The following is a 135055-nucleotide window of genomic DNA, read 5'->3' on the forward strand; positions in this document are numbered from 1 at the left end:
ATACCATGGTGAGAGAGTTAATATACCAGAGGGAGGGGCTTCGACAGGAGAGTTAATGTACAGGAGGGAGGGGCTTGTTTGAGTCTGTGCATTACTTTGCTAATTTGGTTCTTTTTCCATTGTTAATGAATTTGGTGGTGATAAAAATGATTAATGTTCATGTTTTATTTTGGAAACCTTATGTCAACGTCAAACACTCCCAGGGGCAGGTACAGCACGGGTTAGATACCGAGTAAAGCTCCCTCTACACTGTCCCATCAAACACTCCCAGGGCAGGTACATCACAGCATAGGTACACTGTTCCAGAAATGCATCTCAGCCCCCAACCTCAGAAGAATGTCCCCCACTGCTCAAGTGAAGTATTTAGCTATCCTCTTATCTCTTCAAGTTCAATCACCAGTTTAGAGGCAATTTGGATGGAAACAGGGGCAATTTTCTGCTGTGGACTAACACCGACCAAGAGGCAAGTGGAGAGTGGAGCAGGCTCACCACAGAGGCCCCACATCAGCATCAACGAGAAGAGCCCTCCATCCCGTCAGTCTGAACTCTACGGGAATTCAGCTTCCCGGATGTAATCCACTGATTGTAAAAGTCCAGAGTCTTCGGGAACACCATTTGGAGCTTCCGGGAGTCCACATTGCAATCCCCCTCTGTTTTGTTTTCCAAACCGCACTCTGATAAATTTCGCATTGTTTCCCCCAAAAAAATACTAATTTCAATCCCACAACAATTTAAAACATTTCAAGCCCCTGTAAACTGTGGTTTGGAATTGGTTTCTGACTGTTGGCATCCCCGTGTGAGTAAATCTGACTCCAGAGGCATCGACCGTTACCCACAAAATCACCAAAACACTCCCAGATCTGAGCTGGCTCTTTTAAAAGCAGTGTTGTATTTTTCAAATATTACTAGATGATCAGCCCTGACCTTGTTCATGGCGAGTCACAGGATAGGCTGCTTCATAACAAATGGAGGTGTTACCAAGAAAGTGTGACAGGAAGTAGGTGTGACAGTTACAGGAAGTGTGACAGGGAAAGCATTACAGGAAGTAGATGTGACCGTTACAGGAAGTGTGACAGTGAAAGTGTTACGGGAAGTAGGTGTGACAGTCACAGGGAGTGTTACAGTAAGTAGGTGTGAGACTTACAGGAAGTGTGTGCTATGCACAATATTTTTAAAATATATAATATAGATAGAGAAACTCAAATAAAATGGCCACGGTCCATAGTGAAAAGCAGCAACAATGGTAAAAGAAAAAGCAAAAAAGACAAGAGGTGGTAATCAGGTATTAACAACTTGCATTTATACAGAATCTTTAACATGGTAAAACATCCCAAGGCGCTTCACGGGAGCGTAATCAGACAAAAACTGACACCGAGCCACATAAGGAGATATTAGGATGGGTGACAGGTAGGTTTTAAGGAGCATTTTAAAGGAGGAGAGGTGAGAGGTTTAGGGAGGTATCAGTAAATAGATGACACCAAACTTGGGTTTGAAGAGTTGTAGATTGTAAGAAGGAAAAACTGTGGGAGGTGAAGAGACTCACAGTTATAAGTTGGGGAAGAATGAGTTCGAGGAGGGGGCGGAGGGGGAGGTGAGCGTCTCGGGTTAAACACAGTAAGGATGTTGATGGAGGAAGAACATGTAGGATGCAGGAACGGAGGATGGCTGGTTTATTTTGAGCGGTTTAATTATATACAGTTTCCAAACAGAGAATCAGCAGCTAAAACACTCGAGGGAAACAGAGTTACCTACGAAACCGCCATCCACTTTGTGATTTTCCCCAGTGTGCTCGTCATGTTCCCACACTTTTGGCAGTTAGTTACAATGATATAACTGCTGGCATCGGAGGAGGAAATGCAGGACACTGAGCTGCTGTGCTGAACTGTGTATCACCTGCACCCTGTGCTAGTAAAGAGACCAGTGCTGGGAATCAAGTAGAAACAGAAGGCACTGCAAATACATAGCAGATCCACCAGCATCGGAGAGAAAAAAAAGGCAACTTAACGATTCACATGGAGACCCTTCTACAAAACTCCTATCATGGGGAAGGGTCCCTTTATAGGGATGACCAAAGCAAAAAGGGGAGGGGAAACTACAAGGCAAAAGGCAAGAGCTGTAATAGCTCAGAGCGTGCCGCAAACAAGAGCTGTAATAGCTCAGAGCGTGCCGCAAACAAGAGCTGTAATAGCTCAGAGCGTGCCGCAAACAAGAGCTGTAATAGCTCAGAGCGTGCCGCAAACCAGAGCTGTAATAGCTCAGAGCGTGCCGCAAACCAGAGCTGTAATAGCTCAGAGCGTGCCGCAAACCAGAGCTGTAATAGCTCAGAGCGTGCCGCAAACCAGAGCTGTAATAGCTCAGAGCGTGCCGCAAACCAGAGCTGTAATAGCTCAGAGCGTGCCGCAAACCAGAGTGGAAAGTGATAACATTCTAGTGGACGGGACAAGAGGGATGAGACAATCACAAGGAGAATCACAGAATTTCCCCAAAGCTCGGATGCCCTCTGCTGCCCGTATGATGAAGCAGCTCAGAGAACGGAATGGGAATTCTGAAGGGCAAAAGCTTTGCGGAATCTAAATTCACCTGCCGCTCTCGTACCTCTGGAATTAAAGGTGCGACTGCAGACAGCAGCTAATGTGAAGTTAAATAATCAAGTCTCTGCAACCTCCTCAAATGATTTAACCCAAATATTTACTATTTCTCTCCCGTAGGAGCAGCTCACATCCTGCATGTCGTATTTGGAAGGAGTAAGTTTTAAAGAGTGAGGCTCCTGAATCCAGTCAGGAATTTGCACACTGGTTCGTGGTGTGTGACTGCCCCCTAGTGTGTGATGGGACTTGCTGCTTCAGATCGCTCTGATCTCAAACAGGTGCGCTTTTAGAATCAATGGTGCAGGGCCTTGACTCTGCGGTAGGGTGATAGTGAATTGGCATTTACTTCAGTGGAAAATAAAAATGAGGAAGGGATGTAAACAGGCTGCCGACTCGCTATCCCCTGTTTTACACTAATCGCACAAAGTTAAAATTGACCCCAGACTCTTCCAGCACAAGAGGCCGCCATTCGGCCCATCATGTCTGTCCTGGCTTTTTGAAAGAGCTATCCAATTAGTCTCGCTCTTTCCCTGTGGCCGTGCACATCTTTCCTTTTCAAGAATATATCCAATTCCCTTTTGAGTGCTGCTATTTTCTAACAGACCACAGGCTGGTGGAGTAGCAAAAGGCAACTCTTTGAGCTATGTAAGGAGGTGGCAGCACATGGGAGGCAGAGCTAGGATTCCACTGACCCCGCACCCACAAGTCGGCTCTGACTCTGCATCAGATTCAGCTTCAAGGCTGGCGATGCTCCCCACATCCCCCCCACCCCCCACCACCTTCCTAGGAGAGAAAGAACTTGCATTTCTATAGCAACTGTCACAACCTCAGGACGTCCCAAAACGCTTTACAGCCAATGAAGTACTTTTGAAGTGTAGTCCCTGTTGTAATGTAGGAAACGCAACAGCCAATTTGCGCACAGCAAGATCCCACAGTGATCAGATAACCTGTTTTAGTGATGTTGGTTGAGGGATAAATGTTGGCCAGGGCACCGGGGAGAACTCCCCTGCTCCTCTTCAAATAGTGCCATGGAATCCTTTACTTCGACTGAGAGGGCAGACGGATCATCAGCTTAACTTCTCATCAGAATGTCAGCACCTGACAGTGCAGCACTCCCTCAGTACTGACCCTCTGACAGTGCAGCACTCCCTCAGTACTGACCCTCTGACAGTGCAGCACTCCCTCAGTACTGATACTCTGACAGTGCAGCACTCCCTCAGTACTGCACTGGAGTGTCAGCCTGGACTCTGTGCTCAAGTCTTTGGAGTGGGGAGAGAACCTCTGCCTCAGTTGTACCTTTTGGTGAATTACTAAACTCATGGTGCAAGAGGTCATTGTCAAAAACCTAGAGAGCAGGTACAGCACGGGTTAGATACAGAGTAAAGCTCCCTCTACACTGTCTCATCAAACTCTCCCAGGGCAGGTACAGCACGGGTTAGATACAGAGTAAAGCTCCCTCTACACTGTCTCATCAAACACTCCCAGGGCAGGTACAGCACGGGTTAGATACAGAGTAAAGCTCCCTCTACACTGTCTCATCAAACACTCCCAGGGCAGGTACAGCACGGGTTAGATACAGAGTAAAGCTCCCTCTACACTGTCCCATCAAACACTCCCAGGGCAGGTACAGCACGGGTTAGATACAGAGTAAAGCTCCCTCTACACTATATTCAATAGTTTGGCTTAAACACAGCGTCCTGCATCTCTGATATTTTTCCATTTCCCCCACCAGCCATTTCTCTGAGGGTGCTAATTGGTGCTGAGTTAGAGGCAGTTTTGAGAATTGGAACTGAGCAGAAATGACTTCAAACTTACTGCAGGGTTTACTTTTAGTACCAGCAGAGAGACAATCGGTCTGAGCTGCATTCAAACACCAGAAAAATGCATTTTAAAAATAAAACAAAAAATTTTAAATCGGACCCAGTATTTATTTGTTGTTACATAATATACAATACTCACTGCAAAACTATCTTGTTAAAAAAGCAATCTACATGGAGTAAAATACATCTGTTCACAAACACTGCAAAGTATTGTGTACAGTTCTATTCACAGAATCATAGAAAATTTATGGCACAGAAGGAGGCCATTCGGCCCATCATGTCCGCACCGGCCGAAAATGAGCCACCCAGCCTATTGTACAGACCAGTCACATTTGAAACAGTGGGTTTGGTGCTGATTTAATGGAGGGAGTGTGGGAGGGAAGGGAGGTGCGGGGGGAGGGGGCGAGAATTTGTCCCCTCTAAGCGCACTGTAAATGCTAAATCAGTGCAGCCAAGACAGACTCTCAAGACTTTACTATTTAGCAGATATTCCAACATAATTAGTAAATTTTCTCAATTATAGATGGAGGTAGATCTGCAGATCTTGACTTTTGTGATTAGTGTAAAACGGGTGATCGCGAGTCGGCAGCCCATTTACATCTCTCCCCATTTTTATTTCCATTGAAGTCAGTTCCACAGGCACTGGCCCCCCACGGGGGTACAGTTCCACAGGCACTGGCCCCCCACGGGGGTACAGTTCCACAGGCACTGGCCCCCCACGGGGGTACAGTTCCACAGGCACTGGCCCCCCACGGGGGTACAGTTCCACAGGCACTGGCCCCCCACGGGGGTACAGTTCCACAGGCACTGGCCCCCCACGGGGGTACAGTTCCACAGGCACTGGCCCCCCACGGGGGTACAGTTCCACAGGCACTGGCCCCCCACGGGGGTACAGTTCCACAGGCACTGGCCCCCCACGGGGGTACAGTTCCACAGGCACTGGCCCCCCACGGGGGTACAGTTCCACAGGCACTGGCCCCCTTCCAGTACCTCACCCAAATGGGCATTCTTCATCTGAGTGTCGATAGTGAGCATCAGATTATTCTGTCATGGGGGGCCTCACAGCCAAGTCACAAGGATCACTGGAGAAGTCGGGTTTTTAACCCCGGGCATTCATCGTTCAGCTTCAAACCCTCAATAATTCGACCCTAGTAGGACTCAAACACTCAACCTTTGAATGCCTTGATGAATCGGCCAATGCCCTAACCCAGGGGCCAACTGTAGCACCCAGAGCACTGCCTCACCTGATACAGTCCCCACCGCCTATAGCGGGCGTGCTGGAATGACCATGATCTGCCCGCTATACACGATGCCCAGTATAACGGCCATCCTTTGCTAAACCAAGTTGCCCTCACTGCGGGTACAGTATTTATCTCATCCAACCGTCCAGGAGAATCTCTGAACGTGGCGCCTTCTTGAAAAGTGTTTCCAAGGAGTCGCACTGTAAACAGTGAGCTGAGGGAGTCTGGAGCTCCGGCTCCAGGCAAACCGAGCAGGTCATTGACAAGTCAAAAAAAAAATCCCTTCGAGGGAGAGAGAGAGAAAACCAGCTGGCTCCCAGCAATCTCCCAGCCACAGGAAGCTGCAACGCTGACAATCATTGGCTTACTTTCCAATAAAACACTGGCCTCCAGCTGCTTCTGCCTGAAATAAAGGAAGCATTAAAGACGCTACAACCAGCAACTTGGATTCTGACATTAATACAAATAGCTAATGGTTTGCGCTTTTTGGACGATATAAGTGACTGCCTGTTATAAACAGGCCATTTTAAGCGATAGGGGCTGTATCAGCAACTCAGCACAGATCAGCAGTCGAACCTGCGACATTTTGGTCTGTGTGTCAGTCCCACGCCCTGCGGAGCTGAACTGTGGCACGTTTTGAGGTGTATCGAATGGAGGGATATCATTGTTCAGACACATTCACGGGATTTCGACTTTGCCATCACTGCACAGATATCAAAAAGGTGCTGCCCAAAAAAAAAAAGCTCGATTTGCTATAGTGCAAAACATAGGCAGCCAGCGGGAAACACACCAGTACAACATTACTGTGGAAATCATCAGGACTGATTACAAACAAGCATCACACCACACAGCTGCTAATGTATGCAGGAGATTACATAGAATCATTGCTCATTGCAGGCCTGTCAACGACCATTATAAGCACAGCCACTGTTTAACCCTGGTAGCAGATCGATCTGGAAGCTGTGCGAAGCAGATTGATTTTACCCGAGGTTCTGTTGCACAACGAAAATCCATCTCCTGTATAATCAGGTATGACAGACACTTCTGGGAGACGAAAGGAAGGAGGGAAAAGTGCGGAGGGTGTAATGGGACCCAGTCGACATCCACCACCTGCAATAAAGGCTCTCCCCGTTCAGTACTCTACCCCGTACCGGTCAAAGTTGCGGAGAATGACGCTGAGCTGCAGGTGGACTTTCCCCATGGCCACAGTGTGGAGCCGGTAGCGATCCGCCCCGGTGTAAATCAGGTCGCTGTGTTTAAGCTGGGGTCCCCCGCCAACAAACATCTGGGAAAACTGCTCCTGCCACGTGCCCAGGGGCCGCCAGGTGACGCAGGTCATCTCGTGAGTGCCCGGGCTGCTGGGGATGTGGCAGAAGCCGTAGCCGTACAGCTCGTTCCTGGCGAAGGAGTCCTGGTGCCAGACCTGCAGGTAAAGTTTTGGCCAACCTAGGGGAGAGGTTAGAGATAAACCAGTTTAGTTTGCTGCTCGAAGGCAAGATTGTTTCGTTGCTGTGCGACTTCCCCTTCTCCTCCTGAAGATGCCGCCTGTTGCCAAGATACAATTTCACAGGCACGGGGCACCTTCCTCTACCCATTCTGAATACGAGTGCGTCAGCAAGCTATTCAACCATGAGGGGGAGCATCGCGGGCAAATCATGATCCTGTCCTCCCCTAACATCCACACACCTGGTAATTTTCAGCACATTTTCTAAACCACGGCACTAAGGCTAATTACAGCAGGTCCCGCCAACAACCGGCCACCTCAATGCAGAATGGGATCGGAACTTGGGCCTTCCGGGCCCAGAACAGACAAAGGCCCGAACTTCAAAGCTCGAGACTCAGTAAAAAGCCTCCCTTGTTTATAAAAATTATTTTTCTCTTTTTGCCTTTTCCGTGCTGTCGGAATTCTAAACAAAGAGCGGCAACAAACTGCAAACTTTCTCTCAGGCAATTCTGAACAAAGTACAAGAGCCAAAGTACATTAATCTTCGTTCAATTATATAATGTAACAAGTTTAAAAGAGCATGCGTTCTTTTCCTGTGCTAGCAATACTAAACAAACAAGGGGGAAAAATAAAACCAATAAATCTTGAAGCAGCCTGTTGAAATCATTGCTGCTTTGTAACTTATAAATTGAGAATTAGTTTAATCACTCGTTGATTTGATACAAAACGGACCCATTTCTCAATGCAGTAATTGTGGCTCGATTTGCCTTTTTACGTTGAGTGCTTTGGATCAGACTTCACATGCACACACGCATGTAATTTAACCATCTCTTAAGCCACTGTACTTGCAGATTTCATACACAAGCCCTGCATCCTCACTCTGTCCACAGCCCAGCTTTGAGTTGGCTGCAGGAAGATATTACTGAACAGTGTCAGCCGTGCCTCCGAGGGTGGCACTCTCGCCTCCCAGTCAGAAGGTTGTGGGTTTCAAGTCCCACTCCAGAGACTTGAGCACATAGTCTGGGCTGCAATAATCTAGAATATATGTGGAACAGACTATGGACACAGAAGAAGAAACCTTAATAGGTTTCAAGAAGGAACTGGTCAACAAATGGGACTCAGGGTTAGTAGAAATGTAACAAGGGAATACCGGATAAAGACGGCAGATTTCATTCCCAAAACGACATCAGTGAACCAGTTGGGTTTATGACAATCGATACCTTCATGGTCACTTTTACTGCTACCAGCTATTTCCATCACATGTGCAGTCATTAGAATTCTCCTGACTTTACAAAAAGCAGACTGAAATACTTGGTATCTTTGATAAATTACAGTAACAATTTGAAGGGGCCTAACTCTAGAGAGAACTTATACCAACAGCAAGATAAAGCGTGCAGCTTAATAAAACTCTCCGAGTACGCTGTAGTTACCTTGGAGACCTTTGGTTGCATAGTGTACATCAATAGGATGTGACCAGTAGGTCATGTCCTTGATTACTGGGTTGTCCACTTGCGTTTGCCCCTCCTTTAAGCCGGAGAGCAGCTTCCAAGCACACCCTGCAGACACGGGACAGGGAGATTATAAATACAGTGCACAGCTGTTATAAAAAACAATTAAGCTTAGGAATTTCTAGACAAAAAAAAAGCAAGGTCCATCTAGTTCACCTTCTACATAGGAACAGGAGTAGGCCATTCAGCCCCTCGTGCCTGCTCCGCCATTTGATAAGATCGTGGCTGATCTGTGATCTAACTCCATATACCTGCCTTTGGCCCATATCCCTAAATACCTTTAGTTGCCAAAAAGCTATCTATCTCAGATTTAAATGTAGCAATTGAGCGAGTATCAATTGCCGTTTGCGGAAGAGAGTTTCAAACTTCTACAACCCTTTGTGTGTAGAAATGTTTTCTAATCTCGCTCCTGAAAGGTCTGGCTCTAGACTGTGCCTCCTACCCCTAAAATCCCCAACCAGCGGAAATAGTTTCTCTCTATCCACCCTATCCGTTCCCCTTAATATCTTATAAACTTCGATCAGATCACCCCTTAACCTTCTAAACTCCAGAGAATACAACCCCAATTTGTGTAATCTCTCCTCGTAACTTAACCCTTGAAGTCCGGGTATCATTCTAGTAAACCTACGCTGCACTCCCTCCAAGGCCAATATGTCCTTCCGAAGGTGCGGTGCCCAGAACTGCTCACAGTACTCCAGGTGCAGTCTAATCAGGGTTTTGTACAGCTGCAGCATAACTTCTGCCCCCTTGTACTCCAGTCCTCTAGATATAAAGGCTAGCATTCCATTAGCCTTATTGATTATTTTCTGCACCTGTTCATGACACTTCAATGATCTATGTACCTGAACCCCTAAGTCCCTTTGGACATCCACTGTTTTTAACTTTTTACCATTTAGAAAGTACCCTGTTATATCCTTTTTTGGTCCAAAGTGGATGACCTCACATTTGTCTACATTGAATTCCATTTGCCACAGTTTTGCCCATTCACCTAATCTATCAATATCCCTTTGTAATTTTGTGTTTTCATCTACACTGCTTACAATGCCACCAATCTTTGTGTCATCGGCAAACTTAGATATGAGACTTTCTATGCCTTCATCTAAGTCGTTAATAAATATTGTGAATAATTGAGGCCCCAAGACAGATCCCTGCGGGACTCCACTAGTCACATCCTGCCAATGTGAGTACCTACCCATTATCCCTACTCTCTGTCGCCTTTCGCTCAGCCAACTTCCTAACCAAGTCCGTACTTTTCCCTTGATGCCATGGGCTTCTATCTTAGCTAACAGTCTCTTATGTGGGACCTTATCAAATGCCCTCTTGGTAGTCACGTGATATAATGATAATGGAGTTGTTGACTAATCCTAGCAATCAATCTCTATCAATTAGTCTATAACAGACCCAGACATGAGGTGAGGAAAACCCCCAGTGGTGGAGAGCTTTGGGAACCATAGGTCCAAAGTCACCTGCTCCTCCCCGAGCCTGTTACACTCACCACATATCGTGACTCAAATTAATCATATACTGGATCCCAAAATGATATTTTCTGAAACAAAAATCAATCTAATTTGTATGAATCAATACTAACTGCTTCCACCATCTTCCTGGGGAGCCCTTTCCATAGATTTACCACTTGTTCACTGAAATATTGAGCATTGAAAGTGAGGATCCCACACTAGGTGCAAGGCTGTGGGGAAGAAATAACCTACATTTATATTAACCTACATTTATGTCTGAGAAACATCCCAAAGCACTTTGCATACAAAGAATTACTTTCAAATACAGCCACTGCTGTGTAGGCAAACATGGCAGTCATTTTACACACAGCAAGATCCCACAGACAACAAATGGATGAATGACCAGTTCATTTTTTTTTGGTTTTTTTGGTTGAGGGGGGATGCTGGCCAGGAGGAAAGTTAAACAAATGTGGTACAACATAAAAAAATCAAAATAGAAAATACACACCAGCTCCATCGGCATCTAAAGGGAAAAGGCTGGTGAGTACAATCACAGAAGTGTCCAAACATTTTGGATTTGTGGCAATCGAATTTCTGATTGAGTGACTCTATATTTCTGCCATTGTACGTGTTTATTTTGCAGATCTGTGGACACGCAAATTAAATCAGTGTTTGGCCTCCGACCTTCCACCCTCCACAAATTGAGCTCATCCAAAACTCTGCTGCCCGTATCCTAACTCACCCAAGTCCCGTTCACCCTTCACCCCAGTATTCGCTGACCTATATTGGCTCCCGGTCCAGGAATGCCTCGCTTTTAAAATTCTCGTCCTTGTTTTCAAATCCCTCTATGGCCTCTCCCCTCCCTATCTCTGTAATTTCCTCCAGCCCTACTACTCTCAGATCTCTGCGCTCCTCCATTTCTTGCGCATCCCTGATTTTAAAAATCGCTCCACCATTGACGGCACGGCCTTCGGCTGCCTAGGCCATAAGCTCAGGAGTTCCCTCCCTAAACCTCTATCTCTCTCTCCTCCTTTAAGACACTCCTTAAAACCTACCTCTTCCTGTCCTAATATCTCCTGATGTGGCTCGGTGTCAAATTTTGTTTGATAATCGCTCCTATGAAGCATCTTGGGACGTTTTACTACGTTAAAGGCACTAAATAAATGCAAGTTGTTGTTGTTTCTTTGCATTGTTCTACCTCGGCTGAGAGGACAGCAGGATATAATCCAGTGAGTGCCTACCTGTTACAAATCAATGCAAACTAAACAGAAACGGTGTTAAACATTGGATTGAAAGGTGCATTCCTGCACAAAAAGGACCTGCCCCATCAGTGTGAACAGTGCATCATTAAACTTCTGACAGTCTCAAATAAGATTAACTAACATTTTTATCCCTCTGGTTAATAATGTTAAAATTAGGGCAGTTTTATATCTTGGGGCCTCACTTCTTAAAATATATATTGTAAGAGCACAATAGGTATTATGGTATGTATAGGAACAAACCAAATGCAACAGCCCAACTCCCAAAGAAATATATGCATCACTAAATCGCTCTCTTGTAGCATTGCACATGGGCAATCAAAAGTAAACTCAGTCTCCAGGTGAAGTGGGGTTAGACAACATGGGGTAATTAGACCAGGGCACCCAGGCACCATTCACTTCTCATTAAACTTAGAATATTCTGTCCTTATTTTAATTTGCTATAATTTATAGTTAAATAGCAAAACTTAAGGCAATTTGGGAAGGATTGGTTTGAGTATGCGCACATTTTCTGCAGTACAGGCTTGAGGAGCAGGGAGACAAATCAGAGACATTATAAACCACCACTGGTGAGGGTTTAATTATAGCGTGACAAGTTTAATTATAGGCAGTTTCCTTCATAAATGTGGATATTGGAATTTATAATGAAATGGGCGGAATAAAAGGGTCAGCCTTGGATCTGTGGGTAGCACTCTTGCCTCTTAAGTCAGAAGGTTGTGGGTTCAAGCCCCACTCCAGGCTAACACTCCCAGTGCAGCACTGAGGGAGTGCTGCACTGTCGGAGGTGCCGTCTTTCAGATGAGACCCCGTCTGCCCTCTCAGGTGGGTGCAAAAGATCGCATGGCACTATTCGAATAAGAGCAGGGGAGTTCTCCCTGGTGTCCTGGCCAATTTTTTCCCTCAACCATCACTAAAATAGATTGTCCTGTCATTATCTCATTGCTTTTTGTGGGACTTTGCTGTGTGCAAATTGGCTGCCGAGTTTCTTACATCACAACCATGACTACACTTCAAAACATACTTCCATTGGCTGTAAAGTGCTTTGGGATGTCCTGAGGCTGTGAAAGGCACTATATAAATGCAAGTCTTTCATTTCTTCATTAAAGTATGACAAAAAGGGGACATCTGGAAGTAAGGTTTTACAGACACGAAATGCACTCAGATCAAAGATTTTCAGTATCGTATTTTCATCAAATCCTGCTTGTTGAAAGCTAAACTGGGGCTACAGCAGAAGTGCAGCAAATCTCCCCCTCCCCCACATCCACAAGTGAAAGCCTCACCTGTCTGCAGTCCCCATTTACAGAACAGACTGTGTTGTGGGAAGCCGCTCGCTCCAACAATCTGCCCGATGATGTGCACCTCAGCCATCCTCCTGCGGAGTAGTGAAATTGGTCTATTAGCAGAGCTCACCCTCAGTCAGGCGCAACAACATGCAGAGCGATCACACACCCCGGCATCCAGCAAAAAATGTTAATGCCGTTCTGCTGGCAAAACAACCTGTAACAGATTTCACGTAAAGCACCCAAACAAACCAGCAAAAACACATATAAACAGACAAAAGTCGCAATACCACATTTGTGTACCATCCACGGGATGCACTGCAGCAACTCGCCAAGGCTTCTTCGACAGCACCTCCCAAACCCCCGACCTCTACCACCTAGAAGGGCAGCAGGCACATGGGAACAACACCACCTGCACGTTCCCCTCCAAGTCACACACCATCCCAACTTGGGAATATATCGGCCGTTCCTTCATCGTCGCTGGGTCAAAATCCTGGAACTCCCTTCCTAACAGCACTGTGGGAGAACCTTCACCACACGGACTGCAGCGGTTCAAGGCGGCGGCTCACCACCACCTTCTCAAGGGCAATTAGGGATGGGCAATAAATGCCGGCCTCGCCAGCGACGCCCACATCCCGTGAACGAATAAAAAAAAATTTGCACCGATCCGAACTTTAAAGATAGTATTGGGGAGCTGGATCAAAAAGCCAGAACACTTCCCTTTCATCTCTACCCCAAGGATTCCGGGGCAGCCAGGCTGCGGAAAACTCATCGCTCTCCACCAGCTGCAACGATCCTGCGTAAAACCGCTTCAACTCGCTCCCGAATGGGTGCAACGCCACCGCAAACCGGCCGGTGCTTCAGCACAAAAATCAGTCGAGAGGGAGCTTTACTCTGTATCTAACCCGTACTGTACCTGCCCTGGGAGTGATTGATGGGAGTGATTGATGGGACAGTGTAGAGGGAGCTTTACTCTGTATCTAACCCGTGCTGTACCTGCCCTGGGAGTGATTGATGGGAGTGATTGATGGGACAGTGTAGAGGGAGCTTTACTCTGTATCTAACCCGTGCTGTACCTGCCCTGGGAGTGATTGATGGGACAGTGTAGAGGGAGCTTTACTCTGTATCTAACCCGTGCTGTACCTGCCCTGGGAGTGATTGATGGGACAGTGTAGAGGGAGCTTTACTCTGTATCTAACCCCAGTTCCCATCACTATTTTAGCAGAACAATGTCCTCCCTGGAAGCAGACCCGAAAAGGGCCGCCCTGTAACCGTGAGCCCGGGGTCCAGCGCCCCTGGGGGAGACCCGCTGCTCCACCCTGACCGACAGGCCAACCGAGCAATCAGGGCCCGCGCCCGGAATACCGCCTGCTCGGTCCGGCCGGCCGGCCCGCCCGCCTCAATCTCACCCGCACCGGCCGGGCCTGGCGCCGCTCCACCGCCTCCCGACCCGCCGCTCCTTCTCCGCCCGGCCGCCGACCGATTACCCGGGCGACCCAGTAACGCGCTCACTCATTGGCTGGGAGCGCTGCGGCCTTCTGCCAATAGGAAGCAGGCAGCGGGAGAGGGCGTGGTCAGCAGGGTCAGAGGGTCAGAGACACTCTAATAAACCCCGGGTGTTGATTGATTCAAGTCTCCCCCCTCTCCCTTTACCCACCCCCCTCCCCATCTCCCCCCTCTCCCTTTACCCACCCCCTCCCCATCTCCCCCCTCTCCCTTTACCCACCCCCCTCCCCATCTCCCCCCTCTCCCTTTACCCACCCCCCTCCCCCTCTCCCTTTACCCAGCCCCCTCCCCATCTCCCCCCTCTCTCTTTACCCACCCCCTCCCCATCTCCCCCTCTCCCTTTACCCACCCCCTCCCCATCTCCCCCTCTCCCTTTACCCACCCCCTCCCCATCTCCCCCCTCTCCCTTTACCCACCCCCTCCCCATCTCCCCCCTCACCCACCCCCCTCCCCTCCCCCTCTCCCTTTACCCACCCCCCTCCCCATCTCCCCCCTCTCCCTTTACCCACCCCCTCCCCATCTCCCCCCTCTCCCTTTACCCACCCCCCTCCCCATCTCCCCCCTCTCCCTTTACCCACCCCCCTCCCCCTCTCCCTTTACCCAGCCCCCTCCCCATCTCCCCCCTCTCTCTTTACCCACCCCCTCCCCATCTCCCCCTCTCCCTTTACCCACCCCCTCCCCATCTCCCCCTCTCCCTTTACCCACCCCCTCCCCATCTCCCCCCTCTCCCTTTACCCACCCCCTCCCCATCTCACCCTCTCCCTTTACCCACCCCCCTCCCCCTCTCCCTTTACCCAGCCCCCTCCCCATCTCCCCCCTCTCTCTTTACCCACCCCACTCCTCATCTCCCCCCTCTCCCTTTACCCACCCCCCTCTCCCTTTACCCTCCCCCACTCCCTTTACCCACCCCCCTCCCCATCTCCCCCTCTCCCTTTACCCACCCCCTCCCCATCTCTCCATCTCCCCCTCCCCCACTCCCTTTACCCCCCATATCTCCATCTCCCCCTCCCCCATCACACCCACTCCCTTTACCCACCCGCCTCCCCATCTCTCCATCTCCCCCTCCCTCACATCCCTTTACCTGCCTCCCTCCCCATCTCCCCCACTCCCTTTACTCACCCCCCTCCCCATCTCCCCCACTCCCTTTACCCACCCCCCTCCCCATCTCCCCCACTCCCTTTACCCACCCCCCTCCCCATCTCCCCCACTCCCTTTACCCACCCCCCTCCCCATCTCCCTTTACCCACCCCCCTCCCCATCTCCCCCACTCCCTTTACCCACCCACCTCCCCATCTCCCCCATTACCTTTACCTGTCTCCCTCCCCATCTCCCTTCCGCCATTTCCCCTCCCCTCCCCTCCCCTCCCCTCCCCTCCCTCTGCCCCTCCCCATCTCACCCTCTGGCTGATCCAGAGACAATTATGGGATATTTTTATGCTTTTTCAGTCTCTAATAAGTAGTTCTGCGGTTGCAGTGGAACATAGGAACAGGAGGAGGCCATTCAGCCCTTCAAGCCTGATCTGCGATTCAATGAGATCATGGCTGATCTGGAACCTAACTCCATCCACCCGCCTCGGCTCCATATCCCTTAACACCCTTGGATAGTACAAATCTATCAGTCTCAGATTTAAAATTATTAATTGATCTGGCATCAACTGCTTTTTGTAAGAGTTCCACATTTCTACCACCCTTTGCGTGAAGAAGTTTTTCCTAACATCTCTCCTGAATGGCCTGGCTCTGATTTTAAGGTTATGTCCCCTTGTCCTACACTCATAGAAACTTAGAAAATAGGAGAAAGAGTAGGCCATTCAGCCCTTCGGGCCTGCTCCGCCATTCAAAATGATCATGGCTGATTGTCTAACTCAGTACCCTGTTCCCGCTTTTTCCCCATATCCCTTTAGCATTAAGAAATATATCTATCTCCTTCTTGAGTACATCTAATGACTTGGCCTCCACTGCCTTCTGTGGTAGAGAATTCCATAGGTTCACCACCCTCTGAGTGAAGAAATTTCTCCTCATCTTGGTTCTAAATGGCGTACCCCGTATCCTGAGACTGTGACCCCTGGTTCTGGACTCCCCAGCCATCGGGAACATCCTCCCTGCATCTAGTCTGTCTAGTCCTGTCTGCTCCCAACATTCAATTAGATCACAGCTGATCTGACTCTGAACTCCATCTACCCGCCTTGGTTCTGTAACCCTTAATACCTTTGCCTAACAAAAATCTATCAATCTAAGTTTTGAAATTTTCAATTGACTCCCAGACTCAACAGCTTTTTGGGGGAGAGAGTTCCAGATTTCCACTACCCTTTGTGTGAAGAAGTGCTTTCTCACATCACCCCTGAACGGCCTAGGTCTAATTTAAGGTTTTGCCCCCTTGTTCTGGACTCCCTCCACCAGAGAAAATAGTTTCTCCCTATCTACCCAATCAAATCCTTTAATCATCTTAAACACCTCAATTAGATCACCCCCTTAATCTTCTATACTCAGCAAGATCCCACAAACTACATTGAAATAAATGACCAGATAATTTGTTTTTAGTGATGTTGGTTGAGGGATAATATTGGCCAGGACACCGGGGAGAACTCCCCTGCTCTTTTTTAAATCATGATTTTATTATCGATGTCAACAATGCACTCCAGTCCCCGCGGCACCCACTGGTCGCAGAAAGCCTCAAGTGTACTAGCAACTCCCCTGGTCTTCTTCAAAATAGCGCCATGGGATCTTTGTACGTACCTGAGAGAGCAGACGGGCCTCGGTTTAACATCTCATCTGGGAGACGGCACCTCTGACAGTTCAGCACCCCCTCAGTACTGCCAGCCTGGATTATATACTCAACCCTCTGGCGTGGGACCTGAACCCACAACTTTCTGACTCAGAACTGAGAGTACTACCCACTGAGCCAAGCCTAACACCGATGAGTCTAACGCTTAACCGGCCCCGTCTGCCCTCTCAAGTGGATGAGCAAAGGAGAAGGTATCGAGGGCACGTTTAATCACCCACAACAACTCCATTTTGTGAGACAGTTGGAAGCGTTTATTTTTTGCCTGTTTCTTCCAAAAGTTGTTTCTTAAACTTAACGTCCTGTTTTAATTTTGACCGATTGGCTCCCATTTCACTGTGTTTTCTGACCCCAATTTAGGAGAAACTGAAAGCCGCTAATTGGACGGGCCAGAAATTGGTGAGAGCCAGACCGAGAAAGTTGGTTATTTGGGGGTTCATTTCCGGAGTCCGTTCTGTGCCAGGGAGCTTGCTGGACTTGTTGCTTTCAAAAGAGAAACAGAATGAGACTGACATAGAGAGACCCCTGAGGTATCCTCTCTGAATGGGCCGCAGTTACCCCCTCTCTGTCGCTGGGAGAATGGGCAGCGTGAACCAGAGCATCGAACATAGTACCAGCTGGTTTAGCAGAGAATCAACAACAACAACTTGCATTTATATAGCGCCTTTAACGTAGTAAAATATCCCGAGGCGCTTCTAAGGAGAGTTATCCAACAAAATTTGACACCGAGCCCCATAAGGAGACATTAGGTCAAGTGACCGAAAGCTTGGACAAAGAGGTGGGTTTTAAGGAGCGTCTTAAAGGAGGAGAGGTTTAGGGAGGGAGTTCCAGAGCTTAGGGGCCTAGGCAGCTGAAGGCACGGCCGCCAATGGTGGAGCGATTAAAATCGGGGGATGCGCAAGAGGCCAGAACTGGAGGAGCGCAGAGATCTGGGAGGGTAGGAGGGCTGGAGGAGGTTACAGAGAGAGGGATTTTTGTGGGTAATTGTTTTACCCGGTGGTCCGGCAGTGAGTGGGCAGGAGTGGGGGAGGCGACTGTGGGACTGAACTGGGATATATATACAAGAAGCATCTCAGGAGGCCCTTGTGCTGTTGAGAGGGAGGGAGGGATTCATTGGAGATTCATCCCCAAGGTCACTGGGTATGGTAGTGTAGTGGTTACGTTACTAGGACGAGTAAATCCAGAGAATATGAGTTCAAGACCCGCCATGGCAGTTTGTGAATTTGAATTCAGTTTTTTAAAAAAAGCTGGAAACAAAAGTACAAGTGACCATGAAGCCGTCGGATTGTTGTAAAAACCCAACTGATTCACTGATGTCCTTTAGGGAAGGAAACCTGCCGTCCTTACCTGGTCTGAGTATATGTGACTCCAGTCCCACACCCAAAGTTGTTGACTCTTAACTGCTCTCTAAAGCGGCCTAGCAAGCCCCTCAATTGTATCAAACCCACTACCAGTGGTCCAAGAAGGCGGCCCACCACCACCTTCTCAGGGCAACTAGGGAATGGGCAATAAATGCCAGCGACGCCCACATCCTGAGAATGAATAAAACAAAGTCACCTTACCCAGGATAGTAATTGTCTGCAGTGATTTCAACTTTAAAACTACCAAGAGACAGAAGGTCACCTTAATGCTAAGGTTTATGACCTGCAGCCCTCTCCCCCAAATATGGACTGAGAATCACTCATTTTGGTTTAAAAATGTCTATTTTTCTTACAAGTGAAACCAGCCCCGTGTGTTTAAATGGTTTCATCATCAGCTTTGCTATTTTTGATGATACATCTCATTCTTAAATCCCACTGCAGGACCTCATAATCCAGGCTGACACTTGCAGTGGGAGTGCTGCACTGTCAGAGGTGCAATCTTTCCCATCAGAAGTTCACCCAAGATCCTTTTTGCCTGTGCGAGTAAGGATTTTAGAAGACGAGCGGGGGAGTTCTCCCCGGTGTCCTGACCAACATCCCAAAAACAGATTAACTGGTCACTTGTTCCACAGCAGTTTGTGGGATCTTGCTGTGTCTCAACTGGCTGCTGGGTCTGTCTATGTAACAGTGACTGCGTTTCAAAGTAATTCCTTATGTGTGAAGCTCTGTGAGATGGTTCTGACGTGTGTCAATATAAGTCTGACTCTTTTCCATCATTTCCCTGATCTTGTACAGACTCTCTGGATGTCCAGCAGAGGGTGACAGAAGCCCATTAACTGCCTTGTGTCTGGGAGCTGATCTCACTCACACACACACACACATACACAGGCCTGGGGTTTCAATGCGTTATTTTAACTCATTGGTTACCCCTGGTGATAAAATGACGCAAATCGGAAATCCAGCGTACAGAGTCTGAAAAGAGACCAGTGTCTGTAATAGTTACGCTAGCCTAGTGGTTATGGTTCTGGACTATCAAATCTCACCATGGCAAGTTGGCACCAGAAAAAAATGACTATGAAAAGCTGCCGGAATTATTGTAAAAACCCAAACAGTTCATTAATACCTACACTCACTCCGGGTATCGAGGCAGCTCCCAGAGTCACTCGGTTATCAGGAGCAGCTCCCAGAGTCACTCTGAGTATCGAGGCAGCTCCCAGAGTCACTCTGGGTATTGGGGATGGTGCCAATGTCACTCCGGGTAACAGGAGCAACTCCCAGAGTCACTCGGGTATCAGGGGCAACTTCCAGAGTCACTTTAGGTATCAACAATTAATTAACGGTTAAGAAACAGTGAGCAGTGCCCGCCTGAATTTGTTATCTAGCCCGGTCGTGCGAGGCTCCCTTGATTTGCAATGTCAAATTTCAGAAATAAAATTTAAGAACAGGGCACGGAGATCCCGCACCAGCAGCTCTGGGACTCCAGCTCAAGTCATATTCTGGAACATTTATCAGTACCCCTCACCTTCATTCACCTCTGGACGTCTCACTTGGTCGCAAGTTCAGTTCAATGGTTTTGACTGAAGAACAGTCACTGATGATGGAGATCGAGTCCCCAAGCCGTAGGTGAGTTGACTCAATGACCACGGACATTGGCAGCCCATGGGTTACGAGGATGGTGCCATGAAAATTTCAGCAGGTAATGCTGACCCCACAGTGTGCGTGATAGTATTTGTGACAGCTACTTGCACATTTAGCCATCAACTGCACTGAGGCTGGTTACTGCTTTGAGCATGAGATGTTTTTAGTCAGCCCATGCATAGATGATATTCATTAATAGATTATCACATTCAATGAAGTACGGATGAAAGAACAAGGCTGCAATTGTACAGGGCTTTGGTGAGACCACATCTGGAGTACTGTGTACAGTTTTGGTCTCCTTACCTAAGGATATACTTGCCCTAGAGGCAGTGCAACGAAGTTTCACTAGATTGATTCCTGGGATGAGAGGGTTGTCCTATGAGGAGAGATTGAGTAGAATGGGCCTATACTCTCTGGAGTTTAGAAGAACGAGAGGTGATCTAATTGAAACATATAAGATTCTGAAGGGACTTGACAGGGTAGATGCTGAGAGGCTGTTTGCCCTGGCTGGAGAGTCTAGAACTCGGGGGCATAGTCTCCGGATAAGGGGTCGGACATTTAGGACTGAGATGAGGAGGAATTTCTTCACTCAGAGGGTTGTGAATGTTTGGAATTCTCTACCCCAGAGGGCTGTGGATGCTGAGTCATTGAGTGTATTGAAGACTGAGATCAATAGATTTTTGGACTCTAGGGAAATCAAGGGATATGGGGATCGGGCGGGAAAGTGGAGTTGAGGTCAAAGATCAGCCATGATCTTATTGAATGGCGGAGCAGGCTCGAGGGGCCGTATGGCCTACTCCTGCTCCTATTTCTTATGTTCTTATGTTTGGGTCTCTTTAGTGACTGGTCAACAAGCACAGGATGCAAACTGCACCCCATTATATTACACGCCTACTCTGTGGGTTTAAATGAAGGACAGTCGCTGTTAATGTCGGCCAAGCTCCCGATACGTAGTTGGAGTTCACTCAATGACCATCACTAGGGTTCAACGCCAAAGAAGTAGAGTGAGATTGGAATGACCTTATTTCATTTTATTTCGCCTCCAGACTTTCTCCCCCCAAGAGCACCTCACATCTACTCAGACTCCTTCCAGCTGACTCCCAATATAACCCCCCATTCCGACCATGAACTCCTCTAGGATTGCTTCAGTGCATCGACTTGGGAGCTTCACATTTTATTTACGTGGACAACATGCTTCATAAAAACCTATTTTTGAAATAGAAAAACGCCATTAGGTTATTTTTTTGAGGCAATTCGATGCATAAATCATCTGGAACAGAAATAAGTGACCGGACAATTAAAGGATGCCTCTGTTCATTGATTAACCGACAAACATTCTCCATCTGCATCAGTCCTGTTTTTGTATTTCAGATTTCCAGCATCCGCAGTCTTTTTTGTTGTAGTCCTGTTAATTAAATGCACTAGGAATTGTCACTCTGAAGTAATGGATGATTGGCACTCCATGTTCAGTATTGATTGCACACTTCATAAGGGGCTACATCACCCCGAACACACCTCTGTCCTTAAAGTCATAAAGGCCAAATAATTCTTTTCCATCAGATGCTTCTCCTCATTCAGGAAGATTTTTCATGAGACACATGTATATTAAGGTTTCCATGGTAACGCGGTACAGAGGGCTGGACAGCCTTCGCATCATTTGCTCACCCAGGGCTTGCCTTGGACTACGTGATATCCATGTGAAGGCAGAAAGCCCCCCATTCCCCCCATCATGGTGTCTGACTGCCTCCTGGTGACACCCGAAATTTTGCCCCACTCCCATTCCAGGTATTAATCTCACTGTGTGTGACAAAGTGCTTCCTGACATCAGCCTAGGGTTGCCAACTCTGGTTGGACGTATTCCTGGAGGTTTCATCACATGACCTCCTGCCCAGTCAAACAGCCTTTTCTCCCTATCTTCAATATTTTAAAAATCTAATAAACGAGAAGGCGCTCAAAGAAAATGATTGTTTTTTGATGCCTCTATGATTTTTCTCCCGGGTGTTGCTGGCAGCAGTGACCAGGAGATTAACCCTCAATTCCTGGAGACTCCAGGACAATCCTGGAGGGTTGGCAACCCTACATCGGCCCTGAACCTGCCTTTTCCCAGGTTGTACCTGTGTCCCTTTGTCCTGTAGCCGTGGCTTATCTTCAAATAGCGATTCAGAGTTAACCTCTTCTATTCCACCTCTACAAGGTTCTCTCTTATTCACCTCCTTTCAAGGCTGAAGCATCCGAGTTTTTCTAACTTTTCTTCATAGCTCAACCCTCGGACACTAGGATCAGCCTCGTGGCCCTGCTCTGAGTCACCCCCAGGGTTTTGGATGTTTCCCTTGTCCCTCGGTGACCAGAACTGAACGCAATATTCAAGTTGCAGCCTGACTAGGGCCTCGGACTTGTACTCTACTCATCTGGCGATACAGCCCAGCGTTCTGCCGACTCTGCTGATTGTTCTCCAAAGACTGGACATGGTCAGTGTTGAGTCTATCATCACTCCCGGATCTCTTTCAGTCTCTTCCATACCTGCTTCAACTCCAGCCATTGAATGTGCCCCCATTTTCTCTTCCTTGCACTTATCTAAATAGCATAGATACATAAATTAGGGAAAGCTAGATAAACACATGAGGGAGAAAGGAATAGAAGGATATGCTGATAGGGTTAGATGTAGTAGGGTTGGAGGAGGCTCCTGTGGAGCATAAACACTGGCATTGACCAGTTGGGCTGAATGGCCTGTCCGTGCTGTACTTTCTATGTAATTCACCTGCCTACTTGCAAATATCGTCCAGGCCCTCCTGTAATTCCTTAGTTGCCCTCCTAGATTTTACTGCCGCTCACCCTTAGTTTAGTATCATGTATGAATATCATGTACAGCTTACTATGTGAATTCAGATGATTCATGTATATCAGAAAGAGTAGGGGTCCAAGCATCAATCCCTGGGCCATTCCATTCCATATATTCCCCCAACCCAACATTACTCCTCTAGTCTGTACCCACTACTTCCTCTCTTTCAGCCAATTCCTTATCCACCTTTAAATTGTACCTAGATTACTCAATGCCTTAAGTTAGTGCAACAGCCTTTCATGTAGAACTTTACGAAAAGCTGTCTGGAAATCTAGGTGTAGCCACTTAATTGCTATCTTTACTTTTTCTTGGACAAGCAAATTACCCAAAGCATCGCCCACGGTCAGTAAATGAATATGTCTTTATCTGATACGCAAGCTGGCAACGGAGCTGGGAAAGAGACTTCAGAAACTCACTCGGCAGAGCCACCTAGTGGCCAGTGTTTTCAACAACATTGTGACAGTTGACATAGCAAAATTGAATGGGAAATGTTGACATGGAGATTCACAGTGGCAGAAACTGAGAGAAAGGCGTTGACTAAAACTCATGACAACAGGAAGAAGTTTGTGGACGGGGGTGCTCATCCTAAACAATATGTTTAAAAATATATTGATTGGTTAGTCCCTTCCATCTTGTTACTTTGTCAGGATGAATGATACTCCCTGTTTGACCAACCTCCAAGTTCTGCTTCTCTACACTTTAAAAAAGTGTATTAAAAATGTGCATGTCTATGGGGAAAGGGCAGGGGGAGTGGAACTAACTGGATAGCTCTTTCAAAAAGCCGGCACAGGCACGATGGGCCGATTGGCCTCCTTCTGTGCTGTATCATTCTATGATTCCCCTCCGCATGGTGTTTAAGTGAACCTCAGTTCCTGTCAGTAATTAATATTCCACCTGCATTTGTACACAGGGGCTCCTTAAAGATCTGGAGGAGTTAATTTCTTTGATCCAAGGTCCCTGAGATATCCAGGCACTGAGTATGAATCATTTTAATTACTCGGCTAGCCAGCCCAGGCCAATCCGTCTTCACAATTGTACTTGGGCGAATTATTTGTAAACCGTTCAGTTGACAGAATTCATCATTCCTAATCTGTTGGTCAATTTATTAGAGTTATGAGCTGCAGTGATAAGAGAAAATCAGACGCTCGGCTCTGAATAATCACCCGTCGCCTGCACAGGATAAACATCTTTCATCAGTTTCTGCAGCAAGTTTTTCTTCCCCTCTCCCTCCAGGTGATGGATGTCAAGGCCAAGCAGCAGATTATTTTTTATAATCCCCGTACCTGAACTGAGTCACAAGTTAATCCTCCTGTTAAACTAGTCCCAGCCCAGGGTCTCAAGCACCAACTCAGAAAAGCGTCCCCTACTCTCAGGCTGCAGAGTATCTTCTGCACCTCTCGCTCCATTGCTCCACCATGCAAAAGTCTCTGAATATGACACTAATCGCAGTCTCACTCAGAGGGCTGATGTGGGAGATGCAGAATCTGACACAGTCGCAACAGGGGGTGCTCTTCTGAAGAGCGAGCTGAGGCACACTGTTGGGGCAGTGTGGAGGGAGCTCTACTCTGTATAAGAACATAAGAAATAGGAGCAGGAGTAGGCCATATGGCCCCTCGAGCTTGCTCCACCATCATGGCTGATCTTCAACCTCAACTCCACTTTTCCACCCTATCCCCATATCCCTTGATTCCCCTAGACTCCAAAAATCTATCGATCTCAGTCTTGAATATACTCAACGACTGAGCATCCACAGCCCTCTGGGGTAGAGAATTCCAAAGATTCACAACCCTCTGAGTGAAGAAATTTCTCCTCATCTCGGTACTAAATGGCCAACCCCTTATCCTGAGACTATGCCCCCTAGTTCTAGACTCTCCAACCAGGGGAAACAGCCTCTCAGCATCTACCCTGTCAAGCCCTCTAAGAATTTTATATGTTTCAATGAGATCACCTCTCATTCTTCTAAACTCCAGACAGTATAGGCCCATTCTACTCCACCTCTCCTCTTAGGACAACCCTCTGATCCCAGGAATCAATCTAGTGAACCTTCGTTGAAGATCCTTTAAGTCAAGTATATCCTTCCTTAGATAAGGAGACCAAAACTGTACACAGTACTCCAGGTGTGGTCTCACCAGAGCCCTATATAATTGCAGCAAGACCTCCTTACCCTTGTACTCCAACCTCCTTGAAATAAAGGCCAACATACCATTTGCCTTCCTAATTGCTTGCTGTACCTGAATGTTAACTTTCTGTGATTCGTGTACAAGGACACCCAAATCCCTCCGAATACCAATATTTCTTAGTCTCTCACCTTCTTAAAAAATATTCTGCTTTTCTATTCTTCCTACCAAAGTGGATAATTTCACATTTCCCCACATTATACTCCATCTGCCACCTTCTCGCCCACTCGCTTAACCTGTCTATATCCCTTTGCAGACTCTTTGTGTCTTTCTCACAGCTTACATTCCCACCTAGCTTTGTATCGTCAGCAAACTTGGATACATTACACTCGGTCCCTTCATCTAAATCATTAATATAAATTGTAAATAGCTGAGGCCCCAGCACTGATCCTTGCAGCACCCCACTAGTTACAGCCTGCCAAACCAAAAATTACCTATTTATCCCTACTCTCTGTTTTCTGTCCATTAACCAATCCTCTATCCATGCTGATATATTACCCCCAATCCCATGAGCTCTAATCATGTGTAACAACCTCTTATGTGGCACTTTATCGAATGCCTTTTGAAAATCCAAATACACTACATCCACTGGTTCCCCTTTATCTACCCTGCTGGTTACATCCTCAAAAAACTCTAATAGATTTATCAAACACGATTTCCCTTTCATAAAACCGTGTTGACTCTGCCTAATCATATTACGATTTTCTAACTGCCCTGTTACTACATTCTTAATAATAGATTCTAGCCTTATCCCTACTACTGATGTCAGGCTAACTGACCTGTAGTTCCGTTTTCTCTCTCCCTCCTTTCTTGAATAGTGGGGTTACATTTGCTACCTTCCGATCTGCTGGGACCGTTCTAGAATCTAGGGAATTCTGGAAGATCATAACTAATGCATCCACTATCTCTGCAGCCACCTCTTTTAAAACCCTAGGATGTAGGCCATCAGGTCCAGGGGATTTGTTGGCTTTTAGTCCCATTAATTTCTCAAGTACTTTTTCTTTACTAATCTTAATTATTTAAGTTCCTCACTCTCATTAGACTCTTGGTTCCCCACTATTTCCGGAATGTTTTTTGTGTCTTCTACTGTGAAGACAGATACAAAATATTTGTTTAACGTCTCTGTCATTTCCTTATTCCCCATTATAATTTCTCCTGTCTCTGCCTCTGAGGGACCCATGTTTACTTTTGCTAATCTCTTCCTTTTTACATTATTGTAGAAGCCCTTACAATCTGTTTTTATATTTCTTGCTAGTTTACTCTGATATTCAATTTTCTCCTTCTTTATCAATTTATGCCCTATTACCTTTGTTAAACTCTCTGTCCCTTCCTGACACACTCTGTTTGTTTTTACCCAAATTGCTACTCTGCTCTACAGCCTTGATTTTTCTCTTTAGACTTATAAATGTCCCCTTACCTGAACCCTCCCTCCATCTTATTAGTTTAAAGCCGTATCTACTGCCCTAGTTATTCGATTCGCCAGAACACTGGCCCCACTCTGGTTTAAGTGAAGCCTGTCACAACGGAATAGCTCCCTCTTTCCCCAGTGCTGGTGCCAGTGCCCCATGAATCGAAACCCCTGCTTCCCACATCATCCTTTCAGCCACGCATTTACCCATCTAATCTGTTTGACCCTATGCCAATTTGCGCGTGGCTCATGCAGTAATCCAGAGATTATTACCTTTGAGGTTCTGCCTTTTAATTTAGACCCTAACTCCTCAAACTCGCTCAGCAGAATCTCATTCCTAGTTCTACCTATGTCGTTGGTCGCTACGTGGACCATGACAACTGAATCCTCTCCATCTCATCCAAGTCCTTCTCCAGCTGCGAGGAGATGTCCTTAACCTGGGCACTGGGCAGGCAACACAGCCTTCGGGACTCCCAGTCGTGGCTGCAGAGAACAGTGTTTGATGGGACAATGTAGAGGGAGCTTTACTCTGTATCTAACCCGTGTTATACCTGTCCTGGGAGTGTTTGATGGGACGGTGTAGAGGGAGCTTTACTCTGTATCTAACCCGTGCTGTACCTGTCCTGGGAGTGTTTGATGGGACAGTGTAGAGGGAGCTTTACTCTGTATCTAACCCGTGTTATACCTGCCCTGGGAGTGTTTGATGGGACGGTGTAGAGGGAGCTTTACTCTGTATCTAACCCGTGTTATACCTGTCCTGGGAGTGTTTGATGGGACAGTGTAGAGGGAGCTTTACTCTGTATCTAACCCGTGTTATACCTGCCCTGGGAGTGTTTGATGGGACAGTGTAGAGGGAGCTTTACTCTGTATCTAACCCGTGTTATACCTGCCCTGGGAGTGTTTGATGGGACAGTGTAGAGGGAGCTTTACTCTGGATCTAACCCGTGCTGTACCTGTCCTGGGAGTGTTTGACGGGACAGTGTAGAGGGAGCTTTACTCTGAATCTAACCCGTGTTATACCTGTCCTGGGAGTGTTTGATGGGACAGTGTAGAGGGAGCTTTACTCTGTATCTAACCCGTGTTATACCTGCCCTGGGAGTGTTTGATGGGACAGTGTAGAGAGAGCTTTACTCTGTATCTAACCCATGCTGTACCTGCCCCCAACACTGATTTAACGCTGATGAACACAAAAATTTATAACAGAAAAATATCCAAGTGAATTTGTTACCTTTGGCCTGTGGGGGCTGTATTAACCCTGGTAGGAAGCTGAGACTATAAATGGAGAGAAGAGAGGATTGTGTGAGTTATTTTTGGAATACAGAGGCGGTGTTAATCTCTGTTGAGCCTGAGAGTCATCAACTGATGAGAAAGTCGGGAATGTTCCTGCATAGATTTTATATAATCGTCCCCTTGCATCATGTACTTTCAATATACAGGGAAAAGTACGCAGGACTCAGAGGGATGGAACAATCCAATACATCACAGCAGAACCATCCCTACCCACCATACTAGAGGGACCCCCTTCCCCCCTGAGTGGGTAATGCAAATTGGGAAATAACCAAGACCTCCAAATTTAGGCTGTACAAGTGTGGTAGAGCAATACCGTCTGCACTGGGACGAGGGCAGGTGCAACACAGGTTCGCTGTGCAGCAGGGTTGCCAACCCTCCAGGATTGCCCTGGAGTCTCCAGGAATTGAAGATTAGTCTCCAGCCCACCGCTGCGAGCAACAGCCGGGAGAAAAAACACAGGGGCGTTCAAGAAAATGATGTGCCTTTTTTTCATATTCTTTGATCGCTTTTGTTTATTAGTTATTGGAAATGGGGGGAGAAAAAGGCTGTTTGACTATCCAGGTTGAAGGTGGCGATGAAACCTCCAGGAATACGTCCAACCAGAGTTGGCAACCCTACTGTGCATTGAGGTGATGTCTGACACAAAGGCATCCTGCGGTGAACAATCCTGACCATTGATAGCAGTGTGGATCATGAATCAGTGTACGGAGCCTGTCAGAGGGCCAAATATATACAGTAGCTCAGACTCAGGCCTCAGACTTCACTGAGACGAAGCAAAGAACTTTTGCCCGGTGTTAACGGGGCGGTAACGGCCTTAAAATGGCGTCGGTAGCCTCACCGTTACCCCCCCCGGCCAAGTGGCCGGCTCCATTTTGAATGGGGCCTACCGCCAGGCGTCCAAAGCACCCACCTGTTTCGGGCGATAGGCCCCTTTTAATATGGAAATCGGGCTCCTATAACGTGATTGTCTCTTTAGGGCGTAACTGGTCGGATCTGCACTTTGCACAGGACGTCTCACAATAAACCCCAACATCGAATCACGTCACTGCAGATTGTTCAGCCGAGATCCGGCTCGTACAGATTTTAGTTTCATTTAAAATGCAGTCGCTGTCCGATATAATTCGCCTTTTTTTAATTAACACTGGACGTTAGCTGTCAGGCTAATTAGCTTTTCACTCTTGATAAGTAGCCCAAAAACTGCAGCTTGACATTTATAAAATGCTCTGTTATTGAACCGTGTTGGAAAAAGGACAGATTATCTGGTCATTCTCTCATTGCTGTTTGTGGGATCTTGCTGTGCGCAAATTGGCTGCCGTGTTTCCTACATTACAATAGTGACTACACTTCAAAAGTACTTCATTGGCTGTAAAGTGCTTTGGGACATCCTGGGGTCGTGAAATGCAAGTCTTTCTTTCTATATCCTGATACCTTTCAATAAACTCGGCAAGATACCATTTTGGACAATGGCTGCTGACTGACCATTACCAGATCTGGCTGGATCACATTGAGCTCTATCAGGCCTTGGTCTCCTCTGACAGAGCAGCCCACTCCCCTTGGATCACCCGAGGGGACAAAGATAACTCTTGGCTTCTTCTCTCTGCTGCCAACCATCTCTTTAAACCCCTTCCCCCACTCACACGTCTAGCAACAATGAGGAGCTCATGGACTTCTTTGTCACCAAGACAGAGGGTCACATCTGCTGCTGCACTACTTCCCCTTGTCAATCAAGCCAAACCCTCACAGACTAGACCTGAACCCATCTCTTTACAGTTTCCCACCTCATGCCCTTTCAGCGCTCAACTTGTCCATGGGACCCAACCTCCTGCTCTACCAACCCAATTCCCCCCCAAACTGCTGACCACCCACCTGCCCTTCCTGGCCCCCATTCTCATTGTCAATACAAGTGGTTCCCGCTCCTTAGGCACCGCCCCCCTCCCTTTCAAAACCACCAGGCTTCTCACAAAAAAACGACCCTTGACCTCTCTGCCCTTGCTAACTATCATCCCATCTCCAACCTCCCTTTCCTCTCCAAAGTTGTCAAACATGTTGTCACTTCCCATGTCTCTGCTCATCTCTTCCACATCTCCCTGTTTGAATCGACCCTCCCGACCTTCTCTGTGACTGTGACCATGGTGCATTATCCCCCCTTCTCTTCCTTGACCTTTTTGTAAACAATTTTACAACACCAAGTTATAGTCCAGCAATTTTATTTTAAATTCACAAGCTTTCGGAGGCTACCTCCTTCCTCAGGTGAACGATGTGGAGAATAAAATTGCTGGACTATAACTTGGTGTTGTAAAATTGTTTACAATTGTCAACCCCAGTCCATCACCGGCATCTCCACATCATGACCTTTTTGTAACCTTTGACACGGCCGACCACACCTTCATCCTCCAACGGCTCAGTGGCATTTGGTTCCACTCTTACCTATTCGATGGTGGTCAGAGCATCTCCACCAATAGCTTTTCTTCCCACCCCTGCACTGTCACCTCAGGAGCCCCCCGAAGATCTGTCCTCGGCCGCTTCCTCTTCCTCATCTACATGCTGCCTCTTGGCAACATTATCTGAAGACATGGGGTCAGGTTCCTCACGTACACTGATGACATCCAGCTTTGCCTCTCTACCATCTCTCTCAACCCCTCCATCGGCTTTGTGTTGTCAGACTGCTTATCATAGGAACAGTAAGAGGCCATTCAGCCCCTCGAGCCTGTTCCGCCATTCAAATCGATCATGGCTTTCTATATCTTAACTCCATTTACCCGTCTTGGTTCCGTAACCCTTAATACCCATACCCAACAAAAATCTATCAATCTCAGTTTTAACATTTTCAATTGACAGCTTTTTGAGGGAGAGAGTTCCAGATTTCCACTACCCTTTGTGTGAAGAAGTGCTTTCTAACATCACCCCTGAACGGCCTAGCTCTAATTTTAAGGTTATTCCCCTTTGTTATGGACTCCCCCAACAGAGGAAATAGTTTCTCTCTATCTACCCTATCAACTCATATATCTGATACCAGGTGGCCCTGTACCAAACAGGCAGAAGACTATAGTTACAGGCTGGCACCGACCCTGGCCCTGGGTTTGTTGGCTGATGAACTCCACGTACAGCAGCCCAAAAGAGCAAGACTTAATCTGTTTCCGCATACAGAGAGGCACAGGGACATAATTTATTGCACAAAAGTAGAACAATGGCCCCGTGTAAAGCATTAACTGACTGCTTCAGAGGGAATTCAAGTGATCCCAGCTCCTGGCAGGCCCAGCCTTGAACGCAGCAATTAGACTGTGAGAAGTCCCTGATTGTCTCCACTTGGTGCTATTTACAGCTGTCACATCCGCAGCGATGGTGAACGAAGCTGAGGCATTCTACAGCAAATTGCAAAAGCAGTGGAACTCAAATTACCCCTGTGAGTGGGAGTGAGAAACATTTAAAATAATGTGCTCAGTAATGTAGTAGAGGGAAAAACATTAGGGCAATCAAAATGCAGTAAGATATTCAATTGGCAGAGTTAAGGCACCAGAGGGATGGATTTTAATGGGCGCGTTAGGTACCAGAGGGATGGATTTTAATGGGAGCGTTAAGAACCAGAGGGATGGATTTTAATGGGAGCGTTAGGTACCAGAAGGATGGATTTTAATGGGAGCGTTAGGTACCAGAGGGATGGATTTTAATGGGAGCGTTAAGAACCAGAGGGATGGATTTTAATGGGAGCGTTAGGTACCAGAAGGATGGATTTTAATGGGAGCGTTAGGTACCAGAGGGATGGATTTTAATGGGAGCGTTAAGAACCAGAGGGATGGATTTTAATGGGAGCGTTAGGTACCAGAAGGATGGATTTTAATGGGAGCGTTAGGAACCAGAGGGATGGATTTTAATGGGAGCGTTAGGTACCAGAAGGATGGATTTTAATGGGAGCGTTAGGTACCAGAGGGATGGATTTTAATGGGAGCGTTAGGTACCAGAAGGATGGATTTTAATGGGAGCGTTAGGTACCAGAGGGATGGATTTTAATGGAAGCTTTTGGATGTTCTACTACGTTAAAGGTACTGTATAAATGCAAGTTGTTACTGAAGTCAAGTGTCTCTATTCTGAACTTTAAACCATATTGTACTGTTACGGGGAGCGGGCAGGAAAGTGGACATGGATTTAGATTTGAGATCAGATCAGCCATGATCTTATTAAATGGCGGAGCAGGCTCGAAGGGCCGATTGGCCTACTCCTGCTCCTATTTCTTATGTTCTTATGTACTCTTAGCTCTCTACGAGCACTGACTGATTGCAGGGTCCACATTATCAAAGGGTTTAGAATTCAGTCAGCGCCATGCAGGCTTTATGTTAACCCGTCGTTGTGAAGGGAGCTTTGAACTCATCAGATTAGGGAGGCCAGGTGACGATTTGGGGTTTACAGGAGAGATCAGTCATGAAGCATGCTCGAGTACAGTGCTAATTACAGAGGGGAGACTTTTAACTGGATTTATTGAGGCTGAGGGAACAATCCTCAATCTGGGCTCTGAGCCACTTATCTCATTATTATGCAGTTCAGTGCGGCTAATTGCAACCATTACCACTCACTCACGTACCCTGCACAGGGCCAAGACAAATCTCACCACAAGATGCGCATGAATCAGATTGATCAATATCAGATGGGGATAAAGTAAAAGGTGAGAGAAGCAGAGAACATACTTAAGTTTTAAACTTCAATAAAGCCAATCACATAGGTATGAGGGGCGAGTTGGCTAAGGTAGATTGGGAAACTAAATTAAAGGGTATGACTGTTGAAAAGCAATGGCAAACATTTAAAGAAATATTTCAGTATTCTCAATAAATATACATTCCATTGAGAAATAAAAACTCCACGGGAAAAGTGATCCACCCGTGGCTAACTAAAGAGGTTAAGGATTGTATTAGATTAAAAGAAGAGGCCTATAATGTTGCCAAGAAGAGTAATAAGCCTGAGGATTGGGAGAGTTTTAGAAACCAGCAAAGGACGACCAAAAAAAGAGAAAATAGAATATAAAAGTAAACCAGCAATAAATATAAAAACAGATTGTAAGAGCTTCTACAAGTATGTAAAAAGGAAAAGAGTAGCAAAAGTAAATGTTGGTCCCTTAAAGGCTGAGACAGGAGAAATTATAATGGGGCATCAGGAAATGGTAGATGCGTTAAAAGAAATATTTTGTATCTGTCTTCACAGTAGAAGACACAAAAAGATACCAGAAATAGTGGGGAATCAAGGGGCTAATGAGAGTGAGGAAATTAAAGTAATTAATATCAGTAGAGAAAAAGTACTTGAGAAACTAATGGGACTAAAAGCCAATAAATCCCCTGGACCTGATGGCCTACATCCAAGGGTTCTAAAAGAGGTGCCTGCAGAGATAGTGGATGCATTGGTTGTGATTTTCTAGAATTCCCTAGATTCTACAATGGTCCCAGTGGATTGGAAGGTAGCAAATGTAACCCCGCTATTCAAGAAAGGGAGAGAGAAAACAGGGAACTACAGGCCAGTTAGCCTGATATCAGTCATTGGGAAAATGCTGGAATCCATTATTAAGGAAGTTGGAACAGGGCACTTAGAAAATCGTAATATGATTTGGCAGAGTCAACATGGTTTTATGAAAGGGAAATCGTGTTTGACAAATGTAATCGAGTTTTTTGAGGATGTAACTAGCAGGGTAGATAAAGGGGAACAGTGGATGTAGTATATTTGGATTTTCAAAAGGCATTTGATAAGATGCCACATAAAAGGTTGTTATGCAAGAAAAGGGCACATGGGGTTTGGGGTAACAAATTAACATGGAGAGCGGATTGGTTAATGGACAGAAAACAGAGAGTAGGAATAAACAGGTCATTTTCAGGTTGGCAGGCTGTAACTAGTGGAGTGCCGCAAGAATCAGTGCTGGGGCCTCAGCTATTTACAATCTGTATTAACGACTTGGATGAAGGGACCAAGTGTAATGTATCCAAGTTTGTTGACGATACAAAGCTAGGTGGGAAAGTAAGCTGTGAGGAGTCTGCAAAGGGATATTGACAGGTTAAGTGAGTGGGCAAGAAAGTGGCAGATGGAGTATAATGTGGGGAAATGTGGGCAAGAAAGTGGCAGATGGAGTATAATGTGGGGAAATGTGAGGTTATTCACTTTGGTAGGAAGAATAGAAAAACAGAATATTTTTAAATGGTGAGAAACTATTAAAGTTGGTGTCCAGAAAGACTTGGGTGTCCTGGTACAAGAAACACAAAAAATTAGCATGCAGGTACAGCAAGGAATTAGGAAAGCAAATGGCATGTTGGCCTTTATTACAAGGGGTTTGAAGTACAAGAGTAAGGAAGCCTTATTACAATTGTACAGAGCTTTGGTGAGACCTCACCTGGAGTACTGTGTACAGTTTTGGTCTCCTTATCTAAGGAAGGATATACTTGCCTTAGAGGCGGTGCAATGAAGGTTCACTAGATTAATTCCTGGGATGAGAGGGTTGTCCTATGAGGATAAGTTGAGTAGAATGGGCCTATACTCTCTGGAGTTTAGAAGAATGAGAAATTATCTCATTGAAACATATAAGATTCTAAGGGGGTTTGACAAGGCAAAGGCTGAGAGGTTGTTTCCCCTGGCTGGAGAGTCTAGAACTAGGGGGCATAGTTGCATGATAATGGCTTGGTCATTTAAGACTGAGATGAGGAGAAATTTCTTCACTCAGAGGGTTGTGAATCTTTGGAATTCTCTACCCCAGAGGGCTGTGGATGCTGAGTCGTTGAGTAGATTCAAGACTGAGATCGATAGATTTTTGGACTCTGGTGGAATCAGCGGATACGGGGATCGGGCAGGAAAGTGGAGTTGAGGTTGAAGATCGGCCATGATGCTATTGAATGGCGGAGCAGGCTCGAGGGGCCGTATGGCCTACTCCTGCTCCCATTTCTTATGTTCTTATGTGGGAGGAGGGAGGAAAGGAAAGCTAGGGAGGGAAGGGAGAGAAAAAGAATGAGGGATGGAGGGAGAGAGGAGGGAGAGAGAAACGAAGGGAAGTGAAGAGATAGGGAGCAGGAGAGATGGAGAGAGGAAGGAGGGAAAGAGAGAGAGAGCGATGGCAGGAGAAGGAAGGGGAGAGAGAGATAAAGGAGGGAAGTGACGAGATAGGGAGCAGGAAGGATGGAGAGAGGAAGGATGGAGAGAGGGAAAGGGAGAGAAGGATGGTGGGAGGAAGATGGAGGGAGGTAGGCAGAAAGAGAAAGAAGGAGGCAGGAAGGAATAGAAGGAACTTTGGCTGTCCAGAGTCAGTGTCCCTGGAACTGCACCTTCGAGAGAGGAGGGAGAAAATTGATGACAAAAAAACATTGGATCGCATGCCCTCTTTAGTCTGCTAGCAGGTCACCTCGGGTTAAACTCATTGAAACATATAAAATTCTGACGGGGCTAGACAGACTGGGTGCAGGGAGGATGTTTCCCCTGGCTGGGGGGTCCGGAACAGGGGGTCATAGTCTCAGGATACAGGGTAGGACTGAAATGAGGAGAAATTTCTTCACTCAGAGGGTGGTGAACCTGTGGAATTCTCTACCCCAGAAGGCTGTGGAGGCCAAGTCACTGAATATACTTAAGAAGGAGCTAGATAGATTTCTAGACACAAAAGGCATCAAGGGGTATGGGGAGAGAGCGGGAATATGGTGTATTGAGATAGAGGATCAGCCATGATCATATTGAATGGCGGAACAGGCTCAAAGGGCCGAATGGCCTACTCCTGCTGCTATTTTCTATGTTTCTCTGTTTCTAAACTCTCTTCCTCATTTGAGACTGTGGGAGGGGGGGGGGGGGGTGGGGAGCAGTGATTAAAGACGAACGGAATGTCCCAGCACAAACGTTCCAGTTGTTAACGATAACCAAGTGATTAGCTGCTTCCTCGGCACACTGCAGATAATCCAGGCTGAGCCCCAGCCGTCAGTCACCCAGCCCAGTCCGTGGCACCAGCGCTGAGGCGGAGGGGAGAGGGGAGAGGGGGGGGGGCGACAGCGACAGGTGCAGGGAAAGGAGAGGCTCAGCACAACAGCAGGTTTCCCAAGCAGCGCAAGGAGGCGGCGCTAGGACCGAGGGGGAGCCCCATGCAGCCAGTTACAGTGGTCGGATTGATTGGTGAGGCAACAGTGCTTTGGTGCAAGACTGGATGAAGAGGTCTCTCCTCCAGAAACTTTCATTGTGGAGGGGCAGCCTTGGCACTGCCCTGTGCCAGGGTGGGTGTCACCAGTGCCCCCACCCCCCCCCCCTCCCAAGGCAGCTCATTTCTGATGGGGATTTTATAAAACCTTCAATGCTCTTGAACTCAACTCATTCCCCAAACCCTCCCACAGGGTCTCACGGTAAGTCACTCGCTATGTATTTATTTACTGGAACCTTTCTTCCTTCATCCTCTCCGTTCGCAATCAAACTCCAGGCAAAACGTGCCCAGCGGGTTAAAAAAAAAGGGGGAAAAGTTAGAATCATCTCTGCATCAAACGGTCAATTTGGAGAGAGACACTGCAGGCATCAAAGTCTAAAATCAGACCAGCAAGTGCAGGAAATACACAGCAGGTCTGTCAGTGCCCGAGAGAGATCGAAAACTCTCTCACATTTATATCACAAGATTACAGTCTGCCCCTGTTCACTCCCACCTCACCTCACCTCACTTTTAAAACCAGAACTCGAGGAGCGGCCCCTTTAAATAAGGATTTTTTTTTTGTGTATGTGTGTTTAAGCCCCTTTTATAAGAAGGGGGGGGGGGTGGATTTGGGGTGTGCTTTATTTTTTAAAAACAAAATCAAAACCAAATAATAAACAAAGTCAAATAATAGTTTGATTATATTGATCAAGGATGCATTCCAGTCCCTGCGGTGCCCACCGGTGGCGCAAAGCCTCAAGTAGACCAGCAGACACCGCGCACTCCCTCGCCAGGACCACCCGGGCACGGAGAATGCCCCCCCCCCTCAACTCTGTGCTCTCCTCATTCCCTTTTTCTATTCCCTCTCCTTATTCTGCCTCTCTCTATTCCCTTCTCTCTTTTATTCTTTCTCTGTCTATCCACTATTCCCCTTCTCTCTTTATTCCATCTCTTTATTCTCTCTCTTTATTCTCTCATTTTTATTCCATCTCTCTTTATTCCTCCCTCCATTCTCGTTCTTTATTCCATCTCTTTCTTTCTCTTTGTTCTCTTATTTTTTATTCCCTCTCTATTTATTCCCTCTCTCTTTATTCCCTCTTTATTCTTTCATTCTTTATTCTCTCTTTCTTTCTCTCTTTATTCTCTCATTCTTTATTCCATCTCTCTCTCTTTATTCTCTCATTTTTTATTCCCTCTCTCTTTATTCCCTCTCTATTCTTTCATTCTTTATTCTCTCTTTCTTTCTCTCTTTATTCTCTCATTCTTTATTCCATATCTCTCTCTCTCTTTATTCCCTCTTTATTCTTTCATTCTTTATTCTCTCTTTCTTTCTCTCTTTATTCTCTCACTCTTTATTCCATCTCTCTCTCTTTCTCTCTTTATTCTCTCATTCTTTATTCTATATCTCTTTCTCTCTTTATTCTCTCACTCTTTATTCCATCTCTCTCTCTTTCTCTCTTTATTCTCTCATTCTTTATTCCATCTCTCTCTCTTTATTCTCTCATTTTTTATTCCCTCTCTCTTTATTCCCTCTCTATTCTTTCATTCTTTATTCTCTCTTTCTTTCTCTCTTTATTCCATATCTCTCTCTCTTTATTCTCTCACTCTTTATTCCATCTCTCTCTCTTTCTCTCTTTATTCTCTCATTCTTTATTCCATATCTCTTTCTCTCTTTATTCTCTCACTCTTTATTCCATCTCTCTCTCTTTCTCTCTTTAATCTCTCATTCTTTATTCCATATCTCTCTCTTTCTCTCTTTATTCTCTCACTCTTTATTCCATCTCTCTCTCTTTCTCTCTTTATTCTCTCATTCTTTATTCCTTCTCTTTTTATTCTGTCTTGTTTTATTCCCTCTCTCCCTACTTCCGGTCCGCTTTTCCTCTCAATATTTTCACTGCCTGATCTGTGCGATTGCACTGAGTGTTATCACCCTCCTGTTAGGAAGCAGAAGATTTCAAATTCTCCCAACGAGGGAAATGGGAGTGAGATTGCAGACTCCGTGGGTCAGAGTCACTAGCTGCAATTGTTGGGGTACTTAAAACATGGAATTCAGGGGTCAGACTGTGGGGGTGGAGGGAGCTTGAACTGCCCCCCGCTCCCCCAAAGGGGAACCCCTGGAAAACCCACTATTTCCACAGTGTGAACGGTAGACCCCAAGTTCCACTCTCTATCTCGGGCCATTGTTTAATCTAAATGAAACCAATTGGAGACGTGAATCTTTCCATCTCCATTTTGCTGCAGGAACAGGGCAGGGGGAGAGACGGGGCTCCGATGTGGAGATGGGGGGTGGGTCGGGGTTCAGAGGTGGGGACGGGATGCGGGTAGGTCGGGGGTCCGAGTTGGGGATGGGTTGGGGGTGGGTCGGGGGTCCGAGGTGGGGATGGGATGGGATAGAGGTGGGTCGGAGGTCTGAGGTGGGGATGGGATGGGGGTGGGTCGGGGGTCCAAGCTGAGGAGCGGATGAGATGGGGTTGGGTCGGCAGTCCAAGGTGAGGTCGGGATGGGATGGGGGTGGGTCGGGGGTCCGAGGTGGGGATGGGATGGGGGTGGGTCGGGGGTCCGAGGTGGGGATGGGATGGGGGTGGGTCAGGAGTCCGAGATGAGGTTGGGATGGGATGGGGGTGGGTCGGGAGTCCGAGGTGAGGTGGGGATGGAATGGGGGTTGGTCGGGGGTCCGAGATGGGGATGGGATGGGAAGTGGGTGGGACGGGGCAAGATAGGGAGGCAGGGAGTGTTGTCACTGTGCAATGGTGTCCTGCCATCAACACGAGGGTCCTGCTTTTAGCAAGTTCCAAAGGCAGGCAAGGACAGGGCAAGAGAATCGGGCAGAGAACAGACGGGCTGGGGCCAGGGCAGTGAGTGAGCGATGGAAAGTGGGTCAGATCGGGCAAGGGCTGGGAAAGAACATGGCTGGGGCAGCAGGTGGGGGAGGGGAGGTCCTCCAGGGCAAGTTTTCCAAAGATATGTGCATGTCTGTGTACCTGTGTGTGTCTGTCTGTGTGTGTCGGTTTTGCGTGATGCATTTAGTTGGTTATAGGTCTGAGGTGAAGGTTCTCCCACAGTGCTGTTAGGTAGGGAGCTCCAGGATTTTGACCCAGCGACGATGAAGGAACGGCGATAGATTTCCAAGTGTTGTGTTGAGAAGAGCCGTCATTCAGTGGGTCTCACTCTCGCCTTTGAGTCATGAAGGTTGTGGGTCCAAGTCCCACTCCAGAGACTTGAGCACAAAATCCAGGCTGACACTCCTAGTGCTGTACTGAGGGAGTGCTGCACTGTCGGTGGTGCCATCTTTTGGATGAGACATAAAACCGAGGGTCTGCCCTCTCAGGTGGATGGAAACTATTCGAAGAAGAGCAGGGGAGTTCTCCCTGGTGCCCTGGCCAATATTTATCCTTCCGCCAACATCACGAAAACAGATTATCTGCTCATTATCACACTGCTGTTTGTGGGATCTTGCTGTGCGCAAATTGGCTGCCACATTTCCTACAACAGTGACTACGCTTCAAAAAGTACGTCATTGGCCGTAAAGCGCTTTGGGACGTCCTGAGGTTGTGAAAGGCGTGATAGGCTTGGAAATATATCGCCGTTCCTTCATCGTCGCTGGGTCAAAATCCTGGAACTCCCTTCCTAACAGCACTGTGGGAGAACCTTCACCACAGGTACACAGACACACACACATCTCTGGAAAACTTGCCCTGGAGGACCTCCCCTCCCCCACTTGCTGCAGTGGTTCAAGAGGACGGCTCACCACCACCTTCTCAGGCGCAATTAGAGATGGCTAATAAATGCTGGCCTCGCCAGCGACGCCCACATCCCATGAGTGAATATAATAAAGAAATGGAAGTCTTTCTTTATTCTTTTGAGAAAACGTGAAGATTTTAATCATTGCTATAAGCCTCAATCGTGAGTCAAAAGGGATAAACCATTGTTTTAATTTTACAGGCACCATGCAGAGCACCTACTGACCTGCCTGCGATCACGTTTATTGGGAGGACAAGACTGTGAAACAATGGAAAATCTGCGTGAGCTGCAGAGCCCTCTGTTGGAGAGGCAGACGAGCACCAAACCGTTTAGTCAGGTGCTGCGCGGCCGATATTCAGCTCAGGAGGAACCTCCCCAAGAAAGAGTCGGCTTCTCACGGGCGCCGATCTGGGGCTCCCTGGTTAGGAGCAAGTCTCAGTCTCCGACCGGCACGGACTCCCACCTGGCCCAGCAGCTCCTGGAGGCCCGTTTGCTGCGCGACACCGTGGAGCCTCTGTACAGTCCGGGCCTGATACTCTGCACGGACTGGGCGAGCCAGAAAGACCGTACTGAGACCACTTTCACCGAGAGCAAGGCTGGGAAGCAGGAGATCGGAAACTCCTCGGAGCCCAAGGTTCTGGAACTTGGAGCAAGTCAGGTGAAACTTCCAACCGTCTCGATCGACGTGGAGGACATCCCATTTCCAGAGACGCAGGTAAATTGGTCACCATAGCAATCAAAATGGATAACAGACACCATAGGCCCGTGCGGCCTCTTGTCCTAATTTGTCAGTTTCATTAGGGATGTTCATAGATTCCTTGTGGAAAACCAGTGTTGGGAAAGTGAGGAAAGTCTATTTGGGTTAGATCCAACAAGCCGACCCTTTCTGATTGTTCTCCACCCCGCCTACCCGCCTCTTCACCATATCTCGAGTCTTTCCTTCTCCAGAAGTACCTCTAGTTGCCTTTTCAACCCATCTGTACTACTTTTCTCACTGACCTTCCCGGTGTCCTGGCCAACGTTCCTCCCTCGCCTAATAACACCACAAACAGACTGTCTGATCATTCATTTCATTGCTATTTGTGGGATCTTTCTGTGCACAAAATGGCTGTTGCATTTGCCTACATGACAACAGCAACTGCACCTCGAAGTAATTCATTGCACGTGAAACAGTTTGTGTCACTTCTAAGAGATGTGGCAAGACGTTATATATATTTTTTAATTCGTTCATGGGATGTAGGCGTTGCTGGCGAGGCTGGCATTTATTGCCCATCCCTAATTGCCCTTGAGAAGGTGGTGGTGAGCCGCCTTCTTGAACCGCTGCAGTCCGTGTGGTGAAGGTTCTCCCACAGTGCTGTTAGGAAGGGAGTACCAGGATTTTGACCCAGCGACGATGAAGGAACGGCGATATATTTCCAAGTCGGGATGGTGTGTGACTTGGAGGGGAACGTGCAGGTGGTGTTGTTCCCATGTGCCTGCTGCTCTTGTCCTTCTAGGTGGTAGAGGTCGCGGGTTTGGGAGGTGCTGTCAAAGAAGCCTTGGCGAGTTGCTGCAGTGCATCCTGTGGATGGTGCACAGTGCGCCAGTGGTGAAGGGAGTAAATGTTTAGGGTGGTGGATGGGGTGCCAATCAAGCGGGCTGCTTTGTCCTGGATGGTGTCAAGCTTCTTGAGTGTTGTTGGAGCTGCACTCATCCAGACAAGTGGAGAGTATTCCATCACACTCCTGACTTGTGCCTTGTAGATGGTGGGAACGCTTTGGGGAATTAGGAGGTGAGTCACTCGCCACAGAATACCCAACCTCTGACCTGCTCTTGTAGCCACAGTATTTATGTGGCTGGTCCAGTTAAGTTTCTGGTCAATGGTGACTCCCAGGATGTTGATGGTGGGGGATTCGGCGATGGTAATGCCGTTGAATGTCAAGGGGAGATGGTTAGACCCTCTCTTGTTGGAGATGGTCATTGCCTGGCACTTGTCTGGCACGAATGTTACTTGCCACTTATGAGCCCAAGCCTGGATGTTGTCCAGGTCTTGCTGCATGCGGGCTCGGACTGCTTCATCATCTGAGGAGTTGCGAATGGAACTGAACACTGTGCAATCATCAGCGAACATCCCCATTTCTGACCTTATGATGGAGGGAAGGTCATTGATGAAGCAGCTGAAGATGGTTGGGCCTAGGACATTGCCCTGAGGAACTCCTGCAATTTATTCAAAATTTCTGTGTTTCATACCATGTTTACTATTAGTTTCCTAAATAGATCCTGTTTTTAAAAAATTCTTTGGTAGTGTGAATAATTTACCTGCATTAGCCCGATCCATCCCTTTCATAAGTTCCCCATCCCCTTGCACCAAGTCCCGTTCACCATCGCCCCTGTGCTCGCTGACCTACATTGGCTCCCGGTCCGGGAATGCCTCGATTTTAAAATTCTCACCCTTGTTTTCAAATCCCTCCATGGCCTCACTCCTCTCTATCTCTGTAACCTCCTCCAACCCTACAACCCTCCGAGATCTCTGCGCTCCTCCAATTCTGGCCTCTTGTGCATCCCCAATTTTAATCACTCCATCATTGGCGGCCATGCCTTCAGCTGCCTAGGCCCTAAGCTCTGGAATTCCCTCCCTAAACCTCTCCACCTCCTTTAAGACTCTCCATAAAACCTATTTCTCCGACCAAGCTTTTGGTCACCTGTCCTAATATCGTCTTATGTGGCTTGTTGTTAAATTTTGTTTGATAATGCTCCTGTGAAGCGCCTTGGGATGTTTTACTACATTAAAGGCGCTATATAAATGCAAGTAGTTGTTGTTGTTTGCAAAGTTCCATGAGGCCTCCTCTGATCCCAGGGAAGAGATGACAATGGCCCATCCTGATCTCAAAATATATGACTCATTCGTGGCTCCCTATTGGGTGGTGTTGATGGATGGCCCTGTGCTCCTGGTCCTGCAATGCCTCGATTTTAAAATTCTCATCCTTGTTTTCAAATCCCTCCATGGCTTCGCTCCTCCCTATCTCTGTGACCTCCTCCAGCCTACAACCCTCCCAGATCGGCCCTCCAGTCCGTGTTGGTGTTTATCGTCCACACAAGCAGTAATCCTAATCCCATGTGCTCGCCCTGTTCCCAAGTCCCTTTATCCCTCTTTCCTTCAACCACCTATTCTTAAATGTTGACATGGTCTCTGCTTCAATCACTGATTCCAGTACTACATTCCACAGCCTCACACCCCTCTGTGTAAAAAAGGTTTTTCCTTCTCGCTCTCCTAAATCTCTTACACTCAATCCTATAACTTTATCCCCTTGATCCAGATGACAGAGTTGGGAGAGATACCTGCTCCACATAGCCATCTAGTAACTAGAACCTGCAAGTACATTGTGAGAGTTTACATAGCAATTCACAATGGGAAATGTTGACATAAAAAGTGACCAAAAACCATGATAACAGGGAGCGTATGTCCTATAGAAGATTTTAAATAATCTGCTTCTGTTTAAATTGAATGTTGGACCGGGTGAGTTGGATGTTGGACCGGGTGAGTTGGATGCTGGACTGGGTGAGTTGGATGTTGGACCGGGTGAATTGGACGCTGGACCGGGTGAGTTGGACGTTGGACCGGGTGAGTTGGATGTTGGACCGGGTGAATTGGACGCTGGACCGAGTGAGTTGGACGTTGGACCGGGTGAGTTGGACGTTGGACCGGGTGAGTTGGATGCTGGACCGGGTGAGTTGGACGTTGGACCGGGTGAGTTGGATGCTGGACCGGGTGAGTTGGACGTTGGACCGGGTGAGTTGGACGCTGGACCGGGTGAGTTGGACGCTGGACCGGGTGAGTTGGATGCTGGACGGGGTGAGTTGGACGTTGGACTTGGTGAGTTGAATGTTGGACCGGGTGAGTTGAATGTTGGACCGGGTGAGTTGGACGTTGGACCGGGTGAGTTGGACGTTGGACCGGGTGAGTTGGACGTTGGACCGGGTGAGTTGGATGTTGGACCGGGTGAGTTGGACGTTGGACTTGGTGAGTGGATGTTGGACCGGGTGAGTTGCATGTTGGACCGGGTGAGTTGGATGTTGGACCGGGTGAGTTGGATGTTGGACCGGGTGAGTTGGATGTTGGACCGGGTGAGTTGGATGTTGGACCGGGTGAGTTGGATGTTGGACCGGGTGAGTTGGATGTTGGACCGGGTGAGTTGGAAGTTGGACTGGGTGAGTTGGATGTTGGACCGGGTGAGTTGAATGTTGGACCGGGTGAGTTGGATGTTGGACCGGGTGAGTTGGACGTTGGACTGGGTGAGTTGGACGTTGGACCGGGTGAGTTGGACGCTGGACCGGGTGAGTTGGACGTTGGACCGGGTGAGTTGGATGTTGGACCGGGTGAGTTGGATGTTGGACCGGGTGAGTTGGACGTTGGACCGGGTGAGTTGGACGTTGGACCGGGTGAGTTGGACGTTGGACCGGGTGAGTTGGAAGTTGGACCGGGTGAGTTGGACGTTGGACCGGGTGAGTTGGACGTTGGACCGGGTGAGTTGGATGTTGGACCGGGTGAGTTGGACGTTGGACCGGGTGAGTTGGACGTTGGACCGGGTGAGTTGGACGTTGGACCGGGTGAGTTGGACGTTGGACCGGGTGAGTTGGACGTTGGACCGGGTGAGTTGGATGTTGGACCGGGTGAGTTGGATGTTGGACCGGGTGAGTTGGACGTTGGACCGGGTGAGTTGGACGTTGGACCGGGTGAGTTGGATGTTGGACCGGGTGAGTTGGAAGTTGGACCGGGTGAGTTGGACGCTGGACCGGGTGAGTTGGACGTTGGACCGGGTGAGTTGGACGTTGGACCGGGTGAGTTGAATGTTGGACCGGGTGAGTTGGATGTTGGACCGGGTGAGTTGGATGTTGGACTGGGTGAGTTGAAACAGCCTTTTCCCATCCTCAACATTTTTCTTATGTACTTATGGAGCCAGCTCAATCCACAAGTGCCAACCGTGGCTCAGTGCTGGCACTCTTAGTCCCTGAGTCAGAAGGTTGTGAGTTTAAGCCCCACTCCAGCGACTTGGGCACATGATCTGGGCTAGCACTCCAGTGCAGTACTGAGGGAGTGCTGCACTGTCAGATAAGAGGTTAAACTGAAGCCCGGTCTGAAAGAAAAGAAAGACTTGCATTGATATAGCACCTTTCATGACCTTAGGGCATCCCAAAGTGCTTTACAGTCAATGAAGTATTCTTGAAGTGAGTAACTGTTGTAATGTGGCAGCCAAATTGTGCACAGCAAGCTCCCGCAAACAGTAACGTGATAATGATCAGATTATGTGCTCAAGTCCTGAAATGAGGCTTGAACCTACGACCTTTTGATTTAGAGGCTACCACAGAGTCACGGCAGACAGTGACATTAACTGCTCATTCACCCAATCCTTGTGGGATCTTACTGAATGGAAATCACGTCCTGAATTTGTCTACAAAACAACAGTGACTATATTTCAAAATAATTCATGATACATGGGGAACTTTGGACATTTATGAGACGTGATTAGGGACTGAAGTCTCACTTACGCAGCATTAAATTCACATCTTTATTGATTCATCTCACCACCGCTGCTCATTTTTACAATAATTTCCTCATTATTCAGTTCTGTGAAATAAAGTAATAATTCACATGATGGGAACAATTGGGATTTATTTCAATTAGTTCCCTTGGAAATAGAATAACCTTAGATTGAAATTCACAGCATCCAAAACTAAAATAAAATGCTTTAAGCAGTTTATAAATAGCCCACTCACAGAGAGTGAGAACGCGAGAGAAAGAGGGAGACAGAGAAAGAGAGAGCGAGAGAGAGAAAGAAATAAATAAAGAGGGAGATAGAGTAACAGAGAGAGACAAACAGAGAGGGAGAGATGGAGAGGGAGACAGAATGACAGCGAGAGACAGAAACAGAGAGAGAGAGACAGAGAGGGAGAGAGAAAGAGAGACAGAAACAGAGAGAGAGAGACAGAGAGGGAGAGAGAAAGAGAGACAGAGGGAGAGAGAAAGAGAGACAGAAACAGAGAGAGCGAGACAGAGAGGGAGAGAGAAAGAAAGAGAGACAGAAACAGAGAGAGAGGGAGGGAAAGAGATGAAGAGAGAGAGATGGAGAAGGGGAGAGAGAGACAGAGACAGGGAGAGAGGGAGGGGGGAGAGTGAACCAGAGGCAGAGAGGAAAGGAGAGATAGAGAAGGAGCGAGAGAGAGAGAGAGAGACATAGAAACAGAGAAAGAGAGAGAGAGAGAGACACGGACACAGAGAGAGATGGAGAAGGGGAGAGAGAGAGACAGAGACAGGGAGAGAGAGAGAGAGCGAGAGAGAGGGGGGAGAGTGAGCCAGAGGCAGAGAGGAAAGGAGAGATAGAGAAGGAGCAAGAGAGAGAGAGAGATAGATAGATAGAGAGAGAGAGAGACAGAGAAACAGAGAGAGAGAGAGAATCACAGAGAGAGATGAAGAGAGAGAGCCTCCTTGGACAGGAAGGGTTTGACAGAATACAATGTGTGGGTTGGTAGTGAGTCACAGACCAGGAAGGGCTCGGGTTCAATGCCTGAGTTTGCTGATCTCAGCCAGGGTTGGAGCTAGATGCAAAGAATGGCTTCAGCACCCCTTGGGCTAGGGAAAGTAATAAGCAGCTGATCATAATCCACTGACCCCTGCTGGAAATGGCACGCAAGTGCGACATCAGGTTCTGCTGACCCCATCATTGAATTCCCCGCTAACACTCATAGAATCATAGAACAATACAGTATAGAAGGAGGCCATTCGGCCCTTCATGCCAGTGCCCACTCTTTGAAAGAGCTATCCAATTAGTCCCACTCCCCTGCCCTTTCCCCATCGCCCTGCAAATTTTTCCCCTTCAAATATTTATCCAATTCCCTTTTTGAAAGTTTCGAATGAATCTGCTTCCACCGCCCTTTCAGGCAGCGCATTCCAGGTCATAACAACTCGCTGCGTAAAAAAATGTTTCCTCATGTCGCCTCTGGCTCTTTTGCCGATCACCTTAAATCTGTGCCCTCTGGTTACCGACCCTTCTGCCACTGGTAACAGTTTCTCCTTATTTACTCTATCAAAACCCTTCATGATTTTGAACACCTCTATTAAATCTCCCCTTAACCTTCTCTGCTCCAAGGGGAACAATCCCAGCTTACATGGTCTCGCCATGTGACTGAAGTCCCTCATCCCTGGTATCATTCTAGTAAATCTCCTCCGCACCCATTCCAAGGCCTTGACATCCTTCCCAAAGTATGGACACAATACTCCAGCCGAGGTCTATCCAGTGATTTATAAAGGTTTAGCATAACTCCTTTGCTTTCGTATTATATGCTTCTGTTTATAAAGCCAAGGATCCCATATGCTTTTTTAACAGCCTTCTCAACTTGTCCTGCCACCTTCAAAGGATTTCTGTACGTACACCCCCAGGTCTCTCTGTTCCTGCACCCCCTGTGAAATTGTACCATTTACTTTATACTGTCTCTCCTCATTTCACACTTCTCTGTGTTAAATTTCCTCATGTCCGCAGGCTCCTCCTGGGACCACAGTGTGACCCTGGGTGAACCACTTCTCGAAGCATCCAGTGGAGATAGCTGATTGAAGCCCTGGTATTACACTCCATCAATGTAATAATGGTACTTCACTACAATTTAAGTGTCAGCTTGGCTCAGTTGCTGGCACTCTGATCCAGGAACTTGTGGTTTCAAGCCCATTCCAGGAGCAGGCTGATACTTCAGTGCAGTACTGAGGGAGTGCCACACTGTCAGAGGTGCCGTCTTTCAGATGAGATGTTAAACGTGTTACATAAGAACATAAGAAATAGGAGCAGGAGTAGGCCAATCGGCCCCTCGAGCCTGCTCCGCCATTCAATAAGATCATGGCTGATCTGATCCTAACCTCAAATTTAAATTCATGTCCAATTTCCTGCCCGCTCCCCGTAACCCCTAATTCCCTTTACTTCTAGGAAACTGTCTATTTCTGTTTTAAATTTATTCAATGATATAGCTTCCACAGCTTCCTGGGGCAGCAAATTCCACAGACCTACTACCCTCTGAGTGAAGAAGTTTCTCCTCATCTCAGTTTTGAAAGAGCAGCCCCTTATTCTAAGATTATGCCCCCTAGTTCTAGTTTCACCCATCCTTGGGAACATCCTTACCGCATCCACCCGATCAAGCCCCTTCACAATCTTATATGTTTCAATAAGATCGCCTCTCATTCTTCTGAACTCCAATGAGTAGAGTCCCAATCCACTCAACCTCTCCTCATATGTCCACCCCCTCATCCCCGGGATTAACCGAATGAACCTTCTTTGTACTGCCTCGAGAGCAAGTATGTCTTTTCTTAAGTATGGACACCAAAACTGTATGCAGTATTCCAGGTGCGGTCTCACCAATACCTTATATAACTGCAGCAATACCTCCCTGTTTTTATATTCTATTCCCCTAGCAATAAAAGCCAACATTCCGTTGGCCTTCTTGATCACCTGCTGCACCTGCATGCTAACTTTTTGATTTTCTTGTACTAGGACCCCCAGATCCCTTTGTACTGCAGTACTTTCCAGTTTCTTACCATTAAGAAAATAACTTGCTCTCTGATTTTTCCTGCCAAAGTGCATAACCTCACATTTTCCAATATTGTATTGCATCTGCCAAATCTCCGCCCACTCACCCAGCCTGTCTATATCCCCTTGCAGGTTTTTTATGTCCTCCTCACTCTCTACTTTCCCTCCCATCATTGTATCATCTGCAAACTTTGATATGTTACACTCGGTCCCCTCCTCCAAATCGTTAATATAGATTGTAAAGAGTTGGGGACCCAGCACCGACCCCTGCGGAACACCACTGGCTACTGGTTGCCAGTCCGAGAATGAACCATTTATCCCAACTCTCTGCTTCCTGTTAGATAACCAATCCTCCACCCATGCCAGAATATTACCCCCAATCCAGTGATTCTTTATCTTGAGCAATAATCTTTTATGTGGCACCTTGTCGAATGCCTTCTGGAAGTCTAAATACACTACGTCCACTGGTTCCCCTTTATCCACCCTGTATGTTATGTCCTCAAAGAACTCAAGCAAATTTGTCAGACATGACTTCCCCTTCGTAAAGCCATGCTGACTTTGTCCTATTAAATTATGTTTATCCAAATGTTCCGCTACTGTCTCCTTAATAATAGACTCCAAAATTTTACCCACCACAGATGTTAGGCTAACTGGTCTATAATTTCCAGCCTTCTGCCTACTACCCTTTTTAAATAAGGGTGTTACATTAGCAGTTTTCCAATCTGCCGGGACCTTTGCCGAGTCCAGAGAATTTTGGAAAATTATTACCAAAGCATCCACAATCCCTACTGCCACTTCCCTCAAGACCCTAGGATGTAAGCCATCAGGTCCAGGGGATTTATCCGCCTTGAGTCCCATTAATTTACTGAGTACCAAGTCCTGAGTGATTTTAATCGTATTTAGCTCCTCCCCCACTAGAGCCCCCTGTTTGTCCAGTGTTGGGATATTCTTAGTGTCCTCTACCGTAAAGACTGAAACAAAATATTTGTTCAGCATTTTTGCCATCTCCATGTTTCCCACCATTAATTTCCTGGTCTCATCCTCTAAGGGACCTACGTTTGCCTTAGCCACCCTTTTTCTTTTTATATAACGATAGAAACTCTTGCTATCTGTTTTTATATTTTTTGCTAATTTATTTTCATAATCTATCTTCCCTTTCTTAATCAATCCTTTAGTTACTTTTTGCTGTCTTTTGAAGACTTCCCAATCTTCTATCCTCCCACTAAGTTTGGCTACCTTATATGTCCTTGTTTTTAGTCGGATACTATCCTTAATTTCTTTACTTAGCCACGGATGGCTGTCATTTCTTTTACACCCTTTTTTCCTCAGTGGAATATATATTTTTTGAAAGTTGTAAAATAACTCCTTAAATGAACACCACTGCTCATGTACCGTCTTACCCTTTAATCTATTTTCCCAGTCCACTTTAATCAATTCCGCTCTCATACCATCATAGTCTCCTTTATTCAAGCTCAGTACGCTTGTTTGAGAACCAACCTTCTCACCCTCTAATTGGATATGGAATGTAACCATGTTATGGTCACTCATTCCAAGGGGATCCTTAACTAGGACATTATTAATTAATCCTGGCTCATTACACAGGACCAGGTCCAAAGTTGCTTGCCCCCTTGTAGGATCAGTTACATACTGCTCAAGAAATCCATCCCTAATACACTCAATAAACTCTTCCTCAAGGCTGCCCTGCCCAATTTGATTTGTCCAGTTTATATGATAGTTAAAATCCCCCATAATTATAGCTGTTCCCTTATTACATGCCCCGACTATTTCCTGATTAATACTTCTTCCAGCAGAGTTGCAACTATTAGGAGGCCTATATACTATGCCCACTAGTGTTTTTTTCCCCTTATTATTCCTTATCTCTACCCAAACTGTTTCATTATCCTGATCCTTTGTCCCAATATCATTTCTCTGTATTACAGTGATTCCTTCCTTTATTAACATAGCCACCCCACCTCCCCTTCCTTCCTGCCTGTCCTTCCTGATTGTTAAATACTCTGGCATATTTAATTTCCAGTCGTTGTCACCCTGCAGCCATGTTTCTGTAATGGCCACAAGATCATACCCATACGTAGTTATTTGTGCCGTTAACTCGTCCATTTTGTTACGAATGCTACGTGCATTCAGATAAAGAACTTTCAAATATGTTTTATGACACTTAGTTCCTGCTTTTTCCTTTTTTAACACTTTACCTTTTACTCCATACCTTCTGTCCCTTCCTGATACGCTTTCCTCTGTCTCCCTGCTCAGATTCCCAACCCCCTGCCACAGCTTTGATGCTGGGTTAATCGCCTTATGCCTTCTAGTTTTTATTTTATCTGTCGTGCCTAAAGTACACTTTCTTTCCGCTGCTCTACGCTTTTCCCTTTCACTTGTTCTTGAACAACTGTTTGTACTATTTGTATTGTAGATTTCCCCTGGGTCTTCCCCTCTCTTGCTGCTCTCAACTTTATTCTCTTCTGACTCCCCGCACAGGTTCCCATCCCCCTGCCACTCTAGATTAAACCTTCCCCAACAGCACTAGCAAACACCCCCGCGAGGACATTGGTCCTGGTCCTGGTCCTGCTCGGGTGTAACCCGTCACGCTTGTACAGGTCCCACCTTCCCCAGAACCGGTCCCAATGTCCCATGAATCTAAATGTTGATGTAAGAGGTCCCAGTTCTCCCTGCGTCCTGGCCAACATTGCACTCTTGCCACACACCACCAGAAATAGATTGTTATGCATCTCATTTGCTAATTGTGGGATCTTGCTGTGTGCAAATTGGCTGCTGTCTTGGCCTACAAAAGTGACTGCACTTCAGTAGTAATTAATCTGCTGCATTTCCTGAGGAGGTGATAAGGTGCTATATAAATGCCTTACTTTCTTACCATTAATGCGTTGAAACATTCGGTATAACCACTCAAGATCTTGCTTATGTCATGCATTTCCTGTCTGCAAACGTTACTTCCTGTAACACTCTCAACATTTATACGGGGAAAACCATGTATAAAGATTTTGCCATCACAGTTTGATGAACCAATCAAATCATAGAATCATAGAATCATAGAAGTTACAACATGGAAACAGGCCCTTCGGCCCAACATGTCCATGTCGCCCAGTTTATACCACTAAGCTAGTCCCAAATAGAATCATAGATTCACTAAGTCGAATCTGACGGACTGAAGGTCTCTTCTCTTTAACGCCCCACCATTGGCGGCCGTGCCTTCAGCCGCCTAGGCCCCACGCTCTCAACACTCTCCCTAAACCTCTCCCCCCTCCTCACCTCCCTCTCTTCCCTTAATGCTCTCCATAAAACCCACCTCTTTGACCAAGCTTTCGGCCACCCCTCCTAATCTCCCTTTCTTTGGCTTGGCACGCATTATTGTCTGATTAAGCTCTTGTGACGTCTTTCGACTTTAAATGCGAGCTGTCATTGGAGTCTGGGCTGGATTTGAATGCAGATCCTAGAGGTGAAAGGTCAGTGCCCGAGCTACCCCCCCCACCCCCCATCTCTAATTTGATACGGTATTTTCTCCAAAACTATATGCAGTGTCGACATTACTGTTTTCACAGAATGACTACTACAGCGATAGTGACAGTGACAATGACAGTGACAGCACATTCTCCCTCATCATCCCTCAAGATTACTTGGGACTAGCCGTCTTTTCCATGCTCTGTTGCTTCTGGCCTATGGGAATTGCTGCATTTTACCTGTCGCAGAAGGTAAGACGCCATCTTGTTACACATTCCAGCTGCGATTCTTCGGGGCTGAAAGGGTTCAATTATGAGGACAGGTTGCATAAACTTGGGTTTTGTTCCCTTGAGGGGTGATCTAATCGAGGAGTTTAAAATGATTAAGGGATTCAATAGGATAGATACGGAGAAACTATTTCCGCTGGTGGGGGATTCCAGAACAAGAGGGCACAATCTTAAAATGAGAGCCAAACCAATCATGAGTGAAATCAGGCAGCACTTTTTCACACAAGGGGTGGTGCAAATCTGGAACTCTCTCCCCTAAAAACCTGTGAGTGCTGGGGGTCAATTGGAGCTTTCAAGACTGAGGTCGATAGATTTTTATTGGGTGAGGTTATCAAGGGATATGGAGCAAAGGCGGGTAAATGGAGTTGAGGTACAGATTAGCAATGAGTCTAATTGAATGACGGAACAGGCTCGAGGGGCTGAATGGCCTACTCCTGTTCCTATGTTCCCACCTACCTTATGTAAGTCTATGTCGCAGGGGGGGGGGTCCCTGCTTCATCGAAGTCGATGGGGAGGGAGGGGGGTGGTTGCAACGGCCACATTTGAAGTACAGTTGTGTTTAATGTTCTGTGGACAGTGTGGAGTAGCAGTAATTAAACATGCTGTAACCTTCTCCACTGCCAGCCCTACAACAGGCTGAGGGGTGACTTGATTGAGGTGTACAAAATTATGAGGGGCCCAGATAGAGTAGACAGGAAGTACCTGTTTCCCCTAGCGGAGCGTTCAAGAACTAGAGGACATAGATTTAAGCTGATTGGCGGAAGGGTTAGAGGGGACATGAGGAAAAACTTTTTTACCCAGAGGGTGTTGTGTGTATGGAATTCGCTGCCCGAATTGGTGGTAGAGGCAGGGACCCTCAACTCTTTTAAAAAGTGCCTGCACCTAAAGTGCTGTAATCTGCAGGGCTACGGACCGGGTACTGGAAGGTGGGATTAGAATGGGCACCTGGTTGTTCTTCGAGCCGGCGTGGACACAATGGGCCGAATGGCCCCCTTCTGTGCTGTATCTTTTCTATGGTTCTAACAACCCTCCGAGATCTCTGCCTTCCTCCAATTCTGGCCTCTTGCGCATCCCCTGATTTCCTTTGCCCCACCATTGGCGGCCGTGCCTTCGGCTGCCTAGACCCTGAGCTCTGGAATTCCCTCCCTGAACCTCTCTCTCCTCCATTTAAGACGCTTCTTAAAACCGTGACCAAGCAAATGTCCTACTATCTCCTTATGCGGCTCGGTGTCAGATTTTGTCTGATAATCGCTCCCGTGAAGCGCCTTGGGACATTTTTACTACTTTAAAGGTGCTATATTAATGCATGTTGTTAAATTATCAGTTTTAAATATCTTAATTTCTCGTTAGAACAATTAGTCACTTCTCTGTGTTATTCTTTGGTGCAGCAATTAAATTTCTCCTCTTGTGTCCTGCAGACCAGCAAAGCCACAGCCAAAGGGGATTATCGCCGTGCCAGCTCGGCCTCCAGGCAAGCTCTGTGTACAGCCGTCTGCTCCATTGCTCTCGGGGTCTGTACATACGTCGGAGGCGTGGTGGCTCTCGCCGTCTACCTGTCGAGGGACGGCCACCCGTAGCGCCAGGTCCCGAGCGGGCGCCAACCTCTGCAGGCGCCGCTCGGGAGGGGAGACGCTCGCCGGGAATCACCACCGTCAGCCTGGGCCTCCGAGTGTCTGCAGGGCCGAGATACGGGACATCGCGGCGGGGATGACTGAAGACGACCACATGCTTGCCCGTCAGGGTCTGACCCGATGCTGCGAGCTGCGGACGAGCTGCTGCTCGTGGGATGTTTTGCTGCACATCGCGTCACAAACCATTTCGCTATACTGACAATAAACAGAAGGCTCCACCTGGACTAAATCAGAATCCGACACTATCTTCCCTCTGTGATGTTGTACGGTAAATAATTGTCTTTGCAGAGTTACAAGTTCTGGTTGTGGGTTTGTGTCCCACTCCAGAGATTTGAGCACCTAATCCAGGCTGACATTCCTAGTGCAGTACTGAGGGAGTGCTGCACTGCTGGAGGTGCCGTGTTTCGGATGAGACGTCTGCCCTCACAGGTGGACCTAAAAGATCCCATAATACTTTTTCGAAGAAGAGCAGGGGAGTCCTGGCCAATATTTATCCCTCAACCAACATCACTAAAAAACAAATTATCTGGTCATTATCTCATTGCTGTTTGTGGGATCTTACTGTGCGGAAATTGGCTGCCGCATTTCCTATATTCCAACAGTGACTACACTTCAAAAGTACGTCATTGGCTGTAAAGCGCTTTAGGACGTCCTGAGGTCGTGAAAGGCGCTATATAAATGCAAGTTCTTTCTTTCTTTTACATTTTAGGCTTCAGGGAACGGAAGCCAATGTGGGTCGAAGGGGACAGGGTCAGAGAGAACAGGGTCGGCTAGCACGGGGTCGGAGAGAACGGAGTCATAGAGCACGGGGTCGGAGGGGACGGGCTTAGTGAGGACGGGATCATAGAGCACGGGGTCGGAGGGGATGGGGTCGGAGAGAACCGGAGCTGGGTGGGCAGGGTCGGGGTCAGAGGGGACGGGGTCGGAGAGGGCAGGGTCAGCGTGGGCAGGGTCAGGGTGAGCGGGGTCGGGGTCGGACAGGACAGGCTCGGAGGGGACTGGATGATGAGACTCCACCCCTGGTCCTTGCAAATGTTAGGCAGCAAAAGTAAACGTTAAAGCGAGACGCCCCAAATTCCTCTCTGATGAAAAACGTTGAATGCTGCCTCCACAGATTCAGCCGCACTCCATGTACAGCTCATGCTAACCCCTCGGCACAGCAGGGGCTGAAACCCTCTCTTCTCTTAGTGCCAGAAACACGTAAGAACATAAGAAATAGGAGCAGGAATAGGCCATACGGCCCCTCGAACCTGCTCCACCATTCAATAAGATCATAGCTGATCTTCTACCTCAACTCCACTTTCCCGCCCATTTTTATCCCCATATCCCCTGATTCCCTTATAGCCCAAACACACTCATTAACTGCAGTTAAGATTATAATACTCGCTGGCTGCTGCTAATCACATTTAATAGTCTACAGCGGCCAAGGTAAGTATGAAAGCTAAAAGCTTTCCAAATTCGAGGCTAAGTGATGGTACTTAAATAATGGTAGTGAAGGGAATCAGGAACTGGGCAATTGACTTAACTGTATCATGGTAGGTACAGCACAGGAGGCCATTTGGCCCATCGTGCCTGTGCCGGCTCTTTGAAAGAGCTATCCAGTTAGTCCAATTCCCCTGATCTTTCCCCATAGCCTTGTCATTTTTTTCCCTTCCATTTATCGCTTTCCCTTTTGAAAGTTACGATTGAATCTGCTTCCACCGCCCTTTCAGGCAGTGAATTCCAGATCATTACAACTCGCTGCGTAAAAAAATGTTTCCTCATGTCGCCTCTGGCTCTTTTGCTGATCACTTTAAATCTGTGTCCTCTGGTTTATCGAACCTTCTGCCACTGGAACCAGTTTCTCCTTATTTACACTATCAAAACCGTTCATGATTTTGAACACCTCTATCAAATCTCCCCTTAACCTTCACCGTTCTAAGGAGAACAATCCCAGCTTCTCCAGTCTCTCCACATAACTGAAGTCCCTCATCCCTGGTTCCATTCTTGTAAATCTCTTCTGCACCCTCTCTAAGGCCTTGACATCCTTCCTAAAGTGTGGTGCCCAGAATTGAACCCAATACTCCAGCTGAGGCCTAACCAGTGTTCTATAAAGGTTTAGCATAACTTCCTTGCTTTTGTACTCTATGCCTCTATTGCTAAAGTCCAGGACCCATATGTTTTTTTTAACAGCCTTCTCAACTTGTCCTGCCACCTTCAAAGATTTGTGTATGTGCACCCCCAGGTCCCTCTGATCCTGTATTCCCTTTAAAATTGTACCATTTAGTTTATATTGCCTCTCCTCATTCTTCTGGCCAAAATATATCACTTCACACTTCTCTGCGCTAAATTTCATCTGCCATGTGTCTGCCTATTTCACCAGTCTGCCTATGTCCTCCTGAAGTCACTGGCAAAGCCAACATTTATTGCCCATCCCTAGTTGCCCCTTGAGAAGGTGGTGGTGGGCCTTCTTCTTGAACCGCTGCAGTCCATGTGGTGAAGGTTCTCCCACAGTGCTGTTAGCTAGGAAGTTCTAGGATTTTGACCCAGTGACGATGAAGGAACGGCCGATATATTTCCAAGTTGGGATGGTGTGTGACTTGGAGGGGAATTTGGAGGTGATGGTGTTCCTATGCTGCCCTTGTCCTTCTAGGTGGTGAAGGTCGCGGGTTTGGGAGGTGCTGTCGAAGAAGCCTTGGCGAGTTGCTGCAGTGCATCCTGTAATAGTACACACTGCAGCCACGTTGCGCCAGTGGTGGAGGGAGTGGACGTTTAAGGCGGTGGACGGGCTACCAATCAAGCGGGCTGCTTTGTTCTGGATCGTGTCGAGCTTCTTGTGTTGTTGGAGCTGCCCCCGGAAACACCATAACGGCAGTGTACCCGAAGTCACCCTCACAGCCAGCCAGTTACTGAGCTACACAGACCAGAAAGATCCCAGGCTTGAACCCTGGTCTGAAGGGGGTGGGGTGGGGTGGGGTGGGGGTCAGGCATAAGGAAAATCAGGCAGAGCTCCTGCTCTGAATTGCTATTTGCTGACTCCTACTAGAAGCTGAACGTGTGGACATTTTTCTACGTTAAAGAAAGAACTTCCATTTATATAGCGACTTTCACAACCTCAGGATGTCCCAAAGCGCTTTACAACCAATGAAGTGCTTTTGAAGTGTAGTCACTATTGTAATGTGGGAAATGCGGCAGCCAATTTGCGCACAGCAAGATCCCATGAGGTGCAATGTAATGCAAGTTGTTGTTATCGTCTTCACCATCAATGCAAACCAGGGCAGGTTTTGCTGTAATCACCCCCATAGTCAGCTTGTTAACACCTAGTCTGGCCTCACATATAAATGGCCACTTGGGAGAGAAACTAGAAGTCATGGCAAGGGGAGACATTTTAAAAATTTATACACAACTCCCTCCACACTGCCCCATCAAGCTCTAGCAGGGCAGGTACAGCACGGGTCAGATTCAGAGTAACGCTCCCTCTACGCTGTCCCATCAAACACTCCCAGGGCAGGAACAGCACGGGTCAGATTCAGAGTAAAGTTCCCTCTACATTGTCCCATCAAACACTCCCAGTGCAGGAACAGCATGGGTTAAGCTTCAGGATAAAGCTCATTCTGTTCTGCTTGTTCACAATCTCGGCATCCTATTTGACCGAGCTGAGCTTCTGACACTTTATCCTCTCAATCAGAAAGACTACTTACATTCATCTCCACATTGCCTGCCTCCACCCCAACCTCAGTCCCTCTGCTGCTGAACCATTCAGACATCCCTTTATCATGTTCAGACTTGACTACTCTTTCACTCTCTTTGCTGGCCTCTGATCATTCCCTCTCCATAAGCTTCAACTTATCCAAAACTCTGCCGCCTGTATCCTTTCCTACACTCAGTCCCACATGCCCACCCCTATCCTTGCTGGCTCTCCGTCCAATAGCACACTGAATTTAAAATCCATGTTAAGGAGTCAGCCGTGGCTCAGTGGGTAACACTCTTGCCTGAGTCAGTGATCGTGGGTTCAAAAGACCCACTTCAGAGACACGAGCACATAATCTAGGCTGACACTCCAAGTGCAGTACTGAGGGACAGCTGCACTGTTGGAGGTGCTGTCTTTCGAATGAAGTCCCTGTCTACCCTCTCAAGTGGATGTAAAAGATCCCATGGCACTATTTTGAAGAAGAGCAGGGGAGTTCTCCCCAGTGTCCTGGACAATATGTATCCTTCAACCAACATCACTAAAACATTTCAGGACTTGAGCACAGAATCTAGTAATTTATCTAATTGCTGTACGTGGGAGTTGCAAATTGGCTGCTGTGTTTCCCTGCATTATTACACTTCAAAAGTTCTTAATTGGCTGTTGTGCGCTTTGGGATGTCCTAAGATTGTGAAAGGCTCTATATAAATGCAGGTTCTTTTCCTTTCCTTTTATTCTCCTCTTTTAATCCCTCTACAAACTTGCCCCACCCTATCTCTGTAACCTCCCTTAGCCCGACATCATCTCCCCCTCACCCTCCATTAATCTAACTCTAGCCTTTCATGCATTTCCTCTGCCTTTATCTCACCATTAATGCTAGATCTTTAAGCCCCTTGGGACCTACTCTCTGGAAATCCCTCCCTAAACCCCTCCTTTTCAAACCTCAGAACCCAGGTACTCGATCACCTCTCCCTTCCTGGCTCAGTGTTCATTTTGCGTCACGTTTGTGTGAAGTGTGTGGGGACATCCTTTACCTTAAAGGTGTGTTATAAACAGAAGTCATTGACCCCCTCAGCATTTCTGCACCATCCTCTCTGTGCCCCCCAAAACAGACATCAGCTGACATAGGAACACAGCTTGAGGGGGGTATTGGGTATATCATTCAGTGCTAATCAACAACGCATTGGTCTCACTCGCAGTGACCAGTTAGTGCGCACGGTGCTATCCAGCACAGTGAAGATCCGGACACTGCCTCTGTGTCCATGTGTGCACGTAACTTGCATTTATATAGCGCTTTTAACGTAGCAAAACGTCCCAAGGGGCTTCACAGGAGTGTTTAGCAAACAAAATTTGACGCCGAGCCACATAAAGAAATATTAGAACAGCTAATCAAAAGCTTGGTACATTTTAAAGGAGGCGGAGAGGTTTAGGGAGGGAATTCCAGAGCTTAGGGTCGAGGCAGCTGAAGGCACGGCCGCCAATGGTGGGGCGAAGAAAATCGGGGCTGCGCAAGTGACCAGATTTGGAGGAGCGCAGACACTTTGGAGGGATGTAGGGCTGGAGGAGGTTACAGATAGGGAGGGGGCGAGGGCCATGGAGGGATTTGAAAACAACAATGAGAATTTAAAAATCGAGGCATTGCCTGATCTGCTGTGCCTGAATTGTTGCACTTCTTTCAAATTAGCCATTGAATTATTCCGATTCCCTACTGGTATCTGCTTATGGGGACAGGTTCAGTCGGTAGATATCTTCAGCTGGTTCAGACCCTGGAGCTGAGCACCTGTTTAGGGTGGACAGCAACCAAGCTTTTATAATCTCCGTTAATGTTTCATCAAGTCCAACCCCCTTGGAGGCGAGTGGTTTCTCTGTTTCAGAATCTTCATTTCCATGGCAGCCTTTTCCTAAGTGTGGGTTTGAGGCTGCAGAGCACTCAATGCTGATTTTAGATGCAGAAAGTGTCCCCACTTTCATCTTCACCTGGTTTAGCCTCTGTAAGATACAGAAATGACAGACAGGAAAAGACCTTCTGGTCCATCTAGCCTGTCCCATACAGGTGTGATCACAACATAGACACTCCCCACCCACCTGCAGCCATGTAAGCTCTTGGGAGAGGCGAAACCAGATTAACAACTCAGGCTAATTAGGGGAAAAATTTGGAAATTTCTCTCCGACCCCATTAGCTGATCGAAACTAGGACACACATTCCAACTGAGGATTAACTAAGGTTAGACTAACTAACTGAGGACTAAGACTAACAAGCACAAAATGGAACCCATACCCCAGCGGCAGTCAGTGGCCGTGGAACCCGTACCCCAGTGACAGTCAAAGCCCGAAGAACCCGTACCCCAGCAAGGGACAGTGCCCGTGGAACCCGTACCCCAGCAAGGGACAGTGCCCGTGGAACCCGTACCCCAGCAAGGGACAGTGCCCGTGGAACCCGTACCCCAGCAAGGGACAGTGCCCGTGGAACCCGTACCCCAGCAAGGGACAGTGCCCGTGGAACCCGTACCCCAGCAAGGGACAGTGCCCGTGGAACCCGTACCCCAGCAAGGGACAGTGCCCGTGGAACCCGTACCCCAGCAAGGGACAGTGCCCGTGGAACCCGTACCCCAGCAAGGGACAGTGCCCGTAGAACCCGTACCCCAGCAAGGGACAGTGCCCGTAGAACCCGTACCCCAGCAAGGGACAGTGCCCGTAGAACCCGTACCCCAGCAAGGGACAGTGCCCGTAGAACCCGTACCCCAGCAAGGGACAGTGCCCGTAGAACCCGTACCCCAGCAAGGGACAGTGCCCGTAGAACCCGTACCCCAGCAAGGGACAGTGCCCGTAGAACCCGTACCCCAGCAAGGGACAGTGCCCGTAGAACCCGTACCCCAGCGACAGTCAAAGCCCGTGGAACCCATACCCCAGCGACAGTCAAAGCCCGTGGAACCCGTACCCCAGCAAGGGACAGTGCCCGTGGAACCCGTACCCCAGCAAGGGACAGTGCCTGTGGAACCCGTACCCCAGCAAGGGACAGTGCCCGTGGAACCCGTACCCCAGCAAGAGTCATCATCTTTAGGATTGGAGGGAAGAAAATTGAGACAAGGCTGCCATTTTGTTAATTAAGTACAAAAGGCAGGAACAGCTGCATTACAAAACAAGCATCAGTTGAACATCACAGGAGGGCAGTGATCCCAGAGCCCCATGCCCACCAACACCACCCCCCCCACCCCCCAATCCCAGTGGTTACCGGTTGCATAACATTGCTGGGTGATGGCAGTAGATAAATAGAACCAGATTTTTAGTTGTTAACACTGTGTGGCTTTAACTGGCTCGTTGGATCTGAAGGGACATCGCTGTAAAATGTGAAATTAGCACAAAACCATTACTCGCATTCAATTTTATTTCTAAAAAAAAGGTTCCTTCTTCCCGACTCCCAGATACATTCTCAGCAGTTGTTTGACACGTTTCATGTAGTAAGTCAGAATGTTGGGACAGGTGAAAATTGCTCTCCTTTCTCACGGGCACTCGCCGGCTTAGAATATCCGCATTTCTACAGGTTTGACCAGGAGTTACCGCAGGTGGTCCAGGACCACGGCACAAGGAAAGCACAATCACAGCTATTCACCTGGGAATGTCGCTGTTTGCCTCATGTTGAGCAAGATCTTAAAGTCCGTCCTGAACGTGACAGTACAGAGACCCGACGGCCCTTTACACGCTGCTGGTTGCGCCGCTATTCGCTCAGTTTTGAGTACTTCCTGCTCACTGAATCCCTGTAGAACTGAAAGATTTTCTCCGTGGCTTTTTGGCACATTGCAACGCACTGCTGGAGCTGTGAGAGAAAACAAGAGCATTAGCAGCAACATGAAGAATGCCTGATCTCCCAAGAACTGTACCCCGAGGAGGGGCCAGTGTATTTAAACACCGAATGTTGAGGAAGGGAATATTACCAATGTATCATACCAGCATTATGCAGCTTGTGATTATCAGAAAATTGTACGTTGAGGGAGAGAACTGACTAACCCAAAACCACTGCATTGAACTCACAGCACAGAAACAGGCCATTCACAGCCCAACTGGTGTGTGCCGGTGTTTATGCTCCACACGAGCCTCCTCCCTCCCTACTTCATCTAACCCTATCAGCATATCCTTCTATTCCTTTCTCCCTCATGTGTTTATCTAGCTTCCCCTTAAATGCCTCTGTGCTATTCACCTCAACTACTCCTTGTGGTAGCAAGTTCCACATTCTCACCATTCTCTGGGTAAAGAAGTTTCTCCTGAATTCCCCGTTGGTATTTATCAGTGACTATCTTATATTTATGACTCCTAATTTTGGATTCCCCCACAAGTGGAAATATCTTCTCTACGTCTAACCTATCAAACCCCTCAGTCTTCTCTTTTCCAGAGAAAAGAGCCCCAGCCTGTTCAGTCTTTCCTGATAGTTATAACCTCTCAGTTCTGGTATTATCCTTGTAAATCTTTTTTGCACCTTCTCCATAAACCAAGAGGAAAGTCAACCCACTCACACCTGTACACCAACTGTGGAGCAAGGAAGTTAGATTAAAATGTCAACGACAGATATAGAAAATAATCCAAAAGGCTAATGGAATGCTGGCCTTTATATCTGGAGGACTAGAATACAAAGGGGGTAGAAGTTATGCTACGGCTATTCAAAGCCCTGGTTAGACCACACCTGGAGTACTGCGTTCAGTTCTGGGCACCGTGCCTTAGGAAGGACCTTGAAGGGAGTGCAGCGCAGATTTACTGGAATGATACCTAGACTCCAAGGGTTAAATTGCGAGGAGAGATTACACAAACTAGGGTTGTATTCCCTGGAACTTAGAAGAATAAGGGATGATTTGATCAAAGTTTTCAAGATATTAAGGGGAACTGATAGGGTAGATAGAGAGAAACTATTTCCACTGGTTGGAGAATCTAGGACTAGGGGACATAGCCTAAAAGTTACAGCCAGGACTTTCAGGAGTGAAGTTAGGAAACACTTCTACACCCAAAGGGTGGTAGAAGTTTGGAACTCTCTTCTGCAAACGGCAGTTGATGCTAGTTCAATTGTTAATTTTAATCCGAGATTGATAGATTTTTGTTAACCAAAGGTATTAAGGGATATGGGGCTAAGGCGGGTACATGGAGTTAGCTCACAGATCGGCCATAATCTCACTGAATGGCGGAACAGGCTCGAGGGGCTAAATGGCCTCCTCCTGTTCCTATCGCCCTATGCTACTGGCCACTTCAATTCACACCTCAGTCCACCTGCCCTCAGGCATAACTTTCTGAGCGAGCCACTGCAGTTCCCCGGGGACAGGCAGGAACAAGGCTGCACCCCTGCTCACTGAACCCGACAGCACACTGGCACAGAGCCCGTCGACAGCAGAGAGAGTGGAACAGCACACTGTGCCCATCTCAAGCAGAAAGAGTCCTGACTTCTACCCTGCAGCACTTTGCGCAGTGCTTACTAGTGAAGCAGCCCACGTACATGTAAATTATTTGGAGTGATTAGAACTGACAGATACTGGATCGGGAGAGACACTCATTACAGCCAAACGGAGACAGGCAAAGAAACACCGTGAAAAAAAAGACTCGAGACTATTTGGAATTTTTTTTTTTAAATCCCCAATGCCTCCTGTGGTTAAAGGCCCCGCAGTACTGAGCCTCCCAGACCACAAGGTGCCATCCTTGGCCTGTGCCAAGTTGGTCATTCTCAGTCAAGGCAGCAACAAGGACGCTGCAATTAGCCTCAGCTAATCTGAGTTATAGCCGTTGCTCAGTATCGCCTATGAGCCAGAAGGCCCTGCGTTCAAGCCCCACTCCAGAGACTTGAGCACATAATCTAGGCCGGCACTTCCAGTGCAGTACTGAGGGACTGCTGTTTTGTCAGAGGTGCCGTTTTTCGGATGAGATGTTAAACCAAGACCCTATCTGCCCTCTTCAGGTGGACGTGAAAGATTCCAGATGGGGGGGGGGGGGGGGGGGGGCCGCACCGGCCAGCTGCAATTCTCCCTCCTCACCCCCAAAAATGTTGTCATCAATCAGAAAGGAACTGTGCCTCCTCAAAGATTGGCCAATGCTCAATTTACTGCCTAATCCAATTTACTTTTAATTTGCCAATTTATATTCAGCAAGGTTAGCAAGACGACTCCAGAGGAGAGGAAGCACAAAATCAAAGCCTTTTCTTTCCAAATAGAACCAATTTGCATAAAAGTGCCAATTACTGCCAGGCGAACAAATTATAATCTAACTAACGGGTTTTAATCGAGAATAGTTAGGCAGTGTGGAGCAGGTCGATCACCGATTTTAGTGTTCAGTACAAGCACCCATTTAAGCTTTTAAACTCTTGTTTGATCTTCGACCAGGACAGTGTGACGATCTGCACAAAGTCGTGTTTGTGCCCTGACCCCCAGAGGGACGTGCACACTGAAGCTGGCACTGTCTGCATGTGGCTTTCTCCAACAATTCATTTCACAATGCTGCAGCTGGATAAGTGCATTGACAATCTGGCACTGAGGCACACAGGTTGGGCCCCAGGCTCATGCTGAATTGGTGATTCCACAGTGCTAATAGGATGGGGAGTTCCAGGATTTTGACCCAGTGACCGTGAAGGAACAGCGATAGATGTCCAAGTCGGGATGGTGTGTGACTTGGAGGGGGACTTGGAGGTGATGATGTTCCCATTCACCTGCTGCCCTCGTCCTTCTAGGTGGTGGAGGTCACGGGTTTGGGAGGTGCTGTCGTTGAAGCCTTGGCGAGTTGCTGCAGTGCAGCCTGTGGATAGGACATGCTGCAGCCACAGAGCGCCGGTGGCGGAGGGACTGGATGTTTAAGCCAGTTGAGGGGGGGGGGGGGGGGGGGGGCCCCCCCCATCAAGCGGGCTGCTTTGGCCTGGATGGTGTTGAGCTTCCCGAGTGTTGTTGCAGCTGCATCCATCCAGGCCAGTGGAGAGTATTCCATCACACTCCTGACTTGTGCCTTGTAGATGGAGGAGAGGCTTTGAGGAATCAGGAGGTGAGGCACTCGCCGACAGGTAACGCAGACCTGGACAACACTAGTGGGGCTGCCATCTCCACTTCTCTTCCCGTTGTTTGATCTATTGTAGTTGCTGAAACTCCTGCTGTGTCCCAGAGAGTCACTGTCAACATGTCTGAAGTGTTACTGATGGCAGAATGAACAAAAGATATCCAAGGGGGCGGTTAATTATTAAATGGATGTACTTCTGCCCTTTTATTATGGGTGTCTATGGCCTTTCAGCTGGGGTAGGAGGGGGCTACTGGCACCAGGATGAATCAGCAGGTTGCAAGAGTTTTATAAACACACCTCTTCAACAGAATACGACCCTTTTGTGGACGTCATCAGGAGTTGCTTCTCAACACCATCGATGGAGAACGTGAGAACAGCAGCCGCCTCCTGAAACAAATACACCCAGGAATTAGACAGGGTATTTCTCCCCACCACTACAGGCCCCTCCCCGCCCCCAACATTACACGCCCCTCTCCCCCCCCCGCGCAGACGCTGCACGCCCCTCTCCCCCCACATCCTCTCCAGACGCTGCACGCCCCTCTCCCCCCACATCCTCCCCAGACACTGCACGCCCCTCTCCCACCCCCCCCCGCGCAGACGCTGCACGCCCCTCTTCCCCCCTCCCCCCCACATCCTCCCCAGACACTGCACGCCCCTCTCCTCTCTCTCCCCCCCCCCCCACCCCGCGCAGACACTGCATGCCCCTCTCCCCCCACACTCCCCCCCCCCCCCCCCCCCCAAACAGACACTGCACGCCCCTCCCCAGGAGATTGAATGCTTGACAGGTAAACCTTTATGTCGGTGGAACTAAAGTGCCAGCTTGGTTGAGTTGTTAGCACAGTCGTCCGAATCAGGGGTTGTGGGATCGGGTACCACTACTGATTAAAGCCAATAATTTAGGCTGAGCATGCACAGTACTGAGGGGGCACTGCACTGTCAAGAGGTACCTTCTCTCAGATGAGATGACAAACCCAAGCTCCGTTAAAGATCCCATGGCACCAACTGAAAAGCAGGGGAGTGTCCCGGCCAACATTTCTCAATCAACACCTTGAAAAACAGATGGCCGGACCTTGCTGTGCGCAATTTGGCTGCTGCGTTTGCTACATTACAGTGACAACAAAAGGAATTCATTAACGATAAAACTCTTTGGGATGCCCTGAGGATGCTATATAAATGCAAATTCCTAAATACAATTTGGATGCGTAATTTTCCAGTGGTTCAAGGTGATGTTTCAATTTTAAAATCGGTCTGCTGCCTTCGCCAGCTGGGTTTTTGCTGCCCTGGGCTCTCGCATCACTTACCTTCTCCTGCTTGGTCGTTGGATCTAAAAGCATGTTTCCGTCGGAGTCAATCACGCACGTGATCCCGCAGAAGACACATTTCATCGGCAGCCCGGCATCCATCAGTGCCATGCAGGCTGCGTTCAGGCAGCAAGACAGCAGCTGTTCCGGTCAGTTAAGGATCTCCCTGGCGATGGAAGCTTAAAAATCGAAAAACACAAATTGGCGCGCACACAGAAAAGGGTGGGGGGTTAGAAAGACAGAACGGGCGTGTGAGAAAGTGTTAAATACTGTTGCATTTTCACTTCTGCCGTTTGTCACAAAAATCGCGCCACGGTGAATATGTCACATTTCTCACACGCCAAACGTTGCAAGCTGCAAAATTAAAGCTGTGCAGGCGCGTTAGCGGTGGCTAGCACTCTCGCCTCTGAGTCAGTCAGTTGTGGGTTCAAGACCCACTCCAGAGATTTGAGCACAAAATCTAGGCTGAGACTCCCACTGCAGTACTGAGGGAATGCTGCACTGTCGGAGGTGCCGTCTTTGGGATGAGACGTTAAACCGAGGCTCCGTCTCGGGTGGACGTAAAAGATCCCATGGCAACTATTCGAAGTGGTGCAGGGGAGTTCTCCCAATATTGCCTAATATTTACTCCTCAACCAACATCACTAAAACATTAATCTCACTGCTGTTTGTGGGATCTTGCTTTGCGCAAATTGGCTGCCACGTTTCCTACATTAACAGTGACTACACTTCAAAAAGTAATTCATTGGCTGTAAAGCGCTTTGGGACTTCCTGAGGGCATGAAAAGCGCTGTAGAAATGCAAGTCTTTCTTTTAATGAAGGTCATTTCACTGCTTGTCAGGATACGGATCCAGAGTCGTGAATGACCTGCAGTACGACTGTGATGGAGGATCGCGGGTGGAGAGCGGTCAGGATGGTGGCTTCGCACGTGTTGCGAATCATCTGCTCCTTGCTCTTCTCTGCAACACCTTTTGAGCAAACGGAAGAGAAAAGGCTCCAGTGAAGCATATGGCTGGTACAGATGTCTAAAACAGCGGGCAAATCATACAACCTGCACATGACTGAAGGGCAGCATCAGGCAGCTTTTTTGTTTGTCTCAATAGCCCAGTTTTTAAAAAAAAACACATTTCTGTACGTGGAACACCCCCACCACCCCACTCCATAAATATTGATAAACTCCCAGAACCTTCTCCAATTAAACATCTGGAAAACCAAAACCATCTTATTTTTACAAGGATGATACCAAAATGAGAGGTTATACCCATCAGGAAAGATTGAACAGGCTGGGGCTCCTTTCTCTGGAAAAGAGAAGGCTGAGGGGTGACCTGATAGAGGTCTTTAAAATTATGATGGGGTTTGATAGGGTAGACGTAGAGAAGATATTTCCACCTGTGGGGGAGACCAGAACTAGGGGTCATAAATGTAAGATAGTTACTAATAAATCCAATCGGGAATTCAGGAGAAACTTCTTTACCCAAAGAACTCACTACCACAGGGAGTAGTTGAGGCAAATAGCATAGATGCATTTAAGGGGAAGCTAGATAAACACGAGGGAGAAAGGAATAGATGGGTATGCTGATGGGGTTAGATGAAGAAGGGTGGGAGGAGGTTCGTGTGGAGCATAAACATCAGCACAGACCAGTTGGGCCGAATGGCCTGTTGCTGTTGCTGTGCATTCTATGTAATTATTTGGCTCCCATCAAAAAACTCTGCACCCAACTCCCCGGCTGCTCATCCAGGCGGAGTCAGACAGCGTGTACCTCAGGTCCCTGGGCTGAGCGTCAAACCCAGCACTAAAACCTTTCACTTCCACCTCTGCAACATTGCCACCCCTCCCTTAAAAACTTCGCAAACACAATATTTATTTTCAAACTGTGCTTTCGGCCAGCTCTCCTAATCGTCCAGTGTCGTCGTCCCTCTCTCTACATATTATATTAAGCTCTCTTCATAAATGCAACTCCCCTGTGGCGCACCAAGGAAAACCCTTCAAAAACCTGGGTGTACGACACATTCCCCTTTAACTGGCGATATCGAGACTGAGCTGCTGCCAGTGAACCTCAGGATGGGGAGCCCTCTGCTCACTGTCAGGAGATAGTATGCTGCCACCACGGGGTGTTTTGAATGCACTGCAGTGAAACGGACCAAACGACACACTGTACCTACCTGCAGGAGGCTAGTTAACATACAGCACCCTCAGCAACAGTCAGCCATTCCCCATTCAAAAATGGTCCAAAAGGAGCTCTACTGTAATTTCAGTATCAAAAAAATTAACAGGCTGTAGACTTTCCAAGGAAACAGATTCCCACGGGGAGATAAAATTAACCCCCCCAGATCCCGAACCATTCCAATAACCACCTCTCCAGAGCCTCCCCCAACACCGCCCCGCAGAAGCCCACCACTTACTCGGTAATCCGACCTTCGGCTTCAAGAGGACATCCAGCGTGGCCTTGTCGAAGATCTCTTTGCTGACTTTCACCTCCGCGGGTCCGTACACTGCAGCCAGGACTGTCGTGTCCCCTGGAGTTTAAAAAAGGAAACAGCAACAGGTTAAAAATGTACACCGGTGCTGGTTAGTGGGAGCATTGCTATGGAAGGACAAGGTGGCATTTTAACCCTTTCGGGACTGCAGTAGCTGCTCCTGCACCGATTGCCAGAATATTTGACACACACACACAAAAAAAAATCAATTAGTTCCAGTTGTTAATTACACCACCGTGAAACGCTTGAGACATTTTTCTGTGTTAAAGGTGTTTTATAAACGCAAGTTGATGCTTACCTAACGAGGTTGCTTTTACAGAACTTCCCGCGCCAGAAAAGAGGATGAAAGGATATGGGGACAGGGCGAGTAAATGTGATTAGAGCTATTTGCTCATGTGGAGGGTAAATGCCAGCACGGACTGGTTGGGTCGAATGGCCTCTTTCCGCGTTGTAATTCCTACGTACAGTACATACGGCACTCACACAAAACCAAAACAGAACAAAGCAGCCTGGAAAACTTGAGGTCCAAACCTCCTGTCCCAGAATGGTTAGAATGCAACCACTGAGCCAAGGCTGATGATAGGAGATTTAATCGAGGCTTTGAAAATTATGAATGGTTTTGACAGTGAATAGGGAAAGACGATCTCATCCAGTTGAGGACTCAGTGACAGGGAAGTCATCAACTTAAGAGTGCAAAGATAAAGATTAGGAACATTTCTTTACACAGAGGTTTGTTGGAGCACGAACTGTTTGCCACAGGGAGTAGTTGAGGGAGCGAGAACTGCACCTTTTAAGGGAAAGCAATTGAATCAGTAGAAGATTCAGGGCTATCGGGAGAGTGTGATTAGTTTGGGATTGATAGGTGGCTATGGGAGGAAAGTGGGGTAGTGGGATTAATACAAGGGTATTAGTTTGGAATTGATACAGGTCAACAGGGAGTCAGTGGGGCAGTGGGATTGATACAGGGATATGGGGAGTTGACTCCATGCCCCTGAAGAAGTCCCTGCCGCTACCCACCAACCCCTGACGGAAAGTGAGGTTGGGGCAGGACGATGTTACCTCTCCTCCCCTCCCGTCCCCTCCTCCCTCTCCCCTCCCTTGCCCCCCCATCCCCTCCTCTCTCCCTCTCCCCTCCCTCTCCTCTCCCTTGCCCGCCGTCCCCTCCTCTCTCTCTCTCTCTCTCCCCTCCCTTGCCCCCCGTCCCCTCCTCTCTCGTCCCTCCCTTGCCCCCCCCCCCGGCCCCCTCCTCTCTCGCCTCCCTTGCCGACCCCCCCCCCCCCGTCCCCTCTTCTCTCTCCCCTCCTCCTCTTTTCTCTCTCCCTTGCCCCACCCTCCTCCTCCTCCTCGCTCGCTCCCTCCCCTCCCCTGCCCCCCCCATCCCCGGGCCCCCTCCTCTCTCACCTCCCTTGCCCACCCCCCCCGGTCCCCTCCACTCTCCCCTCCCCCACCCTGGTCCCCTCCCCTCTCCCCTCCCTTGCCCACCCCCGGTCCTCTCCTCTCCCCTCCCTTGCCCCCCCCCGCGGGTCCCCTCCTCTCTCGCTCTCTCCCCTCCCTTGCCCCCACCCCCGTCTCCTCCTCTCGACCCTCCCTTGCCGACCACCCCCATCCCCTCTTCCCTCCTCCTCTTTTTTCTCTCCCTTGCCCCCCGCTCCTCCTCCTTTCCTCTCCTCCCTTGCCCTCCTCCTCCTCCTCCTCTTCTCTCTCCCCTCCTCCTCTTCTCGCTCTCTCACCTCCCTTGCCCCCCCCCCCGGTCCCCTCCACTCTCCCCTCCCTTGCACCCCCCTCCCCCCAGGTCCCCTCCTCTCTCCCCTCCCTTGCCCACCGCCCCCCCCCGGTCCCCTCCTCTCTCCCCTCCCTTGCACACCCCCCCCTCCTCCTCTCTCCCCTCCCTTGCCCCCCCCCTGGTCCCCTCCCCTCTCCCCTGCCTTGCCCCCCCCGGTCCCCTCCCCTCCCTTGCACCCCATCCCCCCAGGTCCCGGCCCCTCCCCTCCCCTCCCTTGCCCCTCCACTCTTGCCTCCCTTGCCACCCGCCCGGCCCCCTCCTCTCTCGCCTCCCTTGCCCCCCCGGACCCCTCCTCTCTCCCTACCTTGCCCCCCACCCCCGTCCCCTCCTCTCCTCTCTCCCCTACCTTGCACCCCCCCGGTCCCCTCCTCACCCCCTCCCTTGCACCGCCCCCGGTCCCCTCCCCCGGTCCCATCCTCTCTCGCCTCCCTTACCCCCCCCCAGGTCCCCTCCTCTCTCCCCTCCCTTGCCCACCGCCCCCCACCCCCCGGTCCCCTCCCCTCCCCCCTCCCTTGCCCACCCCCCCCCACGGTGCCCTCCTCTCTCGCCTCCCTTGCCCACCCCCCAGTCCCCTCCCTCGACTCCCCCTCCTCCTCCTCTCCCTTGACCCCCTCCTCCTCCTCCTCTTCTCCCTTGACCCCCTCCTCTTCTCCCTTGCCCCCCCTCCTCCTCCTCTTCTCCCTTGCCCCCCCTCCTCCTCCTCTCCCTTGCCCCCCCTCCTCCTCTTCTCCCTTGCCCCCCCTCCTCCTCCTCTTCTCCCTTGCCCCCCCTCCTCCTCCTCCTCCTCTTCTCCCTTGCCCCCCCCTCCTCCTCCTCCTCTTCTCCCTTGCCCCCCCCTCCTCCTCCTCCTCTTCTCCCTTGCCCCCCTCCTCCTCCTCTTCTCCCTTGCCCCTCCTCCTCCTCCTCCTCTCCCTTGCCCCCCCTCCTCCTCCTCCTCTCCCTTGCCCCCCCTCCTCCTCCTCCTCTCCCTTGCCCCCCCTCCTCCTCCTCGCCCCTCCTCCTCCTCCTCCTCTCCCTTGCCCCTCCTCCTCCTCCTCTCCCTTGCCCCCCCCTCCTCCTCCTCCTCCTCTCCCTTGCCCCCCCTCCTCCTCCTCCTCCTCTCCCTTGCCCCCCCTCCTCCTCCTCCTCCTCCTCCTCTCCCTTGCCCCCCCCCTCCTCCTCCTCTCCCTTGCCCCTCCTCCTCCTCCTCCTCCTCTCCCTTGCCCCTCCTCCTCCTCCTCCTCTCCCTTGCCCCCCCCCCCTCCTCCTCCTCCTCCTCTTCTCCCTTGCTCCCCCTCCTCCTCCTGTTGGCTTTTATTGCTAGGGGGATAGAATATAAAAACAAGGAGGTATTGCTGCAGTTATATAAGGTATTGGTGAGACCGCACCTGGAATACTGCATACAGTTTTGGTGTCCATACTTAAGAAAAGACATACTTGCTCTCGAGGCAGTACAAAGAAGGTTCACTCGGTTAATCCCGGGGATGAGGGGGCGGACATATGAGGAGAGGTTGAGTAGATTGGGACTCTACTCATTGGAGTTCAGAAGAATCAGAGGCGATCTTATTGAAACATATAAGATTGTGAAGGGTCTTGATCGGGTGGATGCAGTAAGGATGTTCCCAAAGATGGGTGAAACTAGAACTAGGGGGCATAATCTTAGAATAAGGGGCTGCTCTTTCAAAACTGAGATGAGGAGAAACTTCTTCACTCAGAGGGTGGTAGGTCTGTGGAATTTGCTGCCCCAGGAAGCTGTGGAAGCTACATCATTAGATAAATTTAAAACAGAAATAGACAGTTTCCTAGAAGTAAAGGGAATTAGGGGTTATGTGGAGCGGGCAGGAAATTGGACATGAAGCTGAGTTCGGATCGGTCAATGCCCTGTGGGTGGCGGAGAGGGCCCAGGGGCTATGTGGCCGGGTCCTGCTCTGACTTCTTGTGTTCTTTAGATTTGTGGTTGGGATCAGATCAGCCATGATCTTATTGAATGGCGGAGCAGGCTCGAGGGGCCGATTGGCCTACTCCTGCTCCAATTTCTTATGTTCTTATGTTCCTCCTCTTCTCCCTTGCTCCCCCTCCTCCTCCTCTTCTCCCTTGCCCCCCCCCTCCTCCTCCTCCTCTCCCTTGCCCCCCCTCCTCCTCCTCTTCTCCCTTGCCCCCCCTCCTCCTCCTCCTCCTCTTCTCCCTTGCCCCCCCTCCTCCTCCTCCTCCTCTTCTCCCTTGCCCCCCCTCCTCCTCCTCCTCCTCTTCTCCCTTGCCCCCCCTCCTCCTCCTCCTCCTCTTCTCCCTTGCCCCCCCTCCTCCTCCTCCTCTTCTCCCTTGCCCCCCCTCCTCCTCCTCCTCCTCTTCTCCCTTGCCCCCCCTCCTCCTCCTCCTCTTCTCCCTTGCCCCCCCTCCTCCTCCTCCTCTTCTCCCTTGCCCCCCCTCCTCCTCCTCCTCTTCTCCCTTGCCCCCCCCCTCCTCCTCCTCCTCCTCTTCTCCCCCCTCCTCCTCCTCCTCCCCCTTGCCCCGCCTCCTCCTCCTCCTCCTCCTCCTCTTCTCCCTTGCCACCCCCTCCTCCTCCTCTTCTCCCTTTTTTTTAATATTCGTTCACGGGATGTGGGCGTCGCTGGCAAGGCCGGCATTTATTGCCCATCCCTAATTGCCCTCGCGAAGGTGGTGGTGAGCCGCCTTCTTGAACCGCTGCAGTCCGTGTGGTGACGGTTCTCCCACAATGCTGTTAGGAAGGGAGTTCCAGGATTTTGACCCAGCGACAATGAAGGAACGGCGATATATTTCCAAGTCGGGATGGTGTGTGGCTTGGAGGGGAACGTGCAGGTGGTGTTGTTCCCATGCGCCTGCTGCCCTTGTCCTTCTAGGTGGTAGAGGTCGCGGGTTTGGTAGGTGCTGTCGAAGAAGCCTTGGCGAGTTGCTGCAGTGCATCCTGTGGATGGTACGCACTGCAGCCACAGTGCGCCGGTGGTGAAGGGAGTGAATGTTTAGGGTGGTGGATGGGGTGCCAATCAAGCGGGCTGCTTTATCTTGGATGGTGTCGAGCTTCTTGAGTGTTGTTGGAGCTGCACTCATCCAGGCAAGTGGAGAGTATTCCATCACACTCCTGACTTGTGCCTTGTAGATAGTGGAAAGGCTTTTGGGAGTCAGGAGGTGAGTCACTCGCCGCAGAATACCCAGCCTCTGACCTGCTCTCGTAGCCACAGTATTTATATGGCTGGTCCAGTTAAGTTTCTGGTCAATGGTGACCCCCAGGATGTTGATGGTGGTGGATTCGGCGATGGTAATGCCGTTGAATGTCATGGGGAAGTGGTTAGACTCTCTCTTGTTGGAGATGGTCATTGCCTGGCACTTATCTGGCGCGAATGTTACTTGCCACTTATGAGCCCAAGCCTGGATGTTGTCCAGGTCTTGCTGCATGCAGGCTCGGACTGCTTCATTATCTGAGGGGTTGCGAATGGAACTGAACACTGTGCAGTCATCAGCGAACATCCCCATTTCTGACCTTATGATGGAGGGAAGGTCATTGATGAAGCAGCTGAAGATGGTTGGGCCAAGGACACTGCCCTGAGGAACTCCTGCAGCAATGCCCTGGGGCTAAGATGACTGGCCTCCAACAACCACCACCATCTTCCTTTGTGCCAGGTATGACTCCAGCCACTGGAGAGTTTTCCCCCTGATTCCCATTGACTTCAATTTTACTAGGGCTCCTTGGTGCCACACTCGGTCAAATGCTGCCTTGATGTCAAGGGCAGTCACTCTCACCTCACCTCTGGAATTCAGCTCTTTTGTCCATGTTTGGACCAAGGCTGTAATGAGGTCTGGAGCCGAGTGGTCCTGGCGGAACCCAAACTGAGCATCGGTGAGCAGGTTATTGGTGAGTAAGTGCCGCTTGATAGCACTGTCGACGACACCTTCCATCACTTTGCTGATGATTGAGAGTAGACTGATGGGGCGGTAATTGGCCGGATTGGATTTGTCCTGCTTTTTGTGGACAGGACATACCTGGGCAATTTTCCACATTGTCGGGTGGATGCCAGTGTTGTAGCTGTACTGGAACAGCTTGGCTGGAGGCGCAGCTAGTTCTGGAGCACAAGTCTTCAGCACTACAGCTGGGATGTTGTCGGGGCCCATAGCCTTTGCTGTATCCAGTGCACTCAGCCGTTTCTTGATATCACGTGGAGTGAATCGAATTGGCCGAAGACTGGCTTCCGTGATGGTGGGGATATCGGGAGGAGGCTGAGATGGATTATCCACTCGGCACTTCTGGCTGAAGATGGTTGCAAACGCTTCAGCCTTGTCTTTTGCACTCACGTGCTGGACTCCGCCATCATTGAGAATGGGGATGTTTGCAGAGCCTCCTCCTCCCGTTAGTTGTTTAATTGTCCACCACCATTCACGACTGGATGTGGCAGGACTGCAGAGCTTTGATCTGATCCGTTGGTTGTGGAATCGCTTAGCTCTGTCTATAGCATGTTGCTTCCGCTGTTTAGCATGCATGTAGTCCTGAGTTGTAGCTTCACCAGGTTGGCACCTCATTTTTAGGTACGCCTGGTGCTGCTCCTGGCATGCTCTTCTACACTCCTCATTGAACCAGGGTTGATCACCTGGCTTGTTGGTAATGGTAGAGTGAGGAATATGCCAGGCCATGAGGTTACAGATTGTGCTGGAATACAATTCTGCTGCTGCTGATGGCCCACAGCGCCTCATGGATGCCCAGTTTTGAGCTGCTAGATCTGTTCTGAATCTATCCCATTTAGCACAGTGGTAGTGCCACACAACACGTTGGATGGTGTCCTCAGTGCGAAGACGGGATTTCATCTCCACGAGGACTGTGCGGTGGTCACTCCTACCAATACTGTCATGGACAGATGCATTTGCGACAGGTAGATTGGTGAGGACGAGGTCAAGTAAGTTTTTCCCTCGTGTTGGTTCGCTCACCACCTGCCGCAGGCCCAGTCTGACAGCTATGTCCTTCAGGACTCGGCCGGCTCGGTCAGTAGTGGTGCTACCGAGCCACTCTTGGTGATGGACATTGAAGTCCCCCACCCAGAGTACATTTTGTGCCCTTGCTACCCTCAGTGCTTCCTCCAAGTGGTGTTCAACATGGAGGAGGACTGATTCATCAGCTGAGGGAGGACGGTAGGTGGTAATCAGCAGGAGGTTTCCTTGCCCATGTTTGACCTGATGCCATGAGATTTCATGGGGTCCAGAGTCAATGTTGAGGACTCCCAGGGCCACTCCCTCCTGACTGTATATCACTGTACCGCCACCTCTGGTGGGTCTGTCCAGCCGGTGGGACAGGACATACCCAGGGATGGTGATGGAAGAGTCTGGGACGTTGGCTGAGAGATATGATTCTGTGAGTATGGCTATGTCAGGCTGTTGCTTGACTAGTCTGTGGGACAGCTCTCCCAATTTTGGCACAAGTCCCCAGATGTTGGTAAGGAGGACCTTGCAGGGTCGACTGGGCTTGGTGTTTTGCCGTTGTCGTGTCCGGTGCCTAGTGGTCCGATGCCGGGTGGTCCGTCCGGTTTTATTCTTATTATGACTTTTCGTAGCGAGATTTTACAACTGAGTGGCTTGCTAGGCCATTTCAGAGGGCAATTAAGAATCAACCACATTGCTGTGGGTCTGGAGTCACATATAGGCCAGACCGGGTCAGGGCGGCAGGCTTCCTTCCCTAAAGGACATTAGTGAACCAGATGGGTTTTTACGACAATCCGGTAGTTTCATGGCCATCATTACTGATACTAGTATTTTAATTCCAGATTTTTTATTTAATTAATTGAATTTAATTAATTAATTAATTATTGAATTTTTTAAAATTCGCCAGCTGCCGTGGCGGGATTTGAACTCATGACTCTGGATTTTAGTCCAGGCCTCTGGATTACTAGCCCAGTAACATAACCACTATGCCCCCCCCCTCCTCCTCCTCCTCCTCCTCCTCTTCTCCCTTGCCCCCCTCCTCTTCTCCCTTGCCCCTCCTCCTCCTCCTCCTCTCCTTGCCCCTCCTCCTCCTCCTCCTCCTCTTCTCCCTTGCCTTGCCCCCTCCTCCTCCTCCATCTCCCTTGCTGCCCCCCCCCTCCTCCTCCTCCATCTCCCTTGCTGCCCCCCCCCCTCCTCCTCCTCCATCTCCCTTGCTGCCCCCCCTCCTCCTCCTCCTCTTCTCCCTTGCTGCCCCCCCCTCCTCCTCCTCTTCTCCCTTGCTGCCCCCCCTCCTCCTCCTCCTCCTCTTCTCCCTTGCTGCCCCCCCTCCTCCTCCTCCTCCTCCTCTTCTCCCTTGCTGCCCTCCTCCTCCCCCTCCTCCTCTTCTCCCTTGCCCGCCCCCTCCTCCTCCTCCTCGTCGTCTTCTCCCTTGCACCCCCCTCCTCCTCCTCTTCTCCCTTGCCCATCCTCCTCCTCCTCCTCTCCCTTGCCCCCCCTCCTCCTCCTCCTCCTCCTCGTCTTCTCCCTTGCACCCCCCTCCTCCTCCTCCTCCTCTTCTCCCTTGCCCATCCTCCTCCTCCTCCTCTTCTCCCTTGCCCATCCTCCTCCTCCTCCTCCTCCTCTCCCTTGCCCCCCCCCTCCTCCTCCTCCTCCTCTCCCTTGCCCCCCCCCTCCTCCTCCTCCTCTCCCTTGCCCCCTCCTCCTCCTCTTCTCCCTTGCCCCCCCCTCCTCCTCTTCTCCCTTGCCCCCTCCTCCTCCTCTCCCTTGCCCCCCCCTCCTCCTCCTCTCCCTTGCCCCCCCTTCCTCCTCCTCTCCCTTGCCCCCCCTTCCTCCTCCTCTCCCTTGCCCCCCCTCCTCCTCTTCTCCCTTGCCCCCCCTCCTCCTCTTCTCCCTTGCCCCCTCCTCCTCTTCTCCCTTGCCCCCTCCTCCTCTTCTCCCTTGCCCCCTCCTCCTCCTCCTCCTCTTCTTCTCCCTTGCCCCCTCCTCCTCCTCCTCCTCTTCTTCTCCCTTGCCCCCTCCTCCTCCTCCTCCTCTTCTTCTCCCTTGCCCCCTCCTCCTCTCCCTTGCCCCCTCCTCCTCTCCATTGCCCCCTCCTCCTCTTCCTCTCCCTTGCCCCCCCCCTCCCCCTCCCCCCCCCCTCCCCTCCCCTCCCCTCTCCCCCCCCCTCCTCTCTCCCTCCCCTCCTCTCTCCCTCCCCTCCTCTCTCCCCCCCCTCCTCTCTCCCCCCCCTCCCCTCTCCCCCCCCTCCCCTCTCCCCCCCCCTCTCCCCCCCCCCCCCCCCTCTCCCCCCCCCTCTCCCCCCCCCTCTCCTCCCCTCTCCCCCCCTCTCTCCCCCCCCCCCCGTGTCGGGCCGTCATCTCATCTCCCTCCACAAACTGAGCCCGGGGGGCGACCCTGATACCCGTGCCCCAGCCAGAAGTCAGCACGGAAGGGGCGGCACCCACCTTGCGTGAAGCAGGCCGAGCCATCAGGCCTGGAGAGGAGGCTGAGCTCACAGCGGAACGGCCGCAGCAGCTGGGCCTCGGCGCCGGGCCCTTCCATCCCTAGCAACGAGGGGCTGCGGCGCAACCGAACGTCGCACCTGTCGCTGACTGACAGCGATTCTCACCAATCAGTCGCAAGCCTCCCTCAGTTTCAGCCAATCAGAGTTATGGGGAGGCGGGTCATAACAACCAGCACGTTACGTTGAGCGAGAAAGCCCCTTTTTATTGGCGACTACTCCATGCCTTTACTAAATAATGCAAATAAAGGATTGTCGCTGCAGTAATTTATTTTTTTAAGATGTTCTAAATGATTTTGTTGTTTGTATTGTGAGGCGGCGGCTTGGTTTTGTCCTGGAATCTGCCTTTGAGGGCGGTGGTAATCGGTGTCAGGCGGCGGGTGGACAGACAGCGACGATGGCGGCGGTTGCCAGGCGGCTGGGCGGCGGATGGAGCGGCCTCAGGAGCCTCGGTCTTGGCCGCATCTCACGGCCTCGTCTCTCCCTCGCCGGCGGGGCGCAGCGTACCCTGACCACCAGTGTAAGTCACTGCCCGCAGCCCGGCCGAGGGAATGCCCCCGAGGCCTGCGGTCCCGGGCCGCCTCCAGCCTACAGCTCATTGGCCCGGAGAGGGGGAGGGAGCCCTGAGGTGACAGGGTGCCTGGACTTTAATATATTTACAATTATAACTTTATTATGTGTTACTAATAGTAAAGATATGAAACAATTAGTAAACACATAGTAAAGATATGAAACAATGTGTTTACTCATTGTTTCATATCTTTACTTATGTATTTACTAATTTTTTCATAACATACTTTTTTAATGTAATATTTATAATATGATTTATAATAATTCTGTGCTTATATATAAATGCGATCAAGAAAATTATTTATAATGGATTATTTCTAGTGGGATTTGAACACATAATCCAGGCTGACACTCCCAGTGCCAGCACTGTCGGAGGTGCAGTGTTTCAGATGAGACATTAAATCAAGGCGCCGTCTTTCCCCCCCGCCGTCCGCCCGCCCCAGGTGGGCGTAAAAGATCCCACGGCACTGTTTCGAAGAAGAGCAGGGGAGTTCTCCTGCTGTCCTGCCTGATTTGTATTCCTCAATCAGTACCGCTAAATCATTATCTGGTCATTTATCTCGTTGCTGTTTATGGGACCTTGCTGTGCGCAAATTGGCTGCCGTGTTTGCCCACAAAACAATAGGGACTACACTTCAAATGTTACTGTGTTACTTTTTTGGCTGCGAAGCACTTTGGGACGTCCTGAGGACGTGAAAGGCACTTTAGAAATTTAAGTTTTTTTCCCCTTTCTTTATTGCTTCATTTATTCATTCTCACAGTTTTGCACATCAGGGAAATGTTAGGAATGACATTAAGATCAGGATTATCTGAAAACCCATCTAACACTTGGACCAGTGGTTACCTGAATTTGCATTTATATAGAACCTTTTCCGACCTCAGGATGTCCCACAGTGCTTTACAGCCAATGAAGTACTTTTGAAGTGTAGTCACTGTTGTAATGCAGGAAATGCAGCAGCCATTTTGCCCACAAACAGCAATGAGATACTGTCCACATAATCTGTTTTTTAGTGATGCTGGTTGAGGGGTAAATATTGGCCAGGAAACCGGGGTGAACTCCCCTGCTCTTCTTTGAATAGAGCTGTGGGATTGTTTACATCCACCTGAAAGGGCAGACGGAGCCTCGGTTTAATGTCTCATCTCAAGGACTCCCTCAGTTCTGCAATGCAGTGTCAGCCTGGATTATGCGGGCAAGTCTTTGGAGTGGGGGTTAAAACCACAATTTTATGACTTGGAGGTGAGAGTGCTACCCGCTGAGCCAAGCCTACATTCAGGAAAGGAATTGGAGCATATAAGGATAGGTTTGTCCTTGAGCAAGGGCAGAGTGGTTAGTGAGATCTCCGATTACCAGGTACAAGTTCACCTCTGATAGTTTGCACCGAGATGGAATTCCCTTTCACTTGAAAGTAAGTTGATCTATTGTTTGTAGTTGTTATTGAGTTACAGATACAGAGGCAGCGTGACTAACTCTGCTGTGAACTGTAAGTGGTTACTGGAATTATCTGCAGTAGATGCATTACTTTTTTTCCACTTTTCTCCGCTCCTTTGCTGAAGGCTGGATGTGATTCCAATCGTGCCGAGAGGCCTCTTACTCAGAAATGGATGTTCTTCATGTATGAGCCGAGACACAGTTGGTAGGCTATTCGACCACGGGAAGCGTCGCAGCCCAGCCTGATCCTGACCTTGCTCCGACACACTCATACAGTGGCTCATTCCCCCCCTCTTCTAACCTGAGGCGATAGAAGCATTCTAACTGCTGCAGCAGTTTTTTTTAAACCACAGACAATCGGGCTTGTCTGGTTTGGTGCTGGAGTGTCTCCCTATCCCACCCTGTTGACTTAGTGTGCTTTGTTTGAATTAGGGGGTGGGGGTGGGGGTGGGGAGTTACAGGAAAGGTGTCTTGCAGTGATAGAGTCTGACTTCTCAGCCCTGTGCTCGCTGACCTCCAGTCCGGCAAAGCTTCGATTTTAAAAACCCCCCATGGCCTCGCCTCGCCTCTCCCTACCTCTGTAACCACCTCCACCCCTACAATCCTTTCTAAACCTCTCCATCTCTCCTCTTTTAAGACGCTGTTCGGCCATGTGACCAAGCTTTTGGTCACATGTCCTAACGTGGCCTGGTGTCAGATTTTGTCTGATAATAATCGCTCCTGTGAAGCACCTTCGGACATTTTACTACCTTAAAAGCAAGTTGTTGTTGAAGTAAGGAATATGCAGGGCCTCTGCAGGAGTCTCAAGCCTCCCCCATTGCTGCTCTGTGCCAGCTTAAAACGTCTGAGAGTATCCCAGGGATACTACCTGCTGCTGATCAGCAGTAACTCATCGCAGGGCTTCTCTTAGACATTTCAGGCTGCCTTAGAACTGAGGTTTGAAGTCTCCTCTTCCCTCCCCCACCCCGGGAAATCTTGTTATAGGACAGGGTTTGAGAGTCAAGGAGTAGATACGATAAATCCAATAATGATCAGTCCTTCACCTCCCTGACTAGCTTAGGGTCAGCTTGGCTCAGTCTGTAGCACTCTTGCCTTTGAGTGAGAAAATATTCTGTTCAAGTCCCACTCCAGAGACTTGAGCACAAAATCTAGGCTGACACTCCCAGTGCAGTATTGAGGGAATGCCGCACTGACGGAGGTGCTGTCCTACCGATGAGACGTTAAACTGGGCGGGGTCCCATCTGCCTGCTTAGGTGGACGTAAAAGATCCCACTGCACTATTCTTCGAAGAAGAGCAGGTGAGATCTCCCCAGTGTCCTGGCCAATATTTACCCTCAATCCTAATCACTAAAAAAACAGATTATCTGTTCCATTATCATTACAACCTTGGTCCATACATGGACAAGAGCTGAATTCCAGAGGTGAGGTGAGAGTGACTGCCCTTGACATCAAGGCAGCATTTGGAGCATCAAGCAGCCCTAATAAAATTGAAGTCAGTGGGAATCGGGGGGGGGGGACTCTCCAGTGGCTGGAGTCACACCTAGCCCTAGCACAAAGGAAGATGGTAGTGGTTGTTGGAGGCCAATCATCTCAGCCCCAGGACATCGCTGCAGGAGTTCCTAGGCCCAACCATCATCAGCTGCTTCATCAATGATCTTCCCTCCATCATATAGTCAGAAGTGGGAATGTTTGCTGATTGCACAGTGTTCAGTTCCACTCGCAATTCCTCAGATAATGAAGCAGTCCGTGCCCGCATGCAGCAAGACCTGGACAACATCCAGGCTTGGGCTGATAAGTGGCAAGTAACATTCATGCCACACAAGTGCCAGGAAATGACCATCTCCCACAAGAAAGAGTCTAACCACCTCCCCTTGACATTTAACGGCATTACCATCGCCGAATCCCCCACCATCAACATCCTGGGGGTCGCCATTGATCAGAAGCTAAATTGGACCAGCCACATAAATACTGTGGCTACAAGAGCAGGTCAGAGGCTGGGTATTCTGCGGCAAGTGACTCACCTCCTAATTCCCCAAAGCGTTCCCACCATCTACAAGGCACAAGTCAGGAGTGTGATGGAATACTCTCCACTTGCCTGGATGAGTGCAGCTCCAACAACACTCAAGAAGCTTGACACCATCCAGGACAAAGCAGCCCGCTTGATTGGCACCCCATCCACCACCTTAAACATTCACTCCCTCCATCACCGGTGAACCGTGGCTGCAGTGTGTTCTATCTACAGGATGCACTGCAGCGACTCGCCAAGGCTTCTTCAACAGCACCTCCCAAACCTGTGACCTCTACCACCTAGAAGGACAAGGGCAGCAGGCGCATGGGAACAACACCACCTACATGTTCCCCTCCAAGTCACACACCATCCCATATATATCGGCCGTTCCTTCATCGTCGCTGGGTCAAAATCCTGGAACTCCCTACCTAACAGCACTGTGGGAGAACCTTCACCACACGGACTGCAGCGGTTCAAGAAGGCGGCTCACCACCACCTTCTCAAGGACAATTAGGGATGGGCAATAAATACTGGCCTTGCCAGTGATGCCCACATCCCATGAATGAATTTTTAAAAAATCATATTGCTGTTTGTGGGACCTTGCTGTGCACAAATTGGCTGCCACGTTTCCGACATTACAACAGTGACTACACTTCAAAAGTACCTCATTGGTTGTAAAGTGCCTGTGGTCCAATATTTATCCAATTCCCTTTTCAAAGGTACTATTGAATCGTCTTTGAGGCAGTGCTTTCCAGGTCATAACAAGTCGCTGCACAAAAACATTTCTCCTCATCTCCCCTCTGGTTCTTTTGCCAATGACTTTCAATCTGTGTCCTCTGGTTACTGACCCTCCTGCCAGTGGAAACAGTTTCTCCTTATTTACTCTATCAAAACCCCTCATAATTGTGAACACCTCTATTAAATCTCTCCTCAACCTCTACTGAATGGAGAACAATCTCCTCTTCTCTCGTCTCTCCACATAACTTAAAGGCCCTCATCCCTGGTATCATTCTGTGTGTGGGGTTGCTGAGCACCTGTAGACATGCTGTAATATTCCCACCTTCACTGGATGAAATGGGTAAATTTAATGCATGTTTTGTATGGAAACATTTTTTACAGTCTTCTCCCTCTTTGTCTCCAGCATGCAGTACACCAGCAGCAGTACACGTCCCTGGATGAGAAGCCCCAGTTCCCAGGAGCCTCCGCAGAGTTTGTGGACAGGCTGGAGTTTATTCAGCCCAACGTCATCTCTGGTATCCCCATTTATCGGGTGATGGACCGACAGGGACAGATCATGAACCCCGATGAAGACCCTAAGGTATGCTGCCTCAGTCTCAGTGTGCACTATCCCCAATCACAGTCGTAACGACTTCAGTGTGGTGCAATTCAGAAGCAAAAAGATTTTCTCGAAGTGGGTTTAAAAAGTCCGGTGGATAAATCCACAGACCTGGTGTTGCCGCTGAGCTGCACGAGCTGAGAAGCTTCCCAAGCTCATTCTCATAACTGGAGCTGTTGGCTGATCTCAGCAGTAAGGATATGACAATCAGCTTCACCATTCCTGGGTTAAGGAGGGTGTTCCTGCTCCTGGTCACCCAGTGATCCTTGTAGGAAAATGTGCCCACGCGAGTAGAAAACAGGCTTAAGCTGCGCCGCGATGCCCCTCCATGGTTAAATAGCCGGTTGGCACACACTCTCTCGGCTCTCGTGTGAAAAATGGCCACTTGTGTGAGGTACCAGAGGGCAGCCCATACCATGGCAGGGAGCCATACACAGGAAGAGTCAACACCTTTTGAAGCAGGGGGAGGGGTAGAGGGTGAGAGACAGTTGGGGAAGGTTATTATATTCATAGTATCATAGTAGGTACAGCACAGGAGGTGGCCATTTGGCCCGTCGTGCCTGTGCCAGCTCTTTGGCAGAGCGATCTAATTAGTCCTACTCCCCAGCTCTTTCCCTCAAGCATTTATCCAATTCCCTTTTGAAAGTAACTATTGAATCTGCCTCTTCCACCCTTTCAGGCAGCTCATTCCAGATCATAACAACTCGTTTTTTTTAAAAAAATCACACCCAGACCATCCCCACTCCTGGTCTCGACACACAGCCCCATTTCACAGGGTCATTCTAAATAGTTGGTATGTGAACGATTAATGTACTGCATTTAAAGTTCCCATACGGCTGCTGGTGAGGTTATGGTGCTCTGGTTGGACTCTAATCCATTTTAATTCAGATAGTGCAGCCTTCCCAGCTTGCCTGTATTGCTGGAATGTTGCTCTGAATGCTTGTAGTTCCCTATTGATCTAATGCGTTGATATGTGTACAGTGAAACCTGTACAAACAGACACCTCCCAAACAAAAACAGACTCCTGCAAAAACAGTCACGCAGCGGTTCAAGATCAAGGCCCATCCCCACCTGCGACGGGCAATAAATGCCGGCCTTGCCAGTGACGCCTGCATTCCGAGACTGAATATTAAAAAAAATCTCGGTGCAAGGCACTGTGTCAAGGGCCAGAGATTCTACTCCTCCGCCACCTCCCCCCTGAAGAGACTTTCCAATCTCAGCCGGGCATTTGGGGGAGACACCAAGTGGAAGCCTGGCATTGCTCCCATAGGATCCCCCAGCACATTTCCAAGAGTCGTATCAGGAGCAACGTCAGGAGAAGAAATGGTTGGAAAATCATGGAATCATAGAATGATACGGCACAGAAGGAGGCCATTCGGCCTATCGTGCCAGCCCTTTGAAAGAGCTATCCAATTAGTCTCACTCCCCTGCTCTTACCCCATAGCCCTGCAAAATATGGTTGAGTTTTTTAAAATAGCTTTCAGTGACATTTTGCTCCCTAAGACCCCATTCAGTTGTGCCCATTGACTGAGTGTGTGTGTGCGCGTCCCTCGAGGGGGCTGTGAACTCTCAGCACAGTAATATTACAGCAGGGCCTTAAATTGCTGTTCTTGCCAGAAGTGTTAGCCTTTCCTTTCATTGACCTGCTCTGCATTTCCACTGTTCGCAGAGTTTTTTCTGTTCATTCTTTCTGCTCTTCCTGCAGTTACCTAAGGACATGGTACTGAAGTTCTATCAGAAGATGACGCTGCTGAACACTATGGATCGCATTTTGTACGAGTCCCAGCGACAGGTAAACGAGAGTGAGAGGAGCAGAGGGTTTACTCCGCCTGCTTCGTCACTGGGGTTCTAATTGTTTTTACCTTGAGCACATAATCTAGGCTGACACTCCCAGTACTGCACTGTCGGAGGTGTGGTTTTTCGGATGAAACGTTAAACCGAGGCCCCGTCTGTTCTCTCAGGTGGACGTAAAAGATCCCATGGCACTATTTTGAAGAAGAGCAGGGGAGTTCACCCTGGTGTCCTAGCCAATTTTTATCCCTCAACCAACACCTAAAAACAAATTATCTGGTCCATTATCACATTGCTGTTTGTGGGACTTTGCTATGTGCAAATTGGCTGCCACATTTCCTACATTACAACTGTGACTACACTTCAGAAAGTACTTCAGTGGCTGTAAAGCGCTTTGGGACGTCCTGAGGCCGTGAGAAGTGATATATAAATGCAAGTCTTTCTTTTTTGGCCAGCATGTGTGATTTGCCTCGATTAAAATCTGACTCGATAAGGCCTGCTCTGCTGCTGTTGTTGTGCTGTTCACAGACAAGTGCCATATTTAGACGCCGTGCCTGTTTTTGCAGGGTCGCATAAGCTTTTATATGACCAACTATGGTGAGGAAGGCACGCACATCGGCAGTGCTGCTGCGCTGGAACCCGATGACCTGGTGTTCGGACAGTACAGGGAAGCAGGTAAGTGAAAGGTGGGAATTATAGTCTGGGTAGCACAGTCCACAGGCAGAACTGATGTGAAGACAGGGCAATGATGTCCTGCCTCCTCGGGCAATGAATCCCTGCTTTCCATTGGGTCCGGACGCAGAAATAACATTGCGGGAGTTCGCCGAGCAGCTAAACCTTTATAAAGTCCCCCAGTTGGGCCTCAGCTGGAGTACTGTGTCCAATTCTGAGCAGCACACTTTAGGAAGGGTGTCAAGGCCTTGGAGAGGGTGCAGAGGAGATTTACTAGAATGACACCAGGGATGAGGGACTTCAGTTATGTGGAGAGACCAGAGAAGCTGGGATTGTTCTCCTTAGAGTAGAGAAGGTTAAGGAGAGATTTAATCGAGGCGTTTGAAATTCTGAACGGTTTTGATAAGAGTAAATAAGGAGAAACTGTTTCCAGTGGCAGGAAGGTCAGTAACCAGAGGACACAGATTTAAAGTAATTGGCAAATAAACCAGGGGGGAGATGAGGAGAATTTTTTTTACGCAGCGAGTTATGATCTGGAATGCACTGCCTGAAAGGGCGGTGGAAGCAGATTTAATAGTAACTTTCAAAAGAGAATTGGATAAATACTTGAAAAGGAAAAATTTGCAGGGCAATGGGGAAAGAGAGGGGGAGTGGGACCAATTGGATAGGTCTTTCAAAGAGGCATGATGGGCCTCCTTTTCTATGCTGTATGATTAGCTTCCCTGGCAGAAGTTGGGAGAGCAGTGCTGGTCAGAGGGTGTATTCCCTCTACCATGCCACAACATAAAGGTGATCCAACAGAACAAATGTACCCCACTGGCTCTGTGGGTGGCAGTGGTAGAGAGCGCACGTCGCCATTGGTTCCTTGAAGCTACGCGGCCATCCAACGTCTCGTGTTTAAAATGGGCCCCTATGGTGAGACTTGCTCACCCCTCCTCCATTCTCTATGTGTACGAGTCACAGATTGCTCACTGGCTACTTTTAGAGATTCATATGTCTGAGTTGTCAGCTTAGCTCATGTGAATCAGAATATTTAAACCCCACTCAGGACCTGAGCACGTAACCCAGGCTGACAGTACAGTACAGAGTGAGTGCTGCACTGTCGGAGATTTTGCCCTTTGGATGGGACGTTAACCAACCTGTTCCGGTGGTTCAGATGATTGTAAAAGATCCCATGGCACTGTTCAAAGGAAGAGCAGAGAGTTCTCCCAGCATCTTGGCCAATATTCCTCCCTCAACTAACACCACCAAAAACAATGGATTATCTCGTCATTCATCTCATTTGCTGTTTGTGGGATCTTGCTGTGCACGCCTCGGCTGCCACGTAACAACAGTGATTGCACTTCAAAAAGTAATTTATTGGGATGGGCTACTCTTCATGGCAATCTGAGAGCAGTGATGAGACATTGCATAACTGGCAGTTCTCTTTCTGTAACCTGTTTGTATTTTCCCTCCTTTGTAGGCGTCCTTATGTATCGTGGTTTCCCTCTGGAGCTCTTCATGGCACAGTGCTACGCGAGTGCCAATGACGTGGGCAAGGGGCGTCAGATGCCTGTTCACTACGGCAGCAAGGATCTCCGTTTCGTTACAATCTCATCTCCCTTGGCGACACAAATACCCCAGGGTAAGGATTTACATACTCTTCTCCCCCTCCTTCACTCTCCTATCCTTCCTTCACTCTTCTTCCCCAACTCCCTCCACTTCACTCTCCTCCCCCCTCCTTGCCCCTCCGACAACTCCCCACTTCAAACTCTCCCTTCCTCCGACTCTATCCTTTTAGTGCACTCCCCCTCCCTTCGCCCCACTATGGACACCTAAGGTGCTTCTAGAACTCCCTGCTGAAGCTCCTCTGCGTTTCCACCCCCCTCAATGCCTGTGCGACCCTCCTTAAAACCCACCACTTTGACTACGCTTTTGGTCACCCCGTCTAATATGGCTCCATTTATTTCTGATTATGCCTCTGTGCAACACCTTGGGATATTTTCTGCATTAAATGCGCTGTATAAATACAATTTGTTGTTTTTCTCTTTCCTTCCCTTCCCGCCCCTCCTCCTTCTCCCTCCTCCTCCTCCTCTCTCTCCCACCTCCTTCTCCGCCTCCTCCTCTCTCTCTCCCTCCTCCTCCTCCTCCTCCTCCTCCTCCTCCTCTCTCTCCCTCCTCCTCCTCCTGCTCTCTCCCTCCTTCACAGTAAATGAAGAGGTAGTTGAGACACTGGATGGGCTAAAAATTGATAGAGGAGATATTAGAAAGGCTGGCTGTACTTAAAGTAGATAGGTCACCCTGTCCGGATGGGATGCATCCTAGGTTGCTGAGGGAAGTAAGGGTTGCAGAGGTGCTGGCCATAATCTTCCAATCCTCCTTAGATGTGGTTCCAGAGGACTGGAGAATTGCAAATGTTCCAGCTTTGTTCAAAAAAGGTTGTAAGGATAAACCCAGCAACTACAGGCCAGTCATTTTAATCTTGGTAGTGGGGAAACTTTTAGAAACAATAATCCAGGACAAAATTAACAGTCACTTGGACAAGTGTGGATTAATAAAGGAAAGACAGCACGGATTTGTTAAAGGCAAATCATGTTTAATTAACTTGATAGAGTTTTTTGATGAGGTAACAGAGAGGGTAGATGAGGGCAATGCGGTTGATGTGGTGTATACGGACTTCCAAAAGGCGTTTGATAAAGTGCCACATAATAGGTTTGTCATCATAGTTGAAGCCCATGGAATAAAAGGGGCAGTGGCAGCATCGATACAAAATTGGCTAAGTGACAGGAAACAGAGTAGTGGTGAACGGTTGTTTTTCAGACTGGAGGGAGGTGTACAGTGGTGTTCCCCAGGGGTCGGTACTAGGACCACTGCTTTATTTGATATATATTAATGACTTGGACTTGGGTGTACAGGGCACAATTTCAAAATTTGCAGATGACACAAAACTTGGAAGGGTAGTGAACAGTGAGGAGGATAGTGATAGACTTCAAGAGGACACAGACAGGCTGGTGGAATGGGCGGACACATGGCAGATGAAATTTAACGCAGAAAGTTGTGAAAGTAGGAAGAACAAGGAGAGGCAATATAAACTAAAGGGCACAGTTCTAAAAGGGGTACAGGAACAGAGAGATCTGGGGCACAAATCGTTGAAGGTGGCAGGGCAGTTTGAGAAAGCAGTTAAAAAAGCATACGGGATCCTGGGCTTTATAAATAGAGGCATAGAGTGCAAAAGCAAGAAGGTTTTGATGAACCCTTATAAAGGACTGGCTCAGCCACAACTGGAGTATTGTGTCCACTTCTGGGCTCCGCATTTTAGGAAGGATGTGAAGGCCTTAGAGAGAGTGCAGAAGAGATTTACTAGAATGATTCCAGGGATGAGGGACTTTAGTTACATGGATAGACTGGAGAAGCTGGGGTTGTTCTCCTTAGAGCAGAGAAGGTTGAGAGGAGATTTGATGGAGGTATTCAAAATCATGAAGGGTTTAGACAGAGTAGATAGAGAGAAACTGTTCCCATTGTCGGAAGAGTCAAGAACCAGAGGGCATAGATTTAAGGTGTTTGGCAAGTTATTATGATCTGGAATGCACTGCCCGAGGAGGTGGAGGAGGCAGATTCAATCATGGCTTTCAAAAGGGAACTGGATAAGTACTTGAAGGAAAAAAATTATCATAGCTACAGGGATAGGGCAGGGGAGTGGGACTAGCTGGATTGCTCTAGTAGAGAGCCGCCATGGACTCGACGGACCGAATGGTCTCCTTCCATGCTGTAACCATTCTATAATTCCATGATTCCTCCTCCCTCCTCACTCCTCCCTCCTCCTCCTCTCCCTCCTCCTCCTCCTCCTCTCTCTCTCCCCCCTCCTCCTCTCTCTCTCCCACCTCCTCCTCTCTCTCTCCCCCCTCCTCCTCTCTCTCTCCCCCTCCTCCTCTCTCTCTCCCCCCTCCTCCTCTCTCTCTCCCCCCTCCTCCTCTCTCTCTCCCCCCTCCTCCTCTCTCTCTCCCCCCTCCTCCTCTCTCTCTCCCCCCTCCTCCTCTCTCTCTCCCCCCTCCTCCTCTCTCTCTCTCCCCCCTCCTCCTCTCTCTCTCTCCCCCCTCCTCCTCTCTCTCTCTCGCCCCTCCTCCTCTCTCTCTCTCCCCCCCTCCTCCTCTCTCTCTCTCCCCCCTCCTCCTCTCTCTCTCTCCCCCCTCCTCCTCTCTCTCTCTCCCCCCTCCTCCTCTCTCTCTCTCCCCCCTCCTCCTCTCTCTCTCTCCCCCCTCCTCCTCTCTCTCTCTCCCCCCTCCTCCTCTCTCTCTCTCCCCCCTCCTCCTCTCTCTCTCTCCCCCCTCCTCCTCTCTCTCTCTCCCCCCTCCTCCTCTCTCTCTCTCCCCCCTCCTCCTCTCTCTCTCTCCCCCCTCCTCCTCTCTCTCTCTCCCCCCTCCTCCTCTCTCTCTCTCCCCCCTCCTCCTCTCTCTCTCTCCCCCCTCCTCCTCTCTCTCTCTCCCCCCTCCTCCTCTCTCTCTCTCCCCCCCTCCTCTCTCTCTCTCCCCCCCCTCCTCTCTCTCTCTCCCCCCCCTCCTCTCTCTCTCTCCCCCCCCTCCTCTCTCTCTCTCCCCCCTCCTCCTCTCTCTCTCTCCCCCCTCCTCCTCTCTCTCTCTCCCCCCTCCTCCTCTCTCTCTCTCCCCCCTCCTCCTCTCTCTCTCTCCCCCCTCCTCCTCTCTCTCTCTCCCCCCTCCTCCTCTCTCTCTCTCCCCCCTCCTCCTCTCTCTCTCTCCCCCCCCTCCTCCTCTCTCTCTCTCCCCCCTCCTCCTCTCTCTCTCTCCCCCCTCCTCCTCTCTCTCTCCCCCCCCCCCTCCTCCTCTCTCTCCCTCCCCCCTCCTCCTCTCTCTCTCTCCCCCCTCCTCCTCTCTCTCTCTCCCCCCTCCTCCTCTCTCTCTCTCCCCCCTCCTCCTCTCTCTCTCTCCCCCCTCCTCCTCTCTCTCTCTCCCCCCTCCTCCTCTCTCTCTCTCCCCCCTCCTCCTCTCTCTCTCTCCCCCCTCCTCCTCTCTCTCTCTCCCCCCTCCTCCTCTCTCTCTCTCCCCCCTCCTCCTCTCTCTCTCTCCCCCCTCCTCCTCTCTCTCTCTCCCCCCTCCTCCTCTCTCTCTCTCCCCCCTCCTCCTCTCTCTCTCTCCCCCCTCCTCCTCTCTCTCTCTCCCCCCTCCTCCTCTCTCTCTCTCCCCCCTCCTCCTCCTCCTTCTCTTCTCCTCCTCTCTCCCCCTCCTCCTCCTCTCTCCCCCTCCTCCTCCTCTCTCCCCCTCCTCCTCCTCTCTCCCCCTCCTCCTCCTCTCTCCCCCTCCTCCTCCTCTCTCTCCCTCCTCCTCCTCCTCTCTCTCCCTCCTCCTCCTCCTCTCTCTCCCTCCTCCTCCTCCTCCTCCTCCTCTCCCTCCTCCTCCTCCTCCTCCTCCTCTCTCTCCCTCCTCCTCCACCTCCTCCTCTCTCCCTCCTCCTCCTCCTCCTCCTCCTCGCTCCCTCCTCCTCCTCCTCCTCGCTCCCTCCTCCTCCTCCTCCTCGCTCCCTCCTCCTCCTCCTCCTCTCTCCCTCCCTCCTCCTCCTCTCTCTGCCTCCTGCTCTCGCCCCCTCCTCCACCTCACCCTCTCGCCCCCTCCTCCGCCTCACCCTCTCGCCCCCCCTCCGCCTCGCCTCCTCCTCCGCCTCGCCTCCTCCTCCGCCTCGCCTCCTCCTCCGCCTCGCCCCCTCCTCCGCCTCGCCCCTCTCCTCCGCCTCGCCCCTCTCCTCACCCACTTCTGTTTCTGCCCCACCAACGTTCCTCCCTGGCCTCCCCCGTGGCCTGATCCTCGGGCACAAGCTGATTTTGGTGTCTCATCCAAGGGGCCTGCCTTTGTGTGTGAAGTTGGACAGTGAGAGTGGAAAGTAAAATTGGGCAGGGTGTAAAATGGGCGACCGATCTAATGCCGTCAGTTTCCCCCCCTGCGGGTTAGGTTAAAATTACCCCCTTGGTTCTCCCCACGCTTTCTTATTGGAACAAATTTTTTACTGGCGTTTGGCCACTAGATGCCAGTAGAGCTTTTAAGTTACAAACCAGAAGCTGCTAAGTGGGCTGCAGAACGTCTACCCCACCACCCAGAGTACAGCGCCCCCTCTTTCTCTTCTCCCTCCTCTCCCCTCCTCCCTCCCCCACCCCCGCCAGGGTGTATCCTCAGCCAGCCCGACACACTCATACTCTATATCTTGTGTTGGTGAGGGCGACACACTGCCTTTGTAAATCTATTTTCTCTCCATTCTGCAGTTGGATTTGCCTGTGCCATGCCCCCTTCCTGCTCCCTAGGGCCGTGCTAGTGCTGTTGTACACAGGGGGGCCCACAGAAAGCCAGCCCAAGGGGTGATTGATCCACCCGCACTGATGTCGTTCCCTCCCTCCACTTAATGGCACAGTCAGTTCCCCCCCCACCCCACCCCATTTGAATTTTTGGTCTGAGCCATGCAATGAATTCTCTGACACACTGCCTGCTTTCTGCTTCCAGCTGTTGGGGCTGCATACGCCTACAAAATTGGCCAGGAGGACCGTGCGGTCATCTGCTACTTCGGAGAGGGTGCTGCAAGTGAAGGGGACGCTCACGCTGGTTTTAATTTTTCAGCCACCCTAGAATGTCCCATCATATTCTTCTGCAGGAACAATGGCTACGCAATCTCAACGCCAACACACGAGCAGTACAGAGGAGATGGTATCGGTAGGTATTGGGAGCGCAGTACAGGGGCGATGGTATTGGGAGCGCAGTACAGGGGCGATGGTATTGGGAGCGCGGTACAGGGGCGATGGTATTGGGAGCATGGTACAGGGGCGATGGCATTGGGAGCGTGGTACAGGGGCGATGGTATTGGGAGCGCAGTACAGGGGCGATGGTATTGGGAGCGCGGTACAGGGGCGATGGTATTGGGAGCGTGGTACAGGGGCGATGGCATTGGGAGCGCAGTAGAGGGGCGATGGTATTGGGAGCGCAGTAGAGGGGCGATGGTATTGGGAGCGCAGTAGAGGGGCGATGGTATTGGGAGCGCAGTAGAGGGGCGATGGTATTGGGAGCGCAGTAGAGGGGCGATGGTATTGGGAGCGCAGTAGAGGGGCGATGGTATTGGGAGCGCAGTAGAGGGGCGATGGTATTGGTAGGTTTTGGGCGCGCAGTACAGGGGCGATGGTATCGGTAGGTTTTGGGAGCACAGTACAGGGGTGATGATACTGGGAACGCAGTACAGGGGCGATGGTATTGGTAGGTTTTGGGCGCGCAGTACAGGGGTGATGGTATTGGTAGGTTTTGGGAGCGCAGTACAGGGGTGATGATACTGGGAACGCAGTACAGGGGCGATGGTATTGGTAGGTTTTGGGAGCACAGTACAGGGGCGACGGTATTGGTAGGTTTTGGGAGCACAGTACAGGGGCGATGATATTTGGAGCCCAGGGCAGAGGAGATGGTATTGGGAGCACAGTACAGGGGTGATGGGTGCGCAGTACAGAGGCGATGGTATAGGGTGCGCAATATAGGGGCGACGGTATAGGGAGCGTAGTACAGGGGCAATGACATCGGGAGCGCAGTACAGGGGCGATGGTTTCGGTAGGTATTGGGAGCACAGTGCATAGGAGATGATATCGGTAGGTTTTGGGAGTTCTGTACAGGGGCGATGGTATTGGGAGCGCAGTGCAAAGGAGATGGTATTGGGAGCATAGTACAGGGGTGATGGGTGCGCAGTACAGAGGCGATGGTATAGGGTGCGCAGTATAGGGGTGACGGTATAGGGAGCGCAGTACAGGGGCAATGGTATTGGGAGTTTAATACGGGGCGATGGTATCGGGAGTGCAGTACAGGGATGATGGTAGCAGTAGGTATTGGGAGCACAGTACAGGGGTGATGGTGTCGTTAGGTATTGGGAGCGCAGTACAGGGGCGATGGTATTGGGAGGTATGGGGAGTGCAGTACAGGAGCGATGATATGGGGAACGCAGTACAGGGGCGATGGTATCGGTAGGTGTTGGGAGCACAGTACAGGGGCGATGGTATTGGGAGCGCAGTACAGGGGCGATCTTATCTGTAGGTATTGGGAGTGCAGTACAGAGGCGATGCTATTGGGAGGTATGGGGAGTGCAGTACAGGAGCGATGATATGGGGAACGCAGTACAGGGGCGATGGTATCGGTAGGTGTTGGGAGCGCAGTACAGGGGCGATGGTATTGGGAGCGCAGCACAGGGGCGATGGTATTGGGAGCACTGAGTTTTTCAATAGGTTATTTCCTGTAGAATAAAGAAACCAGCATGGAGATAAAAAGAAAGACAGACTGAGAGTGCTGGAAATATGAAGTTAACTGGGAAATACACAGAGGGTCAGTCAGTATCTGAAAAGAAAATGACATGTTCACATTTCAGGGGAGAAAAGAATAAATTGTGTGAGTTGCTTGAAGAATCAAAAGCCTCGATCTTCACCTTCCCCGCCGGGCGGGGGTGGGGCGGGCGCCCATTTTACGTCTCGCCCGATTTTAAGCTCGTATTGAAGTCGGTGAAGTGTAAATGGGGCGTCCGACCAGACCTGTTCCTACCAGGTTGGGTAAGTTAAAATCGGGGCTAAACCATTAGAACAGATCATCTGGATCCCTCGGGGGCCGACTGCATTGTTTAATGCCTTCTCTCTGTCCCAACAGCTGCCAGAGGCCCCGGTTATGGGATAATATCGATCAGAGTGGATGGGAATGATGTGTTTGCTGTTTATAACGCTACCAAAGAGGCACGACGCAGAGCAGTGGCAGAAAACCAGCCCTTCCTCATTGAGGCCATGACGTACAGGTACCTACACAGGAGGCTGACGTACATAATGTCTGTTAATGAATCTAGTTAGCAGACGCTACTAACTTTACTTAACAGGTCCCACTGACTGATTACTGGCTAGACCCACCCCCCCACTGGCTGGGCTAATTACAGCCCTATAACTAAGACAGGACCACCAAGGGGAGTCTTTGGTGGCCGTTGAAAGGGATTCTGTTACTGCGGGTTCCAGTCAACCCTGAATTGATCCATTTCACAAGATTAGTTGAAGTGAAGAGGATTTTTCAGCCCATTTGGCCTTATTCTCCTAGAATACCAACCCTACTGTCTCCCCATTACAGCATCTGGCTGTTACTTGAATGAGACAGAGGAGGGGACCAGAGGGACACTCAGAGGTGGGGTGAAACACGGGGACTGTCAGAGAGGGGGTGAAACACGGGGACTGTCAGAGAGGGGGTGAAACACGGGGACTGTCAGAGAGGGGGTGAAACACAGACAGGGATAGTGCTACATAAATGCAAGTTGTTCCTTTTTATATAGTGCCTTTTACAACCTCCAGACGCCTCAAAGCATTTCACAGCCGATAAATTATTTTTGAAGTACAGTCACTGTTGTAATGTAGGAAACGCAGCAGCCAATTTGCGCAAAGCAAGGTTCCACAAGGAGCAATAAAATAAATTACCAAATAATCTGATCTGATGGTGTTGGTTGAAGGATAAATGTTGGCTAGGACACCGGGGAGAACTCCCCTGCTCTTCTTCGAAATAGTGCCGTGGAATCTTTTATGTCCACCTGAGAGGGCAGACGGGGCCTTGATTTAATGTCTCATCTCAAAGGCGGCACCTCCGACAGTGCAGCACTCCCTCAGTACCGCATGAGGTGTCAGCCTGGATTATGTGCAGAATTCCTGGAGTGGGGCTTGAACCCATGACCTTCTGAGTCAGAGGTGAGAGCGCTACCCACTGAGCCCTGGCTGACTGTAATGGGGGTCATTGTCCAGAGAGAGAGATAGTGAATGTTCAGCCGCAGCCAGGTAAATATCCTTCCATCAACCAACAGCGGCAGCGACTGCAGGTTTGATAGCGGTGGCACTTTAACGGAGAGCTGCAAATTCAGAGAGATTGGAGTGAACGAGAGTGGAGAAACGAATTGAAGTATCTGCCGTCTCTTTTATCCCCTCCCCTGCCTTCCCTTTTTTTTTCTCTTATAAAAGAGGCTTGTTTATCTTTCAGTTTTCAGTTCTGAGGAGTCCGCACCCAAAAGGTTGGCTGGCTTCTCTTTACAGATGCCGACAGACCTGCTCATAATTTCAACACTTCATGTTTTTCTAACAAGGAAGTGAGGTTGAATTTGAGGTTAAACAAGACATTGTTTAGGCCGCAGTTGGAGTATTGCATGCAGGTCTGGGCACCACAATGTGGCAGGATATTAGAGCCAAGGAAAGGGAACAGCAAAGATTCACTAGAATGACTATAGTTATGAAGAAAGGCTTGAAAAATTGGGGCTTCTCCACTTGAACAGTGAAGTTTAAGCAAACTTAATAAAATTATGAAAGCTTTTGAGAGGATTAATAGTGAAATATTGTTCCAACTGGTTGGTAAATTGGTAACAAGGTGGGGGTAGTTGGAAGAAATGTTTTCACACTCCGGGTTTTTAGAAAATGCAAGTTGCTATTGAGGTACAGACGGTAACAATTCAATAAGTATTTGAAAAGGAAGAATATAGGCAAAAGGTTAGGGAAAATGAAATTAGAGTGCACTGTTCCTGAGCTAGCATAGGCATGATGGGCTGAATGGCCTTCTCCTTTTGCTGTTATTTCTATGAAGGAGAGATAGAACCACAGAGACAGAAAGAGAGAAACACAGCAGAGAGAGAGAGAGAGAACAAAAGGGATAAAGCGAGAGAATCAAAGATACGCAGAGACAGAGAAAACAAAAGAGAGAGAGAACCGCAGATAGAGAGAGAGAACCGCAGATAGAGAGAGAGAACCGCAGATAGAGAGAGAGAACCGCAGATACAGAGAGAGAGAGAGAGAGAGAGAGAGAGAGAAAGAAAGCCAAAGAAAAACACGGACAGAGAGAGAGCCAACAATAAAGAGGGAGAACCACAGATAATGACAGAGTGTAATAGAGAGAATTAATATATTTAATATATTACAGATGTGAGGGTGTCACTCACAAAATGAGGGCAAATTGGAGGGTCTTTGTCATGTTTTGGGATTTCTGACCACCTCGCCACAGAGGACCTTGGTATAATATGTTAAAAATGCTGTCGGTGAGCTAATCTTGGCTTTCAGGCCAGCAGGATTGTGCCATATATATTAAGATATAGACAGAGTGTCTGAACCAATGTGCTTAAAACAATGACACCGTAATATTCTAATGATCATTCACACTTATTGCTGCTGCAACTATTCATTCGAACTCAGTAGGAGTCATTGCTAAGCTAGGCTCATTAATTCTGCTGTTGGATACGGAGCAGAGTGCAGTCACTTTGACTGAAAGCTGACACGGTGTCAGTTTGACTTGAGAAGAAATAGCAGACTGCTGGGGAAGGAGGTTCTGCCCTAGGCTGGAGGCCAAAATGGAGGGTTTCAGTTTTTTATAGCCAGTAGATAAGTCATCCGGTCCGGATGGGATGCATCCTAGGTTGCTGAGGGAAATAAGGATGGAAATTGCGGAGGTACTGGCCATAATCTTCCAAACATCCGTAGATACGAGGGTGGTGCCAGAGGACTGGAGAATTGCAAATGTTGCACCCTTGTTCAAAAAAGGGTGTAAGGATAAACCCAGCAACTATAGGCCAGTCAGTTTAACCTCAATGGTGGGGAAACTTTTAGAAACAATAATCCGGGACAGAATTAACAGTCACTTGGATGAGGGTGGATTGATTAGGGAAAGCCAGCACGAATATGTTAAAGGCAAATAATATTTAACTAACCTGATAGAGTTTTTTGATGAGGTAACAGAGAGGGTAGATGAGGGCAATGCAGTTGATGTGTATATGGACTTTCAAATGGCATTTGATAAAGTGTTGCACGATAGGCTTATCATCAAGACTGCGGCCCATGGAATAAAAGGGGAAGTAGTAACGTGGATACAGAATTGGCTAAGGGACAGGAAACAGAGAGTAATGGTGAACAGTTGTTTTTTGGACTGGAGGGAGGTGTACAGTGGTGTTCTCCAGGGGTCAGTGCTGGGACCACTGCTTTTCTTCATATATATTAATGACTTGGACTTGGGTATACAGGGCACAATTTCAAAATTTGCAGATGACCACAAAACTTGGAAGGGTAGTAAACAGTGAGGAGGATAGTGATCGACTTCAAGAGGATATAGACAGGCTGGTGGCATGGGCGGATACGTGGCAGAAGAAATTTAACACAGAAAAATGCAAAGTGATACATTCCGGAAGCAAGAACGAGGAGAGGCAATATAAACGAGAAGGCACAATTCTAAAAGGGGTACAGGAACAGAGAGATCTGGGGGTATATGTGCACAAATTGTTGAAGGTGGTAGGGCAGGTTGAGAAAGCAGTTAAAAAAACACATGGGAGCCTGGGCTTTATAAAGAGGCATAGAGTCATGATGAATCTTTATGAAACACTGGTTCGGCCACAACTGAATATTGTGTCCAATTCTGGGCACCGCACTTCAGGAAAGATGTGAAGGTCTTAGAGAAGGTGCAGAAGAGATTTACTGGTTTAAATTAGAGTGGCAGGGGGATGAGCACCTGAGCGGGGAGGCAGAAGAGAGTAAAGTTGAAAGCAGCAAGAGAGGGTAGGACCCAAGGGAAATTTACAATACAAATTGTACAAATAGTTGTTCAAGAACAAGTGAAAGGGAAAAGCGTATAGCAGCAGAAAGAGAGTGTACTTTAGGCACTACAGATAAAGTGAAAACTAGAAGGTGTAAAGCGATTAACCCAGCATCAAAGCTGAAGGTCAGGCTAGGGTGTGTGGCCCAACTAAGAGTTCTATATACAAATGCACGGAGTATAAGGAATAAATTAAATGAACTACAGGCACAAATTTAAATTGGAGGGTATGACATGATAGCTATTACTGAGACATGGCTGCAAGATGGTCAGGATTGGGAACTAATTATACCAGGTTATAAGGTCTACAGGAGAGATAGGGAAAATGGAAGAGGGGGAGGAGTAGCCTTTGTGATTAGAGATGAAATCACTTCAATGATAAAGGAGGATATAACGAGAGGTAAGCAGACAACAGAGACCTTATGGGTTGAATTGAGAAATAGGAAAGGATCTAAGACTATAGTGGGAGTTGTGTATAGGACTCCTGGCAACAGCTCTGAAGTGCTGGATTGTATAAATGCAGAGATTAGACAAGCATCTAACAAAGGCATAGTGGTCTTAATGGGGGACTTTAACCTTCACATAGATTGGGAAAAGCAGACTAGCAACTGTCAGAAAGGTAATGAATTTCTTGAGTGTGTCCGGGATAGTTTTCTACAGCAGTATGTCCTAGAGGCAACAAGGGGGCAAGCCATACTAGATTTAGTAATGAGTAATGAACCAGATTTAGTTAACAGCTTAACTGTGCGTGAACATCTATCCAATAGCGATCATAACATGATCGAGTTCAAGGGAAAAAAGTGAATCAACCACTAAGATTCTAGACTTGGGTAAGGCCAACTTCAATGGGATGAGACAGACTGTCCACAGTAAACTGGGCAAATCTGTTAATGGGTAAAACGACTGATGATCAGTGGGAAATGTTTAAGGAAATATTTAACGTGATACAGAACCGGTTTATACCCCTGAGGGGCAAGAACTCTACTTGCCAAAAAAAACAGCTATGGACAACTTAGGAGGTAAGGGACAGTATAAGACATAAGGAAAGGGCATACAAAAAGGCAAAAAATGGCACAGATCCTGGCGAATGGGAAAGATACAAAGATCAACAAAGGGTCACAAACAGATAGTAAAAGCTACAAAAAGAGAATATGAAAAGATACTTGCAAGGGATATCAAAACCAATAAGAAGAACTTTTATAGTTATATTAGGAAAAAGAGGGTGGGCAGGAGCAGTGTTGGCCCCTTAAAAACTGAAAGTGGGGATATTGTCATTGACAATGGGGAAATGGCAGACATGTTGAATAATTACTTTGCGTCAGTATTTACAGTAGAAAAAGAGGATAGCATGCCGGAAATCCTAAGAAAATTAATATTGAATCGGGGACAGCGACTCAATAAAATTAACATAAGTAAAACAACAGTAATGAAGAAAATAATAGCACTAAAGAGTGACAAATCCCCAGGACCCGATGGTTTCCATCCCAGGATTTTAAAGGAAGTAGGTGAGCAGATTGCAGATGCCTTAACTATAATCTTTCAAAGTTCTCTAGATTCAGGAACCATCCCTCTAGATTGGAAAATTGCACTTGTCACTCTGCTTTTTAAGAAAGGAGAGAGAGGGAAACCAGGGAATTATAGACCAGTTAGCCTAACATCTGTTGTGGGGAAAATGCTGGAGTCTATAATTAAGGATAGGGTGACTGAACACCTTGAAAATTTTCAGTTAATCAGAGAGGGCCAGCATGGATTTGTGAAAGGTAGGTCGTGCCTGACAACCCTGATTGAATTTTTTGAAGAGGTGACTAAAGTAGTTGACAGAGGAATGTCAATGGATGTTATTTATATGGACTTCCAGAAGTTATTTGATAAAGTCCCACATAAGAGACTGTTAGCTAAGATAGAAGCCCATGGAATCGAGGGAAAAGTATGGACTTGGTTAGGAAGTTGGCTGAGCGAAACCCAACAGAGAGTAGGGATAATGGGTAGGTACTTACGTTGGCAGGATGTGACTCGTGGAGTCCCGCATGGATCTGTCTTGGGGCCTCAATTATTCACAATATTTATTAACGACTTAGATGAAGGCATAGAAAGTCTCATATCTAAGTTGCCGATGACAAAGATTGGTGACATTGTAAGCAGTGTAGGTGAAAACATAAAATTACAAAGGGATATTGATAGATTAGGTGAATGGGCAAAACTGTGGCAAATGGAATTCAATGTAGACAAATGTGAGGTCATCCATTTTGGACCAAAAAAGGATATAACAGGGTACTTTCTAAATGGTAAAAAGTTAAAAACAGTGGATGTCCAAAGGGACTTAGGGGTTCAGGTACATAGATCATTGAAGTGTCATGAACAGGTGCAGAAAATAATCAATAAGACTTTATATCTAGAGGATTAGAGTACAAGGGGGCAGAAGTTATGCTGCAGCTATACAAAACCCTGATTAGACCGCACCTGGAGTACTGTGAGCAGTTCTGGGCACCGCACCTTCGGACGGACATATTGGCCTTGGAATGCAGCGTAGGTTTACTAGAATGATACCCGGACTTCAAGGGTTAAGTTACGAGGAGAGATTACACAAATTGGGGTTGTATTCTCTAGAGTTTAGATGGTTACGGAGTGATCTGATCGAAGTTTATAAGATATTAAGGGGAACAGATAGGGTGGATAGAGAGAAACTATTTCCGCTGGTTGGGGATTCTAGGAGTAGGGGGCACAGTCTAAAAATTAGAGCCAGACCTTTCAGGAGTGAGATTCGAAAACACTTCTACACACAAAGGGTGGTAGAAGTTTGGAACTCTCTTCCGCAAATGGCAATTGATGCTAGCTCAATTGCTAATTTTAAATCTGAGATAGATAGCTTTTTGCCAACCAAAGGTATTAAGGGATATGGGCCAAAGGCAGGTATATGGAGTTAGATCACAGATCAGCCATGATCTTATCAAATGGCGGAGCGGGCTCGAGGGGCTGAATGGCCTACTCCTGTTCCTATATTCCTATGAATGATTCCAGGGATTGGTTACGTGGATAGACTGGAGAAGCTGGAACAGAGGAGGTAGAGAGGAGATTTGACAAAGGTATTCAAAATCATGAAGGATCTAGACAGAGTAGATAGAGAGAAATTGTTCCCATTAACGGACGGGTCAAGAACCATAGGACATAGATTTAAGATGATTGGTAAAAGAACCAAAGATGATATGAGGAAAACATTTTTACACAGCGAGTGGTTACGATTTGGAATGCATTGCCCGAGGGGGTGGTGGAGGCAGATTCAATCGTGGCCTTAAAAGGGAACTGGATAAGTAGTGAAAGAAAAAAATTTGCATGGCTACGGGGATAGGGCGGGGGAGTGGAAGTAGCTGGATTGCTCATGCATAGAACCGGCACAGACTTGATGGGCCGAATAACCTCCTTCCGTGCTGTAACCTTTCTATGATTCTAGTTGTAGAGAAAGTCTGATCATTCTGAAAATGCGAGTAAGATAGTCCCCATTATTTGAGTTCCTTATTTTGTTTACGTACAGGAATTGGAACTTTGCATAAAGCACCATAACAGTTCACATCTGGCCTCGCGTCTCACCAAGCCTATGCTCAGTCTGCCTTCACAAACACTGAAGAAGCAGAGCGTGTCGGATACAAATATCCAGAACAGATCACAAGGACATACTGTTGTTACATCCCTGGGTTGTATAACAGAAAATGCTGGAGAAGCTCAGCAAGTGAGGCAGCATCTATGAAGAAAGGATCAGAGTTAACGTTTCAGGTCAATTTACAGAGCCAGGGAAAAGCGATAGGGTGGAGGGCAAGAGTGATTAAATGACCAAAGGAATGATGGTGCAAGGCAAAAGGGGGGTGGTAATGGTACAATAAAGAAACAAAAGATGGGTCTAGAGGAGGTGTAAATGGCAACAGCAGAACCATAACCAGCACCTGCTGTCTGAGAAAGTGGGAGCAGTGGTTATTGAAATTAGTGTTGAATGCGGAAGGTTGTAAAGTGCCTAATCGAAAGATGAGATGCTGTTCCTCGAGCTTCTGTTGAGCTTCATTGGAACAGTGTAGGAGGCCGAGGACGGAGAGGTCATTAAATTTAAAATCCATTTCCTCAGCAATAAATCTCTCCCTGGCCTTGCCCCACTCTATCTCTAACCCACACAAAAAACACTCCATTCCTCTGACTTTAGCCTTCTCCTTTCACCCACCCTGGGTAGACAAGCTTCCAGCTGCCTTGGTCTTTCTCTCTGGAACTGACTCCTTAAACTTCTCCACCTCTCCGCTTCTCTCTCCACCTTTTAAAAGCCTTTTCAAAATCCATCTCTTTAATCAAGCAGTCAGTCACGTCTCCCAATCTCTCCCTCCCTCATTCAGTGACTACTTCCTCACTCCATATTTTTTGAGGCACTTTGGAACTGTTGTTTACATTGAAGACACAATATGAAGGCAAGTTTCTGTTACCTTTTTGTAAGTAATCCAACTCCCCTTGATAAATGCACTGTTCATATGAAGCTGAGCCATCATCGATGGACCCTACACACTCACTAACCCCCAAATGAACCAGTAAGTTCCCCCTCAAACCCACAGGCACTGAGGCCAATTGTAGCATCCCCTGCTGAGAGTTGCTAACTCCGGGTACCTTCCTGGTGTAATGACTCAGTGTCACACTCCACCCATCAAACAATTGACGAGACTCTTCCCAAAGTTGTTTAAACCTTTCACAGGCAGTGTTTAGTCCATCTCATCAGCAGCCCCAGGCGAGGCAATTTTCCAGTCAGAAGGGCTGGGTTAACTTCACACTGAATAGGGCTGAAGTCTGGGTTAACTATAATCCTGGGGACAGAGTACAGATGTCTTTTTTCAGATTGTGATCCTGTCACCAGGAATTTTGGGTTCTTTTGAATTATTTCCTGATAGTACGGCCACTCCTAGAAGCTGCATACCTTTCATTTTCCAAATCTATTATCACTTCATAAATGATCTCTCAGGCAAGTAATCATGGAATCATACAGCACAGAAGGAAGCCATTCGGCCCATCGTGCCTTTGCCAGCTCTTTGAAAGAACTATCCAATAAGCCCCACTCCCCTGCTCTTTCCCCATAGCCCTGCAAACTTTTCCTTTTCGAGTATATATCCAATTTCCTTTTGAAAGTTAATCTTGTTTATTTTGTTCTAGTAAGGTAACTGTGTAGGAAGTAGAGAGAGAGAGAGAGAGAGAGAGAGAGAGAGACTGACCGACCGAATGAAAGAGAGCTAGAAACCTAGAGAGATTATCTGACAATGGTACTCGTGCTTCTCTTTGTCCTTTTCCACCCAGCAGTTCAATGATTCTGGGTTGCTCAGTGGGTTTTCAGAAGTACTGAGTTTGATGGTTCTTTCTCCCCTGTGGTTTTCTAGGAGATGTGGTGAGGAATACATAGGTTACTTTACATGAGTGGTCATAGGTTTCTCTGTCTCGGCTCTAATCACCTACTGCAGACACAGGAACCGCAGCAGTACATGCACATGTGCAGTAATAAATAGAAGTTTAATTCAGAAGCTCACACACCCACGCATCATGCAGAAAAATCGTCTAAAACCACTTGCACGTCTGGTTTCTCGTCTAAACAGCCTTGTAGATGATCTAATCACAGTTTGCTCATGGCTCATTTCCCAGCAAACCGATTTCTCTGACCATTTTCTGTGCTTAGCAATGCTGCAGCATCATCATTCTCTAATGTGACCAGAGCAACCGCCAGCCTCAGACTGTGACATTGTCAGCTGCCACTGTGCAATTGCTGAGGTTGGTCTGAGCTAGCTGGCGATGCAGTTTACACCCGCTTACAAAAAAACTTCAGCTGGAGCTTGTGCTTTAAAGAAATGAGGCAAAAAAATCTGGTCACATTTCCCCTAGTACAGAACTTGTAATATTCTACAATGTGCCTCAATTTCTTACATTTGGTCTTGGCTCCATATGTGCTATTGCCACATGGACTTGCTAGTTTAGGCAAAAGTTATGTGAGTGACTGTCATGCTTCAGACGTCACTCTGTGTAAATCACCACAATGAGGGAACTGACTGGAGCAGTAAGTTAAACTTAAGCTCATCCAAAACTCTGCTGCCCGTATCCTAACTCGCACCAAGTCCAGTTGACCCATCACCCCTGTGCTTGCTGACCTACAGTGGCTCCCGGTCCACCAACGTCTCAAATTTAAAATTCTCATCATCGTGTTCAAATCCCTCCATGGCCTCGCCCCTCCCTATCTCTGTAACCTCCTCCAGCCCTACAACCCTCCAAGAGCTCTGCGTTCCTCTAATCCTGGCCTCTTGTGCATCTCCAAGTTCCTTCGCTCCGCCATTAGCGGCTGTGCCCTAAGCTCTGGAATTCCCTCCCTAAACCTCTCCACCTCTCTCCCCTCCTTTAAGACACTCCTTAAAACCTGTCTCTTTGACCAAGTTTTTGGTCACCTGTCCTAATATCCCCTTCTCTGGCTTGGTGTCAAATTTTTTTTGTCTGTTTTGTTCTTGTGAAGCACCTTGGGGACGTTTCACAACACTAAAAGTGCTATAAAAATGCAAGTTGTTGTTATATCCAGCAGACAAAAAAGGAAAGATCTCAGTCCCATGGTCTGGGCTAGGTCTGACCCTAGAGGAGGCAGAGACAGTGGGCTAGTACGGTGCTGTGAGTTGGGGATAATTTTAACCTAACCCGCTCGGTTCAAACTGGTGTGATCAGATCGGCCGCCCATTTTACACTGGTTTTACTTTCCATTGACGTCTATAACAGCCGACCGATCTGATCACACCAGTTTCCTGCCGGCTGGTTTGGGTTAAAATTGGCTGCAAATAGTGACACCATTATTCCCAGCCAGAATGGAGATGATTGGGTAATTCCCCCCTCAATCACTTCTGCTGTAAGTAACTGGGATTGATTTTATGCATGTAATTTGTATTATGTAACTATCCTCCACTTACTGCATTTTGCTGGAGAAATAATCCTGCTTTTATCGGGAGAAGTTGCTGTAGTTTCAGTCATGAGTCCTGTTTGCTGTAGTTCGTAGAGACTCTTTTTAAATAGACTCTATAGACTGTTTGCTATAGTGTGTTGTTTAAACAGACTGTTTGCTGAGTAAATAGACTTTGTTTGCTGTAAAATAGATTAGTCCCGCCCCGCTCCACCTCCAACTCATTGGCTGTCACAATGGTGTCAATAGACGCTCTGGTTAAAATTACCCCCTTCCAGTCCTCAATAATTCATGGCCTTGTTGCTGAAGAGCCAAGATGTTCACGTGTGAAATAATTTTCCTTCTCTAGAGTCTCGATGTCCCATTTGTCTTTGTTGAATAAGTAACTTGATCTTCTCGTCAAATATTCATTCAAAAACATCAATCAGGTTTGTCCCCTTTTAGAAATGTCACAGAGCCATGAACTGTTAATACTGCACCAAGCAGAACAGTCACACAGCACCCAGCAACCTGCTCATAATTGAGCCAATGCACCATGCCCAGTCCAAACCAGACAGGGATGCAGCATTTTTTGTTTTAAATGATTCATACCAGCCAGAACAGACCCGTTTGCACATGGACACAATCCTCTGCTGTCACATGTACGATAAAGAAAAACGATCGGATCTGTTTTGTACCTGCTCACCAGCTTTAGTAAAGATGAAGCTTTGAAAAGCCAGACCGCTTCTGTCCAGCTGTCATTTCTCACAGGTGTCAGCTGTGACTCAGTGGGTCTCACTCTCGCCTCTGAGTCAGAAGGTTGTGGGTTTCAGTCCCACTCCAAAGACTTGAGCACAAAATCCAGGCTGACACTCCAGTGCAGCACTGAGGGAGTGTTGCACTGTCGGAGGCGCCGTCTTTCGGACGAGATGTTAAATCGAGGTCCCGTCTACGCCCTCACGTGGATATGAAAGATCCCACAGCACTCTTCGAAGAAGACCAGGGGAGTTCTCCCCAGTGTCCTGGCCAACATTTATCCCTAAAGCTACATCACTGAAACAGATTACCTTGTCATTATCTTATTGCTGTTTATGGGAGCTTGCTGTGCATAAATTACAACAGTGACTACACTTCAAAAGTACTTATAGAATCATAGAAGTTTACAACATGGAAAGAGGCCCTTCGGCCCAACATGTCCATGTCGCCCAGTTTATACCACTAAGCTAGTCCCAATTGCCTGCACTTGGCCCATATCCCTCTATACCCATCTTACCCATGTAACTGTCCAAATGCTTTTTAAAAGACAAAATTGTACCCGCCTCTACTACTGCCTCTGGCAGCTCGTTCCAGACACTCACCACCCTTTGAGTGAAAAAATTGCCCCTCTGGACCCTTTTGTATCTCTCCCCTCTCACCTTAAATCTATGCCCCCTCGTTATAGACTCCCCTACCTTTGGGGAAAGATTTTGACTATCTACCTTATCTATGCCACTCATTATTTTATAGACTTCTATAAGATCACCCCTTAACCTCCTACTCTCCAGGGAAAAAAGTCCCAGTCTATCTAACCTCTCCCTATAAGTCAAACCATCAAGTCCCGGTAGCATCCTAGTAAATCTTTTCTGCGCTCTTTCTAGTTTAATAATATCCTTTCTATAATAGGGTGACCAGAACTGTACACAGTATTCCAAGTGTGGCCTTACTAATGTCTTGTACAACTTCAACAAGACATCCCAACTCCTGTATTCAATGTTCTGACCAATGAAACCAAGCATGCCGAATGCCTTCTTCACCACCCTATCCACCTGTGACTCCACTTTCAAGGAGCTATGAACCTGTACTCCTAGATCTCTTTGTTCTATAACTCTCCCCAACACCTTACCATTAACGGAGTAGGTCCTGGTCTGATTCGATCTACCAAAATGCATCACCTCACATTTATCTAAATTAAACTCCATCTGCCATTCATCGGCCCACTGGCCCAATTTATCAAGATCCCGTTGCAATCCTAGATAACCTTCTTCACTGTCCACAATGCCACCAATCTTGGTGTCATCTGCAAACTTACTAACCATTCCTCCTAAATTCTCATCCAAATCATTAATATAAATAACAAATAACAGCGGACCCAGCACCGATCCCTGAGGCACACCGCTGGTCACAGGCCTCCAGTCTGAAAAACAACCCTCTACAACCACCCTCTGTCTTCTGTCGTCAAGCCAATTTTGTATCCAATTGGCTACCTCACCTTGGATCCCGTGAGATTTAACCTTACGTAACAACCCACCATGCGGTACCTTGTCAAAGGCTTTGCTAAAGTCCATGTAGACCACGTCTACTGCACAGCCCTCATCTATCTTCTTGGTTACCCCTTCAAAAAACTCAATCAAATTCGTGAGACATGATTTTCCTCTCACAAAACCATGCTGACTGTTCCTAATCAGTCCCTGCCTCTCCAAATGCCTGTAGATCCTGTCTCTCAGAATACCCTCTAACAACTTACCCACTACAGATGTCAGGCTCACTGGTCTGTAGTTCCCAGACTTTTCCCTGCCGCCCTTCTTAAACAAAGGCACAACATTTGCTACCCTCCAATCTTCAGGCACCTCACCTATGGCTGTCGATGATTCAAATATCTCTGCTAGGGGACCCGCAATTTCCTCCCTAACCTCCCATAATGTCCTGGGATACATTTCATCAGGTCCCGGAGATTTATCTACCTTAATGCGCGTTAAGACTTCCAGCACCTCCCTCTCTGTAATATGTACACTCCTCAAGACATCACTATTTATTTCCCCAAGTTCCCTAACATCCATGCCTTTCTCAACCGTAAATACCAATGTGAAATATTCATTCAGGATCTCACCCATCTCTTGTGGTTCCGCACATAGATGACCTTGTTGATCCTTAAGAGGCCCTACTCTCTCCCTAGTTACTCTTTTGCCCTTTATGTACTTGTAGAAGCTCTTTGGATTCTCCTTTGCCTTATCTGCCAAAGCAATCTCATGTCCCCTTTTTGCCCTCCTGATTTCTCTCTTAACTCTACTCCGGCAATCTCTATACTCTTCAAGGGATCCACTTGATCCCAGCTGTCTATGCATGTCATATGCCTCCTTCTTCTTTTTGACTAGGGCCTCAATCTCCCGAGTCATCCAAGGTTCCCTACTTCTACCAGCCTTGCCCTTCACTTTATAAGGAATGTGCTTACCCTGAACCCTGGTTAACACACTTTTGAAAGCCTCCCACTTACCAGACGTCCCTTTGCCTGCCAACAGACTCTCCCAATCAACTTCTGAAAGTTCCTGTCTAATACCATCAAAATTGGCCTTCTTTGGCTGTAAAGCGCTTTGGGACGTCCTGAGGTCGTGAAAGACGCTATAGGAATGCAAGTTCGTTCGTTCTTTTACTGGTTGACTATACTGAATCTGGACTGTTGAGTTCAAAGCCTGATGGATGGCCAGCCTATTGACCCAGCACCAGTGACAATGCAGCATTCCCTTGGTACTGCACTGGAGTGTTAGCCTAGATTCTGTACTTAGGTCCTGGAGTGGGGCTTGAACCCATAGCCTTCTAGCTTCAAGGCAAAAGTGTTACCAACTGAGCCAAGCTGTCATTGTTAGCTGATCTCAGCTGGCCAGCTGCCTGATCGCAACAATTTGCCTCAGTGGTCCTGTAAGCAGAAGAGGTGAGAATCAGCCAGGGTTCATACTCCTGGTCCAGGAACCCAGCCGCAAGGAGCACACGTGGACAGGAATGGATTCAGCTGTGATGTGCCCCACAGTCAAAAAGCCTGCCGACACTCACTGTCAAGGCTCATACAGTCACTGGGGTTGATATCAGATGCTGACCTACGCCCATGTAACTGTATCCCAAGCAAGGAGTCCGTGCCTTCAGAAGAGAGGGGAGAACTGAAGGGGGATTTTTTTTTTGTTTGTAACAAGGCGATGAGATTAATTGCAGAATTTTATGTTCTGAACCTCTCCAGGATCGGCCATCACAGTACCAGCGATGACAGCTCAGCCTATCGATCTGTGGATGAAGTGAATTACTGGGACAAGCAGGACCATCCCATCTCCAGGCTCAGACACTACATGGTGAACAAGGGCTGGTGGGACGAGGAACAGGAAAAGGCTTGGAGGAAGCAGTCCAGGAAACGAGTAGGTATTGCCCCAGGCACCTGGACGGCATTGCACTAAACCATCTAAACACTTCCCTACATTACAACAGTGACTACACTTCAAAAGTACTTCATTGGCTGTAAAGCGCTTTGTGGCGTCCTGAGGTTGTGAAAGAGGCTATAGAAATGCAAGTCTTTTTTCTGCAAACAGTTCAGCATGAGGTAAATAGAACTGAGGCTGAGTTACTGCATTCTGATTGAATCAGGTTTTTTAAACTCCTAACTTTCCCAGTGGCTCACGGCAATTGCACTGTGCAGTGTGTTACTCAGCCATAGAATACAGGCAAGGAAGCTCCCACTTATAAATAACACTTGGTCCATGTGATCTCCAGGACTGGTTTCAATCACCCGAGTAGGTTCTCCAGAGTACTTTTTCCCTCATCGGCCCTTCTTTTTTTTTTTGCCCCTCCCAGGAGATTACATGGCGGTGGGGGGGGGGAGAAGGGAGAAGTGTTTAATCATGGTGCTCCAGCCATCATAATGTGGGGCAGGCTTGATAGACCCAGCTGGTCTTTCCCTGGCAGTCAATCTCGTACGTTCGCACTTTCAATTCTTGGTCAATGGTAAGTCAGCTGATCGTTGTTCGGAAGTGTGAGGTCGTCCACTTTGGATCCAAGAAAGACAAATCGGAATATTTTCTCAATGGCGAGACTAGGAATTGTGGAGGAGCAACGAGATTTAGGTGTCCACGTTTTCAAATCACGAAAAGCTAGTTACAAAAAACAATCAAAAAGGCTAATGGAATGTTGGCCTTTATCTCAAGGTGGGGGGCTGGAATTCAAAGGGGAGGAGGTGATGCTTCAGTTGTACAGAGCCTTGGTCAGACCCCATCTGGAGAACCGAGTTCAGTTCTGGGCACCGCACCTCAGGAAGGATATATTGGCCTTGGAGGAGGTACAGCACCGATTCACCAGAAAGATACCAGGGCTTAAAGGGTTAAATTGTGAGGACAGGTTGCATAAACGTGGCTTGTATACCCTTGAGTTTAGAAGGTTGAGGAGGTGATCCAATTGAAGTGTTTAAGATGATAAAGGATTTGATAGAGTAGATACAGAGGAACTGTTTCCTCTGGAGGGGGAGTCCAGAACAATGAGCACAATCTTAAAATTAGAGCTAGGCCACTGAGGAGTGAAATCAGGAAGCACTTTTTCACAGAAAGGGTAGTCGAAATCTAGAACTGTGTCCCCACAAAAGGCTGGGGATCAATAGAAATTTTCAAGACAGAGATCGACAAATTTTTATTAGGTAAGGGTATCAAGGGACATGGGTTAAAGGTGGGTAAATGGAGTTGAGATACAGTTCAGCCGTGATCTAGTTGAATGGCGGAACAGTCTCGAAGGGCTGAATGGCCTACTCCTGTTCCTAGGTCTGTATGATCTCAGGTAGGAAAGCAACGGGGGAGCTACAATTAGCCTCAGTGCTAGAGGGGAGAAATCAGCGAGGGCCCCTGCTCCTGATCGTTGTCCAGTGACTGTTTCTATTAGTGTGTTGGCCTTAGATGAGCTAGCCTGTGACGCTTCCTGTGCGGAATAGCCTGTCAACCTTCATTGATTGTTCCTATCTGTGAGCTAATCAAGGATGAGAAGAAGCCATTCAGCCCATCAAAGCTCATGCCTTTGGAACCCCTTCTCTCCCAGCCTAACATCTAACTGGCTCTGTTAACCTTATCTATCTATACCATTCAATACTTTAAAAGGTTGACAAATACTTGGGGGGGGTTCCAGAGGGCGCCTGGACCAGTGGAACTGTACTCCAGCACACATCAACACCTCTGAGAGAAGGGAGGACAGAGCTGGAAAATGTATGATGAAAAAAAAGGTTGTCCTCGCTGATGAGCAGGGTGGGTGGGTGGTGTTACCGTGGGGCGTTAGAATATTCTGTCACGTGGAGCGATGCCGTGCGCCGTCACGTGGAGCGATGCCATGCGCCGTCACGTGGGATGTCTGCCTGGCTTCAGCCCCAGTACTCGCTGTGCCCCCACCCCAGGGCGGAGATCAGGAGCTTGCTCTGTGAAGAATCACCCTTTGGAACTTCAAAGCACTTGCTGTCAGGGTGTCAGCAGTTACTCTTCCTTTTAATCTCCTCTTCACCTGGCTGCAGGCTCAGTTTGAAGCTGACAATCCCAGCTTTGTGTTGTCCAAATCAGCATGGAGCCAGGAGAATGCCCACATCCCACACCATGCAGCTGGTCAAAATAATGTCTCCCTTCGTAAGGCTGGGTGCCTCAGCTGTTACAGACGGGCTACAGTTTCAGCGCTTCAGATCTGTCTGAAGGCCGACAAAGTACAATGAGACAGGCAGTGCTGAGTTACCTGATCTCAGCTGGGGCAGCAATGGAGACACAATATGGAGGGGAAAGGCAGCCCATGATTATTATCCACTAACTCTCAATGGAAAGTGGGCGTGTGTCGATAGTGTGCGAGGGAGCAGGGATCGATAGTGTGCGAGGGAGCAGGGATCGATAGTGTGCGAGGGAGCAGGGATCGATAGTGTGCGAGGGAGCAGGGATCGACAGTGTGCGCGAGAGCAGGGATCGATAGTGTGCGAGGGAGCAGGGATCGATAGTGTGCGAGGGAGCAGGGATCGATAGTGTGCGAGGGAGCAGGGATCGACAGTGTGCGCGAGAGCAGGGATCGATAGTGTGCGAGGGAGCAGGGATCGATAGTGTGCGCGAGAGCAGGGATCGATAGTGTGCGAGGGAGCAGGGATCGATAGTGTGCGAGGGAGCAGGGATCGATAGTGTGCGAGGGAGCAGGGATCGATAGTGTGCGAGGGAGCAGGGATCGATAGTGTGCGAGGGAGCAGGGATCGATAGTGTGCGAGGGAGCAGGGATCGATAGTGTGCGAGGGAGCAGGGATCGATAGTGTGCGAGGGAGCAGGGATCGATAGTGTGCGAGAGAGCAGGGATCGATAGTGTGCGAGAGAGCAGGGCGGATATGGTGCGAGAGAGCAGGGCGGATATGGTGCGAGAGAGCAGGGCGGATATGGTGCGAGAGAGCAGGGCGGATATGGTGCGAGAGAGCAGGGCGGATATTGTGCGAGAGAGCAGGGCGGATATGGTGCGAGGCAAAAAAAAAAGCATTTTAAAAACAAGAGTGGAGATTCACTGATCATAACACAGACGGAATGCCACCTGTTTAATTGACAGACTCTGCAATCTCTTTGCCAGGTCATGGAAGCCTTTGAGGAGGCTGAACGAGCCCTGAAACCCAAACTGGACAACATGTTCACAGATGTGTACGAAGAAATTCCGGTCCACCTCCAGAAACAGCACGAGTCGATGCAGCGGCACCTGAAGATGTACGGGGAGCACTACCCCCTCGACCATTACGAGAAATAGGAGCCATGCTGGGTGCAAAGTCTGATTCCCAGCTCCCGTTCACTACCCCTCGATCCGCTTGGCAATGAGTTTCTGTTTCCTCCTGTTGTCACGAAAGTCACCTCTAGTTAAGCCAGTTCTTGTTCACCCATCGTGTTCCTATACTTAATTCTCCATTAATTATGGTGAATCTTTGCCCACTCCCACCCGCCCCCCCCAGGCATTCTTTCATATCCCTCGAATCAGAGTACTCCTTTTGTTTGTTGCTGGGAATTGTAGGAATTTGATGTCACTGAGGACTGGCACCAGTGAAAACCTGTCTCCCACGGTTACCTCATCCAGAGAATGGGAATGATGGCGCTGAGAGGAAGAGTCTTTCACTTAAAGCACCCGTGCTCAGTGACGTCAGTCACCCGTGATTCCCCAAAGGGGGGAAAATGTCACAGCAGCGCAGGAGGCATAAATTATCCAGCGTAGAGTACTCTGAATACAGGAATAACAGAAAGGGGAGAACACAAGAGCAGAGAGAAAAGGCCGATTGTTCCCCCTTGACTTAAATATTCTGTCAGTTTAGGGAGGGCATGTTGTGCAAGGGGCTCCCAGGGGCGGTCGTCTATTTTATTGTCTCCTGTCCCGGAGTGTAGAGTGGATTTCTCCTCTGATTATACCCACTAGGAGAGGGTTTGCTGTTTTAGTTTGTGATGTTTGGATAGGTCAGAAGGATAACCCTGTGAACGCTCGATATGCTTTCAGCTCCCTCTCCGCACACCATTTCTGTAATATTAGCAAAATTGATTCTCCGAGTTCCCCAGGTAAAGGCAACACACAGTGCCGTACTGAGCCACGCAGAGCAGACAGCCTGAGGTGCAGTCCCTCCCAGTCTGTGCTAAATTGCTTAATCGCAATCTCGGCCAGGACATCAGGTGGGGCACTGTTGTTGGCCTCATTGGCCCCCTGAGATGGGGTGGGGAGGGGAATAGGCCTGTGTGCCCACTCCTGATCACTGTCTGGTGACACCTTGCTAGAAAGTGTGAGCATTGGGCGAGGACAGGACTGGGCTCGGCTCTGATGGGCTTGCTCGGTCAAAACTCACACTTGGAGAATGGGACCCAACCAGCGCCTGAGCAAGTGTACCCATCAGGAGGCGAGGCTTTTGGTGCGGGGGGAGGGGAACCATGCGGGGAGGGAGAGGGGGAAAAATAAGATTGTATTAAATGTGGAGAACGGGTGAGAGGAACGTACAGATGTGAAGAACTCTGGAATCCTCGGATTCTTTAAATGGGAAGCTTGTTCTGATCGTTGGTGCTGATTGGTATATAACCGTGCAGATGAAACCTAGAATTTTTGCATGTGGCTACAGATGCACTCAAAGTGGGTTAATGCACACTACAGCCCCCCCAACCCAGACTGTGTGTGTGTGTGTGTGTCAAACTCCACTCACTGTCCCCCAGTCCAGGCTCTGTGTGTGTCAGACTCCACTCACTGCCCCCCATTCCAGGCTCTGTGTGTGTGTCAAACTCCACTCACTGCCCCCCAGTCCAGGCTCTGTGTGTGTCAGACTCCACTCACTGCCCCCCAGTCCAGGCTCTGTGTGTGTCAGACTCCACTCACTGCCCCCAGTCCAGGCTCTGTGTGTGTCAGACTCCACTCACTGCCCCCAGTCCAGGCTCTGTGTGTGTGTCAAACTCCACTCACTGCCCCCCAGTCCAGGCTCTGTGTGTGTGTCAAACTCCACTCACTGCCCCCAGTCCAGGCTCTGTGTGTGTCAAACTCCACTCACTGCCCCCAGTCCAGGCTCTGTGTGTGTCAAACTCCACTCACTGCCCCCAGTCCAGGCTCTGTGTGTGTGTCAGACTCCACTCACTGCCCCCAGTCCAGGCTCTGTGTGTGTGTCAGACTCCACTCACTGCCCCCAGTCCAGGCTCTGTGTGTGTCAGACTCCACTCACTGCCCCCAGTCCAGGCTCTGTGTGTGTCAAACTCCACTCACTGCCCCCAGTCCAGGCTCTGTGTGTGTCAAACTCCACTCACTGCCCCCCAGTCCAGGCTCTGTGTGTGTCAGACTCCACTCACTGCCCCCAGTCCAGGCTCTGTGTGTGTGTCAGACTCCACTCACTGCCCCCAGTCCAGGCTCTGTGTGTGTGTCAGACTCCACTCACTGCCCCCAGTCCAGGCTCTGTGTGTGTCAGACTCCACTCACTGCCCCCAGTCCAGGCTCTGTGTGTGTGTCAGACTCCACTCACTGCCCCCCAGTCCAGGCTCTGTGTGTGTCAAACTCCACTCACTGCCCCCCAGTCCAGGCTCTGTGTGTGTCAGACTCCACTCACTGCCCCCAGTCCAGGCTCTGTGTGTGTCAAACTCCACTCACTGCCCCCCAGTCCAGGCTCTGTGTGTGTCAGACTCCACTCACTGCCCCCAGTCCAGGCTCTGTGTGTGTCAAACTCCACTCACTGCCCCCCAGTCCAGGCTCTGTGTGTGTCAGACTCCACTCACTGCCCCCCAGTCCAGGCTCTGTGTGTGTCAAACTCCACTCACTGCCCCCCAGTCCAGGCTCTGTGTGTGTCAGACTCCACTCACTGCCCCCAGTCCAGGCTCTGTGTGTGTCAAACTCCACTCACTGCCCCCCAGTCCAGGCTCTGTGTGTGTCAGACTCCACTCACTGCCCCCAGTCCAGGCTCTGTGTGTGTCAGACTCCACTCACTGCCCCCAGTCCAGGCTCTGTGTGTGTGTCAAACTCCACTCACTGCCCCCAGTCCAGGCTCTGTGTGTGTCAGACTCCACTCACTGCATTGCTGCTCAAATACCATGTGGTGGTTTCTTGTTTCAGAAAAAGAAAATTCTGTTTGTGGTCATTTAAGATCAAGGTCGAATCTCCTTCTCCAACAGTAATTAGTTATAACGGGTTAGATGGAGTGTGTTGTGAGATGCTGTGAATTTTTGTCTGTCAAACGGAATATGGTTTAAATCATAGTGAGAAAGGGCTTTTTCAGTGCAGATTGCACCTACACTATCTCACATAAGTATTTAATGGCTGAGTTCATATCCTGCTAAATCAGATCACTTTGGGTCAGCACTGAAGGTGTTTGAATTTATTTAATGCCCCAGGGTTAGGGAGGGAGAAATTCAGCCAGTATTCCCATTCCTGATCACTGCCCATTGACCCCTCTGCTGGACAATCAGGTGAGGACCCAATCTCACTTGGTTGGAATTCTCCCCATGACCGAATAGCGCTTCCTAGGCCCTTGCAAGAATAGCCACTTGGGTACGGTCCTGAGCACCCGTGGAGCTGTACCCCCAGTAAGAGTCAGTGCCTTCAGGAGAGGAGGAGGGAAAATCAAAGGAAGGAGAATCCTTTTAAATAAAACCTGGGGAAGTTTTCAGGCAGCTTCAGTCCCTGGAAGAGCCCATTTTGCAGTTTCAGGGGGGGTGCAGTATCTGCTACTGCAGGCTAGTGGTGCTCATTTGTTAATAATTCTTAAACTGGTGTTTATTTGCAGACAAGAGGGCGATGCTGCTGATGTCAGCGCATTGTGGATAACCCCATCCGTGTATAACAGCCACCCCTGAAAAGCTGGAACCAGCATCACTGCCATGGTAATGGCTTGTAAGGCTGCCAGACTTGTGCACAAAAGGATCAGCACTTGGTGCAGTTGTCACAGGTCATGGCTGGCACCTTGTGGGGGGGGGGGGGCAATCATTGCCTGAATAATTATGCTAATTCTCAGTACCCGGGTCGCAGAAGTGTGCGCTGCAGAGGGGGCACCCTGAGGCTGGTCAAGGAACCGAACTCGTGCCCAGAAACTTCTCAGTGCACTTACCACCTCTTGTCCAGCGGCAGTATTTTCTCTCTAGCGAGCCAGGACTCCTGAGAGGGATCCCACTGTCTGCGGATGTTACAAATTCATTGTCAAGCACTTATTAACTGAGCATTGCTCAGAGTTAGGAGTCTGGGCGAAGGCCAGTAGAACCACTTCTCCAGATAATGTTCAGATCAGTGAGGGTACAACTTCAACGGTTAAAAGTTATTCAGCACTCTTTACCCCCCCACAAAAAGATATCCCCACCTTGCATCTAACTTTCGGTATTCCTCTGGCAGAGTACAATCAGATCGGGCATTGCCTATGTGACACTTCAAAGTAATTCACCATGTGAGGCGCTTTGAGATGTTGTAATGTTATAGAGTGGGGTATAAAGGTGGGCCGTTATTTTACTGTTGTGCGTGACCTGGTGGCTGCTTTTTGCCAAACTCAAAACAAGGCAAGGTGGGTAGGGCGTAGGACAAGGAATGGGACCGAGCAAGTTGGGAGAGGATCACAAACCACATGCCGTGGTCACAGAACCTAGTCATCCACTGCATCCCCAGCCCCCACTCTATACTCCAGTTCCACTCCTTTCCTGTCACACACGGCAGTAAAATAAGTAGCGCCCACACTAATACTCCACCCTATAACATTATCAGTGTCAGCCGTGGCTCAGTGGGTAGCACTCTCGCCTCTGAGTCAGTAGGTCGTGGGTTCAAGTCCCACACCAGCAACTTGAGCTCAAAATCCAGGCTGACACTCCCAGTGCAGAACTGAGGGAGTGCTATACTGTTTGATGAGACCTTAAACCAAGGCCCTGTCTGCCCTCTGAGGTGAATGTAAAAGATCCCATGACATTAGTTGAAGAAGAGCAGTTCTCACAATGTCCTGGCCAATATTTATCTCTCAACCAACACCTAAAAACATTATTTGGTCATTGTCTCTTTGCTGTTTGTGGAACCTTGCTGTGCACAAATTGGCTGCCACGTTTCCTACATTATATCAGTGACTACACTTCAAAAGTACTTTATTGGCTGTAAAGTGCTTTGGGATGTCCTGAGGTCGTGAAAGATGCTATATAAATGTAAGTATTTCTTTTTATTACATCTCAAAGCACTTCACATAATGGGTTGCTATAGTGTTACGCAGATAAACGGCGCCTTCTCATAACTTCCACTTACGTATCTTAGAAAGATTAGCACAAGCTGGTGGACTGAGATTCTGTTGTAACATGTCAGGGAGATCTGATCATGGATTGTGGTGGTAGAATGTTTCCCAATATGTTGCTGGCCTGTAGCAACCTTCAGGCTGGACATCGCCCTATAAAACACGCAATTCAATCCAAAACACTGCAGTGTCTTCAGAAACATCTCTTCAGTGGATGCTTCATTTTTCTGCACGTTTTGCTTTCTTCCACTTGACAGCTGCAGTCTTTGGGGGGGGGGAGACTTTGATGACACAGGCCCAACTTTGCTTAAGTATCACCTCAGCCTTTTCAGAAGCGGCAAGTATCTTTTCAAGAAATTTCCGTAAAATCTCTTGCTCTAAATGGGGAAATTCCATCAGATATACTTTGAAGAATTTTTTAATGCCCCTATGATTTTTCTCCCGGGTGTCGCTGGCAGCAGTGCCCAGGAGATTAATCTTTAATTCCCGGAGATTCCAGGACAATCCTGGAGGGTCGGCAGCCCCTATTCCCACGTCCGCTCCTGACTGCTGTAAACTGGGTGAGCCACAAGCCCACTCTGGCAAAGGAGACGAGAGCAGGAAGTGGGCGTATTCGAGTCAACCAGCACTGTGATAATGGTGTGCTCCCCCCACCCGCCCTGACACAAACCATCTACCCGCCTATGTAAATGGTGTACAGTATCTGACGGCCCCTTTCACACGGTGCACTCTGCACAGTTAATTACTGATGTCGAAACATTTAGTACATTTTTTTCATTCTCATTTCCTCTTTCAATTTATCCAGAGACTTGACTTCATAAGTGTTCTTGCTAGAGCTTCCTGTCGTTACAAAGTTCCCCAGGGTCCTTCCTTAATTCTTGGCATCTCTGCAATGAAAACAATGTGGTTTGCTGCTGTTAACGTACAAATCTAGAGATAACTGTTAGATACCAAATAGATATGGCTGTCGAGTTAAGAGCTACTTATGTAGCATGGGACTGAGGGAGAGGGTTTGATTATCAAGTAAACTTTACACTAGATGCTAGACTAAAAGCAGCCTGAACAAAGCTTTGAATCCTAATTCCATATTTATCTTCATAAAAGCTGTCACAAAAAAGAAATGTGTTAAAGCTGCGTGAATAATCATTGGTAAATAAAGAACAGAAATAAAAATGCATCAATGAGTCATATTAATGACCTGGACTTGCGTATACAGAGTATAATTTCAAAGTTTGCAGATGACTCGAAATTCGGAAATGGAGTAAACAGTGTGGAGGATGGTAACAGACTTCAGGAGGACATAGACCGACTGGTGAAATGGGCAGAAAACATGGCAGATGAAATTTAATGCAGAGAAGTGTGAGGTGATATATTTTGATAGGAAGACTGAGAGGCAATATGAACTGAATGGTACAATTTTAAAGAGGGAGCAGGAACAGAGCGACCTGGGGGTGCACATACACAAATCTTTGAAGGTGGCAGGACAAGTTGAGAAGGCTGTTAAAAAATCATATGGGATCCTGGGCTTTATTAATAGAGGCATTGAATACAAAAGCAAGGAAGTTTTGCTAAACCTTTATAAAACACTGGTTGGACCTTAGCTGGAGTATTGTGTTCAATTCTGGGCCCACACTTTAGGAAGGATGTCAAGGCCTCAGAGAGGGTGCAGATGAGATTTACTAGAATGGTACCAGGGATGAGGGACTTCAGTTATGTGGAGAAGCTGGGATTGTTCTCCTTAGATCAGAGAGGTTAAGGGGAGATTTGATAGAGGTGTTCAAAATCATGAACGGCTTTGTTAAAGTAAATAAGGAGAAACTGTTTCCAGTGGCAGAAGGATTGGTAACCAGAGGACACAGATTTAAGGTGATTGGCAAAAGAGCCAGAGATGATCTGAGGAAATATTTTTTTACACAGCGAGTTACAAGGATCTGGAATGCACTGCCTGAATTGGTGGTGGAAGCAATTTCCATAGTAACTTTCAAAAGGGAATTGGATAAATACTTGAAGGGAAAAAAATTACAGGGCGATGGGGAAAAAGCACTGTGGGAGAACCTTCACCACACGGACTGCAGCGGTTCAAGAAGGCGGCTCACCATCATCTTCTCAAGGGCAATTAGGGATGGGCAATAAATGCCGGCCTCGCCAGCGACGCCCACATCCCATGAACGAATTTTTTAAAAAAGCAGGGGAATGGGACTAATTGGATAGCTCTTTCAAAGAGCCGGCACAGGCACGATGGGCCGAATGGCCTCCATTTGTGTTATACCTGCTGTGATACTATAAAAATGGACAGTGTGCTTTCTAAAATTATTGATTGCTGGTGTTAAGGGTTAACTGTTGATTCTGGAGCACAGTAAAGGTACCAAGTAAAGGTGTTTTATGAGTTGTTTGGAACGTGAGACTTGAATCTCAGGAGTCCAACATGTTGGGGTTGGCACTGTGCACACCCTGTTCAATAACCACCTCTCACGGGATTTAATTTCCTCTGTGTTAAATAGAGCGCAAACATTTCTGTCAAGTTATTAATAAGTTGCAAATTAAACCCTCCCCGCCAACTGTGCCATTTTGTGTCGTATCTTCAAACCGGCAGCGGAAGGTGTTTGACCTCAAGGGGGTCAACTTTCTTGTGAATAATTTTATTCCCAAACTTCCTGACGTTGGTAAGAGGCTTTGCAACGTTGAACATGTGATGTCTAGACTCCCTACCCCTCATGCAGTGATGTCTAGACTCCCTCACATGCTGTGCTGTTTAGACTCCCTCTCATGCTGTGCTGTCTAGGCTCCCTCACATGCTCTGGTCCTGCTCACAACCTTGTAAGTGTGTGGGAGTCTCATAGAATCATAAATTTACGGCACAGAAGGAGGCCATTCGGCCCATCGTGTCCGGACTGGCCGAAAATGAGCCACCCAGCCTAATCTCACTTTCCAGCACTTGGTCCGTAGCCTTGTAGGTCACAGCACTTCAGGTGCACATCCAGGTACTTTTTAAATGAGTTGAGGGTTTCTGCCTCTACCACCCTTTCAGACAGTGAGTTCCAGACCCCCACCACCCTCTGCGTGAAAAAAAATTCTCCTCAGCTCCCCTCTAATCCTTCTACCAATCTCATTAAATCTATGCCCCCTAACCAGTGTTTTATATAGTTCTAGCATAACCTCCCTGCTCTCATATTCTATGCCTCGGCTAATAAAGGAAAGTATTCCACATGCCTTCTTAATCACCTTATCTACTTGACCTGCTACCTTCAGGGATCTGTGGACATGCACTCCAAGGTCCCTCACTTCCTCTACACCTTTCAGTATCCTCCCATTTATTGTGTACTCCCTTGCCTTGTTTGCCCTCCCCAAATGCATTACCTCCCACTTCTCCGGATTGAATTCTATTTGCCACTTTTCTGCCCACCTGACCAGTCCATTGATATCTTCCTGCAGTCTACAGCTTTCCTCCTCACTATAAACCGCACGGCCAATTTTTGTATCATCTGCAAACTTCTTAATCCTGCCCCCTACATTTAAGTCCAAATCATTAATATATATCACAAAAAGCAAGGGACCTGGTACCGAGCCCTACGGAACCCCACTGGAAACAGCCTTCCAGTCATCGACCATTCCCCTTTGCTTCCTGCCACTGAGCCAATGTTGGACCCAACTTGCCACTCTCCCTTGGATCCCATGGGCTTTTACTTTTTTGACCAGTCTGCCATGTGGGACCTTGTCAAAAGCCTTGCTAAAATCCATGTAGACTACATCAAACGCACTACCCTCATCGACCCTCCTTGTTATCTCCTCAAAAAATTCAATCAAGTTAGTCAGATACTTCCTTCCCTTAACAAATCCATGCTGACGTCCTTGATTACTCCGTGCCTTTCTAAGTGATGGTTTATCCTGTCCCTCAGAATTGATTCCAATTAATTTGCCCAACACTGAGGTTAGACTGCCTGGCCTGTAATTACTCGGTCTATCCCTCGCTCCCTTTTTAAACAATGGTACGACCTTAGCAGTCCTCCAATCTTCCAGCACCACGTATCCAGTGAGGATTGGAAAATGATGGTCAGAGCCTCCGTTATTTCCTACCTTGCTTCTTTTAACAGCTTGGGATACATTTCATCCGGCCCTGGTGATTTATCTACTTTCAAAGATGCTAGTCCCCTTAATACGTCCTCTCTCACTAAGTTTATCCCATCCAATATTTCACACTCCTCCTCCTTAACTACAACGTCTGCATCGTCCCCCTCTTTTGTGAAGACAGACGCAAAGTATTCATTAAGAACCATACCCACATCTTCTGCCTCCACATACTTTTTAGTCTCTAATAGGCCCTACTCTTTCCCTTAGTTATCCTCTTGCACTTAATGTATTTATATATCTCGAGGGGGCAAGTGGCTTAGGTCTGGGATTAAGACTTTGAACCATTGGCATCTACCTCTAATGCTCCATGAGCTTTAGAGGTAGAGGTAGACAATTGTTTAAGAAGGGAGGGAAGGATAAACCAGGTAACCATACACCAGTTAATCCAGCGTCCATTGTGAGCAAACTTTAAACAATTTAGATAAGCTTTCAGTAACATGCCATGTAACCAACAGCAAACCCTGTTTTGGCAGTATTGAAATTTATCCAAACAGATCTCTCTCCAATCTTCGAAAGCAGCCGGGCGTCGCGTCAGAGCTCACTTTAAGTTGAAGACATTAAGCAGGTGCCGTCTTCTGGGTGAGGCGTCAAACCGAGACCCCGTCTGCCCTCTCGGGTGAACATAAAAGATGCCGTGGCATTATTTTGAAGATGGGAGAGTTCTCCCCGGTGTGACCGTTTGGTATTATGTTGTTCTCTTCCCTGCCCTCGCTGATAAAGACTTGCATTTATATAGCGCCTTTCACGACCTCAGGACATCCCAAAGCGCTTTACAGCCAATGAAGTACTTTTGAAGTGTAGTCACTGTTGCAATGTAGGAAACGTGGCAGTCAATTTGCACACAGCAAGATCCCACAAACAGTAATGAGATAGTGACCAGATATCTGATGTAGTAATATTGGTTAAGGGATAAATATGGGCCAGGACACTGGGGAGAACTCCCCTACTTTTTAAAAAGAGTGAATGGGAAGGGGTTTGGTCCATTGGGATTCTATACAATGGGATTCTATACAATGGGAGTGAATGGGAATAGGTTTGGACTATTGGCATTCTATACAATGGGAGTGAATGGGAATAGGTTTGGACTATTGGCATTCTATACAATGGGAGTGAATGGGAACGGGTTTGGTCCATTGAGATTCTGTACAATGGGAGTGAATGGAATTAGGTTTGGTCCATTGAGATTCTATACAATGGGAGTGAATGGAATGGGATTTGGACCATTGGGATTTTTAAAAAGGGAGTGAATGGGAAGGGGTTTAGTTCATTGGGATTCTGTGTCTGGTGAAGTCTGTGTAGATTAGGAAATGTCAAAATCCGATGATACATTTCAGTACAGTCCTCACTGCTTATACGGGCATGTTGACGCTAACATGATTTGCCCGCTGTACAGTTTATATGAATCCATGTTGTTTCTTTAGATCCCTGACTGGAAAAATTTTTCCTTAACATGTATTGCAAAGAGTTCTATTTAAAGCCCGTTAATCACCCCCATCTACACCTGAACTATCCCGTACTAATCAGGTTCTGAGGAGACCCTGCTGGAACTCATTCTGATGCACTCATACCTTTCTCTGGTGCAACGTACACCATTGTTAAACCTTCAGCCCTACAACCCTCTGAGATCTCTGCGCTCCTCTAATTCTGGCCTCATGCGCCTCTCCGATTTCCTTCGCTCCACCATTGGCGGCCGTGCCTTCAGCTGCCTGGGCTCTACGCTCTGGAATTCCCTCCCTAAACCTCTCCACCTCTCTCTCCTCCTTTAAGTTGCTCCTTAAAACCTACTTCTTTGACCAAGCTTTTGATCACCTGTCCTAATATCTCCTTATGTGGCTCGGTGTCAAATTCTCTCCGATTACTCTGCTGTGAAGCCTTGGGACATTTTACTATGTTAAAGGCACTTTATGCAAGTTGTTATAGTGTAGTGTTAAGTGCCTTTTCTCACACTGAAGCTGTCTGCAGAGATCAGTCAACCCCGCCCAGCTTCTCCTCAGCTGAATTCCCCGTGTGACTCCGTACCTGGAGCAGAGCTTAACCGCCATGTACGAGAGGTAACTGCACCTGAATGTGGTGCGAGCGACCTGAGGAGCACCCTGTTCCTCCCCAAAATACACGGCACATTTCACTCGCCGCGAGCGGAAATGGTAAATGGTTTGCGCCCATTGCCCGCTTTAAATGAGGGCGGTTTAAGGAGCGGGGAACGAGATTTGGCCCCTTCTCAATAATACGAAAATGCAGAAGTGATCGGATAGACAATACACAGACACTTGTCAAAGAATTAATTTAATCAGCGATATAAAAAGAACAATAATATTAAAAGAAAGACTTCCATAAACTCTGTCATATTCTTGAAACGGTACACAACACAGCGAGAGGGAGACAGTCACTGGGGCCGTTCTGATGCAGTCGATCACCATGAACTCTACAACCCCCCCCCCTTTGTTGGTGACCTACTATTTTTTGTCCTCCCCCCGCATATTCCGGACAGATGATGCACTTCCAAATACTCCCCCCACCCTCATTAGTTTGTCCCTCCGACTCTTGCTGGGGTGCGGGTCCATGGGCTTTGGGCTCTCTCTGACACATTGCCCCAGCGGTGGTTCTTTCAGCTTTGTGGCCAGACTGCTGCCCAGGATATACCTTCCTATCTCACTGCTGCCCAGGGTATACCTTCCTATCTCACTGCTGCCCAGGATATACCTTCATATCTCACTGCTGCCCAGGGTATACCTTCATATCTCACTGCTGCCCAGGGTATACCTTCATATCTCACTGCTGCCCAGGGTATACCTTCCTATCTCACTGCTGCCCAGGGTATACCTTCCTATCTCACTGCTGCCCAGGGTATACCTTCATATCTCACTGCTGCCCAGGGTATACCTTCCTATCTCACTGCTGCCCAGGATATACCTTCATATCTCACTGCTGCCCAGGGTATACCTTCCTATCTCACTGCTGCCCAGGGTATACCTTCATATCTCACTGCTGCCCAGGGTATACCTTCATATCTCACTGCTGCCCAGGGTATACCGTCCTATCTCACTGCTGCCCAGGGTATACCTTCCTATCTCACTGCTGCCCAGGATATACCTTCATATATCACTGCTGCCCAGGGTATACCTTCATATCTCACTGCTGCCCAGGGTATACCGTCATATCTCACTGCTGCCCAGGGTATACCTTCATATCTCACTGCTGCCCAGGATATACCTTCATATCTCACTGCTGCCCAGGGTATACCTTCCCATCTCACTGCTGCCCAGGGTATACCTTCCCATCTCACTGCTGCCCAGGATATACCTTCCTATCTCACTGCTGCCCAGGGTATACCTTCATATCTCACTGCTGCCCAGGATATACCTTCCTATCTCACTGCTGCCCAGGGTATACCTTCATATCTCACTGCTGCCCAGGATATACCTTCCTATCTCACTGCTGCCCAGGGTATACCTTCCTATCTCACTGCTGCCCAGGGTATACCTTCATATCTCACTGCTGCCCAGGGTATACCTTCATATCTCACTGCTGCCCAGGGTATACCTTCATATCTCACTGCTGCCCAGGGTATACTGTCATATCTCACTGCTGCCCAGGGTATACCTTCATATCTCACTGCTGCCCAGGGTATACCTTCATATCTCACTGCTGCCCAGGGTATACCTTCATATCTCACTGCTGCCCAGGGTATACCTTCATATCTCACTGCTGCCCAGGGTATACCTTCATATCTCACTGCTGCCCAGGGTATACCTTCCTATCTCACTGCTGCCCAGGGTATACCTTCCTATCTCACTGCTGCCCAGGGTATACCGTCATATCTCACTGCTGCCCAGGGTATACCGTCATATCTCACTGCTGCCCAGGATATACCTTCATATCTCACTGCTGCCCAGGGTATACCTTCATATCTCACTGCTGCCCAGGGTATACCTTCATATCTCACTGCTGCCCAGGGTATACCGTCATATCTCACTGCTGCCCAGGGTATACCGTCATATCTCACTGCTGCCCAGGGTATACCGTCATATCTCACTGCTGCCCAGGGTATACCATCATATCTCACTGCTGCCCAGGGTATACCTTCCTATCTCACTGCTGCCCAGGGTATACCTTCATATCTCACTGCTGCCCAGGGTATACCTTCACATCTCACTGCTGCCCAGGATATACCTTCATATCTCACTGCTGCCCAGGGTATACCTTCATATCTCACTGCTGCCCATGGTATACCGTCATATCTCACTGCTGCCCAGGATATACCGTCATATCTCACTGCTGCCCAGGGTATACCTTCATATCTCACTGCTGCCCAGGATATACCTTCATATCTCACTGCTGCCCAGGGTATACCTTCATATCTTACTGCTGCCCAGGCTCAGTAACAGGAAACAAAGGGTAAAAGTTGAGGGATGTCTTTGCGAATGGAAATCCATTTCCAGTGGTGTGCCACAGGGCTCAGTGTTGGGTCCCTTGCTGTTTGTGGTATGTATTAATGATTTGGACTTGAATGTAGGGGGCATGATTGGCAAATTTGCAGACGACACAAAAATTGTCCGTGTAGTTGATAGTGAAGAGGATAGCTGTAGACTCCAAGAAGATATCAATGGGTTGGTGGAGTGGGCGGAAAAGTGGTAAATGGAGTTCAACCCGGAGAAGTGTGAGGTAATGCACTTAGGGAGGGCAAACAGTAAAAGGCAATACACAGTAAACGGGAATATATTGAGAGGGGTAGAGGAGGTGAGAGACCTTGGAGTGCATGTGCACAGGTCCCTGAAGGTGGCAGTACAGGTAGATAAGGTTGTGAAGAAGGCATAGGGAATGCTGTCCGTTATTAGCCGAGGTATAGAATACAAAAGCAAGGATGTAATGATGGAACTGTATAAAACGCTGGTAAGGCCACAGCTGGAGTATTGTGCGATGTTCTGGTCACCACATTACAGGAAGGACATAATTGCTCTGGAAAGAGTGCAGAGAAAATTTACAAGAATGTTGCCAGGGCTTGAAAATTGCAGCTACGAGGAGAGATTGGATAGGCTGGGGTTGTTTTCCTTGGAGCCGAGGAGGCTGAGGGGAGACTTGATTGAGGTGTACAAAATTATGAGGGGCCCAGATAGAGTAGACAGGAAGTACCTGTTTCCCCTAGCGAAGAGTTCAAGAACTAGAGGATATAGATTTAAACTGTTTGGCGGAAGGATTAGAGGGGACATGAGGAAAAACTTTTTTACCCAGAGGGTGATGGGTGTGTGGAACTCGCTGCCCGAATTGGTGGTAGAGGCAGGGACCCTCAACTCTTTTAAAAAGTACCTGGACCTGCACCTAAAGTGCTGTAATCTGCAGGGCTACAGACCGGGTGCTGGAAGGTGGGATTAGAATGGGCACCTGGTTGTTCTTCCAGCTGGCGCGGACACGATGGGCCGAATGGTCCCCTTCTGTGTTGTATCTTTTCTATGGTTCTATGGTATACCTTCATATCTCACTGCTGCCCAGGATATACCTTCATATCTCACTGCTGCCCAGGGTATACCTTCATATCTCACTGCTGCCCAGGGTATACCTTCATATCTCACTGCTGCCCAGGGTATACCTTCATATCTCACTGCTGCCCAGGGTATACCATCATATCTCACTGCTGCCCAGGGTATACCTTCATATCTCACTGCTGCCCAGGGTATACCTTCATATCTCACTGCTGCCCAGGGTATACCTTCATATCTCACTGCTGCCCAGGGTATACCATCATATCTCACTGCTGCCCAGGGTATACCTTCACATCTCACTGCTGCCCCAATTATACACCCCATACCTCAACGATGCACCAATTATACCCCTGTACCTCACCGCTGCCCTGCAATATCCTTTGTATCTTCAACCTTATCCCTTAGGTGCATATCGACTCACCCTGGAGACCCATGCAGGGTGTTCCCTTCCCCTGTGCTATTTTACAGCCCGTGACTCCTCAGACCCGGCACTGAATCATTCCACATTCTCAGGAGCCGGCAGCTTCAACATTCGTGGGAATAAGGAGAAGGCGAGAGGGATCTTACGGAAAGCTACTTCATGACAGATTTTTGGAAATAGGAGCTGCCCTTTAGCAGGACGGGCGGGGCACTAGCACTTGAGGTCTGGGTTGCTCAGAGCCCTCCAGAGTTGGGTGGTTTGCTGGGGGCTGCGCTGGTGGACGAGGATTAGCGTTACGTGGGCGCAGGGGTTGTCTCGGTGTTTCGCCTCGATGTCAAAGGTCTGGAAGCCCGAGTGATGGAGCGAGCTGATCCCGAGTGCGCTGAAGCACATCCCGGTGAAAACGTCATCAATGGGAAAGAATGGGATGTAGTGAGAGACCGTGTAGAGGGACCTGAGCAGGCAGCCCGAGTAGAGGAATCCTCCACCTCCAGCATAAGCTGGGTAGGGCCCATCGTAGAAGGACATGGGGATGTTGTATTTGCTATTCTTGTCTCGTAGTGGAGAAGCATTTAAGATAGCCTGTCCAACATAGAGTTTGTCACTCTGGCCGGCATCCAGCGACTGCAGGTACTTCACCACCGCAGGGGTGTTAAGGAACACATCGTCATCTCCCTTGAATATGTACTGAGCGTTCGGGCACTTCGCTGTGGCCCATTTGAGGAACAGGTAGTCCTTGAGAGTGAGGTTATACAGAGTGTCTTTGAACTCCCACTGGAGGAGATCCCCATACAAACGGTCTTCAAAGGCCACCAGCCACCGCAGGTCGGGCCCCCGACCCTCCCCAGAGGCCGAGCCCAAGAGGAAGACCGTGCGGACCTGGGCACCCTCCAGGGTCAGCTCCCTGCCCCAGGTCTCACGGACGGCCTGTCTCCTCTCGAAGTTCGCCGGCATGGACTTGATCACGAGGAGCAGGAAGGTGCCGTTGTCACACTTGTCAGGGTGGTCGATCCGCTGTGGGTAGTCCTTGCAGTTCATGTAGCGCAGGAAGTCCCTGTAGGACTCGGAGTAGGAATGCACATCTGAGATCTCCACCTCCACCTTGGTCGCATTGCAGGTCCGTGAGGGGCTGTACGTGGTGGAGCCATTGAGAAGAAGGCTGTCCAGCAGCTGGAACATCTGGTGCTGCTTGCGGTTCCAGAAGTTGTTCTTCATGGGGATGAAGTTTTTGAAATATGAGGATATGTTGATCAGAGGTATCTGACTATGATTGTTGGGAAAGCTGGACAAGGAGGCGTTTGAAACATTCAGGCTATAATTGAAATTGTAAGCTCTCTGAGCCACAACTTGAGTCTGACCATTCTGCACCTTGGAGTGCCAAGTCAATAAAATATTCAGCACACAGAGTCCCAACAAAGCCAACGCTGCGATCTTTAGCTTGTATCTCATTCCCCCTGCCTAGACTGAAATGGGAAAGAGGTAGAGCATTAGAACATGGTTCTCATTCAATGGTGCAACAAAAACCTGCATTTATATAGTGCCTTTAATGTCGTAAAACGTCCCAAAGTTCTTCACAGGAGTGATTACCAGACAAAATTTAACTGAACCACATAAGGAGATATTAGGACAGGTGACCAAAAGCTTGGTCAAAGGTCAGCTTCAAGCGGCATCTTAAAGGAGGAGAGAGAGTTGGAGAGGTTTAGGGAGGGACTTCCAGAGCTTAGGGCCTAGGCAGCTGAAGACGTGGCCGCCAATGGCGGAGCAAAGGAAATCGGCACAAGAGGCCAGAGTTGGAGGAAAGATCTTGGAGGGTTCTCAGCTCCGAGGAGGATACAGGGATAGGGAGGGTGTGAGGCCATGGAGGGAATTGAACAACAGGGCTGACTCAAACGCCCCTCTCACTCAATGCCAAAGTGATAGCCCAGTGGGTAAGTGCATCCTACGGTGTGAAGCAGGCAGCTCATCCTCCAATGTGCACTTCCTCCAATGCCTGGATCTCCCTGCTGCAGTGCAGTGCCCAGAATTGTACCCAGGAGTCCAGGAGTGACCGTACCGATGCCCAGAATTGTACCCAGGAGTCCAGGAGTGGCCGTACTGGTGCCCAGAATTGTACCCAGGAGTCCAGGAGTGACCGTACCAATGCCCAGAATTGTACCCAGGAGTCCAGGAGTGGCCGTACTGGTGCCCAGAATTGTACCCAGGAGTCCAGGAGTGACCGTACCAATGCCCAGAATTGTACCCAGGAGTCCAGGAGTGGCCGTACTGGTGCCCAGAATTGTACCCAGGAGTCCAGGAGTGGCCGTACTGGTGCCCAGAATTGTACCCAGGAGTCCAGGAGTGGCCGTACTGGTGCCCAGAATTGTACCCAGGAGTCCAGGAGTGACCGTACCAATGCCCAGAATTGTACCCAGGAGTCCAGGAGTGGCCGTACTGGTGCCCAGAATTGTACCCAGGAGTCCAGGAGTGACCGTACCAGGGCCTTGAACTGACTCCCCACATTGGGCATTCTTCATGTGAGACACTAAGTAGTGGCTGCCTTCAGGGCTCACAACTGACCTGTTCCGGTCCTTGCCCAATGCCCAACAGGCATGCATGCTTTTCATCAGGAGTCACTCAATTATGATCAGGAAGTGTATTTCTAACTGTTTTTTCCGCTCTCAGCCCTGAGGGCAATTGTAGCAATTCTGGATATCAGTAATTCCGGTCTGTGTGTTTCAGTCCGACCCCAGGGAGAAGAAAGATTGAATCCTGGTCCATGTGGTTCAGTCCCACATTTGGCAGCGTAGTTTATAAACCAGGTTCCCTCATCCCCCAGTTTGCATGTGTCCAATGACATGGAGACATTTTTAAGCTTAAAGTTACCTTTCATCAGCCTCCAAAACCCAGGCACTGCTCCCCCTCCCCAGGCCCTGGCTGATTCCCCCACAGAACCCCACCCCACCCTCCCCCTCCCCACGCTCTCCCTCCCCCACCTCTTGCTCCCCCAGGATCGGGCTCAGTGCGAAGGCCCTCACAGTGGAATAATCTGACACTGTAGGATCTCACAAACGAGGAGCAGCGAGAATCTTGTAAACAGAAGAGACTAAGAGCGAGCTTGCATTTATATAGCACCTCAGCACATTCCCTATGGCATTCCAAAGAGCTCTGCAACCAGTGAATTACTTGGGCTAGCACTTTCACGGGCATGATGGGCCGAGTGGCCTCCCTCTGTGCGGTATGATTCTAAAAATGTAGCTTTGTAGACAAAACGGTAGCCAATTGGAGCACAGCAAGATCCCAAAAACAACAAGGTGGGTAAATGAGTTGATAATCTGTTTTGGGTGACCTTGGCAGAGGGGTAATTGTTAGCCAGGACACTGTGACAAGTCCCTGCTCTTCTTCACATAGAAGCTGTGGGATCTTTTACATCTGCCTGAACGAACAGCTAGGGGCTTGCTTTAATGTCTCAGCTTGGATTATGACTCCACAGACTTGAGCACATAATCCAGACTGACACCCCAGTGCCAGTGCTGAGGGAGTGCTGCACTGTCGGAGGTGCCGTCTTTCAGATGAGACTTTAAACCGAGGCCCCGTCTGCCCTCTCAGGTGGGTGTAAAAGATCCCGTGGCACTCATTCGAAGAAGAGCAGGGGAGTCCTGTCCAATATTTATCTCATTGCTGTTTGTGGGATCTTGCTGTGCGCAAATTGGCTGTGGTGTTTCCTACATTACAACAGTGACTACACTTCAAAAGTACTTCATTGGCTGTGAAGTGCTTTGGGACTTCCTGAGGTTGTGAAAGGCGCTATAGAAATGCAAATTCTTTACTTTTTTCTTGCAACATCTTTTGTCAAATCGAGGTATTTCACAGTTGAACCCTCAATTGTAATCAGGCTCGGCAGCTGACTCAGGTTTTGTTGGTTATGAGGAAGTGCTGGCATGATAAACATTGTTGGCTAATCTCATTCTAACTCTCTGCGGGTATCTGACAGCTCCCGATTGGCAGTAATCTCGCCCCCACAGTTTATATAACCAACAGAAAAATTGGCTTGTGAAATCCAATTTAAAAAATGACTCCTACGTTACAGGTTTAGGACACCCCCGTGTAAATCGCATCGGCCAACAGGCTGTCGGTGAAACCTGTCTCCTTTTGATGCCACTCGGGGCGGGGGAGGCATGGTCTTTGCATTTTGCAGCAACTCCCGTTTTATTGCTTCGCCCCGATGTGTTGGCATTCCCCCGCAGGGATCGGTGACAGCTCACGGGTACGGTAATGGAAGCCATTCGGTGCTAGTTTGAACGTTAATAGAAATGAACCAGTGAGTTAATGCTGTAAAAGCCGGCCATGCGGATCGGGGGGCCCCCAGCCGATGTCAGCGCGATGCTACGTTTGCCTCAGGACCACCTCGTAGAATCATAGAACCGTAGAATGGTTACAGCACGGAAGGAGGCCATTCAGCCCGTCGATTCCCTGCCGGCTCTATGCAAGAGCAATCCAGCTAGTCCCACTCACCCGCCCTATCCCCGTAGCCATGCAAATTTTTTCCTTTCAAGTACTTATCCCAGTTCCCTTTTGAAGGCCGTGATTGAATCTGCCTCCACCACCTCCTCGGGCAGCGCATTCCAGATCATAACCGTTCGCTGTGTAAAGAAGTTTTTTCTCATGTCGCCTTTGGTTCTTTTGCCAATCACCTTAAATCTATGTCCTCTGGTTCTTGACCCTTCCGCCAATGGGAACAGTTTCTCTCTATCTACTCTGACTAGAACCTTCATGACTTTAAATACCTCCATCAAATCTCCTCTCAACCTTCTCTGCTCTAAGGAGAATAATCCCAACTTTTCCAGTCTATCCACGTAACTAAAGTCCCTCATCCCTGGAATCATTCTTGTAAATCTGTTCTGCACCCTCTCTAAGGCCTTCACATCTTTCCAAAAGTGCAGTGCCCAGAACTCTAGTTGTGGTCGAACCAGTGTTTTATAAAGGTTCATCATAACTTCCATACTTTTGTACTCTATGCCTCTATTTATAAAGCCCAGGATCCCGTATGCTTTTTTAACCACTTTCTCAACCTGCCCTGCCACCTTCAATGATTTGTGCACATATACCCCCAGATCTCTCTGTTCCTGTACCCCTTTTAGAATTGTGCCTTCTAGTTTATATTGCCTCTCCTCGTTCTTCCTACCAAAATGTATCACTTTGCACTTTTCTGCGGTAAATTTCGTCTGCCACATGTCCGCCCATTCCACCAGTCTGTCTATGTCCTCGTGAAGTCTATCACTATCCTCCTCACTGTTCACTACCCTTCCAAGTTTTGTGTCATCTGCAAATGGGTTAGGGAGGGGACAGAGGGAGGGGGCGAACAGGGTTAAGGAGGGGAGGGGAGCGATAGAGATGGGGGAGGGGACGAACAGGTTACTGATCACAATCCAGAATTAGGTCTGCGTGTTTGTGTCGGGCCAGCTGAGGTGCAACACCCCCTTGGTCGAATAGCTGACACTGTCTAGGCTCGCGCAGGAAGAATGGGTAAGGCTAAAAATTAAATAAAAGGTGTCTGTGGTGCCTCAAGAGAGAACGGGAATAAAGGAGCTTGTTTCTGTGAACCATTGAGTATGTTGTGTTTAGTTAAGAGCAGCTTGGCTGTTGCCATGGTGCAATGAGCGATGATTGGCCTGCTAAGGTTACCTGGCTGGCACACAGTGCCAAGCACTGGAGCACTATCTTAATCCAGTTCTGCTTTCCAATTGAAAGAGATTGAATTGTTATTGCATCATTCTCCCTCTACACTCCCAGGGCAGGTACAGCACGGGTTAGATTTTTTTTATTCGTTCATGGGATGTGGGCGTCGCTGGCGAGGCCGGCATTTATTGCCCATCCCTAATTGCCCCTGAGAAGGTGGTGGTGAGCCGCCTTCTTGAACGGCTCCAGTCCGTGTGGTGAAGGTTCTCCCACAGTGCCCTTAGGAAGGGAGTTCCAGGATTTTGACCCAGCGACGATGGAGGGAGTGGATGTTTAGGGTAGTGGACTGCTTTGTCCTGGATGGTGTTGAGCTTCTTGAGTGTTGTTGCAACTGCATCCAGATTATTCCATCACACTCCTGACTTGTGTCTTGTAGATGGTGGAGAGGCACTGGGGAGTCAGGAGGTGAGTCACTCGCCGCAGAATGCCCAGCCTCGGAGCTGATCTAGTAGCCATGGCACTTATGTGGCTGGTCCAGTTGGATTTCTGGTCAATGGCAACCCCCAGGATGTTGATGGTGGGGGAGTGGGTGATGGTAATGCCGTTGAATGTCAAGGGGAGATGTTTCTTCCTTATGACCTTGTTGAATGTGATTGCTCATCTGGTGCCAAATGTTTCTTAGTTGTGAACCCAAGAGATGTTAGGAACTGGGTTGTGTGTATTCTAGAATAACTACCTGGGAGGTCAGAGCAGGGCAAAGGTCCATACAGTTAAATCATTCAGAAAAGCCGGCAGGACTGACTTTGATATCTTAAGTCCCATCTGCCGCACTTTTGAACTCCTTCCCATTTCTTATCAGCCGCACCCTTTGACTCATTAGTGCTGTTAATTAGATATCTTTTAACGTCATAAGGAAACTGTCAGTAGGGCCTGCAGTCACTTTCCTTCTCGGAGTTTCGGAATCAGAAGGTTCAAGTTCCACTCCAGAGACTTTGAGCACAGAAATCGAGGTTGATATTCCAGTGCCAGTGCTGAGGGAGCGCTACACTGTCGGAGGTGGCCTCTCTCGTTAAACCCAGACATTAAACTGAGGCCCCATCTGCCCTCTCAGGTCGACGGACAAGATCCCAAAACACTATTCAGAGAAGTGTAAACAATTTTACAACACCAAGTTATAGTCCAGCAATTTTATTTTAAATTCACAAGCTTTCGGAGGCTTCCTCCTTCCTCAGGTGAACATTTACCTGAGGAAGGAGGAAGCCTCCGAAAGCTTGTGAATTTAAAATAAAATTGCTGGACTATAACTTGGTGTTGTAAAATTGTTTACAATTGTCAACCCCAGTCCATCACCGGCATCTCCACATCATATTCAGAGAAGAGCAGGGAGGACGTAGTACAGTATGGAGCAAGGTATTGTGGAGTATGTCAGAGTAGCAGCACAGTCCACTACACTGATTTGGTTGATTTGGGGAAGTAAGAAAAGGAAAAGGTGAGATTGTAAAGTAAGGCCATCTGAGACAGGCTGAGCTAAAGTAATTTGGGCCTAGTAGCCCAAATAAGCCATTTCTTTGAAACAGAATCAGAGAGACGGACAGAGAGAGAGAGAGAGAGAGAGACGGACAGAGAGAGAGAGAGAGAGAGAGACGGACAGAGAGAGAGAGAGAGAGAGAGACGGACAGAGAGAGAGAGAGAGAGAGAGACGGACAGAGAGAGAGAGAGAGAGAGAGACGGACAGAGAGAGAGAGAGAGAGAGAGACGGACAGAGAGAGAGAGAGAGAGAGACGGACAGAGAGAGAGAGAGAGAGAGAGACGGACAGAGAGAGAGAGAGAGAGAGAGACGGACAGAGAGAGAGAGAGAGAGAGAGAGACGGACAGAGAGAGAGAGAGAGAGAGAGAGACGGACAGAGAGAGAGAGAGAGAGAGAGACGGACAGAGAGAGAGAGAGAGAGAGACGGACAGAGAGAGAGAGAGAGAGAGAGAGACGGACAGAGAGAGAGAGAGAGAGAGAGACGGACAGAGAGAGAGAGAGAGAGAGAGACGGACAGAGAGAGAGAGAGAGAGACGGACAGAGAGAGAGAGAGAGAGACGGACAGAGAGAGAGAGAGAGAGAGAGACGGACAGAGAGAGAGAGAGAGAGAGAGACGGACAGAGAGAGAGAGAGAGAGAGAGACGGACAGAGAGAGAGAGAGAGAGAGAGAGACGGACAGAGAGAGAGAGAGAGAGAGAGACGGACCAGAGAGAGAGAGAGAGAGAGAGACGGACAGAGAGAGAGTGAGAGAGAGACGGACAGAGAGAGAGAGAGAGACGGACAGAGAGAGAGAGAGAGAGACGGACAGAGAGAGAGAGAGAGAGAGAGACGGACAGAGAGAGAGAGAGAGAGAGAGACGGACAGAGAGAGAGAGAGAGAGAGAGAGACGGACAGAGAGAGAGAGAGAGAGAGAGACGGACAGAGAGAGAGAGAGAGAGAGAGAGGACGGACAGAGAGAGAGAGAGAGAGAGACGGGACAGAGAGAGAGAGAGAGAGACGGACAGAGAGACGAGAGAGAGAGGAGAGACGGACAGAGAGAGAGAGACGGACAGAGACGAGAA

General features: G+C 48.7%; 6 protein-coding genes across 14 annotated transcripts in view; 3 read left to right on the top strand and 3 right to left on the bottom strand.

Moving 5' to 3' along the window:
- Nucleotides 1-4495: 4495 nt before the first annotated feature.
- b9d2 (B9 domain containing 2) lies at nucleotides 4496-14113 on the bottom strand. 2 transcript variants are annotated; one of them, XM_067975044.1, is made up of 4 exons: nucleotides 14013-14113; nucleotides 12598-12689; nucleotides 8524-8649; nucleotides 4496-7095 (listed from the first exon to the last, which is right to left on the bottom strand). In XM_067975044.1, the coding sequence occupies exons 2-4, from the start codon at nucleotides 12683-12685 to the stop codon at nucleotides 6782-6784; spliced, it is 528 nt and encodes a 175-aa protein (XP_067831145.1). In that variant the 5' UTR covers nucleotides 12686-12689; nucleotides 14013-14113; the 3' UTR covers nucleotides 4496-6781. The 2 variants fall into 2 exon arrangements, with proteins under 2 accessions (XP_067831145.1, XP_067831146.1); XM_067975045.1 differs by having other exon boundaries at nucleotides 14007-14103.
- A 25603-nt stretch (nucleotides 14114-39716) lies between these two features.
- On the top strand, nucleotides 39717-53468 carry LOC137305843 (transmembrane protein 91-like). The gene is made up of 3 exons (XM_067974775.1): nucleotides 39717-40163; nucleotides 51567-51716; nucleotides 53171-53468. Exons 1-3 carry the CDS (start codon nucleotides 39717-39719, stop codon nucleotides 53327-53329), a joined length of 756 nt encoding a protein of 251 aa, XP_067830876.1. The 3' UTR covers nucleotides 53330-53468.
- Nucleotides 53469-60417: 6949 nt separating this feature from the next.
- On the bottom strand, nucleotides 60418-77101 carry exosc5 (exosome component 5). Its single transcript, XM_067975048.1, has 6 exons — nucleotides 76967-77101; nucleotides 67766-67879; nucleotides 66209-66330; nucleotides 65363-65503; nucleotides 64359-64448; nucleotides 60418-60864 (listed from the first exon to the last, which is right to left on the bottom strand). The coding sequence occupies exons 1-6, from the start codon at nucleotides 77061-77063 to the stop codon at nucleotides 60766-60768; spliced, it is 663 nt and encodes a 220-aa protein (XP_067831149.1). The 5' UTR covers nucleotides 77064-77101; the 3' UTR covers nucleotides 60418-60765.
- Nucleotides 77102-77383: 282 nt separating this feature from the next.
- On the top strand, nucleotides 77384-117962 carry bckdha (branched chain keto acid dehydrogenase E1 subunit alpha). Its single transcript, XM_067975047.1, has 9 exons — nucleotides 77384-77542; nucleotides 82171-82347; nucleotides 84071-84157; nucleotides 84723-84831; nucleotides 86291-86452; nucleotides 91308-91514; nucleotides 93468-93609; nucleotides 108308-108479; nucleotides 111670-117962. The coding sequence occupies exons 1-9, from the start codon at nucleotides 77420-77422 to the stop codon at nucleotides 111838-111840; spliced, it is 1350 nt and encodes a 449-aa protein (XP_067831148.1). The 5' UTR covers nucleotides 77384-77419; the 3' UTR covers nucleotides 111841-117962.
- On the top strand, nucleotides 113168-117962 carry LOC137306024 (SUMO-interacting motif-containing protein 1-like). Its single transcript, XM_067975046.1, has 2 exons — nucleotides 113168-114451; nucleotides 114577-117962. The coding sequence occupies exons 1-2, from the start codon at nucleotides 113168-113170 to the stop codon at nucleotides 114673-114675; spliced, it is 1383 nt and encodes a 460-aa protein (XP_067831147.1). The 3' UTR covers nucleotides 114676-117962.
- Nucleotides 117963-123180: 5218 nt separating this feature from the next.
- LOC137306028 (N-acetyllactosaminide beta-1,3-N-acetylglucosaminyltransferase 2-like) overlaps nucleotides 123181-135055 on the bottom strand; it is a 28470-nt gene continuing 16595 nt past the window's right edge. The window contains exons 2-3 of one of the 8 annotated variants that reach the window (XR_010958809.1): nucleotides 125204-128274; nucleotides 123181-125023 (exon numbers count right to left, since the gene is read on the bottom strand). Coding sequence is in view for 1 of the 8 variants with exons in the window: in XM_067975049.1 (XP_067831150.1) it covers nucleotides 127022-128260 (1239 nt within the window). In the remaining 7 variants the exon portion in view is untranslated. Of the gene's footprint in view, nucleotides 128275-135055 lie in introns of all 8 variants that reach the window. The other 7 variants (XR_010958811.1, XR_010958806.1, XR_010958812.1 and 4 more) reach the window with 7 other exon arrangements.

This window comes from Heptranchias perlo, chromosome 41, assembly GCF_035084215.1.
Source record: "Heptranchias perlo isolate sHepPer1 chromosome 41, sHepPer1.hap1, whole genome shotgun sequence".
Taxonomy (NCBI): Eukaryota; Metazoa; Chordata; class Chondrichthyes; order Hexanchiformes; family Hexanchidae; genus Heptranchias; species Heptranchias perlo.

Bases quoted from the DNA above. Each gene is read 5' to 3' on its own strand.
- LOC137305843 (XM_067974775.1), top strand. From the start codon at position 39,717: ATGGAAAATCTGCGTGAGCTGCAGAGCCCTCTGTTGGAGAGGCAGACG. The intron at 40,164-51,566 runs GTAAATTGGTCA...CTGTTTTCACAG, and splicing joins TCCCATTTCCAGAGACGCAG to AATGACTACTACAGCGATAG. The intron at 51,717-53,170 runs GTAAGACGCCAT...TGTGTCCTGCAG, and splicing joins CATTTTACCTGTCGCAGAAG to ACCAGCAAAGCCACAGCCAA.
- bckdha (XM_067975047.1), top strand. From the start codon at position 77,420: ATGGCGGCGGTTGCCAGGCGGCTGGGCGGCGGATGGAGCGGCCTCAGG. The intron at 82,348-84,070 runs GTATGCTGCCTC...CTCTTCCTGCAG, and splicing joins ACCCCGATGAAGACCCTAAG to TTACCTAAGGACATGGTACT. The intron at 91,515-93,467 runs GTAGGTATTGGG...CTGTCCCAACAG, and splicing joins GTACAGAGGAGATGGTATCG to CTGCCAGAGGCCCCGGTTAT.
- LOC137306024 (XM_067975046.1), top strand. From the start codon at position 113,168: ATGTGGCTACAGATGCACTCAAAGTGGGTTAATGCACACTACAGCCCC. The intron at 114,452-114,576 runs GCTCTGTGTGTG...CCCCCAGTCCAG, and splicing joins CTCACTGCCCCCCAGTCCAG to GCTCTGTGTGTGTCAGACTC.
- exosc5 (XM_067975048.1), bottom strand. From the start codon at position 77,063: ATGGAAGGGCCCGGCGCCGAGGCCCAGCTGCTGCGGCCGTTCCGCTGT. The intron at 65,504-66,208 runs GTATCCTGACAA...TGACCGGAACAG, and splicing joins TCATTCACGACTCTGGATCC to CTGCTGTCTTGCTGCCTGAA. The intron at 60,865-64,358 runs GTGTGTTTATAA...TTTCTCTCACAG, and splicing joins GGTCGTATTCTGTTGAAGAG to CTCCAGCAGTGCGTTGCAAT.
- b9d2 (XM_067975044.1), bottom strand. From the start codon at position 12,685: ATGGCTGAGGTGCACATCATCGGGCAGATTGTTGGAGCGAGCGGCTTC. The intron at 8,650-12,597 runs GTGAGGCTTTCA...CCGTGTCTGCAG, and splicing joins TAAATGGGGACTGCAGACAG to GGTGTGCTTGGAAGCTGCTC. The intron at 7,096-8,523 runs GTAACTACAGCG...CCTCTCCCCTAG, and splicing joins TGCAACCAAAGGTCTCCAAG to GTTGGCCAAAACTTTACCTG.